The sequence below is a fragment of the Martes martes genome (genome assembly GCF_963455335.1).
Source record: "Martes martes genome assembly, chromosome: 8".
NCBI classification, from domain to species: Eukaryota; Metazoa; Chordata; class Mammalia; order Carnivora; family Mustelidae; genus Martes; species Martes martes.
The window spans coordinates 93,134,471-93,271,837 of record NC_137895.1 but is presented as its reverse complement, the minus strand read 5'-3'; the positions used below and the strand labels follow the sequence as shown (position 1 = coordinate 93,271,837).

The window sequence follows — 137,367 nt, the reverse complement described above, 5'->3', positions numbered from 1 at the left end:
CTGGGTTGGGGCATAAGCCCCGAGCTGTCACTTAGAGGAAAAACCCAGCTCAGTTCAGGAGGTTACCAATGCATCCTCTTGTCCTGACCTCTGCAGCAGTGGGCAGAGCTGGGCGAATTCCAGTCCACCCTCTACCCTCTGCATCCCACAGCCAGGTGGGCCCTCCTCCAGACTCCCTTCCTCCCCACATGGAGGGTCTTTATGCTGAGATCATTTCCAAAACAGTGCCTCCGTGCCCTGTGTCACACCAACAGAAGATCCTTCCCGAAGGGGAAAGCACAAGGTAGGCAAATATTCTCCATTAGTTTTAAATCCCAACGAAGAAAAATTTCAGGTAACTTGGGGATTCAAGAGAAGAGCATTCCATGGGTTCATTCAGTTATGTAGTGAGTGCGTTCTGTGTGCCTGGTGCCCAGGCGGGGAACTAGAGGCACGGAGGAAGCAAGACAGACACTGCCCCTGACCCACGATGAGCGGGAAGCCCTGACTGTCTCCTCCCCCACTCTGCCTCCCAGAGAGACCTTCCTCTCCTCCACCAGCATGTGTATGTCCCCTCCCCAGTCCCCACCCAGCTTGTGCTGTCCCCAAGTCCAGCTGCATATGTCTCAAGAATCAAGAGCTGCTTCTATCAGAAGGCGCTAACTCTCTGGTGATTGGGTGGCGGGTTTAAGAAGTAACCCAAAGGCCTGTCCAGAAAATGAGATCAAAGTTGGCAGCCTCCTGGGTCCCTCCCCAAATTTATAATTTAATTCAGGCCCCACCTCAGTGCCACTTGCTTTCTCTCTCCGTCTCTCTCTCTCTCTCTCTCTCTCTCTGCTCTTTTTCTGCTAGGCTGGCTGACCCCTCTTCTAGGTCTGCTCTTCCCTAAGCTTCCAGAGCCCTCCCTGACCAGCCCAGGTGCCTTCGTCCTAAGGCAGCCTTAGCTGCTTCCACAGGGGGCCTGAGCCTTCCCGCAGCCCTGCCCAGATGCCCAACCCAGGTCTCTCAGCAGTGAGGCTCCCCGTGCAGGGACTCCGACGTTCACCCTTCACCACAGGCCTGTTGACCACGACCTCGACCTTCCGGCCCTCCCAGACCACACCAGCCCCTGCCTTCGCACAGGCTTTTCCTGAGTTTTCCTGTTTCTGGCTTCCCTCAGCCATTCACAAGCCCAGCCTGATAACGTGCAAAGGGAAACCTGGCAATAAGCCTGTGGTGAGCGATCATTTTAGATGAACAAACAGAAATTACGGCTCCAAGCTGAAAACACCCTGCAAACCACACGCTCTGTTACTTTCAAAGAAGCCAGATTAGACCCCTGAGTTTTCTTTAAAACGCACCAAGGAGTGCAATGAGTGAATGGGTAAAATTGGACACTCTTTCAGGAAATGGGGCCTCTGAAGAAAAAAGGCATCCCAGCCCCTGCCAAATTCCATTCTGTTTCAAATTAACCTTCCAGCAAAATGGGGGGGGGGGTTGCTAAACTAGCCGGTCTCTAAGATCCTCCACACGCTGAAGCTCTGAGGCTCTATGGGCCCCCCCACCAACCAAAACAACCTTTTAGAACACTCCACGTTCTCCTGAGTAGAAAACGCATTTGTACTCCAGGCCTAGGTCGGCAGCTGAAGCTCAGAACTGGGCTTTCACTGCTGCTTTTTCAAGCCCGTTTCCTCTTTCTCCTTTCCCTGAAAGGGCCTCTGGTCTTTCCCAAGCTGCCAGAGGAGAAGAGAACACACAGCTCCCCCAGAGCAGAGGGGCCCGCCAGAGGGAAAGCTGGCCCAGCCCCAGCACAGGCTCGCCTCGGATTCTGTAGGGACATTCCTCCCTCCCAATGGGCAGGGAACTTCTGGAACTTCTAAAGAGCGTATCCTCTGGCCAGCCCAAGCCCCACGGCATCCTGCACCCTAGTTTGCAAGCTTTTAGTGGCAACTAACACATTTGGCAAACATTCCTCAAGTGTGAGCCAAGCCAGGCCCTTTTCTCCAGGACCCACTGATGAAGGGTTACTGGGCTGGGACAAAAATGAGGACCAGCCAGACAAGCCGTGAGCCTTGGTTCTCTGGGCCAAGACTGGAGAGGACCGGGGGGAAATGTCCTCGGTCGGCCTCACCGCCACCACGCAGGCTGGTCCCAAGATCTCAGGGCGCATCACTAATTCCAGGCAGGGCTCCACCCCAGCCCACACTCAGCCCTGGACCCGGTTAGGAAAACTCCAAGCGTTCCCAGCAACATGAAGCTTGCTCTCCATGCCAGGCTTCTCTGGGGTCTCTGGGTGGGAGCAGCCAGACCGTCTCCCTGGGCTCCTGCTGTGTCTAGGAGGTCCAGAAATCATCCATCTCCATCGGAGCTGGTCGCAGCCCCAGCTCTCTGCTTTCAGATGATTTTAAAGAGAATGGTGTTTCGAAAGCTCAAGACATGTTCTGGGCTGGGCTTTGGTTCTAACTCCATCTCCATCTTTCAAAACACCACAGCTTTCCCCATGCATACAGAAATCCCAAAGGCAGTGAGCTGAGCTGAGGGCGCCTCAGAGAGCCCCTGCTTCCTAAATTACCCAGCTGTGCCCTGGCTAGATCTTGCCACTAGGTTCCCAGGAAGAGAAGATCCACATCCACGCCTTCCTTCCAGTTGTCTACCTGGAATGCCTGCCACCTAATACTCAAGAAAATGACTTGAGCCCCACTCCACTTACTGTAGGGACTCGATCATTGTGTCCCCCCAACCTCGTGATCCTCCTAGCCTCCTGCCCCCAACACCATCTCTGTCCCCAGAGTTGGCAGAGGGTCTATGCTTCCGCTGGTGACCTCTAGCTCTGATTCCCTGCTTTTCTGTCTGTGTCTCACCTGCTGCAGCCACTGTCCCTCCCTCCCTCCTGGCACTGCCCCCTTGTTCCCGTCCTAATCCCACAGCTGCCCCTGGACCTGCAGAAGGCTGAAGGATGCAGAAGCAGATGTTGACTCAAAGTTTGGGGTAACAGAGGGGGACCACAGCAAGCACATTCAGATCCACGCATAGACATTACTCCCCTAAAACTTCATCAACCATTGCCCTGCCTCGAAATATTTCTCACTTCATCCTAAGTCCAAGCATATCCTATCTTCTCCAGCCTCTTCTCTTCCAGACCCTTCTACCCAAATTCCAAGGTCCTGTGGATTTCTCCTGCAGAACCATTTGTATTGCCTTCTGCATGGTCAGAGGACCACACTGTTCTCACTGGAGTAGCTTCCCCATCAGGGTCCATCATAGCATAAACCTCAAAAAGGAGGCATCTACCTCCCAGGGAGGACGCTACCCCTCCCCTGGGATGATAAAGCACAGCACTCTGTTTTCTATGTAACACTTTCTTCCTATCCACCCGCCACCACCGCCCCCTTACATCTGGTACCCCTGACAGTCAAGAAATCCACCCCAAATCACTCCTGTTCTTTCTCTCCCTGTTTTGTTCTCTTGGTTTTGTTTTTGTTTTTTTACTCCTCTCTGGGCATGGGGTGCTGCTCACCTGCACCACCTCTGTTGTCATTGAAAGTGATGAGCCAATTAAAGATAAGCATAAGGCAGACACAAAAGGGCAAATATTATAAGATTCCACTTACATGATGAACCCAGAGGAGTCAAATTCCCAGAGACAGAAAGTAGATTAGTGGTTGCCGGGGGCTAGGGAGAGGGGAGAATGGGAATGACTGTGTAGTGGGTATGGAATTTCAGTTTAGGAAGATGAAAAAGATTTTGAAGATGGGTAGTAGTGATGGTCGCCCAATGTACTTACTGTCGATGTGAATGTACTCACTCCCTGAGCTACGTGCAGGATGGTAAATTTCAGGTTACATATATTTTACCACAATGCAAAAATGTCAGCGACGTTCACTCTGACCCCAAAAGAGATTTGCCGTTAATTCAACAAATGGGGGCTTTTCCCTCTGCTGCCTGGGATCACTGCTGCTCTGGGAACACCAGTCCCAGAGCTCCAGAGCTAAAGGGAGCACCCTCAGGACGCCTGAGTGGCTCAGTCGGTTAAGCCACTGCCTTTGGCTTGGGTCATGGTCCCAGGGTCCTGGGATCGAGTCCCACATCGGCTCCTTTGCTCGGCAGGGAGACTGCTTCTCTCTCCACCTCTGTCTGCCATTCTGCCTGCTTGTGTGCTCCCTCTCCCTCTCCCTCTCCCTCTCTCTGACAAATAAATAAATAAATGGATAAAATCTTTAAAAAACAATAAATAAATAAAGGGAGCACCCTCACCTGCTCTCAGACTCAGTGGTCAGTGTCTCTGCTGACCCCGACCATCTTGCTGGAGGCATACGCTTCCTTCTCAATTGGGGGGAAAACAGAAGAACCGCAAAGGAGTCACCCTTGGAACAGGAGGCTTTAGACTTTGGTTCTAAACCTAGTTCAATCATTCATTAGCTGTGCTCTCTTGGGCAAGTTATTTCATCTATCTCCATATCCTTAGAAAGTAAGTGGAGAAGACCATAGCCAGCCTTGAGTGAGATGATGGATGGGAACACACCTTGAGAAGTGTGTGCAAGCTGGTCTCATCATCTCTCATTTCACCCCATCAGACTAAAAACACCTCAGACATAAGAAGTTGCTACTTAAAATAAGGAGGTATACAAATAAGCCTGAAATAATACTTTGATTTTCAGTCAACATCCCAAAATCATCATCCTCATCCAACGTACAATGGAGCAAATCCTTCATGGGCTGCTCTCTGCTACAAAAGCCCCCTTTTGCTGAAATACGTATTTTCTCCAAGATTAGCCTTTATTCCGAGCCAGCCTCCAGCTTTGCCCACAGGATGCGTGTAGCATTGCCTGGATGAAGCGTGGAATGGGGTTCCAAGTGGGAGCACAGCTGGGGCAGGGAGTAGGAGAGACGCCAGGGAGGAGAGGTGTAGCCCATGAGCACACATTCGACAATGGCACCTTCTATAATAATGTTCAAAACACTCTCAGTACACTGACATGGCTGTCGAAAGACTGATGGAAAGGGGCCAACACAAGGAGGGCTACCACAGACCACAAACCCCATAAAGAAGGTGTTCCAAAGGTGGCCTCAGTTGGCCGAGTTGGCTGCCCCTCAGTCTGACCACCAGCTGGCTTCCCTGGGGCTAGAGCCCCCCAGCCCCGGCTCGGCTTGCACCCGATGTAAGAGGCAGCTTGCTCACCCTTTCTCCCTTTCGGTCTTTCCTTCCATATTTTATTTTTGTAAGTAATCTCTACACCCAGCATGGGGCTCAAACCCACAATCCCAAGATCAAGAGTTGCACACTCTACTGACTGAGCCAGCCAGGAGCCCCTAGCACTTCTTTCCAATAAATTCTCTCTTTCCCTCAGGCCTGAGGAGGACATTCAGGTCACCCACGGCCCAGGTAAGGCCACACCTGACCTTCTCCCTTCCTTTTGCCACCCTACCTCACACAACCCTTTCTGGTCCTTCTCTCAGCCTCCCCTTCCCTTTGAGGAGAGACTCAACGGCCCCTCCCCACCTCCATAGAACATCCTAAAGGGAGAGGTCCCAGGACTCCCGGTCTCCGGCCCATGCCGGGCCTCAGGACCAGCTCAGGCGCTTCACAGGGACCCAGCTGAGCCCAGATGGAAGTCATCTGCTTAAGGCTTCATACTGATTTCACCAATAATTACGTTATGCTCATCCACACCCATTCCCACATCACCTCCTCCCGAGTCCCCTTCCCACTCACTCAGGCAGTGCCAAGAAGTGAAAATGGAAGCAGGCCTGAAGGAACCCGGGTGGGCAATCTGGGGACACAAACAGAGCCCCGGGCTCAGACCACGTCCAAGTGCAGGCTTCCCACCACACGCCACCGGCCTCCTGTGCAGCCAGGGCAGCCCAGCTGCAGGATCTGTACCGCCAAGGAGCCGATGTTCCTTTAAAGCGCAGGAAGGGGTCTGCGAAGGTTTCCAGGGAAGCCGGCTCGCTCTGGAGTAGCCTGTTTCCCTTCCCTCCTCTGGGCCTTGTGGGCGCTCAGGGAGACTCTCCTTGCTGCTGGCCCGAGCCCTCACCCCACAGCCAGCCAGAGGCATCTGCGGGTCTCCACCCCTCAGATCCAAGGACCCCAAGGGGTAGGGGGTTGTTGTGAGGCACCAGGAATGCCAAAATGATCCTTCCCATTTTGTGGCCTTTTCCCTTTTCTTAGTGCCCAGGCAGAGCAGACTAAGGGGACTTTGATCCCAGGGGCACCTAGTAGAGTAAATAGGGCCTCAGCCCGGACTCCTCTCCACCCTTCCTCTCCGAGGTGGCCTGTGTGAGAGAGAGCTGCACCACAAGACCACACCTTCCTGGGAGCTCAGGAGCAGCCAGGGTGGGTGGGGAGAGGGGACCTGAGTAGTCACTCAGCGAAGAGCTCTCTGGTGGGGGGAGGGAACTCAAGAACACCCCCCCATCCCGCTCTGCGCACCTTCCAGAAAGAGCTAGAGTGGTTCCTCACAAGAAACCGTGAAGTGTCGACAACGTGACACTAGCCCAGCCTGCGATGTCTGAACCACCGGCTGCCTCTCGACTCCTCCCTAGAGGCTGGGGGTGGCAGGTGCGGGCGGAGTACTGCCCACCCCACCAAGATGCAGGCACTAGCGCACCCCAGCCTCCTCTCCTGGGGCTTTGAGGAACCGCAGCTTCAGCTTCCCCAGTCTTTGCCCTCACAAAGGCACCCTCTGTCACAGCCTCCCCGAGAACAGGCCTCCCCCTCCTGCTACCCACTTGCTCCCACTCCCCCCACCACACACATGCACTTCCTCCAGGAGCAGATTCCAAGCTGAGTTAATGTCGGATACTGTCTCCCAACAACATGCTGGAACAAAGGCTGCACATGACTAACCGCGTTGGGGTGCTTGTCAGGGCTCAGGCAAACGTAATTATAGGGAGGGCAGAGCTGCTCTCCGCAGCCACACCTGGCCATACAGTAAACAGCACTTCTCCCTGTCGAGCTGGGGGGAGCTGAGAGACAGGGAGGCGACAAACCACAATTTGAATCATTTGGAGAGAAGCTATAAATATAATAATGAGTCATTTGTAAAATATAATTTCATCCAAAAGCCTGGAAAAAAAAAATGGGAAAGAAGTTCTTATGCTATTTCAGGCTAAATTGTTCAAGGGTGTTCTGCCAGAACCTGGGGAGGGGCCCCAGCTGCCCACCAAGCGCGAGGCTGGGCTTCACATCCGGGCCTTTCCGAGCCCTCCTCCTGGCAGGGTGCTGCCTTAGGCACCCCCTTCCCCAGTTCTCGCCTAATATTCTGGGATCGGAATGCTCGCCATCCAGAGCTCTCTGTCGGAGAGCTGATAAGAATCACGGACAAGCAGCCCAGCGTCCAGGCTGTGCAGCTGAGAACAGTTTAGGGCAGGCTTGCTGTTGTTTTTGGCAAACTCTTCCCCAGCCTTGGGGCCCGAACAGCCCTTCGTGCACAGGGTGGCTTTTCTAGCGTGGTTCCAAGGTCTCTTCCAGAGCACCAGGAAGCCTCCAGCCCTGAGCCCCAGCTGGCCTGCGGGGAAAGGAAGAGGCCACACAAAGCTCAGTCTGGGGAGGGGGCCGACACTGGCCTGGCCCCAGGTCGCTGCCGCTGTTCAGGGGAGTGGCAAAGAGCATGAGCTCTGGAACTAGATTTTCCCTAGGTTCAGTTACAACTGGGCCACTTACTATCTGTGTGACCTCAGGTAATTGACTTCTCCTCTCTAGGCTGTTACCTCATCTCTTTGATGGGTTTAATAACAGTAACTTCCTCAAAGGGTTGTTGAGGAGATGAAATGAATATGTAAAACACCTAGAAGAGGGCCCGGCATAATGAGGTACCATTAAGCTCGTAAGATTCTTGTTGTCTGTCACTGAGCATGCGGTGCAACAATGAGCCACAGAACAGGGGCCCCTTGGTGTATGTGGTCAACCCTGCGTGGTCATGGGTAGGCCAGGGTCAGGTCCCCCGCCTGTCCTTCAGCCATTTCATCACATCAGCTTTCTTGTCGACCTAAGCAAACTCTGTCGTCTCAGCGGCCAGAGCCAGAGCGTCCCCTTTCTCCGTCCTTTCTCAAAGCCTTGCCCTCCACCCAGCCTGCAGGCAGCATGAGGGGAGGAGGGCAGCATGCCCCTCGATGTTGAGAGCCTGAAGTCAAGCAGCACTTTGAAGGCTCTGAATGCACACTGAGCTCTAACCCCAGCCTCTGGGGCTCTCCTCCCTCCTTTCTTTCCTCTTTTCTTTGCTAGGTCTCCCCATCTTGGTCTTCTCCCCCCTCTCCCAGGGCAGACCTGGGAGGTGGGGATGAGGTTAGGGCCCTCAAAGCCTCTGTCCCACCCACACTGCTCAGTCCTTGTCCCTTGTTGCTGAGAATGGCCTTGACAACCCTCAGGACGTCCTCTTAAGGCAGCCTCTACACCCAGGAGGCCAGAAAACATTGACATAAATAGTCTCTGTGTCAATTACTCGGCCTTCTCCTGCCTCCAAAACCAGAGCAGCAGAGCCAGCCTGAGCCTGGAGGTAGGAGAGGACGCGTATGCAGCAGGAAGCTGCCAGACTGCTCCCCTCTCACCAAGAGGGCACAACTTGGCCCTTGCTGTCCCCACCCTCTGGAGTGAACTTCCTCCTCTCCTGGCCTGGCTCCCTTTTTTTTTCCTCCAATAATTCCTTCATATACCTGTCAGGGTTCACATTCTCCCGAATGCCATCCAGTTTTTCCCTTTTCAGTTAGAATTAGGGATCTAAATAAGAACCACATGCTGTGACCGACTGATGTGTTACTTAAGTCCCTTGCTGTCTATAGATCCCCCTCCACATAATTGTCACTCTTTCTCATTCTATCTCCTTGCAAGTTTGTTTGTTTGTTTCCTTGTTTGTTTGTTTGTTTGTTTTTAATTTGATTTATGTATTTGACAGACAGAGATCACAAGTAGGCAGAGAGGCAGACAGAGACAGAGAGGAGGAAGCAGGCTCCCTGCGGAGCAGAGAGCCCGATGTGGGGCTCGATCCCAGGACGCTGGGATCACGACCTGAGCCGAAGGCAGAGGCTTAACCCACTGAGCCACCCAGGCGCCCCATCCTTGTTTGTTTTTGATGGAAAAAAAAAAATCTGGTGGTTTATCCTACAGAATTTCCCAAATCTGGGTTTGTTTGTTTACTAAAACCAAGTGGTGTCACTTAAATGTTTTCCTGCCCCTTATACATCCTGTAAATTGGTAGTTAGATCTAGAATCAGGTTTGATTATTATGACCACTTTTTTTTCTGCTTTTTGGTCAAGGTTTCTTTACACAGGTGGTGAAGTGTGTCTCTATCGATGAATGTGATATCTGGTTGTCTCTCTTTTTGTCATATTGTCAGCCATTGTTCATGCTCGCCTAGATCCACTATTCTTTGGGATTTCAAAATTGTGGTATCCTAATGATACTACTCCTTCTTCATCTGTTAGATGAAACACCTCAATTCTAGTGCTCTTAATTGCCTCGTGTAGATCCAGACTTTGATCCAGTATAATTTTTCTTCTGCTTGAAGGATTTTGTCAGCGTTTCCTATAGTGTAAGTCTGGTGGTGATGAAGTTTTTCACATTTTGCCTGAAATTTCACTTTAATTTCTGAAAGTTATTTTTGTTGGGTATAAAATTCTAGAGTGACCTTTATTTCTTTCAGTACTTTAAAGATGTTGTTCCATTGACTCCTGGCTTTCATTATTTTAAAAGAAGTCTGCTGTCATTTTTATCTTTGTTCCTTTATACATGATGTCTTTTTCCCTGTGGCTGCTTGTAAGATATTCTATTTAGTACTGCTTTTAAGCAGTTTGATTATGATGTGCCTTTATACAGCTCAGTTTCTTGTGCTAGGGGTTCATTGACCTTCTTGGGTTTATAGTTTTCATGACATTTGGAATATATTGGGTCATTTTTTAAAATTTTATTAACTTATTTACTTTAAAGTAATCTCTACACCCAACATGAGGCTCAAACTCACAACCCTGAGATGAGCAGTCTCATGCTCTTCCAACTTAGTCAGCCAGGCTAAGAGCCCTGGCCATTATTTTTTTTATTATATTTTCTGCCCTCCTCCTTTTTCTGAGACTCCAATTACACATATGTTAGCCCCCAGGAGTTTTCTCAGAGATTATTGGTGTTCTGTTTTGTTTTGTTTTGTTTTGTTTTTTTCCTTTCCTCAGTCTTTTTTTTCCCCCCTGTATTTCATTTTGGATAGTCTCTATAATTATGTCTTTACATTTACTAGTGTTTTCTTCCGCAGTGTCTAATTGATGTTAATCCCATCCAGGGTATTTTTGCACTTCATATTGTTTTTCATCTCTAGAAGTTTGATTTGTATCTTTTTTTTTCTTTTTTTTTTAAGATTTGTTTATTTATTTGACAGACAGAGATCACAAGTAGGCAGAGAGGCAGGCGGGGGGGGTGGGGGGGAAGCAGGCTCCCCGCTGAGCAGAGAGCCCGATGCGGGGCTCGATCCCAGGACCCTGGGATTAGGACCTGAGCCGAAGGCAGAGGCTTTAACCCACTGAGCCACCCAGGCACCCCGATTTGGATCTTTTTTATATCTGTCATGCTTTTACTTAACATGTTTAATCTTTCTTTTACTTTCTTGAACATTATATGTCTTTTTTTATTGAACATTATATGTCTTTGTCAACTAATGTCTACTGATGTCCTTATTCTAACATCTATGTCATTTCTGGGTCTGCTTCCATTGATTGATTTCTTTCTTTTGTCATAGGTCATATTTTCTTGACTATTTGCATACCTAGTGATTTTGAACTGAATAGCAAACATTGTGAATTTTACCTTGTTAGATGTTGGACATGTTTATCCTATAAATTCCGATAAATAACTCTTGAGCTTTGTTTTGGGACACAGTTAAGTTACTTGAAAACAGTTTGATACTTTTAAGGCTTGTTTTTAAGTTTTGTTAGTTGGAACCAGCATATTCCTTAGTCAAGAGTTAATTTTGCCCCACGACCGAGTTAATCTCCTTCTGAGTATTCTGTCTGATGTCTTGTGATGTATGAGGTTTGCCATTCTGGCTAGTGAAAACAAATTATTCTTTGCCTTGTGTGAGCTCCAGAGATTATTTCCTGTGCTCCTTTTCTCATGGTTGTTTCCCTCACTCGGGTGGTTTCCATATACACATGCTCTGACCAATACTCGGTGAAAGACTCAAAGGAACCCTCTGCAGATTTCTGGATATCTCTTTTCCTATCTCTTTCTCTATTTCCCTCTCTTCTCTCATCCTTCCCTCCTCCATGCCTCACTCTTCTCTGGTATTCTGCCCTGAAAACTGTAGCTGCCTTGGTCTCTCTAGATTCCCTGGTCCATCTCCTCAACTCTGAGAAACTGTTGAACTCCACCTGTGTCCTCCTCTTTGTGCTACATCCTGGGAACTCTTTCGAGACAGTAGGCTGAAGCAATTGCAGGGCTCACCTGGGTTGTTGTCCCTCTCCTGAGGACCATTGTCCTGTGCTGATGTCCAAAACCATTGTTTCACATATATTGTACAACTTTCTCATTGCCTCAGGTGGTAGGGTAAATTCCCCCCCTGTTATTCCATCTTGGCCAGAAACTGAAGTTGGTCTGGTTAACTTCTACTTCAGTTTATATATTCAGCCCAGGACCCTACTCCCAGAAGATTTCCCCATACCCTACCATCATCTCCACCACTCCAAGTTGTATATTCTTCCTTAGTGAGCTTATAATACCCTGCCTGTGGGTGCGATTATTGTTCATGAGTCTCTGCAGGACCACTATGTTCCTTTCTGGTCTGTGAGTTCATTTGGGGTAGGTTTGTGCCTACACATCTTTGTATCCTCCCTGGTGTCTGGCATACAGTAGGTGCTGAATTTAAAGTTTAGGAGAACGAATAAAGAGAAATCTGTGGTCACTTGGCAATCACCAACTAGAACTAAATAACAACACGGCCATACCCATAACTGCTGCGTGCTGTTAGACCTGCCCTAAACTGTGGGCACTAACCCTGACAGCTGTCCTCTGGGCACGTCTCTCTTCCTGAGCTGAGCTGGCAGTGTCCAGAACACTCCCAAGAATGTGGTTTTAAATATCCTGACCTTGACAATTCCAAGGCCTTTGATGGTGTGTGAAGTTGAGACACGAGTCACCCAACATGCCAGAAATGTATAATTGCTTCACTGAGGCTCTCAGAACACTCCCTGTCCTGAGGTGTGGTGGAAGGAAGAAAATAAACATGAGAAACCTAGTAAACACTCTCTCCAGTATTTGACACATTCCTCACCCCCACGGATGTATCCAGAGCTCTCTGCCTCCATAAGGGGCACTGAGAAAAGATCCCAGATATATTCTCTGCCCGCTCAGTGTCTGGATATGGCTGCCCCAATAGGTACAAAGCAGAATCAAGGAGCAGGAGGCAGGAATTTAGGGAGATCAGTCTCTGGAGTCACAGTCTGCACACTTCCCAAAACCACCTTGGCTTTGGAAACCCAGGCTTTTCAGGTCTAGTAGACAAGGCCCTGCCAAGCTCCTATTCTGTGTGCCCTACACAGTGCAAGATACTGTGAAGACAAAAGAAGTCCTGCTGTCTGTCCATAAGGAATTTAATATTTCCCTAAATACAATGTCTGCCGAAGTGAGGTTCCTTCATCACCTGCTGACATGAATCATCAGGGACATTTATCAATAATGCTTATTCCTGGGGCACCTGGGTGGCTCAGTGGGTTGAGCCTCTGCCTTCGGCTCAGGTCATGGTCTCAGGATCCTGGGATCGAGTCCCGCATCAGGCTCTCTGCTCAGCGGGGAGCCTGCTTCCCACCCCCCACCCCCACCTCTCTGCGTACTTGTGATCTCTCTGTCAAATAAATGAATACAATCTTTAAAAAATAAATAAATAAGTAAATAAATAATGCTTATTCCTGAGACCAATCTCAGAGGAAAGAAGTCATATTTGAGGGGGATGAAGCCCAAAATTGACACCTTAGATAAAATTCATATGTACACAAAAACTGTAAGAATTGCGGCTTTAATGTTTTATTTCTATGAAGGTTGATTCACTGTGTTTGGGGACCTAAGAGTTGAAAAGTCTCTAGACACTGTCATCTGGGCTTAGAGTTTCTTTGGCACTACAACTCTGTTGATAGGTTTCTAGTCTATTTGCTTCTGGCATATTCTATGAGCTAGTATATAAAACCAGAGATCTTGCTGAGACTAGTCTAGGTCTGGAGTCCGGTATGAAACAGGCCTTAGCGTTCCTCCAGACATTCAGCCTTACATTTAATTTTGAACTATACCATAGAACAACTGGGGAGGCACCTTGAGTCTGGTCCTTACCTGTAGCCTGATATCCCACCTACATCTCTGGTGAGATTGATAATTCCCTTTGGAGGTAGTAGAAAACGGGAAGTGCTGAAGAAAGGGCTAGGGAGCAGGATTAATCCATATCCCAGTCTTATCTCATGCAATGTATTCCCCCACCCCTGTTTCTGCTTATTGTAACGTACCTGGAGGCAAAAGTTGGGGGATTTTCCAGGCCTGCCAGTTTCCAGAATCTCAGCTACAGCCACAGCAGGCACATGATCTGCCTCCCAAGATATAATAGGAAACCGTATAACTAGCTATATCAGATTACCAATTTCTCAACCCAAGATATAGGGGTTCTTACTGCTCTTCATCTTACCTCCTTGGTTGAACCAACTCCACTTTGTGTGTGGTGGGGGGGGTCCTCCCCCTTGAAATCTCTCCACACTCATGTTACTGATTTCTGTACTAGTGAGGACTCTTTAGGTGGCAACAAACAAAAATCCATCTCAACCGGCTTAAGCAGTAAAGAGAAGGTATTGGTTCACCTTACTCTGAAGTCCTGAGGAAGAGCTGGCTCTGAGCAGTGCTTGATCCAAGAGTTCACACATGTCACCAAGGACTCTGTTTCCCCCCTGTGCCACACAGCCTTTCATGGTGGTTTCATCACCATGTTTCCTATGGTGGCCTTCCAGCAGTCCCAGGTCCTCCCAGGGGAGTCGTCAAGTGGCTCTCAGCAATTCCAGACTTGCACCTTCATACTCGCAACTGCTTTAAAAGTCCCGAGACTCGTGTTCTCCCATTTCCTTAAAATGGGTCAAGTACTCATCCCTGAACCAGCCACTTTGGTCGATGTATTGATTAGCTGAGGGATAGCTGGGGTCAGGAGTCCACCCTACCTGAATCCCTTCGCTGGGAATAAGTGAATCCTCTAAGGGAAACCGTGTACTGTGGCAGGTGTAAGGAATAGCTACCGAGTAGACAACAAATAAGGAGTTTAGAAGCCACATATAGAGGGAAACAGACACCTAAATGCTATCATCAAAACAAAGTTAGGACTGTAATAGAAATGGGGATAACATGAACCAGTGGAATAAAAGAAGGTGCGCCTAAGTCTGCCTGGGGGAATATAGAAAGCCTTCTCAAAGGAGGATTAGAAGATTTCCAGATGCGTAGGGAGGCAAAGAGTGAAGGAGGGCATTCCAGGCAGAGAAAAAAGCATGCATGAGGGTCTGGAGGCTGAGAAAGTGAGGAGTGTTCAGGGCACTCTGAGTCCTGCTGGAGAATAAAGGGGGAGAAGGTGGCTGGGATAGAGAGGAATGCCAGCAGTTGGAGCCGGACAGGTAGGAAGTGCTAAGCCCCTTGACCACACTATGGGTTTACACAGCTACCGGTAGGGGAGAGGGATTTGGATTCTAAAGAGATTTGAACAGAGAAATGACATGAGACTTTTGTTTTAGGAAAAGGATTCTGGCCACAGAGCGCAGGATATGTTGGAGAGGTGCAGGATCCCAGAACTGGTCCCACCCATTTCCCCATCTCAATGAATAGCGTCGTCACTCTCCATCCATGGCAGTCCCTGGTGTCATTCACCTAACATGTCCAATTCCCCCCCTTGCCAATCCCATGGTAGGATTGCACGTCCCTGCCCCCTTGAAGTGAGGGGCGGCCATGAGACTCGTTTTGGCTAAAGAACACTGAGTATTAAATTTTTTTAAAGATTTTATTTGTTTACTTGACAGTGAGCACAAGCAAGGGAAGCAGCAGGCAGAGGGAGAAGCAGGCTCCCCGCTGAGCAGGAGCCCAGCACAGGACTCAGTCCCAGAACCCTGAGATCATGACTTGAGTCAAAGGCACATGCTTAACCAACTGAGCCACCAGTGTCCCACTGAGTTTTCATTTTAAAGGATTGGCCACATCCCCTTTTGCTGCCTTCAAGCGCCTATGGAAGCATGTACTGAGACACAGCCTCTGTCACACTGGTCCCTGATAACAGGAAACCCTCTTTACAATCTGTGATGGCTACACAGCAAGAATGAGAAGTAAACCTTTGCTATATTAAGGTACTGAGATTGGGGGCATGTTTGTTGCTACCATAGAGCATAACCCATGCTAACTGATGCACCAGCCATTTGCCAAGCCGTAAACCTGGGCGTCATCACAGACTTCTCCATGCTCTCATTTCCCACCTCCATGTCCTTCTGAGCCTACCTCTAAATATCTCTACAATTCATCCATTTCTCTCCATCCCCACTGCCACTGCCCTAGTCTAGGACTCCATCCTCTCCTGCCTGATCAACGGCCACCCTCCCCCAACTGCTCTTTTCCTCTAATCTTGCGTGATCCACTTACTTCTTTCCATACTTAAAGTGTTCTTAACTAAAACTCCAACTCAGTCCCAATACTCTCCCGCTTCAATCCTTCAGGTTTCCCATTTTCTTTAGAATAAAGTCAATATTCTTAATAAGGTTTTCCAGGTTCTGCGTGATTTGGCCACTGTTTACCTCCAATCTCTCTCTCTCTCTCTCTCTCTCTCTCTCTCTCTCTCTCCTTCACACTTGAAATGAACCAACCTCCCTTCAGTGTCTTAAATTTGCTCGGCTCTTCATGAGTTTTCACACTTGCTCTTCCCTTTGTCTGAAACCTGTAAGTTTGACTAATTCTTACCCAGTCCTCAGAGTCCAGCTTCTTCATCACTCCTTCTGGAAGTTTTCCCTGAGCCTCCGGTACTGGGTGAGATGCCCTTCTGTGCACTCCTTTGTGCTTACAGCACCGTGAACTTTTCATAGCACATCATTTAACTGGTATCCCTGGTACTTAATAAAAGGTAAATAGGTCATCATCATGGTCCTCAAGGAATGACTCTCTGTTCTAGGGGGTGACGGTGGTGGCAAGCAAGGACGAGTGTGCTAAGGGAAGCATTTAGAACGACTTCCAGGTTTCAGGACTGGGTAAGAGAGGGAGGCCAGTGTCACAATAAGGAGTTCAGATTCTGTTGTGCAGGTGGCGGGAGCTGCAGGAGACAACTTCAGACCAGCTCCACACTATGTGTCCATGGCCCACCGTGGGCTGGGCTGTGGCTGCAGCAGACAGACCCCCACGCACTGACAGCAGCCCCCCTCGGCGGCCACCGCATCTCTGGCTTTCTGCTGCATGAACCTGGTGCACTCCCTCAGGCAGCATGCAGAGCAGCCCAGAAATACAGGAGGGTAATTTTCCTGGCACAATCCTCCAGAAATGGGGTGAGAGTCCATTGAATAGAAGGCCTAGCCTTCTGTTCTTCTGAGGGACAATTTGAGATACATTCTACCTAGGAACTCCTCAGGTTATGGTCAGCCAGTTTGAACCCCAGTTACCCACAGTGCTGACCAGTAACACACTCTTCATGCTTTTGCTCCTTCCCTGCCTCACTCCCCTTGCTCCCTGGTTACCCTCCAGATAAACTCCCTGAATGCCCCTATCATTCCCCAGATAAACTCCATGAACCTCTAATCACCCCCAGATAAAATTCTCCAAACCCCCTGCTATCGCTCCCCAGATAAACTCCCTGAACCCACATCCAAACCTCAGCCCCGGCTCTCATCCCATACAGTAGCCACTGAAGATCGTCTGACAGAGGAAACAGGAGACGCAGGTTGAAGGGAAGTTGCCCGCACATAACGGCCATGTTCACTGTGTCACTGTGGGGTCCCCAAGGGGCCACAGGATTATGACCCCTGCTAAGCATACACAACCTTTCTGCCTTAATTCCCCACTGATTACTTCTCTCTCTCTCTCTTTCTCTCTCTCTCTCTGACATGCTTCCTGGACACAGCACTTCCCTGGTTTTCCTCCTTCCTTCCTGGCTACTACTTTCAGTTTGCTTTGTAAAATTAAGTTGATGGTGTTGAAGATGGGTGATGGGCATGTAAGCAGTTGTGGTAGTATTTTAAACTTGTGTATGTTCTACACTTTCTAGAACCACTTTTTTAAGAATAACTTTGGGGGCTCCTGCGTGGCTTAGGTGGTTGAACATCTGCCTTCGGCCGGGTCATTATCCCAGGGTCCTGGGATGGAGCTGCACTCGAGCCCTGCGTCCAGCTCCCTGCTCAGTGGGGGGTCTGCTTCTCCCTCTCCCGCTCGCTCTGCTTGTGCTCTCTCTGTCAAATAAATAAGTAAAATCTTTAAAAAAATAAATAAATAAAAGAAGAAGAACTTTGAAATGGAGTTTTTTCCCCACGCCAAGTTCTCTTTCTCCATTGTCCTCAGTTGTTCTCAAATGTGTGCAAAAGCTTAAGTAAGCATCCCCTGGGGATTTGATGAAAAGCTTGCTCACGTTGCTGTACTTGACCTGGCTCCTGCCATTTTTCAGGTCTTCTCGCACATACCAGGCTACCTTGTGCTGACCTTGCTCCCGCCACACTGGCCTTCTCATCCTCAAGTGCACTCGTAACTTTGTAGCCTTCACACTTGCACAGCCACAGATGACAGATACCACGACATGCGGACCTCATTTTATTGCACTTGGCTTTGCTGCACCTGGCTCAGATGGTTGTGGTGTTTTTTACAAATTGAAGGTTTGTGGCAACCCTACATCGAGCAAGCCCATTGGTGTTGTTTATCCACTTCATGTCTCTGTGTCACATTTTGGTTTGTCATGACGATCTGTGCTCGGTGATCTCAGATGTGCTATTGTAATTGTTCAGGGCTCCCATAAACTGCACCTATATAAGATGGCAAACTTGCAGCACCTGGGTGGCTCAGCCGTTAGGCGTCTGCCTTTGGCTTGGGTCATGATCCCATGGTCCTGGGATCAAGCCCTGTGGGCTCCATGCTCAGCAGGTAGCCTGCCTCTCCCTCTCCTACTATCCCTGCTTGTGTTCCCTCTCTCTCTCTCTGTCAAATAAATAAATACAATCTTTAAAAAAAATCTTAAAGAAAAAAAACCTGCCTCTCCCTCTCCTACTATCCCTGCTTGTGTTCCCTCTCTCTCTCTCTCTGTCAAATAAATAAATAAAATCTTTAAAAAAAAAAAAAGACGGCAAACTTAATTAATAAAAGTTGTATGTGTTCTTGACTGCTCCACTGTCTGGCCGTTCTCCGGTCTCTCACCCTCTCCTCCAGCCTCCATATTCCCTGAGACACAACAATATTGAAATCAGACCAATGAATAACCCTGCCATGGCCTCGCGGTGTTCAAGTGCAAGAAAGAGTCACACGTCTCTCATTTTACATCAAAAGCTAGAGAGGACTGAGCTTAGTGAGGAAGCCTGGTCAAACGCCACGATGGGCTACACGCTAGCCTCTTGCTCTGAAGAGTTAGCCGAGTTGTGAAGGCAAAAGAAAAGTCCCTGAGGAAAATTAAAAGTGCTCCTCCCGTGAATATACAAATGGTAGGAAAGTGTAACAGCCTTATTGCTGATATGGAGAAAGCTTGGTGGTTTAGCTAGAAGATCAAACCGGCCACAACATTCCCTTAATCCAAAGCATAATCCGGAGCAAGGGCCTAAATCTCGTCAATTCCATGAAGGCTGAGAGAGGTGAGGAAGCTGTGGGAGAAGAGTTGGAAGCTAGCAGAGGTTGGTTCGTGAGGCCCAAGGAAAGAAGCCGTCTCCATAACATCGAAGCACAAGGTGAAGCAGCGAGTGCGGATGGGGAAGTTGCCGCAAGTTATCTAGAAGATCTGGCTAAGATCATTAATGATGGGGGCTACACTAAAGAACAGATTTTCAATGTAGACGAAACAGCCTTTATAAGAAGATGCTATCTAGACTTCCATAGCTCAAGAGGAAAAGTCAATGCCTGGAGTCAAAGGACAGAATGACTCTCTGATTGGGGCCAATGCAGTTGATGACTTGAAGTTGAAGCCAGTGCTCCCTGACCGTTCTGAAAATTCCAGGGCCCTGAAGAGTTATGCTGAATCCACTGTGCCTGTGCTCTGTAAAAGGAACAGCAAGGGCTACGTGACAGCACGCCTATTTATAACATGGTCTAGGGACTATTTTAAGCCCACTGTTGAGACTTACTTCTCAGAAAAGAAGATTCCTTTCAAAATATTACTGCTCATTGACAATGCACCTGGTCACCCAAGAGCTCTGATGGAGATGCGCAACGAGGTTAATGTTGTTTTCACGCCTGCTAACACAACGTACACTCTGCGGCCCATGGATCAAGGAGTCATTTGGGCTTTTAAGTCTTATTACTTGAGAAATACACTTGGGGTGTTTGTATTTTATTTATTTATTTGACAGAGAGACACATTGAGAGGGGGAACACAAGCAGGGGAAGCAGGGAAAGAGAGAGGCAGGCTTCCCGCTGGGCAGGGAGCCCAATGCAGGGCTCTGTCCCAGAACCCTGGGATTATCACCTGAGCCAAAGGCAGACGCTTAATGACTGAGCCACCCAGGCGCCCCTATGAAAAACATTTTGAAAGGCTATAGTTCACATAGATAGTGACTTCTCTCATGGATCTGGGCCAAGTAAATTGAAAACCTTCTGGAAAGGATTAATCATTCTAGATGCCATTAAGAACCATCATGATGGGGCGCCTGGGTGGCTCAGTGGGCTAAAGCCTCTGCCTTCGGCTCGGGTCATGATCCCACCTGGGATCGAGCCCCGCATCAGGCTCTCTGCTTAGCAGGGAGCCTGCTTCCTCCTCTCTCTCTGCCTGCCTCTCTGCCTAGTTGTGATTTCTCTCTGTCAAATACATAAAATATTTAAAAAAAAAAAAAAAAAGAACAGTCATGATGCATGAGAAGAGGTCAAAATATCAACACGAACAGGAGTTTAGGAGAAGTTGGTTCTGGCTCTCAAGGACGGCTTTGAGAGGTTCAAGACCACTGGAGGAAGTTGCTGCAGATGTGATGGAAATAGCAAGAGAACTAGAATTAGAAGTGGAGCCTGAAGATGGGAGTGAGTTGTTGCAATTTCATGATAAACCTTCCCCGGATGAGGAATTGCTTCTTATGGATGAACAAAGAAAGTGGTTTCTTGAGATGGAATCTACTCCTGGTGAAGATGCTGTGAAGACTGTGGAATAAGATAGTTGAAGAGACTTAGAATATCACACAAACTTGGTTGGTCAAGCAGCAGCAGGCGTGATAGGACAGACTCAAACATTGAAAAAAGTCTGACTTTGGGTAAAACGCTATCAAGCAGCATTACATGCTACAGAGAAATCATTCATAAAAGGAAGAGTCAAATGATGCAACAAACATTATTGTCTCATTTTAAGAAATTACCATAGCCATCTTAACCTTCAGCACTCACCAACCTGATCCATCAGCAGCCATAAACATTAAAGCAAGACCCTCCACCAGCAAAAAGATTATGACTTGCTCAAAGCTCAGATGATGGCTAGCATTTTGTAGCAATGAAGTAATTTTTTTAAAGATTTTGTTTATTTATTTGATAGAGAGAGACACAGCAAGAGAGGGAACACAACTAGGGGGAGTGGGAGAGGGAGAGGCAGGCTTCCGGCTGAATAGGGAACCCGATGCCGGGCTCCATCCCAGGGATCATGACCTGGGATCATGACCTGAGCTGAAGGCAGACAGTTAATGACTTGAGACACCCAGGCACCCCAGCAATAAAATATTTTTAATTAAGGTAAGTACATTGGGGTTTTTTTTAGACATAATCTTATCGCACACTTAATAGACTGCAGTATAGTGTAAACACAACTTTAATATGCATTGGGAAACAGAATAATTCATTTGACTCACTTTATTGTGGTATTCCCTTTTTGCAATATTCTTTTTATTAAGGTGGTCTGGACCTGAACCAGCAATATCTCCAAGGTATGCCTGTACTAGATCTTTGCTCAAATGCTACCCCTGTAAGCAGTCACTGTAAAATAGTGCAAACACATGCACACACAAACTCTGTCACACTGACCTGTTTCACTGTCTGTGTAATGCTGATCACTGTCTAAAATTATCTGGTTTAGTTATCTATTTGAATTTTGCTCACTAGCTCCACGTTGTCTAGCACTCCTAGAAGGTGAGTTCCTATTTACTGCTTTATCCCAACTCCTGGCATATTCAAACTGCACAATAAATATTTCCTGGATAGATAAATAGATGTCAGCCTGCAGAACTAAGGAGAGAAAGCTGCGGGGTGAGGGTGGATTTGGGAGCTGGCATCACAATAGGAACAGTTGAAACCATTTCATGAATCGATTTGCCCAGCAAGAGTGGGCAGAAGTGGGGAAGACCAGAATAGAATCCAGGAGACCATCCACAGAGTGGAAAAAGGAAGAGAAGCCTGGGAAGAAAATCAAAAAGACATGGTCAGAGAGGCTGCAGAGAAGTATTGGAAGGAGACCAGAAGAGAGTTCAGGAGCAGGAAGTAGGGGACAACACAGCAAAGAAGGAATTAGATGAAATGTGCCCAATTTCTGGCCATTGAGAAGTCACCGGTGAACATCCAGTTCCAATATAATTAGGGGCCATTGGCAACCAATGAAAGTCATTAGATAAATGCCCTGGCCTCCTGCCATTTGGAGGGACAATTCTGATGTCCCTCGGTGGGCATCCAGCAGGATCGAGCCCCAGTGGAACAAGTTCAGAAATTCACCCTTTGTTGGCTTGTCTTTCTCTCCTGTTTCATCCTCTCTGCTTTGTCTCCCCTGCTCCTTGGGGTCCCCTCCCACATAAGCTATTAGCATTCGAGTCCTCCCTCAGTCTCTGCTTTCAGGGAGATCCAAATTAGGAGAGACTAGGTGCATTTCTCATCTCTCTCTGTTTTTCAAGGATGGAATGGGACTTCCCCTTACAGCTCATCATCTAGAACTAGACTGTGTGCCCACATGTAAACTAATCATAACCACAAGGGAAGGGAATTATTATGACTGCCTTAGACCAGTATTGATCCATCGCCTGGGGCTGGGCATACCATCCATTGAGAATATCCAAGCCAGATTCCAGCTCTATCTCCAAACCATCACAATTTCATGACTAATAAATGTGGGGGCCCCCTCACAAGAATGGGACATCTTAACCCCTACACATCCCCTGTCTATACCCATCCCAACCACAAACTGCCAGGTACTCAGTTCATGCCTCTGCTCTGCACGGCACCATGCCGAGTGCCGGGGACCGGAATGCAAAGACCATAAAATAGAATTCCTTACCCCAAGGGCTGTATTATCCAGACATGTTACATATACAGGACGATAAGGCAAAACTACAGAGAATAATAGCACAGTCGATTCCAAATCAGAGAGGGAAGCAGTATTAGTCAGGATAGACTAGGTTATGCTGAAGAAACAAATAACCCCTCAGAGTGATTTATTCCACACTACATAGCCCTCAGGGCGGACAGGCATTTCTAGTCCGTGGCATCATGCTCAAGCCAGAACCCAGCCCGAGGAGCAGCTGATATTGCTGAGCCCGAGGGAAGGAGAGCTCCAGAGAGTTTTGAATTAGCAACTGAATTCTTGGCCCAGGAACGAAATGTATGACTTCCACTTATAGCTCATTGGCTGAAACTGGTCACATGGCCCCATCCAACCTCAGAAAGCCAGGAAGTGAGATTCTACCAGAAGATATGCCAGAAGGCAGAGAGGCAGAGATATCTGGTGAAGAGTGTAAAGACTTCCAGAAAGCATGAAAACGAATGACGTTTGAACTGAGCCTCGAAAAATACTTTAGTCTTCAATAAATGAAGCTAGGGTCAAGGGAGAGGACCCACCGAACAAAGAGCCGTGTAAGAGAAATTCCGGAGGCCAGAGAATGCCTGACCAGTGTGAGCACAGCCAGGCTTCATGAGAGGGTGACGACTATACCAGAGTAGGAATTGGGCAGGAATGCTGAGTTTACTCAGTGAAGGGCTCTTAATATCATAAGGATTTTAGACTATAATAGATGATTGGCAATAAGGAGCTTCCAAAAGGTTTTTAAGCAAGGAGGTAACTTGATCTGATTCGTGTTTTAGGAAGGTAACTTGGTGGCAGAATGGGAAGGAGATTGGAAGGAAGAGAGACCCAAGTCTGGGAGGCGATTGGAGGCTGTTGTCACAGACAGTCCAGGCATGGATAAGGCGGCAGGAGCCGAGGGCGGGGCTGGGAGGATGCCGAGGAAGAAACAGATGGGAAAAGACACTTCCCATCTAGAAAGGATCACTGCCTTTTTTTTTTTTTAATGAAAATATTCAAACATATACAAGACGAGAGAAAGTAGTTTAACAAACCCCCATCTACCATCACGCAGCTTTAATTGTTCTATCCACATGGCCAATACCCACCCCCTTCTCACTTCACTCCACTTCACTTTGCTTTAAAATCCCAGTCGCTGTTTCGCTTAATCTGTCATTTCTTCTATCTGTGTCCTAAAAGATAAAGACTTTTTAACTGCAATCACAATACCATTATTACAGCTAAAAAAAATAATGACAACTACTTCACTTACCAAATATCCAGCCATTTGCCCCATTTCCGTACTAGTCTCTTAGTTTTTCCCAGTTGGTTTATTGGAATCAGGATCCACACATCCCATTTGGTTCTCCCTCTTTCTCTCTCATGTCATTTACTCGTTGAAGATTCTGGGTCATCTCTCCTCTGGAATTTCCCCAATTCTGGATTTTGCCATCTCCCCCTGCCTGCTGACATTTGACATGCTTATCTTCCTCCTGCATTTCCGGCAAACTGGTGGCTGGATCTGAACCTTCCTTCTGAACAGAAGTAGAGGGAGGAGAAGGGAAGGGGAAAGGGGTCCATTACTGACATAACACCTACCATTTGCCAGGCACCACCATATGGATTCCGTGTTAAGAGGATCTCATCGAACCCTCACCACAACTCTTTGAGGCAAGAGCGCACGATCACTGTTTTGTCAGATGAGGAAACTGGGATGGAGGAAAAGCAACCTGCCCAAGATCACAAAGCCAAAAGAAGAGGGAGGTGGGGTCGGAACCTAGTTCTGTCTGACCCCAAGGCCCCTTCTCTTTCCATGGCTGTGGTGGGGAGAAGGGACATGGCCCATGAGTGGCCATGCCAGGAAGGAAACCCAGCTCTCCTGACTCCCAAGACAGCTTCAATATATTAATAATAGACGTTGCTACTTCCCACGTGGCACACATCGCAAAGACAGTAAATGATGCATCATTGTCCCCATTTTACAGATGGGAATACCAAAGTCCAGAAAGGGTGAGTGGCTTGCCCCAGACCCTGCAGTTGGTGCACAGAGCCAGGATGCACCCCCAGGTCTGCCTGACACCAGAGCCCATGCCTTGCACCACTGCCCTACGTGGCCTCTCCTTGTGGGTGGCTGTCATCTTCCTGGTGGCCATGGGGGGATGGGGTTGGATGCAGAGATGGGAAGGGGCAGGCTGGATTTTCTGGCTGGAGTTGGGAAAATGAGCTGTCACTGTTGGCCCAGAGTGGATCTGTTTCTTCCTACCACATTCCCCAACCAAGCACAGCATCCACTCAACTCACAGCAGTGAGGCAGCGAGGGAGGGCCAGCCCATGCCCAGCCCCATCAATCTTGGTGGCAGGGACTCCCTCCTCTAGCTTTCTCAAGAGGCCGCACTCCCTGCTGCAACAGGGCAAGAATCCAGGAGGACCGCACTCTGAGGGGAGACAGAGGCAAGTCTCCCCGTGCTCGGAAGCCCTGTAGCAGCTCTTCTTCCTCAGAGCCGCAGGGACAATTGCAGAGAAAAACCAGGACATTCCCCCCCACCAGGATATTTTGTATGCTTTGCACTTGCTGCTGTGTTTCCTTCATCTAAAAGCTCTAAAATTTCAAATAAAAAGGTACAATGAAAGCAGCAGCAGGATAAATAGCCCCAGTGATCTGAGCCGAAACCCTGGAAGCTTTATTCACATCTTTAGAAAAACTCTGAAGGCTCCTAGTAGCAGCTACAGTACAAAGCCTCACACTTTAATTCTAAGGCTGCCAGAAATAGGTCTGTCAGGCCTGAAATATCACTGCATTTCATTACTCTTAAATGTGCATTACCATCTCTGCCTCATTACCAGCTGGGGGGTATTCTCCAGACCAACTCCAGAGAGAACCGGCAAGCTGGGAGCTATGGGGAAGGGGAGAGGCTGAGCTGGGCCAAGAACACGGGGATGGGAGGGGAGACCGCGAAGCCTCACGAGGCCTGAGGACTAGCGGGAGCCCCACAGACATGGGGGATCGGCTATTAACACGTCCCCAGTGGGCAGGCCCTCGGGAGAGTCTGATGTCACCAGCTGGGGCCACGAAGCCAGGAAGAGACAAGGAAGAGAGAGGCAGGACTGCTGGGGTGGTGGGCAGGATAGTCTCTGAGCAAAGAATGGGGCCCGAAGAAGCGGTGGGTAAAGGGCACGGAGGCCTTCATGCCTGGTGGCAGGTAGGAACCAGTCAAAGGCAAATTAGGCCTGCGAGACCTGGGGAGTCTCGAGTCACAGGCACAAAGCAGCCAGGGAAAGATCCTGGAAGGAGCTGGAGCTGGAGGGTTGGAAGTTTGGAGCCCAGAGCAATCTGCATGTTTACAATAAAACTGACACCCAGGGCAGCTCTGAATAATTCAGTAGGCGCTGTGATCTCCTTACAGTGCAAGTCCCTAGGGTACAAAGGGAAAGGGGCGGCTAGCCCAGGCCGGCTGCCTTCGCCTGGCTCTCTGAAAGGGCGTGACAGATGGGCCTGCGCTGGCCACCACCCAGTCACGCTTTGCACGGTGATTGGTTTTCAAAGGAGGACAGGGTTTGTGAATGGAGCCAGCTTGTTGCTTGCTGCCTTCAAATGGACGCTGCTGGGTCGCGTGGCCAGCCTGGGCCCCCTTGTGAATGGGGCATCACCAGTGGGTGGTGAACAAGCCAGCGGTGGGGTGGCTTCCCATCCCCTCCCCCTGTCATGGCTGAGGCTGAGGTGAGGGGAAGAGGGAAAAGTGCCCCTGACCCTTCTCTAAGCTGACAGGTTTAACCCTCTGTTGGTCCTCCTCTGTGCTAGCCGTTTGCATCAGTTAGAATCAAATTCGCCTGCATAAAGTAAAAAAAAAAAAAAAAAAAAAAAAAAAAGCTGAAACAAGACGGCTGTTTACGTTTCCCTCACGTAAAGAAGTCTGAAGATAATTGGCACAGACCTAGTTTGTAAGTTCCAGTACCATCAGAGACCGGGGCCTCCTGCGTCTTGTGGCTCTGCCATCCTCAGTCTTCAGGTGCCACTCCTGGCCCAACACGGCTGCTCACACTCCAATAGCATGTCCACATTCCAGCCATCAGAAAAAAAGAAAATGGGAAGAAGGAACCCAGGGTACATGCGAGCCATCTTTGGCAATTTCCCAGAAGCTGCCACACAATAGCTTGCACTTCGTGGACCACGACTTAGATGGTTACACCTAGCTGCCGGAGAGGTTGGGAAATGTATTGTTCGGTGTCCCTGGCCATGTGTTTGTTGGCAGAAAATTCTCCACGGTTCTAGTCCATTTCTTCACGTCTTACAAGTGAAACACTGACTGTCCTTAGTTCCAGCCCATCCTTTCTGGGATCGTGGACATCCACAGAAGGCATACGATGCCTCCCTCCAGAGCAAAGGGCAGGCATTCTGCCCATTATAAAAGATTTGGTTTCCCCACGTTTGCGTCCCTCGCCTGAAATGCAGCCCACGTGTGGCAGACCTCACCTGGGCCCCTCTGTGAAGCCCTCGGGGAACTGAGGCTGCCGCTGTTCTGCTTCTGCTGAGAACAACAAAACGTCCCTCATCTCTGGCCCAGGAGCCTCAGCTTCTGCCAGCAGCTAGGACGTGGGCCAATTTGTTAGCTTATAAATAGGACAAAATCACAGATATTCACAATTCTTGACAGTGTCCAGCTACAAATCAGGGTTTCTGCCAGGATAGTTCCTAAAAGTTTGCCACAAGTCCCTTCCCAGCTACTTGAACTGTGCCCACAGGTGTTTTCTGGTGCCTCTGCCCCTCCCACAACCAGAGGGAGCACTCTTCAGGCGAACTTCAGCCACTTCCAGAATCCCAGCAGGTCCTGAAATGCCCAAAGGCAGGGGAGCCACCGCACCTGCTCACCTCTTCAGCTCTCAGTGTTTACTCAGGGCCCCATGGACCGCCCGGTCCCCACCTAGTCAGTCCCCACGTTAGAGGAGGGTGCTGAGACCTCCTCTGGCTTCTCCATCTGGAGTGACTCGGTGACCTACTCCTCAGTTCCCTGAACCAAAGTGCACCCCTTCTCTGTCCCCACCCATCTCTTCCAGATCCCCCCCTCCACTCCCCACTTCCCAACCAAGGTTTCCCAGGTCAGATCCCCCTAGTACAACAACCCTCAGTTGGCCCATTCTGCAACTGCCCCCGTGGCCCGAGATGGGCCTCCTCTGGGCAAGGAGGCCGGGGCCTGGCCAGGCCCACCCTCACCCTCACCTCCACTCGAGATGCTCATGTGTGCGTGCACCTCCCCACCACCCCACCCCGTCCCTCTCCTCTTCATCCTGCAAACCAGAACTCCTTCCAAAGTCACCCTAACTCCTCTTACCCCTTAACCCACTGCACTATCCAGTCACTGGCAGAGTCCTGCCTCTAAGTCTCTCTGGTGTCTGTCCCCTCCGCCCCAACTCCAGTGCGCTGTTTCAGACCCCCTCACCTCTCACCCAGAGTCCAGGCTCCAAAGAGGCACCCAAGTGATCATTCTAAGAAGTAAATGAGCTCCTAGCCCTCACCAGCCACCGAACCAATTTTAAACTCCTAACCGCGGAAACCTAAGACCTGATTGTTCTGTTTATCCAGCTTGTCTCTCTCCTGCCACCTCCTACACACCCCCATGCTCCAGGCACACCGGGCTACTCTGCAGATCTGACAAGCTTAGAGGCACCTGCACTCTCACACCTGCTTTCACGTCTGCTGGGAGGGCCCTTCTCTCCTCTCCTGACTCCTTCCTGAGCACCTACCAATTTCTATCCATCTTTCAAGACCCAACTCAAGCACGACCTCAGGAGTTGTCCCAATGTGCCTCCACGATCCAAGCGACCAGGCTCTGTCCCTAAGTGTGTATGCACATTGTCGCTATAAAGATGTGTCCCCTGATTATTAGTTCACATTGCCTGTCTCTTCCTCCACACCATAAGACCTTAGAGAGCAAGGATCAGAACTGTTCAACTTCGTGACTCAACCAGGCTCAATAAATCCTTGTCAACTGAATTAACGGATTGTCCCTCACTTTGCTCATCTCCAATCCCAAGGCTAGCTCATCGGCGCGCTGTGAGCAAGTAACATAGCCCCAAACAGAATCCTCAGCTGCTTCCCTGAGGGTTTCAGGCTAGGAGAGGATTCCGGGATGGGGCAAAAGGAGAGTGAGGCTGGGCAGAAGTGAATAGGGTCTATCCCTCATGAAGACCAGCAATGAGGGGCACAGAGAAGAGTCAGGTCCGAAAGAAAATACAGACCCGGGTTAGATCATCTGGAGCAGCACGTCCTTCTCCTTTCTGGTATAAGCATGGTGGGGGTATGGGGGCAGGACCCAGGGCAGGCCTCCGGGTCTAGATTTGTACCAGATGCTCCCAGAACCAGCAAGCCGACTCAGGAGGAATCCCTTAATATCACTCTCAGGAAATCCAGGGCTCAAGGTGTTTCCTAGGCCCCCAGGACAGGAAGCTCAGTCCTGTGCCAGGGACTCTGCCTCCTGCGTCATTGCCCTCCACGACGAGAGGAGAGAGACCCTACATGATGAGATCTGGATTACACATTAAAAGGCTTCCAGCCCAAAATGCAAGGAGATATCCCAGACTGGGTCTTGGAACAGAAAAAGGATATGAGTGGAAAAACATGAAATCCAAGAAAAGTATGTTGTCTGGTTAATAGTATTGCACCAATGTTAATTCATTTTTGACAAATGTACCACGGTAATGTAAGATACTATCTTTGGGGGAAGCTGGGTGAAGAGTATACGGGAACTCTTTATACTATCTTTGCAACTTTTCTGTAAACCTAAAATTATTCCAAATGAACTAAAATAAAATACACACACACAGAGAAAGAGACTTCAAAATGTAAGCTCAAGTTTTAAGAGGCAGGAAGAGAAAGAAAGCATGAGTTTCAATGGAAGGTAAAGGAGCGAGAAGGAAGAATACATATTTCATTCTTAAGAATCTGAAGGCCTGGACTATAGCCATTCGTCCACTCAACAAATACTGAGCATCTACTATGTACCGAGCATTGTTTTCAGTGCCCCGGATACTGCAGTAAACAAAACAGACAAATCCCCCCTGGAGCTTGTATTTAAGTGGGTTGAGAGCTTAATAGTACCTCCTCCCACTCCCGGCTCCAGCACTCAGCTCCTGAGTGGCGAAAGCGGGGCCAGTTCCTGGTCACCTTACAGGGCAGGAAGGGCTTTGCTTGACCTGAGAGCTCAGCAGACATGAGGTGGCTCCCGAGAGGGGTTCCCCATTGGGCTAACTCCTTCTCGGCTTCTAACTAGTCATGAAACTAGGAGTCTGGGCTTTCGAGTTCCTAAAATAAGGGAAATAATAAGAAACCAACTTTGTCCCTGAAATACGTTGAACTCAGTAGGCATGAGAGTGTATTTCAAGTGTCTGTACTAATATGATTGCTGTAAATATTCACATTCAGGCCAAGAACTGGGTTAGGACCTCTCTTCTGTAGTTACTCCAAACCCTCCTCTCTCCGTCGTCAAAGAATCCTCAGAATTGGAGCAGAAACTCGAAACAAATTTTACGTGTTCTCCGCGTGCAGGGCGCCAGAGCGGGCGGTCAGCGGGGACCAGCAGCTCCACGATCAAAGCCAGGGTCAGGCCCGCGCACCCACCCGGAGCTCAGGCAATCCCGCCACCGCCGGCGGGAACTCGAAGCTGCACCCCGGGCCTGCGCCCCCCTCCTCCCACCCCGCAGCAGCCTCAGCTCCCAGGGGGCAGGGACTGACGGCCCGCGCCTCGGGTGCCGCGGGAGGCACCGAGGCCCGGGCTGTGCCCCTTTGGCCCCCAGCCCAGCCGCCCTCGGAGGGAAAGTTGTTGCTCAACCTTGAGGAATGCGGAGCCCAAGCGGCGGCGAGAGGAAGCGGCGGGAGATTACGGCGACAGCCGCCGGGGACCGCGCCGGGGTGGCGCGCGGCGAACTTCGCCCAAATGTAAACAGCGGACCGGGCCGGGGAAGCGGCGCCACCCGACGCCCGGGCCCGCCCGCAGCCGGGAGGTGACAACCACGCGGGCGGCCGCCGGCGCGCCGCGGGGAGGCGATGGCCCAAGCCGGGCGCCCGCCCCTGGGGCCGCTGGCAAACGCGGGGCAGAGGCAGGCCCCAGGACCCGGCAAGAACCGTCACCGTCCTCTGAAGACTCCAAGGCGGCAAGGAGTTTTGGGTTTTCTGTTCACGATCGGTCTCCCACGCCGAAGGGTGCCTCGTGAATATAGTAGGCGCTCAAGAAACATTTTGGAGAGAGTGAGCCAACCCCCCATCCCCCACCCCAGCCTCAGTTTCCTCCTGTGTACCAGGAAAGGTGGGATCCCCCAGGCCCCTGGCCACTCTGAAATTCTAGGATGCTGAGATTAAATCCCATGTGTACTGCTGTGGTTTTGCTTTTAGTTTTTCAGGGACATTTTTAGTGCTACCCTTTATGATGTGCCAGGAGTGAATTTGACACCAGATGGCTTTTTTTTTTTTTTTTAAATAAGAAAGAAGACAAAGGGAGGGAGAAAAATATTTTCCAACTGGCAGTGCTGACAGCATTTTGGAAGAGAATCCAGGGAGGCAAAGAGGAGCTGTTTCAGCTTGATTTTTTCCTCCTCCCGCACACTCTGCTACCCTGGACTCCACCATAGATGGGGTAGATCATACTGGAGCTTTTTATAGAAGAGGCAAAGGGAACATATCACAGGAAACTCCACCCGGAGTTGGTCCTTGCTTTGTCCTCCCTGGCTCTCCCAGAGGACAGGTCCCTGAGCCACAGGGTTATGGACCGCAGCTACAAGCAGGGCTCTGGTGGAGGCGGACTCTGGTGTTAATTAGAAGACCAGAGAGACACCTGGCAAATCAAAAGTCAGAGCTCCCCGCCTGGGGAGCATTAAGGAAAAAAAGCTGATATGGCAGTGTCTTTTCTGGATTTCCTCTTCTCTCAAATCCCGACTCCCTCTCTTCACACAGGGAGGAGAGGAACTGGTCCTTGAGCAGAATGGCCTCCCGCTCGGTTCTTAATGTTGTGGCAAGAAGGGAAATTCCCAGAATGAGCCGGTTTGGTAGCATGGGCAACGGCGTCAACCGGGGATGCTGCAGTCAGACAGCTTGGGTTTGCACCAGTTACTAGCTGGTTGACTAGCTCACGTGACCTTACTTCTCTGTGCTTTAGTCTCTTCAACTGTTGCGTGGAATAAAGTCCCCACCTACCAGGATTGTTGTGTACATTTAATGAGATAATACAAGGAAAATGCTAGTGGTCTGCCTCTTCAACAGACCAACACTGTAAGCAATCAGCATTTTTCTTACTCGTTCAGCTACAGGACCCCCAAAACTAGGCCCCTGAAAAGCTCACTGGAGCAATGTCATGGGCAAAGGAGCCCTATAATCCAGCTGACTGGTCGCTCCCTCCTCCTCCTTCACATCCCCAGAAGACTAGAGGAAGGCCGCAGAGAATAAGCAGAGATCATGTGTCAGGCTCCAACTGATGAATTACCCCTCAAGGGGCTTGGGGGGTGCTCAGTCCCTTAGCCCTAGGGGAAGAAGGGAGCAGTGGGCCAGGAGAGGAGGGCTATTGGTGCTGGGTTGGGAGGTTGTAACCAAGTGAGGGGCTTGTGATGGCCACCCGTGGTCTCTAACCCTATGGGGTATCCTTGATTTTCTGCTGATAAATTCTTCTCTAATTGTTTCAGAGGCAGTATTCTCTAATCTTTGACTGGCAAGCTCCATGAGGCCAGGTCTTTCTGTTGTGGTATCCATCCCACGCACGCTCCTAGCAGAAGCCACACAAACACTCTGGAGGTGCTTATTGATCAGGTTGAGCTTTTTTTTTTTATGGCCTGAATGTGTCTCCACGAGATTCATATGTTGCAATCCTAAACCCCAGTGTGACAGTATTAGGAGGTTGGGCCTTTGGGAGATGATTAGGTCATAAGCCCTCATGAGTGGGGTTAGCGCTCTTATAAAAGGGACCCCATAGAGCTCTCTCACTCCTTCTGCCATGTGAGGATGCAACCTGAAGACAACTCTCTCTGAACCGGGAAGCAACCCTCGCCAGACTGAAACCGCTGGCACCTTGATCTTGGACCTCCCAGCCTGGAGAACTGTGAGAAATACATTTCTCACCTAGTCTATAGCATTGTGTTACAGAAGCCCAAATTAAGACATGTTAAAACAGGGGCACCTGGGTGGCTCAGTGGGTTAAGCCTCTGCCTTTGGCTCAGGCCATGATCTCAGGGTACTGGGATCGAGCACCAGTATGGGGCTCTCTGCTCAGTGGGGTGCCTGCTTCCCCCTCTCTCTCTGTCAAAGGAATGAATGAAATCTTTAAAAAAATTTAAAAAAATTTTAAAAAGGACATGTTAAAACAGGGGAACAGGTTGGAACTTCAGGCTGGATGGGCAAGGGGAGACAGCAAGTAACTAGGCCCTCAGAGACCAGAGGGTCATCTGCTGACCCCAAGTGTCTTTCCTTCAACCCACAGGCTCTCCCTCCAGATACCCCAACGAACTTTTCCAGCCCCTAGAAAGTCAGTGACACTGAAGTTCCCAGCCTGTCCTGCCGCAGGAGAGGTCTCCAGCTACTCTGTCACTCCCAGCCCGCATGAACCTCCAAGCACAGCCCAACTGCCACCCCTTCCCTTTCTGGAATGGGCACTGAACTCTCAGCCAGGAGAGAGCCAACTGCTCTGTGTCATTATTCATACGTCTGGCTCATTCTCCCTTTGGGTCTCTTCTTCTGAGGGGACTTCCTTGACTACCATCTATCAAAATTAACCACCTCCTGGAATTACTTTACATTATCTTATCCTGTTTATTTTGTTATTTGCCGTTAGTGATCTCCCCATCACACATGGGCTGAAAGTTTCACAACAGCAGGGGATCTTGTCTTCTGCTCATCATTATGCTCATTCTCGCCCCTTTCATGGCACTCGGTATACAGCAAGTGTCTACTTGATGAGTGGTGACCTCCTCCCTGAGTGGTTCCCCTACTTTCTAGCATCTTCCAACCATTCTCAGCTGTTAGGTAATTCTTGGGTGTCCAAAAGATGCATCAGCCTCCTTTATTTTGAAATCTCATTAATGCTGCTCTTTGAACCATCAGTTTCTTCTCCCTCAGTCACCCCACCAAATCCCCAGGGAAGATACCTGGTGTTTATGTGATAGTTAGAACCTTTTGGTTGAAAGCCACAGAAGACCCACTAAAAGTGACTTAAACAATGAGCAAGTATACCATATTTCGGAGGCAGAGAGGGTTAATTCCATCTTCAGTAAAGTCAAGGCTCCCCTCAAACTTCCAGACAGCTTGTGCCTCTGTCAGGACCCCGGCCTAGTGGGCTTCCCCAGAGCCGCCCCACATGCCTGGGCCTAAGCCAGAGGCTGGGAGGAGGCAGAAGCACCCCAACTGGGTACCTACACTTAACCTTCCTTTCCTGTGGCTGACAGGGATCTCCTTCCCTGGGGACAGGGCTTTGTACATTCAGGAACAAAATCAAGGCTTACCAGCACAGAAAAAAAGATAGGGAGTGCTGTTGAATCCATGAACTGCCTGCTAACCTTCCACTCAACTGTCTTCCTGCTTCCGTTAGCCAGCATTGGTTTCTATGGCCTGTGACCACAGGATTCTGACTGATGCAGATCTGGGGCCATGCAGCAACGAGTGACAGGAGCAGCGTTCGTGGCCAGGAGGATCTCAGCACACATCCGTGATATAGAATGGCCACACAGAAGAAGAGATGAAATGGCCCTAAGACCCTGGAAAATGCCTGGTGGGTTCTGAAAGCAAAAGCTCAGAGACAGAGGCCCAGACTCCACGGGCACCCCCATGCTCTCTGACCTGGCCAAGGCGCTCCATGGATGTTCAGCATGTACTAAAGTAGACTAAAGTGACTGCCCTCCCTTTTTAGAATTCTCTCCTTCCTTGGTGTCCAGGGGGCCATGCCTCTAAATGACTGGCCTCTCCCACCCATTGCCTTTCCTTCGGAAGATGTGAGCAAGTGCACTGCTCAGCAGGAAGCCTGCTTCTCCCTCTCCCACTCCCTCTGCTTGTGTTCCCGCTCTTGCTGTGTCTCTGTCAAATAAATAAATAAATAAAATCCTAAAGAAAAAGGAGGAGGAGGAGGAGGAGGAGGAGCAGGGGGAGGAAGAGGAGGAGAAAGCTCAGACTTCTGGTCACAAAGTGGTGGAGTAAAGCTCTTTCCATCTCCTTTTTCTCCTCAAAAATCAACCCCCCAAAATCACATGGAGAATAAGAAATAGAAAAACAAACTCCATATTTAACCAGACTAGGAGACATTTAAAATCCTGAACTACATCATATGAAAACAGAAAGTGGATGCAAAAGTGGCCAACAACTAAGAAAGGCAGGCCCACATTTGCGACCACGTGGATGAAACTAGAGGGTATTATGCTTAGCGAAATAAGTCAATCAGAGAAAGACAATTATCATATGATTTCCCTGATATGAGGAACTTGAGAGGCAACATGGGGGGTTTGTGGGGTAGGAAAGGAATAAATGAAACAAGATGGGATCATCGGGAGGGAAACAAACCATAAGAGACTCTTAATCTCACAAAACAAACTGAGGGTTGCGGGGGTGGGGGGAGTGTAGGGAGAGGGTGGTTGGGTTATGGACATTGGGGAAGGAATGTGCTATGGTAAGTGCTGTGAAGAGTGTAAACCTGGCGATTCACAGACCTGCACCCCTGGGGCTAAAAATACATGATACATTAATTAAAAAATAATTTTTTTCTTTAAAAAAGAGCAAAACTGCAAGTCAAAGTCCAATTTTATGTTTTATTGCTCAGTTTTACCATTATGTTAAAAAAAAAGTTTGTAAGCAGTTCAGATAAATAATATTGGTAAAGGAAAACAGTGAAAATATGGGACAGAAGGATAAAGGTCATCATTATTTTTATTAAATATAAGTAATACTTGTCTTAAAAAAAAAAAAAAAAGGCAGGCCCAAAATGTCCAGAGGCACAAACCCATAAGAAGCAAGCTGCTAGAGTGCCTTCAGGCGTCTGCCTTTGGCTCAGGTCATGATCTGGGATGGAGCCACATGTAGTGTCCTGTGTAGTATCCTGTTGGACTCTCTGGTCAGCGGGAAGTCTGCTTCTCCCTCCCTCTCTGCCCCTCCTCCATCATACTCCCCCCCCCCCAAGTAAATAAGTAAATAATCTTAAAAAAAAAAAAAAAAGGCAAACTGACTCTTCCCTCAGAACCCCAGAGAAGCTTGGGAATTGGAAGTTGCAAGTAAACTAGAAGGCAGGGGTCTAAAAACCTGGGGGCCTATTTAAAGAGCAATTCGATAGTCAGGAAAGTCAGCTGTACCCAACACAATCAAGTGACTTATTGTGTCCCCTTCCCCACTACTGCAGGGAACAGGAAGATGGATTCTGGAGATATTGAACTTTCCTGGGGGAGGCGGTGCAGAAGAATGAGTGGGAACAAAAACTGAGTGAAAGTCAGCATTCTGAATTGTGTTACTCAGCCTGCTTGCCACACATGGCTCCCCACTTTCCATGCTATACCCAGCTCTAGGACTCTGGGCAGGCCGCCTTATACCCTTCAAGCTGGAGATTAGACTAAAGGATCCTATTCTGGAAAAACCAGACTATGCCACTGCTACTGACAACTGGAGCTCCCCAATGAAAGAGTCCAGCCAGCCACCTGGCTGCCCTACCGTGAGCCCACATTGAGACTTTCCAACTGCGCCCAGTGCCTCCTTTTCAACTATGAATGGGTGGCCAAGGAAGACCAGACATCTATGGAAAGTCTACAGTGTGATACATAGCAAAACAACAGAAAATGTTAAATTGGAGGAAACAAACAACATACAGAGAACATTTCAAATTAATATCTTCAAAGAGATGACACTGCATATGCATCCAGACAACCAAGAACATGAAACCATTTGAAAGAAAAAGAAAAAAAACAAGGAACATGAAAGCACTCTTGAAAACAGAAGAAGGAGGAGGAGGAAGAGGAGGAGGAGAGGAAGGAGAAGGAGAGGGAGGGGGAGGGGAAGGAGGGAGGGAGGGAGAAAGGAAGGAAGGAAAAGGTTCATGAGAACATAGTAAGTGGATTGGAATATAAGATTAACAAAATCTCCCAGAAAATAGAAAAAAGAGGTGGCCAATAAGAGAGAAATAATAAGAAAATTAAAGGATCACTCCAAGAGGTCCAGTATCTAAATAAGAGTTATAGATGCTTCAAAGAAATAACAAAGAAATTCCCAGAAGTAAAGACATAAATTGTTAAAACAGAGGTTCTTAAACCTTAGCAGGCACAAAAACACCTAGAGGGCTTATTAAAACAGATTATATAGATATAATATTACTCAGCAATAAAAAAGAAGGAAATCTGGCCATCTGCAACAATGTAGATGCATCTTGAGGGTGTTCTGCTAAGCGAAATAAGTCAGACAGAGAAAGACAAATACTGTCAGATCTCACTTATATGCAGAATCTAAAAAACAAACAAACAAACAAAAAACCAACCTCGTAGACTGATGTCTGCCAGAGGTAGCAGTGAGCCAAGTGGGTAAAGGGAGTCAGGACTTCCCAGGGATGCCATGTACAGCAAGGTGACTACAGTTAATGATACTGCATTGCATATTTCAAAGTTGCTAAGAAAGTAGATCTTAAAAGTTCTCATCCTAAAAAAAAAATGTGTCCCTCTGTATGGTAACAGATGTTAACCAGACTTAGTGCAGTGATCATTTCATAGTGTGTACAAATGTCAAACCATTATCTTGTACACCTGCAACTAATACCATGTTATATGTCAATTACCTCTCAATAAAGCAAACAACAAAACCCAGGCTGCAGGGGTGCCTGGATGGTTCAGTTGGTTAAGCATCTGTCTTCAGCTCAGGTCATGATCCCAGGGTCCTGGAATTGAGCCCCACATCGGGCTCCCTTCTCAATGGGGAGACTGCTTCTCCCTTTCCCTCTGCCTGCTGTTCTGCCTGCTTGTGCTCACTCTCTTTCCCCGTCAAATAAATAAATAAAATCTTTAAAAACAACAACAACAACAACAACAACACAGGTTGCTGGGACCTAAGGAGAGTTTCTATTCATTAGATGTGGGGTGTGGCTCACGATGTGCATAGATACCTATCATGTTCCCACAGGTGATACTGATGTAGCTACCTGGGGACTACACTTTGAAAACCACTGTCAGATTAAAGAGTCCTAGCAAGTGCCATGAAAAATGACCCACGCTGATACATTATCATGGTTTTATATATCATGGATAATAGAGAAAATCCTAAAAGTGGGGGTGGGGGAGGGAGATGAATTCAAAGTCTCAGGAATCAAAATAGCATGAAACTTCTCAACTGCAAAATTTTCAAAGCTGCAAGACAAAGGAGCGATGTCTTCAAAATTCTGACGGAAAATGATTTCAACCTAAAATTCTATACCCAGCCCAAAACTATGAAGCAAAAGCGAGGGTGGGAATGAAACCATTTCAGGTAGGCAAAATGTTATACCTCCCAGGCACTCTCTCAAGAAGCTCTTGGAGGATGTGTTTCATCCAAACCAGGAAGTACAGAGAGAAAGAAAGACGCTGAGTCCTTGAAAGAGGAACGGGGCAAAGGGAATTCTTTTTTTTTTTTTTTTAATTTATTTGTCAGAGAAAGAAAGAGAGAGCACAAGCAAGGGGAGGGCAGAGGGAGAAGCAGGCTCCCAGCTGAGCAAGGAGTCCAATGTGAGACTTGATCCTGAGACCCTGGGATCATGATCAAAGCCAAAGGCGGATGCTTAACCAACTGAGCCACCCAGACATTCCAGGGGAAAGGGAATTCTTAACTACTAGCAATGAGAAGTCCCAGGGTGACAGATATGCCACAGACCTCAACAGGAGAGCAATGCACCCAGAGAAAAGCAGAAGGAGGCAGCTCCCCAGGACAAATGTCTCCTAGGAAAAACAAAACAGAACCGGTAAGATTATATGACACGTTTGGCCATATGCAAAATTGTACTGAGAAGGCGTTTTACAGAACTGTTGAAGGGTGTGGGAAGACAGAGCCAGAGATTCAAAGAAATCCAAGCAAAGAAAAAAATGAGGCAATTAACTCCAGGAAAAACAAGAAAGTTGTACAAGAAAGGAAATGTAAACAGAGCATCCAACAAAAAGTTACATTAGAAGAGGAAATGCAATCCAGAATACTTGCCTCAAAAGTAAACAATATTTTCAAAGTCAATAATGAAATCACTGAACAAGGATTTAACCATAAATTATGATCTAAACATCAAGGGGGTGGAACTGGGGAAGAGGGGAGCAAGAATCAAAATCCCCATCCACCAAAATAAGAAGTCAACAAATGAACTGGATGAATCCAGAATGGCAGTGCATAGATTATTTGGAAATAAGGAAGGAAATGCCAGAAGAAATAGCTAAAACAGTTGAAAGTGGTTGCCCCTAGGGAGTAGGATAAAGATTGGGAAAAAGGCCAGGGGACTTCTGTTTTTGTTACAGCCCTTCAGAACTATTTGATTTTTTAAGCTGTGTGTATGTAGTATCTTGATAAAAATAAATATTGATTTTATAGAGCAACTATAAAAGGAGCTGTCCTCTGCTACAGCTCTCCTGCAGGACCCTAGGTGGGACTCCAAGGGGCACCTTCCCCAGCGGCATCATTTATCAGCTCAGCCCTCTTCCTCTCCCAAATACAATCTTTCCATCTCCTCCTGTTTTGTCAGCCAGCAACTGAGTGGCTCTGTGCCAACCCAACTTCACTGGCAGTTTCCAGAATGTGCCTCTGGGACTTTGCACGCACTGTGCCTTATACCTGGAAGGCTATTCATTCTTTCCTTCCCTACCGTCACTGGGCCCAACAGATTAAGGATGGTTTGTACTTTAGGCCTCTAACACTTTGTCTTTAGCCAGCCTCCTCCCCCACCTAATTTGGGCTAAGTGCTCCTCTTTCCCACAGTCCCCGTACCCTATGGGTGCTCTCAGCACTGTGAATGCCCCTCGAGTGTTTGGCTTTCCCACGAGACTGTGAGCTCTATGAGGGCAACAATCCTGTTTTACTCACGGGAGCCTCAGGACAGGCGGATGATTATGCAAGTCAGTGATTACACAAATGATTGAATACACGACTGGCATTTAGTAAGGGCTCAGTAAATGTTTGAATGAGTGAATTAATGATTCACCAAAAAATGCAGACCTCTTCCTCTATCCAAAATGTGGCTCCCTTCTGCCATCTCCATTCCATCATCTACTCTCCTTCCTATAGGGTCATACCTCTCAAGCAGGGTGGCTGTGGCTGGTACCCCCCCCTTCCAATCTGCTCGATTGCACCTCAGCCCAAAAAGAAGCCAAGGCTCCTTGGTGTGGCCAGGGTCAGCTCTCCAGTACAGGGCTTTCTAAGTATCTGAGTTGGCACCAGAATGGAGGAAGCCGTTTCAGGACCATCTGCCCAGCCCAGAGAGAAAGCAATCCCTTTACTTTGCCTATCTCCAGCCGCAAAGTACAGCTCTAAGAGATCTGGAACCCAGGCTAACTGAGGGAAAATGGTTAGCTCTTGACTTGGCCTAGATAGAGTCCTAAACTAGGAGATCGGCTCTACCCAGTCTTCCAACCTCCTTGTCCACTTTGCAGGCCAAGAGCGGAGATTCTAGCCCTCTGAGCTGCCATGCCTCAGTGACTCCCTGCTAGTGTCTGTCTTCCAGCAGGTAAAGGTATGCGGCCTGGCCTGGGGTGCAGAAGGAGCTGGAGGTAAGAAGCCTGAGTGCTCAGCATGAGCCAGACACACAGTAGGCGCTGGAGGGTAAAAAAGCCCATGCATCACTCCCAGGGCTCCAGAAGCCAAAGAAAATCTGGCCTGTGCTGGGTCTGGCGAGAAGGGACCAAAATGTGCAACCCTGGAAAGCCTCTAGGTTGCCAGCCTGGGTCAGGGGCATCCTGCCCCCACCCCACGGGCCACGTGACCTCAAAGACCCGTCAGGGATTTGGAAAGTGGCAACCCAAGCTGTGCCCCGAGAAGGGCCCGCAGAGCGGTGGTGGAGGGAGGGGCCGCACCGGGCCGGAATGACTGGAGGGCTGGGTTTGGGGCACAGGAAGGGCCCCTTCTTCCCTTTCCCACGGTGCCAGCTGTTGGCGTTGGGGGGGTGGAAGGGGGCGGAAGCGAGGGAAAGAGGAGGTTTGGCTTCCTCTAAGGAACCTATAAATGTGGCCCAGAAACTCGATCCGCTCCTGTCGCTTATTTAGGAGAAGGGCTGGAGCCCGGCGATTAGTGGCTGCTGGGGGCGCAGGTCACATGGCCACCTACGACTAATTGGTGGGGAAAAGGAGGGGAGGCTGTGCACGGTAGGAACCGGGATTGAGGGTGGCGGGAGTATGGGCACCCGCCCAAATAACACCATTTGTCTTTATCTTACACACTGACTATGGATGCGGAGGTCTAGGGTCTGCCCTGCTGCAGGTTCGTGCACCCAAAGAGTCCATTAGGAATGCCAGGGTGAGCCATGTCAGTTGGTTTCACCAAGCCTCTGTTGGCTTCAGCCTAGTTTCCAAAGCCCTGGGCAGAGAGGACTCCCCGGTTCCAGGCTGCCGTGTTCATGTTGTCGGTTAGGCTCCCAGGCTCCACTCTGGGTCCAGGACTCCCACTTCTTGGGTGGTAGAGAAAGTGCCTAGGATGCTGGCATCCTGCCTCCCAGTCTTCCTGGCTCAGTGCCCCAGGAGTAGAGCAAGGAGGAAGATGCCTACTGGGACTGGCTTCCGACAGAGCCTACTATGTGCCAGGCTCAGCGAGGGGCATTAGCAGTCCGGAGGAAAAAAGATAGTAACCGCCCTCAAGGAACTTATATGGTGGGGGGGGAGGGGCATCCAGAACAACCAGAATGAAAATAGGAACACAGAGAAGCATCTCAGAGGGACCTGGGAGGATTTGAGGAAGAAATGGCAATTGAAATGTATTTGATAGGATGAGGAGTCAGCCACAGAGAAGAAGCAAGGCATCCAGGCAGAAAGAATTGGGTTTGCAAAAGTACGGAAGCAAAGGGTGTCAAAGAACCACAGGTGTTTGGTTCCTCTGGACAGAAGCATGGGTGGATGTGTGGAAGGTGTGGGAGACGGGGTAGGTAAGCCAACAGGAGCCAGATCTTGGAGACCATCTGTGCCCAGCTAGACATCTGAGCTTCATCCTGAAAGTTCCACAAAGACAGGATGAGATCTGCATCTTCTAGGAGAGCTAGGATTTGAACTGGGGACCTAGAGAAGGAAAGAAGTTGGTTAGGAGTCTGTTGCCAGCCTCCCCTGAGGTAGCAGCAGGGAAGGTAAAGAAGGACAAGGCCTGACTAATAATACTTGGGAGGGGAAGAGTCCCTGGTCCTCAGGACTGATTGGGGGTGGGCATGTGGAGGAAGAGTCTTGGGTGACCTCAGGTTTCTAGCTTGGGGAACTGGGCACACGCAGAAAGAACAGGTCTGGAGGAAAGGCTGATGATGGTGAGAGGAATGTTTACTAAACACTCCCAGTGTTTCAGGCACTAACTCTTCATATATGATCTCAGTTAATTCTCACAATAACCTATAATGTGGGTACTAGTGTTCTCCCCATTTTACTATGAGGAAGGTAGTCAAAAGGTTAAGAAACTAAGTGGTCGGGTTGGGGTGATCAGCATGCCTGCACCTCACAGAATGCATCTTCCCAAATCTGAGGCCCCAGTGAGGTGTCCCAGGCAGATCTAGAGAAGCTACACCCACTCCCATTAGCTCCTCCCCAGCCCCCAGTATCTGGCATCCCCACCCACGGTTCACTCACTGTAACTCATTCCCCCTTCCTCAGTCGGACCCAGCCTACCCCGCCGCCCCCTCAGCACCTTGCCCCAGGCAGCCAGGACAGGACTGAACAAGTCTTGTGACAAGAGGGCACAGGGCTCTGGAACCACGGCACTGAGACCCCACCTTCCCAGTTATAACACAAAACGGAACTGAGACTCTGCAGGGACAATCAGAGAAACCAAGAAAATGAATGTGTTCCGTTTGTAATAAAAATAAACATTTTTTTAAATGGAACATTTCAGTGACATCAGAAGGTCAAGAAAGGTCTCCCTTGGCCCAACCCTGTGTTTATTTTCTGTGGTGAAAGGGGCAGGATTCGGAAGCAGCATGCGTCTCCCTGAGAGGAAGCCCCTCCAGCCATTACCCTTTCCCAAAGCTTAGCTCAGGTACACCAGGTCCAGCTCGAGCAGCTGCAACAGACAGGGATAGCTGCTCCTTTGATCCCCTACCCTTACCACCCCAATGTTCTGGCACTTGGTGGGAGAGGGAGGGTGCTTCTGTTTCCATACTGTCTCTCACCAACCCTCCAGGTGAGGTAAGGGTGAGGCAGGGGATGAAGCAAATAGGTAAGCTTTCCCTTGGCAGAGCTGTCAGGCCCAGAGAGCCCTGGCTTCAACGGTCACTTAAACCTCATTAAACAGCCCACCTGAAGTCACACAGCCAGCAACTGGCCCGGGGCTTGGAAGCAAGAGGTTACTGAAGAGGCTGTTTTAGGCAGAAATGGGAATGTCCACGTTCCTCCCACCTCCACCACCCCCATAGCCGAGAGCTTTCTCTGGTAGAGACCTATAATCTGGGAGAGGAAGGCAGAGCAGGAAGAGGCCTGTAGCCTGTCTGGGTTTGGGGGTTCCAGGCCCCAGTAAAGCTGGCATTACCTTTTAATTTCTGGAGGCACAAAGATTCCCACCAGGCTTCCCAGGGACCTTCCCTCCTCGTCTGTTGCCCCCAACCCTGGGTTCTATTTGCACCCTGTGCCTCCCTCTAGTCTTGGAAGGGTTCTGTCTATTTTTTATATGTAAGCCTTGCTTTCACCTCAGAATAGGTACTCGAGTGCCATCTTCTCTGCATCTCTTACGGCCAGCTAGACCCTAGACAGAGAAGGCCTCTCCCACAGACAGGAGATCAAAGCAGTGTCCTTCCAACTATAAGTCACTACCTGTGGGTCATGAAATCAATGTAGGCAGTCATGGCCAACACCTTGAAAACATGAAATACAAGAGAAAATATCAGGGGGCACCTGGGTGGCTCAGTCAGTTAAGTCCAACTCTTGGTTTTTCGGCTCACGTCATGATTTCATGGGTTGTGAGTTGGAGCCTGGGAGATGGGCTCTGCACTCAGTGGGGAGTCTGCTTGAAGGGTCTCTCCTCTGCCCCCAATCCCCACCCCCACCCACACACTTTCATGCCCTCCCTCTTTCTTTCTTTCCCTTGAATAAATAAGTCTAGAAAGAGAGAAAGAAAGGAAGAAAGAAAGGAAGAAAAGCTTGTACACTTAAAAAAGAAAATATCGGAGTGCATGATAGCAAGGGTAAACACTGTCCCGCAAAACTTGTTTTAGTTATCCTACAATGTAAAATGTGTTTCTTGCTGTGAATCTCCAAACTCCTGGACAAAAGAGCACTGGTTAAGATGTACAGTCAAGACTGATACCAGCAAACACAGAAGGCTGCCTGCCCTTTGGCAGGCAACACGCTAGGTACAAGAGACACACTAATAAATAATACATAATTCATTAGACTCAATAATCTCAATCCATCTTCTGGTTGGGAAGCCGATAAGCAAACTGCCAGTTGCAGGGCAAAATGTTAAGTGCTTTAAGAGAGTGTGTAGGAGGCTATAAAGCCCTGATGAGAGACTGGATATTGGGAGGGCTTCCCAGAGGAGGTGATGAAATAGACTTCTTAGCAAGAAAAGACCGTGACTAGGTTCTAGTATTTCCTCCATTCTCTACATAGGAAAGGAACTACAGGAAAGGTTCAGGAGTTCTAGTCTTAAAAATCTAAAGACAGGGGCACCTGGGTGGCTCAGTTGGTTAAGCAACTGCCTTCGGCTCAGGTCATGATCCTGGAGTCCTAGGATCGAGCCCCATATCAGGACCCCTGCTTGGCAGGGAACCTGCTTCTCCCTCTGACCCTTCCCCTTCTCATGCTCGCTCTCTGTCACTCTCTCCCTCTCTCTTTCTCAAATAAATAATAAGTAAAATCTTTAAAAAAAAGAAAAAAAAATCTGAAGACAAATTCTAGTCCTGCCTCTTCCTCTTAATAAGCTTGTGAGAGACCTTAAGTAAGTCAATTAACCTTTCCAGACCCTCTTTCCTCATTGACAAAATGGGCATGAAACTGCTCTGTCGGTCTCAAAGAAATGAGAGATAAAATGAGACAAGAGAGTGCATGTGAAAGTACTTTGTAAACTATAAATAGGGGAGGGACTGTCTCCATGGATAAGGAAACAGAAACAGAAACTTAGAGATGGAGTGTCCTGCCCACCACTACAGAGCTGGGGGGAGCAGGTGTCTCTCAATCCTCAATTCTCAGCTCCTGCCTGCACTCTTCCTCCTGCCATCCCAACCCAACTTACCTTGCAAAGGGGCAGGGGGCAGGGCCCAGAAAGGCCCTCCCACACCCAATTGAAGATTTACCTTTAAGAATCCTATTGGTGGGGCGCCTGGGTGGCTGAGTGGGTTAAAGCCTCTGCCTTTGGCTCAGGTCATGATCCCAGGGTCCTGGGATGGAGCCCTGGGATGGAGTCCTGGGATGGAGTCCTGGGATCAAGCCCAGCAATTGAGCCCCACATCGGGCTCTCTGCTCAGCAGGGAGCCTGCTTCCTCCTCTCTCTCTGCCTGCCTCTCTGCCTACTTCTGATCTCTGTCTGCCAAATAAATAAATTTTAAAAATCTTTAAAAAAAAAAAAGAATCCTATTGGTTTAGTGATTCTTTTAATAATGAGGGGAGGGGCGCCTGGGTGGCTCAGTGGGTTAAAGCCTCTGCCTTCGGCTCAGGCGGGATCGCCCTTATCGCCCTTATCGGCTCTCTGCTCAGTGGGGAGCCTGCTTCCCCTTCCCTCTCTCTGCCTGCCTCTCTACCTACTTGTGATCTCTGTCTGTCAAATAAATAAATAAAATCTTTAAAAAAAATAAAATAAAATAATGAGGGGAGATAAGTATGTAAAAATGCCTTCCTGGGGCGTGTGGGTGGCTCTATCCGTGAAGTGTCCCACTGAGTGTTCCAGTCTTGATCTTGGCTCAGGTCATGATCTCAGGTCCTGAGATCAAGCCCCTGCGTCAGGCTCCAAACTCAGCACAAAGTCTGCTTGTCCCTCTCCCTCTGCTCCTCACCCCACTGGTGTGCTCGTGCTCTCTCTCTCTCTCTCTCTCTCTCAAATAATCTTAAAAAAAGAACTCCTCCCTTTCCCCTTCCGTTAATGAATTAAGATCTACCCAAACTCAGTTTTTAAAGTTACATAAGCATCATTCAGATCTTCTGTAACAGCTTTCATTTTGGAAAAACAGCATTTCCATTAATATGGTGTTATATAAAAAGGTTCTGTGTATGTGTGTGTAAGAACAGAAGAACCAGGCACGCATGAGCACTATTACGACACACAGCCTGATACACATCCCAACCTCACCCATCCTCATGAAGGAGGAACTGGGGCGGGGGGCAGGTATTTGATGGTACCTGGAGATTTAAGATGTGACCCACTTGTCCTCTAATCCTCAGTGAGGCCTGGTGTAAGTTGGGCCATGGAAACTGCAGAGGGAAGGCCGTCAGCTGCTCCCACTTGCCAGGGACCAGAGAAGTCCTGACCCCCTAGAAGGCCCTACCTTGGTAGGTGAGTTCCATTAAATCATTGACTTTTTGGGCTAGAAGGAGCTCAGAAATCACCTGGTGCATTCTCATTCTGTATCACTCCTGCCAGCCTTGAACAGTTCCCTTCCTCTGAAGGCAGCCCGTGTCACCTATGGACAGATGTACCTCACTGGAAAGGGCCTGATATTGAGCTGAAACTTGACTTTCTGGAGTTCTCACTTCTTGGAAGCAAATTGTGTGTGTGTATATCCCTCACCCAAAGCCTTGAGTCCAGGAGCCATAGCCAGGGGAGGGTGCCTGAGGCCTAAGAGCAAAGACGGAGGGGAGGGAGCATTGAGTCCACCAAGCAAAAGCTCTTCCCTTGGAGACCTCTATCCATCTTATCTGAGGTTGGGACTATAGGGGAAGAGGGGGAGGAGGTAAACCCTGAATGCGAATGAGTGAGTGGCTTTGAGGAAAGCCCTGCGACTCATGTCTCATTTGAACAGTAGGTCAGACCGTACCGAGGTCAGTTCCAGTTCTGATATTCTGGGGTCCTGAGTCCGCCCCCCACCCACATCCCTTTCGAAGATTCTGTGGTTGTACTTTTACGTGAAACTGTAGGCCCACGATTCCAGGGCCAAGCAGGAAGAAAACTGCGCCGAACCTTCCCATCCTGGCCGGACCCGGGTTAGCACTCGAGGCTTGCCCTGGTTATCCGAAGGGCGGAACCATTTCACCTTACCCGAGAACTGACGCACAGACGTGAACACACCAGCACCGAGTACGGAAACGTGAGCTTTGGAGTGTCCTTTTAAGTAGTTGGGAAGGGGGTGTGGCCGAGGAGACGGGGAGGCCTCAGCCGGACGAGGGAGGAGTGGCCCGGGGGCGTGGCCGTAGCGACTGGAATGTTGTTGGGTCCTCGCACCGCATAGTAAGGAGGGGCCACGCCCCTTTTCTCCGAGAGGGCCAATAGGAGCGCCGGAGCGGTTTCAAGTCTCCCCCGCCAGCCTGCCCGCCCGCCACCCCACCCCCCTCGGGGATTCGCTTTTTCCGTAACAAAATAGGAAAGCTCGGGAGGTTCCGCAGCCCCGGCGGCTCACGGGTGGAGGGTCCTGGGGCCTAGGACGGTGCTCTGGAGAGGGAGGCGCTGGGGGGCCGTGGAGAGGCCGGGTCCGGAGCCGGGAGGCGCGCGGGGGTGGGCGCTGCAGCCGCGGGTTGTTTATCCGGAGTACGGAGGGGAGGGGGGAGCCTGGAAACCGCCCCGTGTCCCATTTCCTCCTCTTGTTTTCGCTCCGGATTCTCCATGTTGGACCCAAACTGAGGAGCCCGGAGCTGCTGCCGGGGGATCGGGGCCGGGGGCACCCGGGGGAGCCGCTGCCCGGGCCGCCTGCCCTCCGTATAGGCCGCCTCCCTTCCCGGCCCAGGGAGGAAACGAGAGCAGGGATGTGAACAGCTGTGGGAGTCCGAGTCTTGGGAGCCGGAGCCGGAGCGGGCCCCCGCCCAGGCCCCCCAGCCCAGCCCAGCCTGCGCGCCCGCCGGTCCTCCCGCCCAGCCAGCCCGGGCCCGCGGGATTGTTAGATGGAACACGGCTCCATCATCACCCAGGCGCGGAGGGAAGACGCCCTGGTGCTCACCAAGCAAGGTAGGGGCAGCAACTTCCCAAAACTTTGCGTCGCCCCCGGCCGGGTGGGGGGCTAGCACAGCCCGGAACCCGAGTCCGGGTCCCTGACCTCCCGGGGATCAGAGCTGGCGATTCCGACCCGACTCCCTGTTCCATCCGCCCCCGCGTCTCTGTCCGCACTCAGACCCCGGTTGGGGCTGCGCTGGGCCCGGGCTCCTGGCGCCCGAGGGGGAGGGGCGTCATCGCGCAGCTGTCACCCTGTCCTGCACCCCCTCCCCCCGAACGAAAAGACTGAGGAGTAGCGCTCGAAGCGCGGGTCACCCGCGTCGGTCTCCCTCCTGAGTTGGGAGGTGGGATCGTCACTTTCCCGCACGACGGCGCGCAGCCGCCCCAGGGCCGTGGGGAGAAGGGTGGGAGGAGGGCGGAGGGGTCCCGAGCTGGAATGGAGCCGGAACTGGAGTCCAGCACTTCCCAGCGCCCCCCTCAAGCCCGAGGTCGCTCTGGCCGCGGGCGGTGACGGCGGTCCTGCGCGACTTGGGACCAAGTTCATCGCCTGGAGGCGGGGGCGGCCGCGGTGGGGGAGGGGCCGAACCTGAGGGACCCAACTGGCCCGCGCGAGGCCCTGCGCTGGGCCCGGGACCTCGGCGGCTCGGCGCTCCGGCCCGGCCGCCTCCTGCCGCGTTCTCTGAGCCTCCGAGCCCGACCCCGAGGCCCGGCCGCAGCCCCTCCCTGCCCCGGTGCGCTTCCCCGGGGCCGCGGCTGCACACACAGAGCCGCGTTTGTTTAGCCCGGGAGCGGTGTCCCTGGTTACATAATTCGCCGAATGGCATCAGACCCGGCGTGTTTCTGAATCGCGCAGCGAAAAAGTGCGAGTTCTCCGTGGGCAGCAGTTCGCGGCCCCCGCCTTCCTGAGGGTCAGGTGGAAACGCAAGGGGGTCGCGGGCCCACCCTGGGGTGGTCTTGGGAACGGGAACGGGAGCGGGGTGAGGCCGAGGCCTTTGCCGAGGGCGGGGAAAGGTCGCGCGGCCCGAGGGTGGAATCTCTCTTAGTTTGGTCACTCGAAGCCCCGAAACTCTTTTTTCCCCCTCCCCCACGTTCCTCCTAGAGGCTTGAGGATTGTGTTTAAAATAGCGGACAGAATTTCCTCGGTGAGTAAGGACTAGGTCGGGTTTTTTGTGCTTTTGTTTGTTTATTTGTTTTGGTTTTTATTTTCTGGATTTTTTTTTCCTGGAGAACTTCCCCGGGCTGGGGCTACCTGGCCCTGCGCCTGGGGAGAGCACGCTCTGCGTACCAAATCCGGAGCATTTCTGCCCTTCCCTCGACCACCCAGAATAGGACATGCAGGGCCACTACTGCACTTGAACATATTGAGGCCTAGACCCCGGTGGGGGGCCAGCTGCGGGTCCTCAGTGTTGCCCACATTCCCCTGTTTGGAAACATTACTCAGCAGGTCACTTATTCCTGGGGTTCGCATTCCCTACTAGCTCCCCCAACTTGCCTAGGGGCAAGCTGAGCTGCTGGTATCAGCCTTTCCCTAATTCCTGGAGTGGAATGGGGTGGAGGGGCAGTGTATGCTTCCTGCATTGAGGGTCCTTCCTTAAATAAGCCTGCCCTGAAGAGGGAGAGAGCTTTGCCTGATAGGATCCCAAGCCCCACCAGAGCCCCTGCTCCCTGTGCCCTGTGCTCCTGGCTGCATCACTAAGAAGGCTGTGTGACCCCAGGGGCCGCTTCCCCTCTCTGCTGGCTGCCCAGCTGTGCTGAGGCCTGAAGAGGGAGGCTTTCTGTGTTGAGAACTTAGTTCCTGCCTGTTTGCAGTCTCATCCCAGGAAAGGACTCCAGGAGGTAGCCAGAAGTGATGAAGAGATTTGGGTGTGGGAGGATTTCATAGGGGTCCCTTGTAATGACCAGTGGGAAGAACCGTCCTGTGCTTCCCTTCTCTGGTCCTGCTCTTGCAGACACTCTGGAGGGTGCCTTCCTGGCGAGGGAAACACACCAGAAGTGACAGGGAGCAGGACTGCTGAAGGGGGGGCTTACATACCAGAGTTGCAAGTTTCAGCCACCAGGGCCAGTGGCAGGGAACAGAAGAGATGACAGCAGGAAGCAGAGCGGCTGGCTTCTTGACAGTGTTCAGTTGCTGAAGTTGGTTGGATTGTCTTGGAGTTATGCTTTTTGTTTTCTTTTTTGTGTGTGGTTTGTCCTTCAGACTTATCCCTGGAGGAATCTGAATTCTCAAGCCAGGAGCCATGGCGCTCTCTCTTTCTCTCCATGTAATTTGACTGCATTCCGGAGAAGACATACTATTTTCCTGGGCTGCTTGGGCACCCAGCAACCAGCAAGCCAACTTTCTGAGACTCTCATTATTTACAAATCCTGCATCCCTTTTTTTTTTCCCCCCCCTCTTTTAAGCGGGGGTGGGGAGTAGATGTTTTAATGATATCCTTTAGGAATTCCTTGCTGCCCCCCCCCACCTCCCCAGCATCCCATCTCTCTGCCCTGCCTCCCTCTGGTAAAAGGGGAAGGGATGTGATACAGGTTATTAATAAGTCAATTTCTAGAAAAAAAAAATAGTTCCCAGTTTGGGTGGCTTTTTAGTGAAATTGTTTGCCATTACGGGGTTGTTGGGGTTTTTTTTTTTTTTTTTAGTTTTGTGCTTTGGGTTTTTTGTGTCTGTTTTTTTGTTGTTTTTCCTCTTTAGCATTCAGTTCTTGGAGTCTTAAGGCTGGCTGGGTGTGTTGATGATTCAAAAGTAATTACAGTAAAGGAAATAGAACAAAGTTACTGAAAGCATTGATGATAAAAGGACCAAAATTGGATCATCTTCCCAGACAGATGGGTGAAATGGCTTCCTGGTGCAGTGGGGACAGGGTTGTGTGTAACATCAGAAGTCGAAAAGAAAAGTTGATATCAGTTTGGCCAGAGAATGGCCATTTATTATAGCCCCGTACGAGGGTGTAGCCCCACTACTGGGAGGTTATGCCCCGGGCTTTGGAGTTAGATGGGGGAAAGCCAAGAAAATGGGATCAAGCCTGTAATCTCCCAGAGTGAGGTGAGAGGGTGGAGGCAGCCTCTTTTGGAGCTTGTTGGGACCCAGGGGTCCTGTGGGGTAGTCGGGACCTTTATCATTTTCCAGGAGACCTAGTGACCCTCTCAGTGAGAGATGGTGGTGTAGTGAGTCGTCTTCTCACATGAGAAACTGCGCAGGTGCCAGTAGCTGACCCTCCATAAGAGTGAGGATGCCAGCAAGGTTTTCCAGCTCTCGGCTTTCTCCCCATAAGGAAGATATTCTGCCTTATTTTCTCCTGGAAAAGCTCAAACACCTTTCCTTGTAATTGTAGGAACAGGTGTTACCGGAGCTTTCCTCGTTGGTTGGCTCTATGTGGGCCCGGGGTGCACGTGTGGCGCCGACTCTTCCTGCCCTCCTCGCTCCTCTCCTCTCCTCTCCCTGCCCCAGCTCAGCCTTGGCCTCTTTGTGGCTCTGAGGCTCCCCCCAAGTCTGCTTTGGAGATGCTTCCTCCATCTTGGAAGTCACCTGTTGTGGTGAGTTAGAGGCTGGTTTGCTCCCTCTGGAAGCCCCAGAGAGTGCTGCTAACTGAGCAACAAAGTTAGTGGGTTTCTGTCCTCCCAAGCTGGGAGCTGGAGCTTCTGCTGCTTCCTGTGGGTTTCCAGTGGAGCAGGACTTTGGAAGGGCCAGAAAAAGCCCCTCAGAGCTGCCACAGGGGCTGGTTTCTGTCTCCTCCCTTCTCAGCCGTCGAGGCCTTATAGAAGCTGGCAGTGGAGAGGCCGTTGCATCCTCCGTGGGGACATCCACATCCGTTACGGTCGTGGACTTTGTCAAAGTGGTGACTACTGTCAAAGTCACACCTCTAGCCAGGGTGCATTGCTGCCTTTCCGTGGAGAATTAAATCACAGCAATGGATGGGGTTGGGGAGGCGGGGAGGAAGGATGGCATGTAAATGTGTACATATGTATGTACAGATGTATATCCCTTCCTCTTCCTCCTGGGCCTTCTTCCGGCCAGCTTTTGGGTAATTTAGGCTAGTGTCTTCTATACCCGTCTTGGAAAGTTTGGTGTTTGATTGGGTGAAGTGGGAAGGGCTGGAGGGCCAGGCCGGGCAGCAGTTAAAGTGTTCCTGTTGTTTCAGAGAACTGTTCCAGGAGCAAAGTCAGTTGCTTCAGACCCGGGTGCACATCCCTACCTTTCCTATTCAGAGTGAGACTTAACAATTCACGTTAGTGTTTGGAGTGACTTCTTTGTAAAATAGAAATACTGGTATTTACACTTCCGCAATTCCTCATGCTGAGGAGGTGATTGAGAGATGTTAATGCCCCTCTTTTTTACAGGGCTAGACTACGCTCCGTTAGTTCCTTCTCCTTTCCCCAAAGGACACGGTACAAGCAGCACGGGGTCATGTTGGCTTTATTGTTAAAGACAGGTGGCTGGGGTCAGAGGGGACACTGATGTGGGGGCTTGGGCCTTCTGGAAGGATCAACCTCCGAGCATCGCAAACACTGTTGCTGCACAGACCCTGTCTTTGTGCCCATGTGACTTGGGATGGGATTTTATCTGTACTAACGGGAGCAGCCTGTGCCTTGGGGCATTTGCCGCTCTGCTTGGGGCCTGGGTATCTGGGGGTGGGAGGAGGCCGGGGGCCATGCACCTCCTGGGAAGAGTCTCTGGAGTCTAAACCTTCTGAGCAATGCTCAGCCTCTCAGAAGTGGTTATTGTGAACGCTTGAGACAACTGTGTGCTGCGTTCTGGCCCTGGCTGCGTTCGCTTTGAGAGTTAATGGACCCAGTGAGATTCACATTTCTTTTAGGGAATTCTGGTAATAAGGAGAGAAATAAAAAGCTGGGGTTTTGAAGAGAAATAGATGTTCTTAAGCTTGTCTTTGCTGCCTTGGTTTTGGAGTACAACACTGAGAAAGCACAAAAGCAGCAAGAAAATTGTTTTTCGCCCTGTCTCAGGCCAGCCTGCTTGCAAAGCACAGAATTAACTCGCTTGTCTTGGGGTCACGGGACTGGGTGTGGCCCTGACATGATCCCCTCCCTCTTCTGAAATGGAGGCATGGTTCTCAACTGGGATATAGATGAACTCGTTAACATGTAACTCTTATGAAGGAGCTAGAAATCAAAGTGGAGAAATTGACTTAGAACTGGAAGGCGCTCTGGACCAGAGGCCAACTAGAACAGGGTTTCTTTGTCCAGCAAAGTGCCCAGCCCTTTCAGGTTTGTGTGCCTGCCCTAGGTCTGTTGTTACGGAATGGGTACTCCAGGGAGCACCCAGCCTCCCTCTAGGCAGGAGCTGTGTATGCCTTGTTTTATGGGTCAGCTCTTCTAGGGGTTATCCTTGAACCTGATCTCTGAATAGACCTCCTGACATTTCCTTTCCCTTTCCAGATGCTCTTGATCCTCCCCCTCTGCCCCCTAAAAATCAGACTTGCTCTTACTCTCATTTTATTCTATACCTTTTTTTTTTTTAATCTCTTGACGTATGAATAGCTTTTGCATCCTGTAGAATTTGCTCTTCCCCACCCACACTGTTCTCAAGGAACAAGTGTGGCCCCATTCCCAGTGAGAGCCAAGCAGATTCATGGGAAGGTCCAAATCGCCTAACACAGGCTTGTGGAAATGCCTTCTCAGTGTGGTAGTTCCCAGCTCTTCTCTTTCTGTAGCAAAATGGGGCTGGGGCCCCTCCTTCACAGGAACAGGGTCCTGTAAGAAGAGACAGCAGGCTTGGGTCTTTTGATTCAGTGATAGAGCAAGTACTCCTAGAAAGGAAAACCAGACCCTCGGGTACAAGTCCTCCAGGACATGCAGAAACACTGAGCCAGTGAGATATGGTGGGGGAAAGTGACCCAGGGGACACTGGCTGAAGCACTCTCCAGTCCTTGAAGGGTTAGTCAAGGACCACTGGCAACCTTTAGGCATTGGCCCTCAGCCAGGGACACACATCAGGATCTCCTGTGACACTTACTAAAAATATAGACCCCACCTGGATCCTGCCGAATCAGAGCATGAGCAGGTGGGCCGGGCATGTGTGTGTTCCAAATGCTCCCTATGATTCTGACAAGTGTCCCTGGAGAAGAGCCAGGTAAACACAGCAGTGGCCCCAACTGCCTACTTAGCCCTGAGCAGAAAGAGTCCCCTGGAGGGATCCAGTTTTGCTGTTTGTTAAAGATCTTGTGTCTCCTAAAGGGGAGTCCTAAAGTTTTCTGAATGTGAACGGATAGAGTACTGATCTCACCCAGTAATGATCACAGACTATAGAGCATTTACCATGGGTCACGGAGTGTTCCTAGCATTTTATATCTAGAATCTTACTTAATTCTCACACTGACCTGTGAGATAGGAGTTAAACTGTACTTCACAAATGAGCAAAACCTCAGCTAAGAGCTGAAGTACCTCGTCCAAGGCTATATGGCTGGTTAGTGTCAGCCAGGACTCCGACTCCAGAGTCCGGTCCTAACTGTGACCTGCATGGCCTCTCATGTGCATTGTGCCTCCCCACTTTTTAAAGTAACCTGGAGCCACCTTGTAAGGGAGCCACCTTGTAAGGGACTCCTTTTCAATGGGAAAAGGTCTACTCCTTTTCCCATTGACCTGTGAGGAAACTGAACCTCAGAGAGGTTGTGCCTCAGGTGAGACCACAGAGCTGTTGGAGACGCTGAAGTGGGGGAAGCGCTGGGTTATTTGACTTCTGCCTCGGTCCTTTCTCAAGCCGACACACCGACACACCAACACACCGGTACTTGTTGGCTGATCCCGGGGGCAGCTGAGGGGTGTGGCCAGAGCAGGCGAGTTTCCATGGAGGTAGGACAGACCCTCTGGCGGACTCCTTCAGTCCTGCAGAGGCCAGCCACTAGAAGGAGAAACTGGTTGGCCAACCTCAGTGAGAGAGAGAGAAAGTGTGTGTGTGTGACAGAGACACACTGTGATTGGTTTGTGGAGTCCCAGAAAAGACCCGTTCCCAGGCTTGGCCCTGCCACTACCTGTGTGACCTCTGGAATGAGAAGAAATCCCTGTGGTCTCCTCTAGTGGAACATTTTGAGATTGAGACTGAGATTAGGTTATGACAGTACCTAGGCCTTAATGACTAGCAGTTGACATTAGAGCCAGGACATACCCTGAGTTCCCTATAAATCTCACAGCTCTGCAGAATAGGTAATGTTAGTCTTCCCATTTTACAGATGAAGAGACTGAGACCCAAGGCCACACCTTACATGTGGCAGAGCCGGATTTAAATCCAAGTCCATGGCACTTTGTGTGACCACTATATTGTTCACTGGTTGGAGGAGAGGTGGTTGAGGGTCCCTTTGTCCTGTGCCTCCACTACCTCATCTGCATCTTACTCATGCGTATGTCCCCAAAAGCAGGCTTACAGAGCTGGAGGGTAAAGAGGCACTGGATTCTTCATGCTTTCCACCGAATCAGGCATTCCAGGAGTCAACCAGACAGCCAAAGCAGGGCCAAAACAGCCACCGAGAAGGTGTTTGTGTCCTGCCTGCAGGTTTCCCTTAGCCTCCCAGCCTCTGGCAGGGGCCTGCTCAGCACTTCCTCCTGGGGAGGTGGGCAGGTGTGGTTTCCAGTCCCCAACAAGGATAGTTCTGCCCTCGCTGGAATGCGTGGGGCAAGGCCTCCGGCAGACACAGGAACAGGATCCAGCCCTTCGGGATCTCCCAGATGGTGTCTCTGGTCTGTCTCAGCTGCCACTGTGGGCCATCGATCACTTCCTGACATCCACTGAGAGCCCTCTGGCGTGGGGCCGGGGGCCGAGCCTGCTGCTAACACTTGTGTGAGGAAACGGCCCCTCCATCCCTAGTCCAGGACCTGTTGCTCCTTCTGGGAGCCCTGCCCCCACCCCAGCATGTTTTTGAAGTATTACTTTGGGTTTTTTTTTTTTTTTTAAGATTTATTTATTTATTAGAAAGAGAGAGCACAAGCAGGAGGGGCAGAGGGAGAGAATTCCAGGCTGACTCCATGCTGATCATGGGGCCGATGAGGGGGCTTGATCTCAGAACCATGAGATCACGACCTGAGCTGAAACCAAGAGTCTGTCACTTACCTGACTGTGCCACCAGGTGTCCTGAAGTAGGATTTTAAAGTATGTTAGAGTGACCTAGGAGGGTGTTTTGGCAATAACTTGTATAAAGGCTAATGGATAAAGTATCTCAATCATGATTTAGAAGTTGCCAGGAATCCCTTGCTCCCAAACCAGTCCTTCTCAAGGGAACATCCCTGAAATTGAAGCCGTGTGTTGAGATCAGTGACCAGATTGCTGAGGGACAGGGAAGGGGGCAGGAGACAGGTAGCTAGTGACCTGTAACACACACCTCCCCCGCCTCCACCCGCTACAGGCTGCATTTAGGACCCAGGACTGAGAAAAGACCTTCTGTCTTAGAAGAAAGGGAGATGCAAGGAGCCCTCCGGCCCAGAGGAGGACTGTCAGGAGACACCCCACGAGTAAAACAGCCTGGATGCCAGCCGCAGGGAGGGCCCCAGTATAGAATGTGCTGGTGTGAGCTAAACAGCATGGCTAGAACTACTTTTAAAAGTCTGTGTAGTCAGATTCACAGCTGCATTTGGGGAATTTGGGGAGCTGGTGCTGAGCTGATTGAGGCCCTGTCTGCCTTGTCACCTGAAGAAAACAGTGTCAGCAGTTGGGCATTGTGGGAACTGGTATACCCTTCCCATTGTTTCCAGTCTCTTCTGTGGGGAGGATGTCTAGGCATCTCTCAGCCTCTTGTACTCCTGCTGACTCACCTGCTGGTCCAAGGAGCCCTTCCGTCCACCTGGCGTTTCAGGGCTATCCTTAGCCAAGTCCCAGATGCCCCTTGCTGTGGACCTGGGAGGACTCCTCTCTGTGGGGAGCCCCAATCAGACGTGTCTTGGCTGCAGGGCCCAGGCAGCTGGCCAAGAAGGGCCGGAAATGCTCCGAATACTCTCCTTCCTCCAATAGCTAAGGGGAGGGAGGCCCCTGAGAGAGGCCATTTTACAATGATAGCCAGACTAAATCCTTTGCTATGGGGGGATGGGAAATGGTGGGGAAGGAAGTACTTCTGAGGGAACCAAGAAAGCATCCTTCTACGTGAATGGGCTTGTTAAAATCCAGTTGCCTGAGAGCTTGCCTTCTGCCGTCTCCCAGGCGGATGTGTTAGGAGTTCCTTCACTGGGACTCGAAGCTGTGTTGTTGGCAACAGTGATATCTGAACCTGACCTTCAGAAGAAGGTTAAAAATAGTGTCCTGGCAAAGCCAGTCTCCGTGTGTGTGTGTGTGTGTGTGTGTGTGTGTATGTGTATGTGTGTTGGGGGGTGGGGGTTGCGCGTGTGTGGCAGACCTGTACACGCACAAACTTCTGAGTGGTGGAAGCAAATATCGTCCTCATCTGGTGCTTCTTGGGGGCAGCGGTGGTCAACAGAAGGGGAGAGGGCACTGTTCATCTCAGGTGGAACAGCCTCACCTGCTTTCCTGTTCTTGCAGAATATCAGCCAGGGTGTTTGCAAGTTGGAGAGCAACTTTCCTAGTGGGTTTAGAAGTAGGTATAGGGGTTGTTTTGACTTTTTGAAACCTGCTCATGATCAGAGTTCCTTTGACACCTTCCTCACATCTCCCGGGGGCGGGAGGGCCCCCGATGTCCTGTTGCGGGGCTCCTGCAGTGAGGTCCGGTGTTGCTCAGTGGTGGTCATCGCCCCTTAGATAATTCAAACAAGCACAGCACTGAGCCTTAGAGTCCGCACAGCACGTTACTATGTAAACAGCAAGTTTTGTTTCTCTCCATTCAGGAGAGGTCTTGGTGTTGTCCCAAGTCGTGGATGCAGAGACCAAGGCTCAAAGAGGCTGTGTATCACAGTCAGTCACTGGCAGAGTCTGGCCCGCAGCCCAGGTGACCCTCAGAGCAGAGGGTACATCCCACGTCCCACCTCGTCTTCACCCCCTGGCTTGGTTGGAAGGCTTGCAGTAGTGCACTGGAGGTGAGGCCCGGCTTCCTTGTCCTCCGCCACCTGCTCACTTTCTTCTTAAGCCAGAGCTCCTGTCGTTAGGTCTGTGCGCTGCTCTCTGACACTGAGCCCCGTACCAGATGTTTGGAGCAGAGAGAGCAGGTGTGCCTCAGCAGCTGGCCAGGGGAGGAGGAGGGCTTCCACAGAGCATGGGGAGCAGGAAGGGTGAAGGAGAGAGAGCAGCTGGTTATGGGGCTGCATGGCACCCATTGGAATCCTGCCCTCCCTGGACGGGAAACCGTGTGCAGCGAAATCCCCAAGGGCCTGTAAATCCTCTTGTGCCTGGTGTTCCTGTCTGTGAGGGGGGCCAGTGCTCCTCGCTGTCCCATGCGGAGGGGTTAGGGATGGCCTGCCCCTGGCTGTCAGAGACACAATACTGAGTGCTGGCTGAAAGGGGCCCTTTGAAAGGCTCTCTGACACAGGTTTCAGATCCCACTCTGATGAGTGTCCCCCCTCGCCCTTAAACCCACTGAACAAAGCAGGTTTGGGGCCAAAGCTCCTGTCTCCAGCCCCTCCCCCTCTCCCTCCCCCATTGTCCTCTTGATTTCCCAGAGGTATCTGTCAGTCAGAGCAGGTGCAGGGCTGGGATGGGGGTGAAGCAAGCCCTGCAGTGGAATACCAGAGCCTTGTACTGTTCACCCCTTGCACCTTTCACGGTCTGCCCAAGGGAGCAGCTAAGAAGGGGTCTGGGCCCCAGACTAATCCTTTACCATCCTAGCCTAGAGAGGAGTAGAACAAACTTTCTAAGAGACTAAGAGGGCCCCATCACCTCGCTGGTGTTGTAGGGATAAATACACGTGATACCCCTGAGCCCGGCAGGGTGTGGAGTGGGTAAGAACTCTGGCCCTGGGTTAATAAGGCAGATCTAGCTTCAAATCCTGCCTCTGCTGTCCTTCTCCCTGTGTGATCTCTAGCGATATGACCTTTCTGCTTCAGTTTCCCTTCTGTAAAATGGGGAATTCGTGCCTACAGTTGGGTCTGTACTAAGGATTAAATGAGGTAATGGTGTCAAGTGTTCTAACCCAGAGCTGGCACAGCATCCCAGTAAACACTCCCAGTAAACATGACTGAGGCCCAGAAAGACTAAGTGGCTTCCCGCAGGGGCTCAGCTCCTTCAGTGCCCACCTTCCTGTCATTCCTTAAAGGACATTTTTTTTTGTTTCTGCCTCTTCTGGGCTGTTGCACACCAGTGAAGGCTTCCACAGGTCCTGGCTCTGTACAGGTGACAGGGCCCTGGAGTTCTCAGAGTCATTCACTCCGCCAGTGACAGTCACTGAGCACCTGCTGTACACAGGGCCAGAGGCTGGGGAATGTACTGCCAAGGCCATTGCAGGCCCCATCAAGAAGCAGCCATGTTGAGGGGAGGCTGAAGAGGCTGTGATGGATTCTCAGAGACAGTGTTCATAAGGGTAAGGAGGACAGACAGCCTGGAGAAGGATTGAGGGCAGTGGAGCCCCAACAGAGGGACATGTGGGGTATTGACCTTGCTGCCGTGGGCTTGGGGCACCCTCCACAGGCGCCACAGCTCTGTGCTCTGCTCAGAGCACCTGCCCCCAAGGTCAAGGCATTTGCAGTCTCTGAGGCCCAGGGGCTGCCTGGTTGCATTGTGTTTTTGAGAAGACCTTCATCCCCTGCTGAGTCCAAACCAAGCTGAGGAGCCCCTACCCCCACCCCGCCAAGCTCTGTGTCTGAAGCTGAAGTGCGTCTGCCTGTTGGGCCTCCCGCAGTGGGCACCAGCGAGGCCTCTCTGTGGCCCCAGCCAGCTGCCCCTTTCACCCCACCTGCCTCTCAGGATTACTTAGCCTTCACAGCGTCTGTCACTAAGATGCTGAGTGCGTTCTTGATGGCCTCTCTTCAGGAAAGGCCTGGGCTGTGTGGCCTTTTAAAAAAGCCTCCAGGCCCGGGTTAAGCCTCTGATTGTGGTTCTGCGCAAAGAAACCATAAACCAAAGGAAGAGTGATGGTTCAGCTTTGGTCTTGAAGCTTTGTGTCAGCGTCTGCCTGCGTGCCCGGGCTCAGAATTGAAGGTGGGCCATGAAGGCAGGTGGAGAAGCCGTCCTTTGCCTCTGGTTGCTGCCTAGATTATTAAGACTCAGGAAAAGTCCAAGGAGCCTCTCTCATCGTGCTCTTTAGGTGCTCGGCTCTGCTCTGAGATGTGTTTCTTTGATAAAGGGGCCTTGCCAGGGGGTGAGGGGGCCCCGGTGCATCCTCTTCATCTATGACAAAAGCCCCAGTCCCTGGAAATCTTGATTCTTCCACCAGGGCCAAGAGCTCAAGAATGATACTGGGTTTGTCAGCTAACTGCTGGGGAGGCCTGGTCACTTACAGAAAGGCTCCTGATGGTCATCCCAGTGTCAGGGGTGTCTGGTGTCACCCAGGGAGGCAGAGAGCTCTGAAGCTCAGGGATGCTGGCCTGCACCTGCAGGAAGCCCTCTGCAGCTGTTGAGTCAAGAGCTGAGGGGGCTGGCCTGGGTGGCGCTCGCTGCCTGCCACTTGGCACCCATTTCCTCACCCTTGGTCGTGGCCAGTAGAGTTTGGTTTTCTCTCCTCCACTCCAGGAGCACAGGCAGCCCACACCTGGCTATTAAATGACCCTTTTCCCACCTCTTTGCAAGGGCCTCTGGGCTCTGAGGACTGAGCCCTGCCTTGGTTCTGGGTGGGTCCCACCACATTGTCTCCCCCTTCCCTTCCTAAAGGGAACAACTCAAGGAAAGTCGTCCTTAGTGCTACATTCTGTTTGCCTTTTTAACCCTCACAGTGACAGGTGTTTCCAGGTTTATTTTCTATTTCCTGCACTGTTAGCCTGCGTTGTAAGGTGAAGTGGGCGGGTTGAAACCTCAGGCCCCTCCCACCCAGGCTGAGACCATGGCTGGAGACCATTCGGGCCGCAGTTGCGTGGCGCCACCTCCTGGCCACAGTCCCCATCGTTTCTCCCTACACTTGCTCCACAGTGGCCAGAACAGTTCCTATAAAAGCAAAAGGCACTTAAAGATACTCTGAAGTCCATTTCTGGTTGATCCCATAATGGCCATAGCTGTCTGTATCAGTTTGGCTTTTCTGGGGTACCTCACCAAGCCTCCTTTTCAAATGGTTTAGTATTTCCGAATCCTGAATTACCAAGGTAGGAATGAGCCCCTACAGTCTAGAAGCCGGGCCATCGGCCTAGAACCCAACACCAGGTGTGTTTCCCAAGGGGTTGGTGTTCCTGTGGTGTACAGGTTAGGCTTCCTGCCTGTGAGGGGAGAGAGGAGGAAGGACAGCACGCTGGGGGAGTGGAGAGAGGGTGTAGCTTCTTCCTTGGGGCTGCAGCTGTCTGTTTTCTCATCTGTTGGCTGCAGCCTGGGCTGTTCTGCTGCTGCTGCTGCTGCTGCTGCTGACGACCCAGCCTCTGGGGACACTGACCCGGAACAGACCCGCAGCCCCACTAACTTGAAGGGTCTTAGTGTCTCCCTTGTCTGGAGCAGCTAGTTCTTCTGCAAAGAAGAGAACCAACTAGGGCTGGTTGGGAACTGGGAGGGGTGGCCTTGGTAACTTTTACTGTTGAGGGGACCTTCAGCATGCTACCAGAGTGATGGGACCCCTGGATTCTGTACCTGGCCCCATCTTTGAGTGCCTCTGCCCGAGTGCCTGTCCCCTGCCATGGAAGGAAGACCACCTTCTCTGCATATCATTTCCCAAACCAGAGAGTGGTGATTCCTGCTGTTTCTGCTCTAAGGAGATGCTGGACTAAAGCTGCACCCTCCACTGTGGACTGTACTTGGTGACTGGTGAGGCCCATGCTGTGGGCCCTGCTGGGATTTACAGCTTGGAGGGAAGTGGGCACAGGGTGCTTGTGGCCACAGTGGCCCTGTAGCTAATGCCTCATCATTCCCTCTGCTCTAGGCCTGGTCTCCAAGTCCTCTCCTAAGAAACCTCGTGGACGGAACATCTTCAAGGCCTTTTTCTGCTGTTTTCGCGCCCAGCATGTTGGCCAGTCAAGCTCATCCACTGAGCTCTCTGCGTACAAGGAGGAAGCCAGCACCATTGCTAAGGTAGCTAGAGGAGGGTGGCGTGGTGCCAGCAAGGAGGGGGCTACTGGTGGGGGCCCCTGCAACTGTGGCATGTGGGCAAGGTAATCTGCCTTGAAGTCTCAGAGATCTCTGGCTCAGAGGCCCCTCTCTGTCCCTCCCAGACAGGCCATCTCCTTTCTCTTGGCTCTCGTTGTCATACAGGCCTTGTGGCTCTCCCTGTAGTTTCTGAGGGCCCCTACACTCCAGACCCTTTCAGGTGCCAGGAACGTGCAAGGCATTTGGTGTATATTGTCTCATGTGATCCGGACGTTCATCAGTATTCCCACTTACGCACCTGGAAACTGAGATCCAGAGGGTGTGTGTAGCCCCCAAAGAGTTACTGGCTAATAAATAGAGTTGGAGCTCCAGGCTCTGTGGCCATGTACCATACAAAGCTTTTGTCTTCCAAGTTACTTGACTCCCTGGGAAGCAAGGAATTGAAGTTCTGCCACACTCTCGATCTTTTCTAGCCCTCTCACCTGTCCTGGGGGGGGATATTGGGAAATGTGTGGGTGTCTTTGAACCTCACAAGGAGCAGAAGGTGTGTCTGGCATTTCAAGGGTAGGGACAGCCCAGACCAAAACCCCATCTGCCCCCAGTGCCGTTGGTCACTTCTTTTGGGAACACCATGGTCTAGCTGTTTCTCTCTCTCAAAACCAGGCTGAAGATATGTGCATCAGTGCATTAGCCAACGGGGGAATCGGTAAATAAAGTGCAATGTGACCAGTATTACTTAGCAATTGATTTTTACAAAGTTCACAATAACACGGAAAAGTATTGAGTTGCAACATTAAGTTGAAAAGCAGAATGTGAAATTACATATTATGGGGGGGGGGGGAACTGCTAAAACAGACTTGAAAGAAATACACTAAAATGCCAACGTTAAGATTTTCATTTTTCTTCAGGGTTTCTATTAAGAACACATATCACTTTTTACAACCCTAACATTTTTATTACTGGCAGAAGGCTGGGGAAGCTTTCTGAACTCTCTATACCCCACTTCCTCTCATGTTTTAGGACTCATAGTGTAGGTTCACATCGGCATACCTGATGTTTTATAGGGGCTCTACTGCCCTGATGTTTTATAGGGGCTCTACTGCCCTCCCCACACGGTGTACCCCAGCCACCCACCCACAACAGAGTGTCTAGAAAACACCACAGTGAGGAGTTCCGATTTGGGTCCTGCCTCTGATTCCGTGTCCTGGCATCAGCAGCTGGAGTTCCTGCTACTCAATTTGTCTAACGGAGAGGCAGTGGCAACTGAGAACAGAGATACTACCTTCTCCGTCCTTCATCAAATCTGATGTCGAAAGGCAGCTCTGGCCTTTCCCCTTTCCTGTCCAGCTCTTAGGAAAAGTCACTTTTGGGGCTCCTGGCTGGCTCAGTCAGTAGAGCATGAGACCCTTAATCTCAGGGTCATGAGTTCAAGCCCCACATTGGGTTTTGAGCTTACTTTTAAAAAAGTCACTGTTTTATGTCAGAACCTTCCCGGGGGCTGGGGTTTTGCTACAAAAATGACCCTCTGGGCCTGAGGCAGAAGCAGTGGGCTTGAGCTGGGATGGCGTTGGCTGGTGGGCACTGACTGCCTCCTTTTCCCCCACAGTCGGATCTGCTCCACTGTCTCCAGTACCAGTTTTATCAGGTAGGTGAATCGGATAGGGTACATGTTCAGAGGCCCCAGACCTGTGATCACATCGGGTGACACCCTGGTTCCTCAGTGCCTGGCTGGTGCTGCTGCCTGTGGAAGCCATTTGTCCCAGAGATTTGCTGAGGGCCCACTCAGTACAAGGTGTTAGGTTATGGGCGGATAGCTGACCTCCATCCCACACCAGCCCTGGCCTGCATCTCAATGTCCAGATCATTTCATAGTCCAGTGGGAGGCTGGAGCTGAGGAGCCAACTCTCTTTCTCTATCTCTTGGCCTTCAAAGGGCACCTCTTCTGGGTTGAAGTTGAGGGTCTTCTGTGTCTTGCGATGACCCCAGTACTTCTCAGAATTCTGCTGAGGAGAACACTTGGGCTTTCTTGGTGGCAGACCTCAGCAGTCTGGCTCTGGTTTCAGATCCCGGGGACCTGTCTGCTCCCAGAGGTGACAGAGGAAGATCAAGGAAGGATCTGCGTGGTCATTGACTTGGATGAAACACTTGTGCATAGCTCCTTTAAGGTAGTTCCCCATCTGGAGTTCTTCCTACACGCCACTCCAGCTGTCTTGTGTGCCTGACTGCAGGTGCTAGGGGGCAGCCTAAAGCTGAGGGCAGCCTGGGGGCCTCTGGCATTTTGGCCATACTGGCATCACAGGTACTCGGAGGCCACACTGAAAAATGTGGAATAGGAATCCCTGCTCCCGCCGGTCACTGCCCACAGTCTTCATCTGCCCCTAGTCACATAGCCCAGAATCCCACCAGGGCTCTGGACAGGACAGGCCTGTGAGAGGATTGGAATCAGCCCAGGACCTGGCCTCCCTCCATTCTGTCAGGTCGTCTGTTAACTCAGGCACTGAAGCTGTCTTAGCTCAGGTAGAATTGGGGGTGGCGGTAAGTAGAGAAGACTAGGAGAGGCTATTGTGCCCCTTAATGGGGTGGTGGGAGCAGCTTCCTGGAGTGTCTGTGCTCTGTCCCTTCCCAGCTCTCCCATGGGATAGTGCAGTGGCTATGGCAGAGGTTTCTTGTCTCCTTCCCATCGTGCTGACCTCATTAACTTTTCTGCCTTCCAGCCAATCAACAATGCTGACTTCATAGTGCCTGTAGAGATTGAGGGGACCACTCACCAGGTGAGCTGCCTACCAGGCCGCAGCCAGCCCAGAGGCCTCGGGCTCCTCCGCCCCTCTGATGCGCACCATCACGGGGGCCCTCTCCTGCAACTTTAGCCCCTCCTTTCTTGGTACCTCTCGCACTCCGGGCTTTCTGATCTTCAAAATGGTTCAGCCTCTCATCACCCTCTAGCTGTCATCTTTTTTTGCTTTGCAGCCAAGCTGTTTAAAATTAAATATTTCTCAGTATGAGTAATAGGTGCCATTTACTGAACACCATCTCCCAGCCAAGGTGTAGCCAGTGCTGTTAAGTGATGGCATCTTCTCTAATCCTGAAGAGCTGGTTGTCTGCCCGTTACAGGCAAGGAAGCCAGTGCGCTCTCTTTTATCTCCTCCCCGTGCCCACTGACTCCCGTCTAGCAAGTAGATTTCTTCCTCCCCTGCCCCGGCATCTCGTCCTCAGTGAAGCGTCTCCACCTCCCCTTCCCTGAGGTTCCCACCCTGGATTCCACCCCAGTAAATGCTGTCAGAGAGCACTTAAATCCAAGTAAGCCCAGCCTCTGGCCCTGCATAACCTGCTTAGTCCAGGCTCGTGCAGTGTTGGTAGTGAAAAAGCAGTTACTCTGAATGCTTGCCCAGAAGGCCTGCCAGCCGGCCTGAGAGGCAGAACCATCAGGAACAAGGCTTTGTTAGCCCTGAAACTGTCCATATGGCCTGGTGGGATAGAAGACTTACCTGAGGCTTCCCTGCGGAGTCACCACTATCCTGTGTCCCTTCGAAGCTTTCGTTCCCAACACCACCGGCCCTTCCATCTGAGGTGACATCAGGCCCAGCACAGCCCCTGCTCGGAACCAGGGTTGGCCCTGGACTGTCCAGCGTCTGCCCAGCTGAGCTTTACATCCATCTGAGGTCATGGAGATGCAGAGAACCTGCAGAGAGAAGAAGGAGGCATATTTTCAGACAAGCAGATCTGCACAATGAACTCCTGATTGACAGGGAGAACCCTGCCTCATGAGAAAGGGCTGAGATTAAAATTGGGCGGCTACCTACAGAAGGCGGGTTTTCAGCAGAGAGGAGGGAGGGGATGCCAAGCTGGATGAACAGCCAGGAAGAGGGAGGGACCTGTTCGAGGTTGAAGAAGTGGCACCTGCAAGGGAGCCAGGCTGTGGCTCCTCAGAGCAGAGGGGTCCTGCTGCAGAGCCACCAGGGGTCTGGTAAGTTGGTGGCCAGCTCAGGCCACCACCAAGGAGGGAGAGGTGTGGCAGGCCGGTGCTGGTTGAGCAGGGAGTGACATGGATAACAAGCTTCGAAAGAATGCTTCTTGTAACATCGAGGCTGGCTGAGAGGGGGAGATCCTGGAGGCGGGGAGGCAGTTAGATGCGGAGTGGTGAGGGACATGTAGTTGACCAACCTTTGAGGCCAAAATGTGCAAGACTGTGAGAGGTGGACATGAGAGTGAGGGGTGGCCGGCTGGACCAGGCGTAAACGGTGGGGCACGAGAGCAGGACGTGCAGGGTATCTGACACACAGTCCCTGAGGAGAAAGAGTCACTTCTCCCCGGCACATTCCCAAGAAGCTGTGTCACGGCGAGAGGTTTCACGAGTGTCTGCAACCTTGTCTGATGGTGACCTGGACACTCCCACCAGAGCCAAGGACAGGAAGCTCCCACAGAGGCTGTGGCTGGATTCAAGTAATCCAGGATAGGCTGTTTCCGTCTGTGAGGCCTATTCTTGATTACTTGTTTCTGGAGGCAGCTGATGGTTCGCCGCCTGAAACCGAGATGGCTTCTGGGACATAGGCTTGTGCGTTTCTGCCTTAGCAGGGTCATGAGTGGGCCGCCAAGCCCACAGAAGCCTTATGAGGAGGGGGTATCAGTGTCCCAGTCTGTGGGGCAGAAGGTTTCCAGGGTGTAGGGGCCCAACAGAGAGGTGTGACCCTGTTGGACACTCTTTGTGGAAGTGGGGACAGTGACCCATGCTTCATGCTTCCCGCCCTCAACGGGGATGCCTCCAACAGGCCTCTCTGCTTTTCCTCAGGTGTATGTGCTCAAGAGGCCTTACGTGGATGAGTTCCTGAGACGAATGGGGGAACTCTTTGAATGTGTGCTCTTCACTGCCAGCCTAGCCAAGGTACTTTGGGGGGTGGGAGGAGGAAGCAGGAGCACCCGTGGCAGCTGTGGGGAGGGGGTCGTCCAGCAGCTTCTTGCTGGTCTGCGGGCAGCCCCAAGGGGAGCCAGGACTGCATCTGGACAAAAGCATCTTCTCTGCTGCTAGTATGCCGACCCCGTGACAGATCTGCTGGACCGGTGTGGCGTGTTCCGGGCCCGCCTATTCCGGGAGTCCTGTGTGTTCCACCAGGGCTGCTATGTCAAGGACCTCAGCCGCCTAGGAAGGGACCTGAGGAAAACCCTCATTCTAGACAACTCGCCCGCCTCTTACATCTTCCACCCGGAGAATGCGGTGAGTGGTCCGGACACACCCACACTGCAGGGACAGGGGAGCCTCTACCCCAGTGTGGGGGTGGGGCAGGGCAGTGGAAACCTGGGCTTTTCCAGAGGAACATACCACCCAGCTGCTCCCAGCCAGCCTCCTGGGGCTGGGGTCAGGGAGGGAAGAACTGGCAGTCAGGAGACTAACGCTGCCTTTTCCCCATCCCAGGTGCCCGTGCAATCTTGGTTTGATGACATGGCAGACACTGAGCTGCTGAACCTGATCCCAATCTTTGAGGAGTTGAGCGGAGCAGAGGATGTCTACACCAGCCTTGGGCAGCTGCGGGCCCCTTAGCCTTCCCTGCTTCCAAACAGTGGCCATCCCAGTAGGGGACTTTCCTACACTGTGCCTTTATGATCAGCCTGACGGAACAGAAGCTGAAGCATCTCACCAAGTGGGGCCTGGAGGAGAAGTGACTGGAAAGGGCTTTAGGACAGGATAGGTGCCAAGTGGGCACGTAACAGACCGACGACTCCCAGAGCTGCCTGCTCCCTGAGTTGGGTTCCCAAATGTGAGTGTGTGTGTCTATGTGTCTTTGTGTCTCACCCTGAACTGTGGCCCCACGATATGTGTTCAGGTTGAGGGAAAAACTGAAAGATCAAGACTCCCCAAGTTAGTCTGCCTCCTCTCCAGTCACTCTGAGAGCCCCCGCGCTCGGTAGGGATGAAGACTGTTGAAGGCTCTGTTGCCAAACTCATGGCCTTTCCTTGGCATTAGAAGGCTCATGTCAAGGAGAAAGGGCGAATCAGAGGCTGCCTTCAGGTATCCCAGGCACACGCCTTTCTGATACTTTTCTCTAGCCAGCTACTGCAGACAGAAAGACAACATTTCTGGAAAGAAAAGCTTGTTTCCAGAACCAGTAGCCCCAGCATCCATCAAGTCCTGTGGTCTGAGGGCTGTGCATGCCTCCAGCCAAGTGCCTGGCATGGACCCTTTCTGTGTCTTCCCAAGGCTTGGGTGCCGGGCCTGCCTTCCTCATCACCTAGCCATAGTCTTGAACCTTTGGGGAAGGAGGTCTTCTCCCTGGCCTGGAAGAGGACAAATAACGTTTCCGTTCTTTTGACTCTCTTTTAAAATTCTCTTTCTAAACACGGAGCGTTGGGCCTGTTTTGTTTCTGACAAAGCTGCAGTCCTGGGCCCGAGATGAATGTGGGAGGCCCTGGGGGTGCAGGGAGGAGGAAAACCCCCAAACCATGAATGTGTGTGTCCCCTTGGCTTGTAGATCAGCTGAGCATGGGACCATGTCCCTAAGTCTGCTCTTCAGGGATTCTCTGCTGGTGCTGGTGTGAGGACTTCTGTTCCAAAGTCCGGGAGGGGCACTTAGAGCCCACGCCCGCCCTGCTTCTCGGGCAGGGCTGTTTCCTGTTGTCTTCCCCTAGGGCCTGACCTATGCCTCTCACTCTCTGCTTCTGTCTTGTCCCTCCTGCGCTGTTGCTTTTTTGCTCCAGGGCCTCAGAGGCACTCCTGCTTTCCCTGGCTGAGGGGAGGGGCATTCTCTTCATTTCCTTTGCCACCCTAATGCACATGCCTCCTGCCTCCCGTGACAGGTGTGAGCGAGCCCTTCACACACCTGGGCTTTGCGTGTCTCTCGCTTTCCGAGTTTCTTAGTAGCGAATGCTTTTTAAAATTGCCACAAAATGGAAGTTTCCTGAGGATGGAGAAGGGGAAGTGCTGCTGTAATTGGGAGCACAAGGGCATCCCAAAAGGGAGCCCCACCCCAGCATCACTGCCTTAATTATGGCCTCCCCTGGGGCTGGCTGGGGTTGTCTCCTCTTCTCCCTTCCTCCTCCCCTCCCTCCTCCTGGGGCAGGAGCAGTTCCTCTCCCCATCTCTGCTTTCCCTGGAGGCAGGGGGTCACAAAGCATTTGAGGACACCCCCCACTCAGGACTCTACCCTGGTATCCTTTTCAATGTCCACACACTGGGTTCAGCCTGAGGAATTGGCCAGTTTTGAGCCAACTAGGTGGTGGAGCAGCAGCTTGGTGTTCTGAGAGGTAGTGGGCTGACTGGCATCATTCTCTAGCATTGTGGTATCAGCTCCCCTCCTTGTCCCAAGGTTGTATGACCATGTCTTTCCCACCGGTGTCACAGAAGTGGAACAGAGTCCCTGGTGATGTGTGGTCATTTCCCCCAGTACCATTCCCCAGTGCCCTTGGGGTCCTACAGGTAAAGGAACAGGGGTCCGGTGCTAGCCAGGAACGAGACCTCCTGAGGGGAAATGGGACTTTCTGATTCTAAGGCCTTCTCTGGGCCTTTATCCTAATACTGTGGAAGGGGCCTCTCTCCCAGGCCCCCCTGAGGGTTAGCCTCTGGGCCAAATCTGCCACCGGGGTCCAGCCAAACTTTTCTGACTAAATAAGCAATAAGCAGCTCTAAGCTGATCCAGTTTTAGGACCCTTTCTGCCCTCCTTTGGGTCTCCCATGTTTTTCCCAGTGAGGGAAGAGCCTGTGCCCCTCCCCCCACCCCTTTCCTGTCAGGCTCATCCAAATGCTCCAAGTGTGACTCATGACTAAAGCCCAGGATATCTTGGTGAGGGGTGTCCCTGCCGCTTCTGCATGAAACCCCTGCTCTCTGGGCCTTGTTCCCATCAGAACGCTGTCCTGCCCACCTGCAGGTCCTCAGCAGGAATATCCTATTCCCTCTTTCCCCCTTCTCCTGCTACTGGCAGAGAAGGAACTTGGCCAAATAAACCTAAACAGGGTCCATCCATGTGGACCAGAGCCAGCCTGAAGTCATTATTTACTGTCTGGTTTCCAGTTTCACAGTGTGTTAGGGGCGAGTGATGATTGCCAAACACTCCTCAGAGGGATTGGCCAGACTCTGTGTGGGAGAAGGGCAAGATTGGGAGGGAAGCAGTTTAGCCCAGAATCTGTTCTGGGGCTTCCCGTCAGCCCTTCCCGTTGGAGGCTGTCCTCAAGAGGCAGTAGGCCACTGTGCCTGGTCAGCCCCAACTCGAGCCATACCCGGAATCTGCCCACCTGCCAGCTTCAGTTCTTCAAGGTGCCTCTTCAGGGACACAGTGTGTGTGTGTCTCTCTGATTGGGCTTCTAAATCAAAAGCCTGATGTTCGTGTCCCTCTCATAGGGGGAGCTTTGGACACAGGACCAGTCTGGAAACAGTCAAGGGAAGAGCTTCCACTCTGCACATTGTAGAGGGGATGCTCTGTAGGCCCGTGGGTCCTTTACTCTAGAGAGGTTGAGTAAATTTGCCTTCAGTTAACCCGGGACCTTCTGTTTAGTTCCCTCCTGCTTCCCAAAGATTTACCATTTTGTTAAGTGTTTCAGCTCACCTCTGTGAACAGTGGCCAAGGAGCATCTTTGTGCTAAAAGCGTGGGAAGTCTATAAAGGCAGTTATTCCCTGGAGACAGATCCCGTTCAGATCTGCTGCCCTGTTCTTGAGGCCTCCTTCAGGAGGGCAGCCCCCCATGTAGGGCTGTCCTAAATCCCACGTGCCAGCCAGGCCAAGTGTCTGTGGAAGGTAAGCCCCTTTTCCCCTTTAGGTCTTCTGTTGGTTACCATTGCTATTCCTCAATCACTTTTTGTAAAATGGGGTTAGTTTTGTCTTTTTTTTTTTTTTTTTTTTGCCAATAAATACTTGCATTCAAGCAGAGAGGAGGGAAGGCAGGGGTGTGACCTGCTGTCCTAAGCCCTGCTCTAGGTCCTGCCCCTGGAGCAGACCCTTCTCTTTGGGCCCCATGAGCTTCGCTTATAGTTATCCCAAGTTTAACACATTCCACGTCCTGCTGCTTTCCCCCTCAAGATGCCATGTGGAGGGCAGAGGATCTGCTTCCCACTGTGACTGGGCTATGGGACTCTGACTACCTTGCTTACATATTCATGGTTTGATAAACTTGTTGTATTCAAAACTTGAAATGTAGAACGCCATTAAGTGTCTGTTTATATTTTTGGAATATTTGTATTACTTACAATTAATTAATAAAAGCGGGTTTTAAAAACCCATCCAGAAATGGGAGCTGCTTCTTGTCCCTGCTGTTGTTCATTTGGGCAGTCACCAGCACATGCTTCTTCCTTGCCACCCCTGGCATCAGACAGAGTTGGCGCCCCCAGGCTGGGTGAGCCGTTGCCTCCGGCTGGGGGCTAGGCACACGCTCAGGATCGCAGTGCTGCTCTGCTCAAGGTTACAGAAGTTGGTGTCTTCTGGCCCTCGTTTGGAACCAATTCCATTGCCATCCAGGTGCTTAATAAGCATTACACTTGGTGTCCTATTGACTTCTGGGGGACGAACCAGAAGCCCTGAGAGACTTCAGTCTCCCAAACCAGGATCCCCAGAACTGAGAGCGCATCAGTGTTCTTGGCACATAGTAGGCACTCAGATTTTGACTGGACTGCTGTATGGACCCCAAGGAAACCCTCAGGAGCAAAACAGGATGACCTAATAGAACACACCCCTGGCCCCTCTCCTAGACTTCCTTCCCTCTAAAAAATGCCCAGACACTTCTCAAAGAGGCACTTGCTGGCCTAGACATCCCAGGCACTCCGGCAGCTCCGGCCCCTGCCTGTCATCAGTATAATGCATCCATATCTATAATATGGCAAATTTCATATCCTCCCACCCTCTTTCTTGCATTATTGATGGGCTATGCACTTTAAAAAAAAAAAATCAATTAGATCAGGGCGTGGAGCTGGAGTCAAAAGAGAAAAGAAGCCTTTAAAGGTCCACTCTTGTTTCTGCTGTTTTGAATAGGAGCAGATAAAGCTTCCCCTCTGGTTTGAATAAGTCAAGCCCAGGGCTAGGTTGGCTGTGATTGGCCAGGACTGGGAAAATGAGGTTAAGATGCAAACACAAGCAAATATAACCCGGTGTCTGTGCAGCCATTACTAAGCTAAGGCAGCAGGACCTGGCGCCTCCCGCCTTGGGGTGGGTCTCTGGTAGCTGCTGCTGCTCGCCGGAAAACTCAACGAAGGCCCTGCGGGAGCGAAGGCAAGGTACGGTTGGGTTAGTGGATGGGTGTGCATCAGTAGAGCAATCCTACTGAAGGAGGAAGAAAGGAAGAGGAGATTGAAATTTCTGTGCCTTTGTCTTCTCGGATGATACTTTTAAAGGATTAAACCTGGAGTTTGTAACTAGTTTTGCAAACTTCCTGCTGAGCATTTAAGGCCCTTTTTAGAAACCACTGAGCAGATAGGGCACTTTTTCAAAAGCTGGGAAATAAGGAGACTGCCCCTTTCGCCTAGCTCAGAAAGGTGGTGTGGGGTAAGATAGAACCAGCTTCCTCTGTTTGGGGTCCATTCACAGAGCTGTCTATAAGAATTGAGGGCCACTGGCTTTTAGCCCGGGATTTCAGAACCCCACCCCACACCACCCCAAGGGTTTCTGAAGTGCTGGGGGATTAAATAAGGACTTGGGGAAGAGGGAGAGAGAAACAGCTTTGGGGGACTTTGATGTCACAAATGCGGTCACATTTTCCAGTGTTCCACTGAGGCAAGAAGTGCCGCCTTTCGTGTCCTCTCCTTGGGCTGGGGGGCGGGTAGGGGGTGCTTTGGCCCAGTAGACTCCTTTCCTATCGATCGATCACTTAAGTCCCTGCAGGGAAATGGGACTGCTTTTGGCCTCGGAGAGTCACAGCCCTCATTAATGCCAGAATTCATTGGCCCTTGTCCCCTTCCCCTAGTTGGGTCACAGCATTTGCCTTTAATGAATGAAATCTAGGGTCTGAGGAAAACCTGAACAAATATTTCCTGGCAGTTGGGAGTCACATGGGGGAGGGTGGGGCAGCACAAGTTATCAAATTAAATCCTCAAACATTGGCTGCTCAGAGTCAATGCCCTGCTTTAGCCTTGTTATGGCGGAACACAAAGGGAGTCTGGTTTTTTGTGTTTTGCCAAAGCCCATGCTAGATGATGGCACAAACTCTCCAGACCTGACTTCATCCACCAGGGCTCAAGGATCAGTGGCCAAACAAGCTCCTCTTAAAAGCGCATTATGCCTCTGGATAGCAGAACTCCGTGCAACCCTTTCTGGGCGGTTCGTGTTTTGGGTTTTGTGTTTGCTTATTTACTTTATGTAAATCCACTAAGCACATCTTTTTTCCTATGCCTCTTGAGAGCCTTCATCAGTTATAGGTATTACCGGAATGCAAGCTCCTTGAGAGCAAGAACCTGGCAGGCATTTTGATGATACAAAGCCGCTCCATGAGCATGAATGTGTAGAAGTCCTTGCTAATCCTAGACACGCCTTGAACACAGATGGTGCCCCATCCTCCCGCACTTCTCTCCACTTCCTCCCTCTCCCCACCCTGCCTTGTCGGCGGCCATGCCCACCACCAGCTCCTGCAGGTCTGTGTGAGAAGGGACCCAGGGGGCGCCTCAAACTCGGTGCCACACCCCGCTCAGCCATGTTACTTTCCCTCTTCTGGGAGGTACAGGGAATATGTTTGTCAGAGGACAAAAGCAAGATGGGCTGTTTGACTTTTAGGACAGTTTCCTTAAAAGAGAAAGTCTGGAAAGTAAAAGCCTAAAGAGGAAATCAAAGAGTTGACAGCAGACCTGGTAAGTGAGGACCCTGGGCAGAGCCGGACTGGACGAATGAGAGAAGGCAGCCCCGCTTGGAGATACCCTGATACAAGCTTTTCTTCCCGCGTGCTACTGCAGGCAGACAAGTTTAGGAAGGGTTACACAACTTAAAAGTGACTAAAAGCTCAGGTTTTAGGGCCAGATACAGATCTCACTCTAGTGTGTGACATCAGGCAAATTATTTAACCTCTCCGAACCTCAACTAGCCTATGACGTAAGCTGAAAATCTACTCAGTTTATAAGAATTAAATGACATAACATAAAGTGAACTCGCACAGTAGATAACCATGGCTTTTACCAGAGCTCTTGACAAGGGAAGTGGCAAGGGGGAAGCTGACCTTCTTTCTGGGAGGGGCGCCCCCCAGTCCAGCCAGGCTCGGGAACTTGGACAAGTCATTTCCCCCACTGCCGTGAAACGGTGCAGGGTGTCCCACAAGGATGTGGCAGGATGACTGACAGACTAGGAAATGACTTAGGGGAAAAGCTGGAGGGATGCCTGCTGCGAGAGGCATCATCCCCCCCTCACTCTGTGATGTTGCAGTCCTGGAAAGACACGAGCCATGTCTCTGAGCAGCGCCTTCAGGGCTGTGGGCAACGAGCCTGGGATCATCACCTGGAGAATAGAGGTGAGCTGGGCTGCAGGCACACTTTCCTGCTCACGCAGGATCTGGGTGGGGGTGGTCTCTGGTCACCCCAGTCTGCTAAACGACAGCCCTGGTACTCCCTCGGTCTCCTGCCTTTGGAAAAAGCAACGGGGCAACTTCAGAGTCAACTTTTCCTATCCTTGACCCCTCCTGGGTGCTTGAAGCAGGTGGTGACAGGTGGAGGAAATGCTTTTAGCCCTGGAAAGCAGGGCTCCAAGCAAAATGAAGCTTGCCCTTTATCCTGCCATCTGCTCAGTGAGTCTGCACTTCCAGTAAATGCCCTAGAGAAATGGGTGGGGCCTGGGCTAGCCTGGCTGTTTCTGTCAAAAAAAGGGAACCTGTCTTTCACAGGGTACCCTGGCTCCTGCCAGGTGTTAGTGGGGTGGGGGGAGGGGAGGACACGGAGGTTACTTCGTAGATCAGGGTGCTGCTCATCACTTCTCCCACCTGGGCTTGAGCTCCTCCGGCTGACCTTGAGTTCCAGCAATCTAGCTGGGAACAGCCCTAGCCTGGGCAACTCCACCTGTCTGATGTAAGAAACCCTCCTCCCCGCACCCCTCCTCCCTGCTCTGAGGCCAGGGAGGGGTGGCTGCCTAAAACCCAGAGCCCTTAAGGCTCCCTGTTTATTTCAAAATAGGAACTAAAAGTTACTTATGGTATATTTAACATTGTTACATTTAACACACATGTAGAATATACATACACAAGTATGACTACAGGTGTCTGTCACTTGAAGAGAGTGATGAAAATCCCTGAGGCCATGCAAATGGCTCTCCTGAGACAAGCCATATGTGCAGGGGACACATCAAGTCCTCACCCCCAGACTCCAAAGCGGAATGCTGGGCATGGAACCCCACACACCACGGGCACTCACCTCTCCTAGCCCCCCAGGACCCCCACGATCCGTTCACAGTCGTAACCCTTGCCCGGCTCTGGGAGGTCAGGGTTGGAAAACTGTGTTGGAGACACTGGTGCAGCTGCTCAGAGTGGGATTTGACACAGCTCTTCTCCCTGCAAAGGGCTGGAGGAGCTCACGAGGCTCCTCCCAGTATAGTGAGAGCAAGCAGGTGGTGGGGGGCGGGGGGTGAAGACAGGGACCCAGGTTCAGCCTGGGGGCCATGCAGGCAGAGCTCAGCAGAAGCTAGAGGGGTGGGCCCGCTAATCCTGTGGCTGGCCACCATGCCCCATAGGATCAGCAGGGACATCTTCCCTACCTCTCCCCAGCCACCTGTGCCAAATGATGGAGAACAGGGAGGCTGGGGGGTGGCAGTGGACTATACACAGCCCTTGTCCTTCCAGAAACTGGAGCTGGCACTAGTACCCCTGAGCGCCCACGGCAACTTCTATGAGGGGGACTGCTACGTCATCCTCTCGGTGAGCTCCCCCACCCCTGGTTCCCATGAGCTTCTCCCCTGAGAGCCATTCCTGGGTTCCACCGAAGCCTGCTGCTGGTGCTAATCCGTTTCCTGGTATCACTCTTGACTCTCCCTCGGTGTTGTACAGAACAAGCCTCCAGTCTGACTATCAAAGGCCATTCTTAGGGCACGGGGCCCTTGGTCTAAACCTCAGGGAGGACTCGGCAAGCAGCACCTCTCCCTCCCGGGGCCCAGCCCCCACGGTAACGTGGTATGGAGGCAGGCCAGGTAAATCCAAGGCCACGCCCTCCAAGTGCTCATTCTAGTAGAGGGAACGGTATCACCCAGGAACGGTGCCGACAGAGCCAGGCAGAGGGACAGCTCGGCTCCGTGTCAGCACGGCAGTGCAGGGCATGAAGGGCCAGCAAGGCCTGTCTGTGGCTCAGCTTGGAAAAGATCCCCACGGGTCTCCATGTAGTCAGAGAACAGTAAGCTGTCAACTCTCGCCAAATGCGGGAGGATATCTGGGCCCTGCCGGAGCTTGAGCCACATACCAGGTCTGGACAGGGGTGCTGCAGAGAGGGAAAGAGACCCAGAGCCTGCCTGGGGTGGGCCACAAGCCACCATGGCTGTGTTCTTCCAAGCCCGGGGGCCAGCAGCAGAGCAGGGGCTGGGTGAGCTGGCCCCTGACCTCATCTCTCTGGACACCCCAGACACGGAGAGTGGGCAGCCTCCTGTCCCAGGACATCCACTTCTGGATCGGGAAGGACTCCTCCCAGGACGAGCAGGCCTGCGCAGCCATCTACACCACGCAGCTGGATGACTACCTGGGGGGCAGCCCCGTGCAGCACCGAGAGGTCCAGTACCATGAGTCTGACACCTTCCACGGCTACTTCAAGCAGGGCATCATGTGAGTATTTATGCCATCATGTGAGTATTTATGCCATTTATGTCTGAGCTCTGGCTCCACCAGAGCTCAGACATAAATGGCAGTTTACTAAAGAGGAAACCAAAAAGGCTAATCAGAATACGAAGAATCAGAGAAACACAGATCACACAGTTCGAAACAAAGCTATCGCTTCCACCTAGATCAGAGCAAGGGCAGACTAGAGGGCAGGGCAGAGGCAAGCAGCAGCAAGGCTGTGGGGAAAGAGGAGCCTGAGTGCCCCTCAGGCGGGGTTGGGGGGGGTGGAGGGAAGGACGAGCATGGCACGAGCAGGACACTGTGCTGTCACTGAGGCCAGTCCCCCTCCAGGGTGTATAACTCAGGGGACCTCTCATGCACCCAGCTCCGCAAGGGCTCATGAGCCAGAATGTTCACAGCGGTGTCAGGACTGGTCGTGTGAAGCCATAGGCACCGTAAGGGCCCCCACGGGGAGACAGGACAGGGGAAAGTACTGCATGGGTCTGGGCGGCAATGGGAGGCCGTGGAGCAGATGCCCCGCTGAGTAGTGGACAGCCCTTAAAAACATGGTACTTAGTGACCAAAGTAAGAAATGGGCCTGAAATATGTAACAGTGCCAACTTTGTTTAAAAAAAAATACACACCCACAAAACAACAGGACACATTTACCCGAATGAAAATAAAAAGGCAGTTGTTCTATGGTTGGAGGGGGGTGCCTGTGGTGGGGAGAGGAATGTCAGAGCATATGCAGAGAAGAGGGAATACATAAATACTGAAAACAGGAGAGGGGTTTTGGAAAGGAAAGTGATAATGTTCCACAAACCGAGGGGTTTAACTCCAAACTTTGCACGTGAGATTGAAAACAAAAAGGAATTCCAAGGAGCTCAAGAGATCTGAGGCTGGTCCAAGGCGCTTCTTGCCGGGTTGGCAGTCTTACTGACTGAGGACCTGCTGGGCACAGCATGCCCCATGAGTCACCAGAGAGCCCACAGACCAATGTCCCACTGGATTTCTGCTCGTCCTGCAGGTGCGGGACACTTGAATGGAGGCGGGGTCGGGGGAAACTTGGGGGCCAGGAGATCGGACTCCCCGGGCGGGTTTGTCTTAAGGCCATAGTGTCACGACTGCTTCCCTGTGCCCCTCTCCTTGTCCCATGCTGAGATTCAGATAGTTGCTAGAACCAACGAAGCTTATGCTACGGGGTCCCCACCCCGTAGTGCTGGAACACTAGTTCTCCTAATACTTCAGCTTGACTGACCAGACCGCTCTGTCAAAAAGGCTGTCATGGAGTCTCCTTCTGGGGTGGCAGTTACCACCTGCTCTGTTTCCCTTGCTTATTTACTGCTGCCCCAAGGGCAGAGGCTGCGTCTATCTAACCAGTCTCCCCAGTCCCTAGCACCTAAGTAACTGGGGGTTATCTGGATATCCCTTCAGCTACAAGAAGGGGGGTGTGTCCTCCGGGATGAAGCATGTGGAGACCAACACCTACGACGTGAAGCGGCTCTTACATGTGAAGGGGAAAAGAAACATCAGGGCCACGGAGGTAAGCCCTGCCCACCCTCGGTCCTAGGCCCGGAGCCTCCCCACCAGGTACTTCAGAATTCCTCCTGAACGACGTCTCCTTGTCCACAGGTGGAAATGAGCTGGGACAGTTTTAACCAAGGCGATGTCTTCTTGCTGGACCTTGGGAAGGTCATCATCCAGTGGAATGGCCCAGAGAGCAACAGCGGAGAGCGACTCAAGGTACGGTTCTTCCCAGTCTCGGCACCTTCTCTCCCTCAGGCCCACTCATGGGGCGCGCACTCTCTCAGTTGCCTTTTCTGTCTTCCTTCCTTGCTGACTCCCATGAGATGACAGACCCCTGCCTTGGAGCAGAATCTGTTTCAGAGACAGGCCAAGTGCCTAAGTCTGTGACTCACCCCAGGGTCTTAAGCCACAGAATAACTCCTGTGTCTGGGACCCAGGTCACTCCCCCCCGAAGCCAGCAAGTGCCGGGGGGTGCCCAGCGGGACTGAGTGCTTCCTTGGGCTTCTTTGACAGGCTATGCTTCTGGCAAAGGATATCCGGGACAGGGAACGAGGGGGCCGTGCTGAGATAGGTGTGATCGAGGGAGACAAGGAGGCAGCCAGCCCGGAGCTGATGAAGGTCCTTCAGGACACCCTCGGCCGGCGCTCTGTTATCAAGCCTGCCGTGCCCGATGAGATCATAGATCAGCAGCAGAAATCAAACATCATGTTGTATCAGTGAGTAACTGAACCTGGCTGCTGGCTGGGAGCTGGGGTAGCGGGTGCTTTGGCTCCTCACTTTGGGTACAGGCATCTGGCTTTATCTTGGGATTTTATGTATTTATCTGAGAGAGAGAGTGCACATGCACATGCACACACACAGAGGGAGGTGGCTCGATCCCAGAACCCTGAGATCCTGACCCAAGCAGAGCCGAAAGCAGACTGAACTACCCAGGTATCCCCAGGCATCTGGTTTTCCTTTAATCCTTTTCAAAAGCAGCTTTCAGAAGGAGCTCAGTGTTCCCCACTCCAGGAGGCAGCTATCTCCTGTTCTTGTCAGCAACACTTCCTGGTCTCTTGAGGACACTCTTCCTTTATATGGGTCTATCCATGCCCAGGGATGTGGAGGAGATCATGTTCTGGAGAGAGATGCACCTAAGTGTCCTCCCAAGAACAGAATCCATCACACTCCTGTCTGCATTCAAGCCACGCCTGTCATAAGAGGTCAAACTTCACCCAGAGACTACTGAAACGAAGCCAACAAAATACCAAATTGACTGCAAGATGCTTTGCAGAAGAGAAGGCACAGGCTAATTTCTCCCCTTTTCCAGTGTCTCGGACTCCGCTGGGCAGCTGGCGGTCACAGAGGTAGCGACAAGGCCACTGGTCCAGGACTTACTGAACCATGACGTGAGTAAAGTGTGGGTGGGTGCGGCTTCTGCAGCCAGACCTGGCTTCAGAGATCTTCCTTATGGTCCTGATTGGCAGTAACCACCTCTATCCCTGCCCGCTTCAGGACTGCTACATCTTAGACCAAAGTGGAACCAAGATCTATGTGTGGAAGGGAAGAGGAGCCACGAAGACCGAGAAACAGACAGCCATGTCTAAAGCCCTGGTAGGAGCTACAGCTGTGCGGTATTGTCCACAGAATTCTGTCAGGACCATGTCAGATGTGTCCAGAGAGCCAGACGAGGCACTTGGGCTTACAACCTCACCATTACATACACGGACTTCAGTCAAACCCACAATCTGGGGATAAATCCAGGTTTGAGAGACAACTCCTGGGTTGTTCTGAGAGGTCAGTAACGTTTGTAAGGAGCTTAGAACGGTACCTGGTGCCTGCACCTGCTCAGTAGACATGGCTGAAGGGGTATCACCTCAGGGGCAACAGCCCTGTCCTCAACGGTGCTGTCCGGAGCTATGCAGGTGAACCCAGCAGGATGCACTTACACAGCAGTAAATGAACAAATGAATGTGGCACAGAATCAGTGGAGTGCATGAGTGCGGCAGGTACACAGTATAGAGGATCTTGCAAAAATAATAATAATAATAATAAGCCAGAGATAGGCAAGTATTCCCCTCAGTCCTTTCCCTGAGGCAGGTAACTTGGTGCCTAGACATGAGTGAGTTAGCATCTGACTCCGGCTCCCACAAGGGGGCAATCCCACCAGCTGGCTTCCAAGGGGCGAGTCACCAGACAAGCAAAGAACCCAGTGCCTTCCCTGACTGACCTGCCTTTCGGGGTGGGGGGGTGTCTTCAGCACTTCATCCAGATGAAGGGCTACCCCGGCAGCACCAACGTGGAGACCATCAACGACGGTGCTGAGTCGGCCATGTTCAAGCAGCTGTTCCAGAAGTGGTCAGGGAAGGACAAGACCGTGGGTCTGGGGAAAACTTTTGGTGTCGGTAAAATCGGTGAGACAAGAGACTGCTCCCCCGGTGGCCTTCCCACGGCAGGGACTCTCTAGAAAGGCAGGCACAGACGTTCTTCACTCACCTGGCTTCTCCCAACCCCTCCTCTGCAGCGAAAGTTTTCCAGGATAAATTTGATGTGACTTTGCTGCACACCAAGACCGAGGTCGCAGCCCAGGAAAGAATGGTGGACGAGGGCAACGGGAAAGTTGAGGTAAGTCAGGGATGCGCATCTCAGGGCGGGCAGCTGCGGCCCTCCTAGCTGTGTTGCTGGAGAGGCTGGAGGAGCCGGTGACTCTGCTCCGCTTTGCTTTCGGTTTCACCTCTGGGAACTCAGGAGTCCTCTCTCAGGGGTGGCCGCAGTCTGCCACACTTTCCCACCACCCCTCAGGGAAGTGAGAGGCTGCTACCCCCCACCACCCCCACCGCAGGCTATCAATGACTTCACTGGCAGAAACAGTCAAATTACCTCAGAGCCATGGCGGGGATGCACCTGAGCTGGAATGACCCAGCTCTCCTCGGGATTCAAATCATGCAAACTGCAAGCGGGAAAAGCCCTCACAACTGGGAAAGAAGAACCAGAGGGGGAAGCTGTGCTGTGGGTGGATGTTAGGGCCTCACCCGCCTGGGTTCTCGTTCCCTTCAGGCGGCCATGTCTTCAAATAGGGACCCCATCTCTGGGAAATTGCGTCTTCTTCTGTGTCCAGGTCTGGAGGATTGAAAACCTGGAGCTGGTCCCCGTGGAGCATCAGTGGTACGGCTTTTTTTATGGGGGAGACTGCTATCTGGTTCTCTACACGTACGAGGTTCATGGGAAGCCACACTACATCCTGTATATCTGGCAGGTAGGCCTGATGCAGGCTCTGAACTTGGGATCCCCATGCTTCCTCCGGGCACCAGGCAGGGGCAAGGGGTAGCCGGGGCCCACTACTCCCCTCTCACCCCTGCAGGGCCGCCACGCCTCAAAGGACGAGCTGACGGCCTCAGCATACCAGGCAGTGGAAGTGGATCAGCAGTTCGACGGGGCGCCTGTGCAGGTCCGAGTTGCCATGGGGAAGGAGCCCCGCCACTTCATGGCCATCTTCAAAGGGAAGCTGGTTATCTTTGAGGTGAGACCCCTCAGATAAAGTGAAGCCAGGAGCAGGAATACTCAGACGAGTAAGTCAGTCTCCGTATAGGAGAGAAGGGACGGAGACCAGAGCTGGGGATAGACACAGACGAGAAGGTTAACCTCTCTGAGACATTCCCGGGAATCCCAGCTGCCCAGGGCTTCAAGTCCAAACTCTGCCTAGCTAACGTTCAAGTCTTTCACAATCTGACCCGTATTACCCATGTAGGTGTGTTACTCTCAGAGCCCTAACCCACACTCCCCACCCTAGTGAAAGGGGTCTCCCCATTAGACCTCACGTGTGCCACAGCCCTGTCCAGCCCCACCCTTGGATGTGCCCCTTCAAATTCAAGTCCCACTTCTTCCATGGAGCCCCTCGTGGAAGCAATACCAGGAATGTGTAATGTCATATGCTTGATATTACACAGCCTGTGGGTAAGTCCTAGTCTTGTCATTTATTCACCAGGTTGCAAAGCCTCAGTTTTCCCATCTGTACCATAGGATAAAAAACACCTACTTCAGGGGTGCCTGGGTGGCTCAGTCAGTTAAGGGGTCTGACTCTCGATTTCAGCTCAGGTCATTATCTTGGTCCTGGGAGATAGAGCCCCACATCAGGCTCCACACTCAGCAGGGAATCTGCTTGGGATTCTCCCTCTCTCTCTTTCCCTCTGCCCCTCCTCGTGGTCAGGAGCACATGCACTATCTCTCGTGCTCTCTCTCAAATAAATAAATAAATCTTTAAAAATAAATACCTATTTCACAGTTATTATGAGGTTCCACAAAATGATACGGGTAAGGCACCAGCCACAGAGTCTAGTATATAATAAAAGTCTCAGAATGAGAGCTAATATTATTGGTACCATAATTCCAGCTCACCTGACCTCTCCCTGTTGGCATGGGAGCTCCCCAAGGTCAAAGGCAGGGTTAAATTCATCCGTAATCTTTACAATGGCTAGCCCAGTGCTCTGTACACACAGTGCCCCTTAGAACCAGATTTGGCTTTTCTCCTTCTCTCTAGGGTGGGACTTCCAGAAAAGGAAATGCTGAGCCTGATCCACCAGTAAGGCTCTTCCAGATCCAAGGAAATGACAAATCTAACACCAAAGCGGTAGAGGTTCCAGCCTTTGCCTCCTCCCTAAACTCCAATGATGTCTTTCTGCTGCGGACCCAGGCAGAGCACTACCTGTGGTACGGCAAGGTAAGACGGCCAGGCCTAGGGGACACATCAGCCCACTAGAGACCAGACCTATGCCCACCTCCCTGTCAGCAAGGGTAAAGGAATTAAGAGGTAGGCTGGAGCAGTCCTCAAGAAGATCAGTCTTTTCCTAAAGGATCTGCCAGCATTCCCCAGGATTAGAAACTCACTGACAGCATTGCTCATGCCCAGGAGATGATCAATAAACTTCTACACAGAGAGAGGCTGGATAAGTCAATCTTCCATGCCAGTTCACTGGATTGTAATAGGACAGGCATTAACATTGAACACAAACACTAAAAATGTGATTTTGTCCATTCAGAGTGCATCTACACTAAACGCCAGATTTGTTTTACAAATTGTTTTACCAAAATTGTCTTACAAAAGAGAACTGGACAAGGAAAATGCTCTGCACCATAGTCATCAGGCAATGCTTGTGGAAACCACAGAGATGCTGTCATATGCCTAGCAGAATGTCTAAAAAAAAAAAATTGACAATATCAAGTGCAGGTGAGGAGGCCGGGACTCTCGGGCATTGCTGGCAGGAATGCAGATCCAGCCTTTGGGAAATGATTTGATGGTTTCTTATAAAACACACACCTATGATCCAGCAATCCCATGCCTAGGCATTTATTACCCATGAGAAAGAAAAATCTACCTTCACACAAATATACATGGCACCTTTATTCATCATGACCCAAAATTGGAAGCAATCCAAATGAAGAATGAAAAAACAGTGGTATATTCCTATGGTAGGCTGCTACTCAACAACACGAAGAAAAGAGCTGTTGATCCTCACAACAAGGGTGAATCTCAAATGTCCTCTGCTAAGTGAAGGAAGCCAAACTCAGAGGCTATCTAGTGTCTGATTCCAATTATAGCATTCCAGAAAATGCAGACTGCAGTGACGGAGGACAGATTGGTGGTTGCCAGAGGTTAAGGATTTGGGGAGGGTCTGAAGACAAAGGGGGAGTAGCCTGAGGGAATTTTGGCAGGGCTGAGGCAGTGTTCTCTAGCTGCATTTTGAGGGCCGTACCATGATTCTCTGTGTTGGTCAAGACTCGTAGAGTGGTACACCAACAAGAGTGAATTTTCTTGAATGTAATTTAAAGAATAAATTTAAATTTTTTCTCTTAAAAAAAAAAATCAAAAGGAGGTGCTGAGATTCCAACTGAAGGTGAAACAAAGGGGCCTCTGACCAACATCCACTGTGGGTTTCAGAGTCCAGTCCTGTTCTTCGCCACCACGCTGTTTTCCTCTCCCTATTGCTCCTTTCCCAGCACTAGACCAAACCTAGCTCCCTTTCCTGAGCCACTGTGGCCTGGTAGCGGATCCAAGTACACTCAGGGCCCCCCCTCCCCAACATCAACGTGTCTGTGTGCGACTAACACATGTGCTCTCCTCATCCCACTCTCAGGGGTCTAGTGGAGATGAGCGGGCGATGGCCAAGGAGCTGGCCAGCCTTCTCTGCGAGGGCACCGAGGACGCTGTGGCCGAGGGCCAGGAGCCGCCTGAGTTCTGGGACCTGCTGGGAGGGAAAACTGCCTATGCTGACGACAAAAGGTATGGGAACGCGATGTCACCTCCTATGGGCTCCCCCTGCCGCCCGGGTTTGTGAGCTGCACAAACTCTAGGTTGCCTTAGAGTTTGAAAACCCTGATTTCTGGATGAACCACTGAACGCTACCCCTGAAACCAATACTGAAGTGTATGTCAACTAACTAGAATTTAAATTTTAAAGAAACACATGATTTCTCAGTAGCTCAGTTCCTCTAAACAGACTGTATTGCAGACTACAGCAGGAAATTCTGGACGTGCAGCCCCGTCTCTTTGAATGTTCCAATAAGACTGGGTGGTTCGTTGTCACGGAGATCACAAACTTCACCCAGGATGACCTGAACCCAGGTGATGTGATGCTCCTAGATACCTGGGACCAGGTAAGACACAGCCAGAGAGCTTGGAACAAGTGACAAACCAAACATCTGTCCGTGGTAACCGAAGGAAGAGCCCTTTTTTTGCCAGGGATGGGGAGAACAGAGTCTTGTTTAAAACTGACCTCCCTGGGGAAATCAGTCCATCTTATCATCATGCACTTTTTTTTTCTTAGAAGAGACAGCGACAGGCTCCACACTCAGCAATGGGCCTCTTAGGGAATATAGGGCCCTAAAGGGGAAATCTCCAAGGCAACCGCTCCCTAACACCCTATTTTCCTCAGCTCAGCTCAGCAAACATACTCAGCACTTCCTTCGTGCTTCAGTGACCGTGGTGGGGGTAGGGTCACCAAGGTGAAGGGGCCCTGCTCTCAGAGTCGACAGGCTGATGGAGGAGCTGGACAGAAAAATCTCATTTTGCTATGATGGAGGTATGGTGCCATGGGAGCACAAATTAGGGGCACTCAACATACTTGAGGGGTTCAGAGAAGACTTCCTGGAGCAGATGGCTTCCAGGCTGAACCTCAAAGGACGAGTGGGCATTAATCAGGTAGAGAGAGCATCCTGGGCAAAGGAAATCGCACAAGTAAAAAGCAAGGCATGGAATAGTCTAGTATACAGGGAACTACCGACAATATCATCAGACCATAAGATAGAGGAAAAGAGTTCGAGATGAAGCTAGGAAGTAGGTATGAGCCTTACCTACCATGTCAAGTTTGAATTTTATTGTGGAAAGCTATGGAAAGCAGGTGAATGACACGGTCCCTGTGCTTTTGACAGATCACCCTGCAAAGTGTGGGAGAGGAGGGACCGGGGGAAACGACCGAAGAATGTGTACTGGGAGGCCAGTCAGGAGAGCACCATAACAGTCAAATAAGAGGAATAAGGGCCACCTCGGGCTGCACAGGGGCAGTGGGGTCACGATGGAGGGAATGGTGACACATATGACAAATGTATAGGAGGGAAACAGCTGGCCTTGGTGACTCGCTGAGTACAGGGGCATCGAGGATGGCTCCCATGTTACTGCCCTTGGTGACTGGGTGGATGGCATTGACCAAGAATGGAGACACAGACACAAGTCTAGAAAAGAAGAGCTACATTTGGGGGTTCTGTTTGAGCTTCCTAGAGACAGCCAGTAGTGGGGGGAGGTGGTATCTTGCAAGAAGCTGAGTTCAGGAACCTGAAGTTCAGCGAGAGCTCAGGACTGGACATGTAGATTTAGGAGATACGTGTTTAATTAACATCATGAACACCAAGCTGATTCTGGGAAAAACCTTTCTCTCTGCTGAACAAATGAGGCTGGGAAAGTTCTCTGAGGCTGTGGTTCGCTGAGCAGGGAAAGGAAGGGCACTTAGTACTTAGTCCTTGCTAAAAGCCCATTAAGACGCCCCCTCTACCACAACAGGTGTTCCTGTGGATTGGGGCTGAGGCCAATGCCACAGAGAAGGAGAAAGCCCTTGCCACAGCCCAGGAGTACCTGCATACTCACCCCAGTGGCCGGGATGCCGACACACCGATCCTGATCATCAAACAGGGTTTTGAGCCTCCCATCTTCACAGGCTGGTTCTTGGCCTGGGACCCTCATATTTGGAGCGTAAGAACGGAGAGAATGGGGGAGACCTCCCTACTGCCTGGGAGCTCAGCACGAATAGCTCAGTGGGCAGGTGGGGTACTGCCTCAAAGGCTGAATAAATCCAGGACCACATTTCCCCCACCCTCCTCCACTCCCTTGATTTATACTTTCCTTCTCTTTTCTGCCCACCATGGCACTAAGTCCAGTTAGAGAATTCACAGCTTGTCTCAGGACTAAGCTGTGTGTGGAAGTAACCAAAGGTTGAGAGAGTTTATCCACACACATCTCCTTTCTGAGCTTTACAACCGCCCTGACAGCTGGGGCAAACATTGCTTCCCATGTTAAAAAGGTGGAAGCTTAGAGGAAAGGGATTTGTCCAAAGTCACAATTAGGAAAAAGCCAGGTTTTCTGACTCCTAGTCAACTGCTCTGTCTTCTTCGGTCTTGTATGGAGGATTAGGGAACACAGCAGAGAATGCAGATCAGGTTGAAGGACCTTCCGACCTGGCGTGGACCCAGAAAGGGGTATTTTCTTTTCTGCTTAGCCCTGCAATGTCTTCTGATTTCCCAGCTACTTTGCTTTCCTCAAGGGTAGACGAGGCCTGAGATGTCCCTCCCCCTGAAAGCAGCACCTCATCCTGTCTTGTCTCTTGTTTCAGGCAGGAAAATCCTATGAACAGTTAAAAAAAGAGCTGGGAGATGCCGCTGCTATCACGAGAATCACTGCTGTGAGTTGCATTTGCTCTTGGACAGAAGCAAGTCACACGGGCAGCCGGAGCCAGGGAGAAACCGTAAACGCTACAGACACAGCACAGGCGAAACCCTATCATGTCCTCCTTAGTATCACTCTAGTGGGCTATTCGGATTTGAGGATTTGAGCAGGACTCAAAATCAAAATCCATTTGGAAGGCCTCGTTTTATTGCCTTCCAGAATTTAGAATAGACTTGCTGCTTAAAAATAAGTATCTAATATATATCATATACATTTATATTTAAACATAAATATAAATAATTATAACCTAGGAATCACCTAGTTTTATGGACTGAATGATTTTGTCTTCCAAAATTTGTATGTTGAGCCCCTAGCCCCTAATGTGATGGTATGAGGAGGTGGGGTCTTTAGGGCGGAATTAGTGCCCTTAAAGGGAGCGCTATGAGCACTTGCTGTCTTGCTCTCTGCCATTTGAGGACACATTGGGAAAATGCTACCCACAAGCCAGGAAGCGGACACCTTAATCTTGGGCTTCTAAGCCTCCAGAACTATGAGAAATAAATGTTTGTTTAAGCTAAAAAACAAACATACAAAAACTAATTTTATTATTCAGTTCCATCATTCAGGACAGACTAAACTGACTAGTAGTATTTTTCAATAAATAAGAAGCTTCTAGGGGTGACAGGGTGGCTTGGTGGGTTAAAGCCTCTGCCTTTGGCTCAGGTCATGATCTCAGGGTCCTGGGATCAGGCCCTGCATCGGGCTCTCTGCTCAGCGGGGAGCCTGCTTCCTCCCCACCCCTCTCTGCCTACCTCTCTGCCTACCTGTGATCTCTCTCTCTGTCAAATAAATAAATAAAATTTAAAAAAAAAAGGAGAAGCTTCTAAGCCAAACAATGTGCTTACCAGTTTCTGACTGTGAAGTCCACAAAAACACAGGCATTGCCTCTACTCCAATGGTGAAAAGAAGTGCAGCCTCTGGCCAGGAAGCCAACAGCTCTTTAGCCTTAGGATGAACGCATTGTAGTGGGCACCAAGCCATCTGGGCTCCATCCTTTGTGCTCTACAAACTCCGGATTCCAAAGCTAATGGCCAGGTAGTATCTTTAAAATGCGTTTAACAATAGGATGACTTCTATTTGAAGTCATTTAAAGGCTGGAAATGGAGAGCCTAAACACCGGCCCAAAAGAAGGTCTGTGATCACAGTACTGAAATGAGATTTAAGCACAGCATTAAGCCCAACTGCTTATACAGGATTTACCCTAGACTCACTGAATCAGCTTTCCCAAGATCTGACCCCAAAATCTGAATATTTTAGAGTCCCAGATGATTCTGACAGGCAGCCAGCTTTAGGGAATCATTGCTCTAAAAGATGATCACAAAGGGGACAGTGGTATCAGCCAAAATATTAAATATTATGCACACAGAACTTGAACTGCACAGACCCTGAACAGTCTTTCATCCTGCCTACGTTCTTATCTTACCTAGGACATGAGGAATGCAACCCTCTCCCTGAATTCTGAGCCAAAATATTACCCTCTAGAAGTCCTGTTGAAAAATCAAAATCAGGAGCTGCCTGAGGATGTGAACCCTGCCAAAAAGGAGGTGAGTGGCTAAAGGAACTGTATCTACTGGGAGTGGAGCTCTCCACGAGGGAAGCACCCATCTCGGCACGTGGCCTAGGACAGCTCTGGCACATTGCTGGCCCCGCAACAGACATCTGAGCTACCCAGTAGCTCAAGACAAAAACCCAGGACTCCTTTTTTCCTCACCTCCCACATCAGTCCATCAGCTAGCCTCTGTCCATTCCTCCCTGTCTCTCTCCTGTCCAGCCATCACAGACTACTGCAGAAGTCCCCCAACCAGCTTCCACCCCTGTCCCAACCATCAGTTCTCCCCCCGCATAACAGCCAATAAGCTTTTAAAGCAGACAAAACTGTTCTGTTCAAAACACCTCCAAAGGCTTCCCACTGCAAACAGAAAAGAATCTAGAATCCTTTCTGTGGCCTCCGTGGCTCTACACAATCTGGCCCGTACCCGCCTCTCTGATGTCATCTCATAGACCTCTACTCGCCACCCTCTAGCCAGGGGCTCCCTTTCTGTCTTAAACACACTCCATCCCAGCCTTTGAGCCTTTACACCTCCTGAGACCCTCCTCACGGATCATCACAGAGGTCAGGTCCTGGCTCCGAAGCTGCCTCCCCCCAGACAGTCCTCCCTGACCACCCTAACACTGCTTAAGAGCAAGGACCTTCTCTGTCTTGTTTACCTCCATGTTCTCCGCTTTTCAGCACCTAAAACAGTGACTGTCATATAGTATGCACTCTTGAAGTTTTGGTTAAATGAATTAGCACTTTGATATTGAATGAATGCACTAATTTTCCCCTTGAAGGAATTGATTTGGGAAGGATCTCTGGGTTTTGTACAGTGTCTTAGCTAACCAACTCTTAAGGATCTGGACTACAACTTTCTTGAAAACAGAAGCCATATCTTAATAATTTTACTCAGACAGCAACTTATTCAGTAAGCGTCAATAAATAAATGTTAGGAGAATTTTATGTTCTGAACAAGATCCACGTGATCATGCATTCAAAAATGTCTGAATAAAAAATGGTAGATAAGGGCACGAGGCAAGGAAAACCAACTCTCAATTTAGTTCTCCATTCAGCCAAAACCTGATGTCTAGGATTCATCATATATAACCCAATTCTTGTTCTTCTGGCAAAAAACTGGTACCAGGTGGGATACGAGAGCAGCAAATCTGGTCAGCTTCTACTCAGGCCAAAATGGGACTCCACAACCCAAGAACCCTCCAGTGAATAATTTAAGTGCATTACACCCTTTCTGAAAAATTCCTTCTCCTTCCCCCTTCAGAGATGCTCTCTTGGCTCCACCTTCCCCCACCCTGTTGTCATTGATGGGTGCCATGTCTTCCTAACTAGAGTCTGTTTTCTCTCTTAGAATTACCTCTCTGAACAGGATTTTATTTCTGTGTTTGGCATCACAAGAGGGCAATTTGCTGCTCTGCCTGGCTGGAAGCAACTCCAAATGAAGAAAGAGAAGGGGCTTTTCTAAGGCAAGAAGCTATATGTCTATTGAAAGACCACAGAAGAGAGCAGAAAGAGCCAGTAACAGGAAAGAATTCATCTACCAATTTCTGCCTAATAGCCAACTACTTAACTTAGATACAGTAAGGTCTGCAAATCACAGCATGTTCTCCATCTTTCTCACCCCTGCTTCCGTAGTTGTTATAGACCTAAACTGTTAACTACCCACTTTCTGATTTTTGTGGCCTTCCAGCTAAAGTCTCAGCAGAAAGCACCACAACTGCAAGAATCCAGAGAAGTCAGAGAAGTCAGAAAAGGGGAAAAAAAAAAAAACAGCTAAGTTTAAAGCGTTTAATAATGGGGCAAGGACATAAGGTTGTTTTAAATTGTTAAGATCGGTGTTTGCAAAATCTATTTAACCCACCAATCACTAAAGGTATTTCCATTATCTAACCCAAGGGCAAAATCCAAATGCCCAGATCTGTATGTACCAGAGATTTTTAACTTTTCAAATAAAAGTATCTGTATGAGCAAATGTAGTTCAGTATTTGGGGTTTGCCTATTATGGTAATTATTTTGTGATGCAGGGAGAAACGTCTCCGTACTGGGGTAGGCAAGAGGCACTGCTGAGTGAGTTCTCTGGGTAACTGGACCACTGTACGTCCTGTTTCTGGCACAAGAATGCCAAAATCTGCCTTACAGCTGTCCAGGAAACCTCAGTCCCCACCCATCTCTACCCCATTATCCAAAAGAGAAATAGGGCCATGTGTTGTTAATTTCAGTAACGAGGCCAGAACCAGTGAGCACACCACAGCGGAGAGCCTTCAAAGCACGCCATAGACAGCAACACATGAACCACATTTTCCAGACAGCTCAAAATTTGAGTCAACAGCTCCCAAGGAATCCATGTGGCAGAAGTAACGTATTGGGGAACATCCCAGGAGAGAAGCGCTGTCCAAGGCATCACAAAGTGTGCAGGGTCACAGAAGCATTAAGATCAACGGGGTTCAACATTTTAGGGTTACCATGATAGGTCTTGGCTGAAGGAAGCAGCAGCCCAACGGCTTACGTCTGTCCTCCCAGATACTGGTGGCCCCTTCAGTAAGGCCCCCCTGCTGTTTTCCCCAACCTGGCACAAGTCAGGCACAAAAAAAGCTAAACCCAGCACTACACAAACAAGGAAAAGACTCTACTCTTCTTTATTATATAGCAATTTTATTTAAAGCTTTACTCATTGAGTCTATCATTTCTTTATAAACACCAATGAAAAACAACTTCTGGGTTTGAAGAGGCTTAGGAAATAACTTCTTTTCGTAATGATGTCCAAAGCTGAGGAGAAACCTTTCCTCCAGCCAAGTCTCTGGAACCTATTCAGCTTCTGCTGCCTCTTCACCTTCTCCACATTCAAACCGCACGAAGTCCACGACAGACACCCCTTGAGGCTGCACATACTGTCCCAGCGTGATGGAGGGATCCAGCAAGTATGGCTGGGACAGCATCTTGGTTTCTGCCTCCCCCCCAGGCTCGTCATCCAAAGAGCCAACAGAGAGAGGGGCCATGCCCACCACATGCTGCCCCAGGCGGCGGCCCAGGTCCTCCAGGCCTGCTCTGCGCTCAGATGTCTCGCAGATGACCAAGGCCCCATACTTCCCCAGCACCAGGTTGTGGAGCGATGGGCTGTGCATTGCTCCATGGACATAAGAGCCAACGTAGAACCCAGCTGGCACCTTCACCCATGCGGCTCGTTTAAGAGTCATGTTTTCTCCCAGCTTCCCTATAAAAAAGAGAAAACAAGTAACACGCTTCTAGAACGTGACACCCGTGGCAGTTACCAAAATATGCATAGAAGTGGCCGAGTCTGGGAGACAGTCCTCTCTCCCCACATTTACACTATGAATATGGAGAGATACTATTTGCCATTTAAAGAGGAAAAGGTATGTGGGAGGAGAGGGTAGGGGTGGGAGAAATAAACCATTTATTATGGAACACCAACAACGTGCCACACTGGTACTTAAAAACATAGGCTATGGTGTCCCACAGACCCTGGACTCGGGTCTCAGTTCCGCCCCTTACCAGCTATATAACCTTATGCAAGTGACATAACCTCATTTATGAATTTATCAAGCCTTTGTTTCCTCCTCCACAACATGGAGATGACATCACTTAAAATAACCTGAAAGCAGAGTTCTTAGGAGACATAAATAAAGTAACAAACTTCATTACATGATCTAGCACAGAGCGGCACGCAAATGCTGGCTATCATTTTTTGATACCATTACTATGTTTGATGTAGGCTTAGAAAGCTCAAGCTACCGCCCAAGCTCACACAGCTACTACATGCCAAAGCTGGAAGCAAAGCCCGCATCTCACTCCAAAGCAATTAGGTGTTTTCTTTCCCTGAAATTACCATCCCTCCCGAAAATCACCCTAACTGACACAACTCTTCGTCATCCGTGATAGCAGGAAAAAGTCCACAACTAAAAGCCCCAGAAAACCCAAACCCCATACCATCAGATAGTTTCAACTTCCTCTCAGCAAAAATAAAATTTTCAGTTTTTGTTTTTTTTTAAGATTTTATTTATTTGAGAGGGAGAGGGAGCAAGAGCAGGGAAGGGGCAGAGAGAGAAGGAGGCTCCCCACTGAGCAGGGAGCCCGATGCAGGGCTCGATCCCAGCACCCTGGAATCGTGACCTGAGTGGAAGGAACTTAACCTACTGAGCCACCCAGTTGCCCCCAGCGTTGTTTTTAAGAATCAAATATAATTCCAGGTTTCCCTGTCTCCTCAGGATGCTATCCTCTCTAACATAAGTCCAAATAAGCTAAAGGGTAGGAAAGAGGTTAGGAGACCCCAAAAGGTCTAGGTAAATATCCCTGCATTAGCCATAGTTATATCTAAAAGTCTTGGGACGCCTGGGTGGCTCAGTTGGTTAAGTGGCTGCCTTCGGCTGGGGTCATGATCCCAGAGTCCTGGGATCGAGTCCCACATCAGGCTCCTTGCTCAGCGGGGAGCCGGCTTCTCCCTCGGCCTCTGCCTGCCTCTCTGTCTGCCTGTGCTCACTCTCTCTGACAAATTAAAAAAAAAAAAAAAAAAATCTTTAAAAGTCTTAATAAGGGAAGAAATCAAAAGAAATCTTAAAACAATTCAAAGCATTTGAACAGTAGTTAATTCTCAGAAATTGACAAGGCTGAAACACCCAGTTCTTCCAGAATTTCTTAATAAGTCCCATTCGCAGCTGTCTGCCTGGCTTCTCAGCCATGACTCACTAAAACATCATACATATTTCAAGATAACCTGATAAAAACAGAATTGATGCCTTGACTGGAAACAATGGATGAGCAGTAAATTCCCAGCAAGCTCCAACCCAGCCCTACTTCCCTCCTTCCATCAAGGACACGTAGGAAGAAAGCAAAATTCCCACTAGTTGTGGCACAATGATCCAGCTACGGTTCCTGTGCCCAGTGGTTCTGGAAGGAATAAACTTTCACAAATTCAGGATCAGATTTTTCCAAAGAAGAGCTCAAATTCCTACACATAATGCCCCCAAATATTCCTGGATCCCTTTATAAAGAAGGTGAGATGACTTCTGATGTAGTGTGTCTCCCACAGCGTATAGAAAGGTAGTCAACTGGAAGAAGTCAAAAGCCATCCCTGCCTAAAGACATGCTTCAGTCAGCCTGCAGAGTGAGAAAATGATATTAATTAGCTGCAAACATCTAAAAACTGAAATTTTTACACAGAAAGCTAAATTCTTTTGAAGGAATTTAAAAATTCTGACCACGCTGGGACCCCAAGGTAACAACTGGCTAGAGCCTGGTGGCAGTTTCCTTCACCAGTGTGAAAGTCTCAGGGAACCTACTGCTCACTAACGTCTAACGCACAACACAACCCACTTCTCACATTCATATTTCCTGACCCTTGTGGGCACATGAGCTTGCAATTCCCGATCAGGTGTGGAGGAATATCGAAGATACCAGGAGGTCCAGTTCATGATTTCCAGTTCCCACAATCCTTACAAATACTCACCAATTGCTAAGGCTAGCTGATCCTTGAGACAGCCTTCTCTCTCAGGCCCAGCCGGAAGTTCAGAAAGTTCAGAGGAATTCAAGAAGCCCTAAGTGCACACATACACAAAAAGAACAAATCTGTTCTGTACCACTTAAATTACAAAGAGACTAGGCAAAAATAGTGTGTTTCTCAAAAAATGATTTAAGACAACTAAGTATAAATGAATGTTTTGGGTCTTTTTTTTTTTAAAGATTTATTTATTTGAGAGAGAAAGAGCATTAGCGAGCAAGCCTGCACAAGGGAGGGGCAAAGGGAGAGGAAGAGACTCTCAAGCAGACTTCCTGCTGAGTGCAGAGCCCAACGCAGGGCTTGACCTCAGGAACCTGACATCATGACCTGAGCTGAAACCAAGAGTCAGACACTTAACCCACGGAGCCACCCAGGCGCCCCCTAAATGAATGTTTTCATTAAGCCAAAAATGTTACAAATTTATAAGAGTTCTATTTTTATCTTTTATTTTATTCTATCACTGTACCACCCCCAATTCTCTCTCAATCCCATCCTCTGGCCTAACTTCTTCAACTGTAGTTTCCAAGAAATCAAGAACAGTATTTTCAAACAATCATAAAATGTTAAAGCTAAAAGACTGGTTGGATAAACCACGGCACAGCCACATAATGGAAAAACTATGCAGCTGGGAAAAAGAAAAGATCTGCATGAGCTGCTACAAAGTATTTCCAGTATATTAATAATACAAAGTATTATTAAGTGAAAAAAAGCAAATTAAAAGAGTACATATCTAGGGGCAACTGCATCGGGCTCCACACTCAGTGAGGAGTCTGCTGGAGATTCTATTTCTCCCTTTGCCACTTGCCCCGTGCGTGCACACTCTCTCTCTCAAATAATAAATCCTTAAAAAAAAAAAAAAAAGAGTATGTGTGTGTGTGTGTGTGTATATATATATATATATATATTTTTTAAGATTTTATTTATTTATTTGACAGACAGAGATCACAAGTAGGCAGAGAGGCAGGCGGAGAGAGAGGAAGACAAACAGGCTCCCTGCTGAGCAGAGAGCCCAACATGGGGCTTGATCCCAGGACCCTGGGAACATGACCTGAGCTGAAGGCAGAGGCTTTAACCCACTGAGCCACCAGGTGCCCCAAGAGTATGTATATATTATACCATCATTTGTGTAAGAAAGATTTCTATAAATATGCTATTTTTGCAAAAAAGACTTAAAGGATACCCAAAACCAATGAAACTAGTTATCTACAGGAGTGGACAAGAATAAGGTAGAAAGGAGAGAAGGAGGAGTGAGACTTCTTTGTGTGTATGCGTGTGTGCATGTGTATTACAGCTTTAACTTTCAGAATCTTGTTAATGTTTTACATTTTTTTTTTAACTTATCTGACAGACAGAGATCACAAGTAGGCAGAGAGGCAGGCAGAGAGAGAGAGGGGGAAGCAGGCTCCCTGATGAGCAGAGAGCCCGATACGGGGCTCGATCCCAGGACCCTGGAATCATGACCTGAGCCGAAGGCAGAGGCTTTAACCCACTGAGCCACCCAGGCACCCCAATGTTTTACATATTTAAAAACAAAATTAGATTAACAAGAATCTGGGGGTAAAACCAAAACTAACTACACAGAAACATAAGACTCTAACTATATTTCAAATGAATACCGTAACTTCACAGAAGGGGGGAAAAAACTAATCCAAGTAACTTTGAATACAGTCCTTTGACCATGTAACTCCAATGTAAAGACAAAAACAACATCCAAGGAATCTTGAACTCCTTAATAGGTTTGTTATTTCCAGCAGTCAGGTATAGTCACTAAAACGATTTAGTGTGTATTGGAATGATGAGAAAATAAGTAAACACTGAAGTTGCTAAGAGCCAGTGTACTAACAGTGCAAGAAGGAAGATACAAAAATAGAATAGGGGAAGGAAAGGAAAAACCTGGGATGTAGGATTAGAACTGGAACACACACACACTTCCTGCATCTGTCTGCTGAAGGAACAGAGAAGTAGAATGCCAACTAATAAAACGAACACATGTAAAAGGAATTTTAAGAGATAGAAAAGTAACCATTATGTAACTATCAGCCATAACTGATAATTAACAGTCATAACTGAACCTGACAATAGTCACAGATGGATGCTAATACTTTCAGGTAAAAGTTTTTTGATGAACTGGACACTTACACAGTCTCAAAGAATCTCCCATACAGATTACTGGTTAATTACAAAGAGAAATAGAGTAACTTCACAGTGGAGAAACCTGGAAGATACTACCCTGACCAAGAAGAGACCAAAATTAACATCATCAGGGACAAGGGGGCGACTCAGTTGGTTGAGCATCCAACTTTTTTTTTTTTTTAAAGATTTATTTATTTATTTATTTATTTATTTGACAGAGAGAGGGAACACAAGCAGGGGGTTTGGGAGAGGGAGAAGCAGGCTTCCCGCTGAGCTGGGAGCCCGATGCGGGCCTTGATCCCAGGACCCTGGGATCATGACCCAAGCCAAAGGCAGACGTTTATCGCCTGAGTCACCCAGACGCCCCTAGTATCCAACTCTTAATTTCAGCTCAGGTAATGATCACAGGGCTGTGGGATCGAGTCCCAGGTCGGGCTACTCGCTCAGTGGAGTCTGCTTGCTTGAGATTCCTTCTCTCCTTCTCCCTCTGCCCCTCCCCTGCTCGCTCCGGCACAAGCTCACTCTCACTCTCCCTCTAAAATAAATAAATAATAAAATCTTAAAAACTTAGTACCATCGGTGTTGCCTGGGTAGCTCAAGGGGTCAAGTGTCTGCCTATGGCTCAGGTTGTGATCACGTCGTCCTGGAATCAAGCCCCGCATTGGGCTCCCTGCTCAGTGGGGAGCCTGCTTCTCCCTCTTCCTCTGTCCCTCCCCCTCCTTGTGTGCTCTCACTCTCCCTCTCAAATAAATAAAATCTTAAAAAATAATAAAAAAATTAAAATTAACATCATTAGTAATGAGACCAATGGTCATCACATACCTCCTGATGCACCATCCTGGGAAATATACAGGATAATTTATTTAATATTCATGCTAAAAACCCAAACTCTAACTATGATAAAATATAGACAAACCCAAATTAAAGGACTTTCTACAATACTGTTCTCTACTCTTCAAAAATGTCAGTGTGGGGGGTGCCTGAGTGGCTCAGTGGGTTAAAGCCTCTGCCTTCAGCTCAGGTCATGTTCCCAGGGTCCTGGGATCGAGCCCTGCATTGGGCTCTCTGCTCAGCAGGGAGCCTGCTTCCCTTCCTCTCTCTCTGCCTGCTTCCCTGCCTACTTGTGATCTCTGTCTGTCAAATAAATAAATAAAATCTTTAAAAAAAAAGGAGCTTATTGGGAAAAAAAAATGTCAGTGTGGGGCACCTGACTGACACAGTCAGGAGAGCATGTAACTCTTCATCTTGGGGCTGTATGTTCAAGTCCCACCTTGGGTATGGAGATTACTTAAAAATAAAATCTTAAAAAAAAAGGCCATTGTAATGAAAGACAAAGAAAGGCTGTGAAACAAAGAAAGGACACTAAACAAACACGACAACTAATTACAACACATGATACCAGACTGGATCCTGGATCAGAAGAAAAAGTGCTAGCTGGCAAAATATGAATATATGCCCCATATTATATAAATAAAAAAATTGTATCAGTGTTAAAATTCTTTATTGTGACTATTGTACTGTGGTTACATAGGAGAATGTCATTTTTAGGAAATAACCTATTCAAGGGAAAAACAGTCCTGATGTCTGCAACATACTTGCAAAAAATTTCTTTAAACAGTGATGGGACACCTGGCTAGCTCAGTTGGTTGAGCATGCAACTCTTTTCTTTTTTTTTTTTTTAATTTATTTATTTGATAGAGACACAGTGAGAGATGGAACACAAGCATGGGGAGTGGGAGAGGGAGAAGCAGGCTTCCCACTGAGCAAGGAGCCTGACACAGGGCTCGATCCCAGGACCCTAGGATCATGACCTGAGCTGAAGGCAGACACTTAACGACTGAGCCACCCAGGCATCCCTTGAGCATGCAACTCTTGATCTTGGTGTTCTGAATTCCAGCCTCACATTGGGGTGCAGAGGTTACTTAAAATTAAAATAAAATGAAAGAGTGATGATAACAATAAGTATATAAAAAGTAATACAACAAATATGCCAAAATGTTAACAAATGGTGAATCTAGATAAAAGTACAATGTAGCTAATATTCCAGAACACTGGCAACTTTTCCGTAAGTTTGAATTTTTTTCAAAATAAAAGTTAAAAAAAAATTAAAGGCCAAAAGGGAAAAAAATAAATGAAGCTAAAATGAACCAATATTTCTTGTTACAGATAATGAAACAGGGACAAAATAAGTGAATAGCTCAGGGTTACAGACTTACAGGCAGTCAAGATTGAACTTCTAGGTGTCTCTATGTTGACTAATTGAACATAATAAAAAAAATTAAATTTAAATTTAAAATTTAAAAAAAAAAAAGAAGAACTGGGTGTGCCTGGCAGGCTCAGTTGGTAGAACATGCAACTCTTTAATCTTGGGGTCATGAGTTCAAGCCCGCCTTGGGAGCAAAGTTTACTTAAAAAAGAAAGAAAAAAAAAGATTAGAACTTCTAGTTTAAGTAGCTCATCTTTGAACATTTACCACAAGCTCTCAAGAGAAGGATACATAGGAGAAAAAAGGTAGTATAAACACACATAAAAAAATGAGTAGTTGGTTCGTTTTTGCCTTGACCTTAAGGATGAACCAAAGGCAGACAAATATAATTCCATCCTGCTTCTCCTATGGACAAGAATATGCTTGTTTTCCTAAACTGTGCCTTCTCCAATATCTGTATTTACAAATCCCTTCCTTAAAAAAGAAAGAGAAAAAGAGAGAAAGAGAAAGAAAGAGAGAAAGAAAGAAAGAAGAAATCCTTTCCTCAGGCTGTTCTAAATTTCTGAATACAAAGAAACGTTCACCTGATTAGGGTGCCTGGGTGGCTCAGTCGGTTAAGTTTCTGGCTCTTGATTTCAGCTCAAGTCTTACTGTGGGATGGAACCCTGCACCCAGCCGTACGTACCCCCATCCCCCACCCCGGGGGAGCCTGGAGCCCTCCATAGGGCTCCACCCTCGGCAGGGAGTCTGCTTGGGATTTTCTTCTGCTCCTCGTCCCACCCCCTCCAATTCGGGCTCCCACTCTCACTCTCTCTCACCCTCTCTCTCTCTCTTAAAGAATAGGTAGGTCTTTTTAAAAAGAAAGAAAGAAAAAGAAAAGAAAGAAAGAAAAGAAAGAAAGGAAAGAAAGAAAGAAGAAAAGAAAAGAACAGAAAAGAGAAAAGTGGGGCACCTGGGTGGCTCAGATGGTTAAGCATCTGCCTTTGGCTCAGGTCATGATCCCAGGGTCCGGGGATCGAGCCCCACATCGGGCTCCTTGATCAGCAAGGAGTCTGCTTCTCTGTCTCCCTCTGCCTCTCTCCCTGCTCGTGCTCTCTCTGTATCGCTCTGTATCAAATGATTTAAAAAAAAAAATCTTTAAAGAAAAAAAGCTTCACCTGATTTGAAGGACTCTACCTCACTGGCATTCATTCATTCATTCAACATTTAATGAGCCCCAACCAAATGCTGGGCCCACTCCTCTTTCACCAAAGACACAGTAGTGAAAAGACAAATTCTCTGCCTCATGAAACTCACATTCTATTGGGGAAGGCAATCAATATATAAATAAATAAAAATATAATAAATACATAGTATTACAACAAAACTTTTTCAATGAAGCAAAATAAGGGGCTAGAACAACAGGAAGGATGTTTCTCTCCAAAGAGATAACATTTAAGCAAGGACATGAAGTAAGGGAGTGAGCCATGAGGATGTCTGAAAAACAGGGAACAGCAAAGACCCTAAGAAAGGAGTGCGTCCGAGTGCCTGGGTGGCTCGGTCGGTTAAGCCTCTGACTTCGGCTCAGGTCATGATCCCAGAGTCCTGGGATCAGGCCCCTTATCAGGTTCTCTGCTCCAAGGAACACCTGCTTCTCCCTCTTCCTCTGACTGCTGCTTCCCCTGCTTGTGTGCTCGCGCTGTCAAATAAATAAAATCTTTAAAAATAAAAATTAAAAAAAAAGAAAGGGGTGTGTGTGTAAATCCAGCATATTGACAGATAATCCCAAAACTCACTTTACTGTACGTGGAAAGTTGATCCTTTAGGTTCTGACAATGCAACAGGGTTCCCAGGGCAACTTGCTGGACCAACTGTTGAAATTTCAAATTTCTGGAAACAAAATCTGTCTCACAGTTTACCTGGTGGAAACAAATTGATGTTGTTTATAGGCTGTTTATGGACAGTTTGCAAAAGTGCCATAAAGTTGGAGAGTAAACCAAGGTACTGCAGAACAAGCTGCAGATTCAACAAAACAGAAATAAAAGACCCTAGAATTTTAAGGCTGCAGTTCCTCTCCTAGCTTGAGGCCAGAAACTGAATAAAGTGATTCTTGCTCCACCAATGAGTTGGCAGTGACCTGCACTTTCAAAAGATGGTTCCATAATGTCCCCGAAAGGACTCACTACAAGTTCACCACTTGCCTATGGCTGCAGGCCATGAACACCTAATTCTCCAGGCTCCTCCAACACCAAGCCACTTTTGCTATCAGCATGCTTATCTCCTTTTCTCACTCTAAACTAACCCACACCTGATTCTTCACCAGTTGAGGCCCCTAAACCTCCTCTAAAACAGCTACATGCTATCCATCAACTAATATAATTCCTAGCTTTAAAATCTCTTCCAGGAAACAATCAGTGGCAAGTTATAAGGCCATATGAGACTCACATGTAGAAGCATAGGTTTGTTCCACCATCTCAAAGTAGAGTATTCCTATGAAACCTTTTGTTGGCCGAAATGGCATAAAGCGAAAAATCAATTACCATTCATTTAGATGGATGTGGGTGCACAAAATAAATCGACCTAAAATACAGATGCTCACAAAGTTCAAAGATATGGCAGCTTGATGTTGAGTGTAGTTTGGGCAGGGAGTAGTTTGGGGGCACAACTCTTGCTGCTAGGGTGCCCCTGCCTCTAAAGCAACTCAGGGCAAAACCAACAGGGAATGCTATTTTCACTTTTTGCCTTTTGTTTCATAAAAGTGAAAGTACTCTTTGAATTTCTTTTGGTTAACCAAAAACAAAACAGGTACAAATGTCGGTCTTTTGTAAATATAAAGTGTGTAACTCAAACTTTCGAAAAGTGCGGGATATCTGTAATCTTTTTGACTTCAAGGCCTTTATTCGTCAACATACCTGTGCATTTCTATACTTAAGTGAATTCATAACTGTGGTCTCACCAGTTTAATTTCAACAACCTTTTGTGGTTCTCAAACACCTCTTCTTTCCACCCAAGGGGCAGCTGTTCCTGGTTATCTGGAATTCTGACAACTCACCTCTACTAACACAGTTGTGTTTCCTTCCTGAAGTAGCCCAATCAGACCTTCTTTGGTCTTCCTGCCATGGAGTTTGGCAGCTCTGCTCCAGCCTTCCTTCTGGGCCTGTTTGTGGAGCCAGCTCTCTGCCTACAAATTAAAAATACAGCAGATGACAAAGTCAAAGAATTTAGAACTGAACGGAGCTCTAAAATATGTTCAGGTTCCCTGATTCTTTCTGCTTCTCTTCAGTCCTATAATGGAAACTCAAGCAATCTATCGTTTGCTGGCAGCCTACCACTGAATGCCAAATACCAGGCATTGTGCCTGGTGCTTTGGATAAATTTCATCTTCACAACAACCCCATGAAGCAGAGAGTAGTATTTCTATTATACAGACAAGAACAATTCAACTCTGAAAGAGTAAGGTGTCCTAGATCACAGGGTTAGTGTAAGGGCACCACAGTTTGAGTCCTGATGAGTCTCATTCCCAAAGCCCACACGAGCCCTTTGGGCTCCAAGCAGCAGGAAAACAGCATAGCAGTGTGCTTGGAATAGAGTTTGCTAACCATGGGATGCTGAATTAACGGCTTCCGGAGTCAAAACACGGTCAAAGGGCGAGGTTGTCATTTAAGTCAGAATCCTATCCAGACTTCTGCAGTTATGGGTCCCTGGGCAGCAGGTCTGATTCACTGCTCCCCAGCAGCAACTCCCTGAGAGACTGAGTTCGAGCCCTAGTATCCCGCCCCACTCCCCTCGCCCTCCTCTCCCACACCTGTTTGAGATCCCCGCGACAAGTCTCCAGAGCTTTCTTGCAGTTTACAAAGGAGTAGCCTGTTTTTCGCCGCAGCTTCATGAGAAGCTCCTTGCTGGAGGCCGCAGAAGAGAGCCAGGGCCCAGTGTGAAATTTGTGCCACGGCTGAAGCGACTGAAGCCGAAGGGGTCCCGCCTGCAGAGGTAAGAAGAAAGGGATGAGAAGCAGGAAGCAGCCAGGAACTCCGGGGGGTGGAGAGCACGTCGGTGGGAATGCCACCTTAGGAGGCCACCTTAGGAGACACCTCCTCCGGGAGTGGGGGAAGGCAGCCAACTGGGGACTGGACCCCACAGAAAAAATGAGGTCGGGGGCGTGGGGGGGGGGAGGATGGAGTCGAACGGGGAACGGAAGGAAACACTGCGTTCCGAGCGCTCGGGAGATCTGCAAGGAAGGCGGGACGGCGGGAGGGCCCAGACCCCTCACCGGGCAGCTCCCGGCCCGCGCGACCAGGTAGAGGCTCAACGACCGCAGTAGCGACATCTCTCTGGCCCCAGAGTACCCTGCCGTCGTCCGGCGCACCGGTGAGGCCACTAGCCTACGGCGCGGCGGCAGGGCCAAATCTCTTCAGCGCCAAGCGCCGAGCGAGGACTGCGCCACCTGCTGGCCGGGGTGGGCACACTCGCCGCTTCTACCTTGCTTTTGGAGACTATTTCACAAGGGATTTATCCCCCCTCACCTCCCCACTCCCACCATAGATAAAATAACAGAAACCATGGGACAAAGTTGTCGCAAAATAACAATTCAAGACATGTGGCAACATTTTATGTTTCTTTATTTCCGTTCATCTTTCTTAGTCATCCATTTAGGACTCACGACAAACTTGTGAGGTAGGTGGGTGGGTTCAGAAATTTGGCCAAGGGCACCTGGGGAGGTAAGAGTGGAGTCCTTTCAACAAACCCTGTAAATATTTGTTGAATGAGCAAAGTCTTTATTGGACATCTACTGTATGCTGGGAGCTGTGCTAGACTTCAGGGAATTAGAGAAGAGTAAAACCACAGCCCTACCCTCCAAGATAATCTAATGGTGAGAAAATAGGGAACAGGCAAGTGACCACGTAAGATCACGTAAGTCCCATAAGATGAACAAACAGTGAAAGGGTCTCCAGGGAGAAAGAAATCACACCCAAACAGGAGGCTCTGTAAAAGTTTTTTTCAGGAAAGAGGTGAAGAGTAATAAAGATTTTGACAAGTAGACATAGCCCTTCCAGGCAGAGAATCACCAAAAAGAATGAAGAAAACAAGGAATTTAGGTGTGGAAATAGGGAACAAAGAGTAGACATTTGGAATTTGTCCAGGGGTTGCAATACACATAGGAAACCAGTTGAAAATGAAAAAGAAGAGTAATTTGGGATCACACAGGATGGACTGAGTACCAAGCCAAGGAGCGTACTCTTGCTGTAGGCATCCGAAGCTAATCAGAGCTGATGTGGGAAGATCAAGAGAGTTTGATAAGTGGCTTGAATGGGAGGGAATGGAGGCCAGGAATCCAGAGGAGGTGATATGTGGCCCAAGGAGTAAAAGAGAGCCCCAAGCAGAGGTAGCTCAGTGGGAAGAGAAAAGAGGGGAAGACAAAACACATTAGCAAGGAAGGACCAACAGGGCTTGGAAACCTGAAGAAAACTCAAAGATGAGAAGAACCTAGTACTTAGTGATCCCGGTTCCAGCTCCAAAAAGGATGAAGAAGCCATAGTCCACATGACAGCTTGCTGCCTATGTGCCCAGCTTCAGGGCAGGAAGGATTTGACCCAGTTAGGGCCATGGTCCCACCAGACTCTATCTCCAGAAGCAAGAAGTGGGTGGTCTGAGGTTCATTCCTTCCTAGCCCCCCAGCAAAAGCCTGAATTCTTTGGATGCAGAGATGATCTTCTTTCCCTTTAAAAAAAAAAAATTCCATTCAAATCTGGCAGGGAAAAGAGTCCATTCTGTATTAAAAAAAAAAAAAAATACAACACAGCAGGACTGGAAGGGTTCAGGAACAATCTCTCTGCAACCACTGTTCTCACCACCCATTTGTCTCCCCTATCCCTAAAAATCTTCGTTTCATCCTCTGGGAACAGGAACTGGGAACTTCCTTTGTGCTCTAACCCAGCGCTATCAGGGCTCTAAGATTCCTAGCAAGCAGGCACCTCCCTGCACCAGCCCAAGAGTATCTGGGGGAACAAAGAGGGAAGGAGGAAAGAGAGAGGCAAAGGAAACCCATACTTCTCTTCCTCGTGTTTATGGCTTTGGAGATTCGGCAGTTCTTTTCTTAGGACAAGGGGTTCAGAGGAGCAGAAGGGTGTTGTCAAGCAGGTCTTGGTTCCCTGTGCCTGGCTCTATAGATGTTGACATTCTCATCCTCATCCCGCTGGGCCAGCTCCAGTTGGAAGTGCTGGGGCAGGAGGTGCTGAAAGAAGCTCTCTGTCCCGTGCTCCTCTCTCATCTTGGAGGCCAGATAGATGGTGCCATGGGGCCCGCATAGGTGTTGGAGGGTGCCCAGCAGCAGTGGGAAGGTGGGCTCCAGGTACACGATATCAGCCCCCAGCACCAGGTCATAGTCTCCAGGGAAAACATGCTGGTCAATCCCCCAGGACAAGGCGCGGACCTGGGCCTGACCTCCAGCCGGCACATTGGCCTGGACGTTGGCCTGGATCTGCTCTAGGGCCAGGGGCAGGTCAGTGATGGTAACATTCCCCCCTGAGAGAGAGTAAGGAGGAGAAATGCAAGTCAGACAGACCAACCGAGGGGTCTCGGCTCCTACCCAAAAGGTCCAGAGACCACAGGGCCTAGAGAACAGTGTCTTGCCAGCCCAGAGTGCACACTTGGGCTTTTAGTTACCCTAACCTCCATCTCACCTGCTGCTGTCCTCATTGCTTTATGTTCTACAACATCAACGTTGTCTTTGAGCTGATCTTCAACCGCTCTGTCCAACACACAACCGCTGGGTATCACCAGAAGCCTGGGCAGGACCGAGCTGGAGAAGGGCTATGTATGCATCCAGCCCCTACTGACCCACACCAAACTTCATGGGTCTGGAAAGCTTCCCAGAAGACATGGCCTCAGCAAGCCCCAAAGGACAAGCAGGAGTTAGTTAGGTGGAGCTTTCCAGGCAGAGAACAGAGAGTACAAAGGCCTGGGGGCGAGAGCATGGCAGGTTCAAGGAAGGCTGAACCTTAGGGGATATGGAAGGAAAGAGAGAAGTATCAAGACTGGAGAATAATGATGACATGCTAAGAGACTCAGGTTTGATTCTGAGGGGGGTAGGTTTTATAGGTAGAAGCAGAGGGTGAGGATAATCAGATTAGCACCTCAGAAAGCTTCATTCATGCAAGAAATACATGTACTGAGCCCCTACTAAGTTCTGGCAGCACGGTGGTGAGCAAGACAAAACCTCAGCCTTCCTTCAGTGTTGTTAGAGAGGTAGAGACACACGAGGTACTGCAAAACAGACCCTGATCATGACGACTGTTACAAACACAGGAAAAATTCATCCATTCATTCATATTTATTTTGTGCCTCTATGCCAGGTGTTGAGAATACAGCAGTGAACCAATCAGACAAGAATCCCTCCCCTCAGAGGGATTATCTAGCGGCAAAAAATGGACAACAAACAAAACAAATCAAAGAAAATACACTGCACACCAGATGCTATGGTGAAGCATTAAGCAGAGAAGGGGGATAAGAATTGCTTCAGGGATGGGGCGGGGCATGTAATTTTAAATTGAGTGGCTAGGAAATGGCTCGCTCAACAGATGATGTTTGGGCAAAGACCTGAAGGAAATGATGGAGCAAACCACGTGGACCTCTCAGGCTAAATGTACCAAATAAGGGACTAACACGTGCCGAGACCTTGGGGCAGGAGTGTGTCAGTAAGTCTGAGAAAGAGCAGGAAGGCCAGTGGCTGGAGCAGAGTCTGCTAGAGATGCTCTCTCTCCCTCTCCCTCTGCCCCTCCCCATGCTCTCTTAAATACATAACTAAATAAATAAATATCTTTAAAATAAACACATGAATAAAGGATCACTCTGACTGCTGTGATGAGAAAGGATGGCCGGGGGACAAATTCAGAAGTGAAGAGACCAGTTAGGAGGCAGCTAACCCAGCTGAGAGGTGATGCTCGTTTGAACCAGGGTGGTAGCCACATCTGAGAAATGGTCAGATCCTGAATGATTCTGAAGGTACAGTCAGCAGGATGTGCTGAGAGGCTGGACATGAAATACTAGAGAGAGGGGATGTTTGAGCTGACTGACTAGAAGACCGAACTGCTATTTACTAAAAGGAAGAAGGCTATAGGAGGAGCAGGACTGGAGAGGAAGATCATGAGTTCCCGTCTATGTGTGAGGTGCCCACCAGACAACCACACGAAGATGTCGGGTGGGTAGGATGTTCCACAAACAAATCTGGAGATGGAAATGGGAGTTACAGAGTCATGAGCATAGAAATGGGATTTAAAGCCATGAGGTGATGGGATTGCTTGGGAGTGGGGTGTATAGACAGAAAAGCGAAGGGGTTGGGGCACCGGGGTGGCTCAGTCCGTTAAGCGTCTGCCTTTGGCTCGGGTTGTGATCTCAGGGTCCTGGGATGAGCCCTGCATCGGGGTCCCTGCTTGACGGGAAGCTTACTTCTTCCTCTCCCACTCCCCCTGCTTGTGTTCCCTCTCTCACTGTGTCTCTCTCTGTCAAATAATAAATAAGATCTTTAAAAATTAAAAAAAAAAAAAAAAGAAAAAGGAAAAAAAAAGAAAAGGGAAGGGGTCAAAGGACAACTCCAGGGTAAGTGGGGTGGGCAGAAAGCAGAAGTGCGGTACCCTGGAAATGAAAGGAAGCATTTCAAGGAGGAGGGAGAGTCAAATGCTGCAAAGTCAAGTCAAGTGGGCTCATAACCAACTCCTGTACTTACCAACATGGAGTTGGAAATGAAGCTCACCACCTTTGACTGCTGCAAATAAGGGCAGAAACATGGAATGGATTGAGGGAAAAGTAAGACAGGTACTACAGATGAAGAAGATTAACTCTTTTGAGGAGTTTTGTTATAAAGTAGAACAGAAAAATGGGGTGGTAACTAAAAGAATATGTAGGACCAACAGTTTTTTTTCTAAGAGAAAATATGGCATATTTATAGATGTAATAGGGGTGTGTGGGGGTGTATAGAATGTTCCAGAGAAAAGGAAAAACTGGTAATGGAGGGGGGACTGGGGATGGGGAGGAGGTTTGCTGGAACAATGTCTTTGAGTAGATAGAAAGTTCGGGGTCCTGTTGACAAATGGAGAGCTTGGGAGCACAGTGTGTTTATCGACGGTAACAGGAGAGAGAGCAGCACTTAAAACAGACACAGTTAGGTGAGTAGACATTGTGACAGGAACGTGGAAAATTTTCTATAACAAAATAGAAGCAATCAGAAGAGATGGGCAACAAAGCCATCAGCTAAGGGTGAAGATCGGGAGGAGGCAAGTAGAGGTTTGAAGGGAAAGAAGGTAAAACGAATGTTTGGGAGAACAGAAGAACACGTGCACTGCTAGTAACAGACTAGCTGGGCAGCACTTAAGTTTAGTAATGACAAATTCAAAACAAAACCAGTCAGCACAGTTGTGTATATACTAGGAGGCCTAAGCTAGCCTGGAGATGGGGATACCAAAGAGGCTTTCCCTTGGAAGTGATGTTTGAGCTGAGCACTGAAGGATGCATCTGAATAAACCAGGTGGTTCAAGGATTCCAGGCGTACAGTACAGTCTGTATGAAGGCTCCACGGATGAGAACATCAAGATAGACATGAGGCACTGAGAGAAGGGTAACTGACAGCATGAGGAGCACAAGAAGGGAGGGAGAAGCACAGAAAGAGGCCAGAGAGGGAGGTGGGACCTTGGAAGCCATGCCAAAGGTATTGGTTTGATCTTGAAAGAACAAGAACTCATTGAAAGACGGGAGTGAGAGGTGATTACAGGTGCATCTTGAAAAGATCACTCTGCTGGGTAGAGTGGGCAGAGGTCTGGGTGGAGGCAAGGAGTCAAAGCAGGAAGACGAGTTGGCCTAAATGCAGCAGGGCAGTCAAGTGCCCATGGTGGCATGGACTGGGGAGCCATCAATGTCTATGGGAAAACGTGAGATTTGAGAGATTTTTAGAAGATAAAATCAGTAGGACTTGAGTAATGGCTATGGGGGTGAGAAAAAGGGACATGTCAAAGGTGATACCTAGGTTTCCCATTGGGTAGATGATGCTTTGGTTCACTGAGATGGGGACACCTGAAGGAGAAACAGCCTGGGTACAGGAAGAACACAATCTACTTGCGGCATGCTTACCTTCCCATGGGAAAGCTTGAAGACACTTGCAAAAACCCAGGGAAGAAACAACAGTGGCCTGAACTGGAGATGGTAGGAAGAGGAGCAGACAAGTGAGGAACTATTAAGGACCTATGACCCACAGGTTTGACTGACTGCCGAGATGTGAGCAGGAGAGAGCAAGGGACAAGATGACCCCTAGATTTCTTACTTGGCAGCTGGTCGGGGGCAAAGGAGGAGAACCCAGGCTTGGAGCAAGTGGAAGCAGGTGTTCCCATCCATATTACACGCTCTTCTCCCATTTTAGCATAACTGTATACCTCTCCTCTGCTCTTCCTTCATGGAAAATTGCTTTTAACACTCCCTTGGTTTTGTGAGCCTGCTGTGTTCGCACTGTTCACCTGCTCACTTCACAGTGCTTCTCTTTGAATTCCCAGGGATCAAGGGACACATAGCCAGAGCACGTCCACTGGCTCTGTGCATACATCACCATAATTCCAGTACCATAACATCTGCCCCCACCTTCCCCCACTAGACCATAAGCTCCTCAGGAACAGGAGAGCTGTCTCACTCACTGTTATATCCCAGTACCTGGCATGATAGAAGGCTCCAAACTGATATTGACTGAATGAACACAAGAATGAATGCCTGTCTCTGGGAAGACTTCCCTGAATGTGACCTAGTTGTGTTCCCAAGAACAAAGACATTTGCATTACTAGAGAGATGACATCATAAGTGTTTTAAATGAGTGTTTTGGGTGTGAGGTTTTGCCTGCCCATTAGATTATAAACTGAGGAGCTGTTTCCTTTGTAGTTTTGGATCCTTGGGAAAAAAAAAGTGAAGCAAAATTTTCCTTACCTTTTCCTTCCCGAAGTCTGCGGTGCCTAATTCCTACCCCCCACTTCCCCCACAAAAAACACCCTAACCCTCAAGAATTCACGCTTATTTCTCCCAAGCAGTCAAAACTCTAAAAAACCTAATATCTATTCATACTAGAATTATAAAGCCCTCCTCGGGTTTAATACAAGCAGATTGCTCCCCCTACAGAATGCCCCCAAAGATGCATTTTGACAAAATACCATGTCAAAGCAAAGGCGGTTTTAAGTGACGGTATTATTCATGAAATCACAAAGAACAAAAAGGTAGAAAAAACTCCTACTCCTTCTAAGGCCTGCCCGGTTTTTATTACCTGCCCCCAAATCAACCACCCTGGGTGTTTTCTCTGGCACACAGAAAGAGATGCGCGCGCGCGCGCGCGCGCACACACACACACACACACACACCGTTTGTTAAAAAGAGACCGGTCGGGTCGCAAATCACTCCCCTCCGAAGAATCCAGGGAGTGACAAATTTCTCCACCACCCAGTCCCCACCCCCACTCACTCCTATCACAAAGCTCACGCACCCTGCAGCGCGGCCAAGATTCCCACGATGCCCGTCCCTGCGCCTAGTTCGATCACTTTCTTGCCTCGGAAATCCACATTTTGACTTTCAAAATAGTTGCACAGGCTCAGAGCCTACGGGGGGAAAGGGGGAGAGAGAAAGAAAAAGACTGTCGCGTGGATGGTTCCATATGGCAGAGGGAGAGTCTAGGGTCCGGACCTCCCGGGGGCCCTTGCCCAGAGCCGCCCACTCCTCACCGCGTCCCACACGCGCGCCGCCACCCCGAGGCGGGACCCGAAGTTCTGTGTGATGCTCAGCACGTGCCCACAGAAATAGAACCGGCTCTTCTCCGAGTACGAGTCCGCGAAAAGCCCGACTTCCCGCGGGAACACGTATTCGGACTCTGATTCACGATCTGGGCAGGGGTCGGCCATCCGGATGAGAGCGCACACGGAACCCCCGGCCAGCGCTGGTATCCCGGATCTGGGACCGGAGGAGGGTGAGGGGCCGCGGGTCGCCTGGGCTTCTCCGTGGCACCGAGCCCCGCCTCCCCGAGTTTGCCCTCCTCCCTCCAGTTTGACTTCCTGGAGATGGGATGAGAAGCTGCCCCTCCCGCTCGGGTCCCCAGCGCACACCCGACGGGGCTCACATCGGACCTCGCGGGGCAGACCGGAAAGACACGTCTGAGACGCGGGGAGAGGGGAGAGGAGTGAGGATTTTACTGTAGGAAGGGGGAGTCCTGGGACTCCTCTCACCTGCGGGATGCACAGGTGGCTGCAACTAGGAAAGTAACCCAGACCAAGCAGAAGCGGGCTAACGAAAGGGGTAGGGTGCCAGGACTGGCTTTGCCATTCCAGCTGGAGACCCACGCCGCGAACGCCCCCCCAGCTCCGGCCGCTGCCCACCCTCGCCGCGCAGGTCCGCGGAGTATTCTGTTGGGTCTTTAAGAGGCGGGGTTGACTCGCAACGTGCCTGATTGCGTCATTATCCTGCGCCTCGAGCCTTGGTCTCCACGTGTGGTCAGTGGAGAAACCCCGGACTGGGGATCATGGCGGGAGCTGAGAGTGGGGATGCGGCTGGAGCGGAGGCCCCGCAGCCCCAGAAGCGCTACTATCGGCAACGTGCTCACTCCAACCCCATGGCTGACCACACGCTGCGTTAGTGAGTGAGCAGGGCAGGGGGGCGGGAGCAGGGGGAGGCAAAGGAGGGCGGAATGTTTGCAGCATCCCGCAGCAATTCGGAAGGGCTGTTCCGGGACGGTCGGCAGGGTCACAGAGTGACCGGGAGGCTCGGCTGGGTGACGTCAGCTTTAGAGGTGGGTCGGGGAGATTTAGGAGAGGGCGGAGTTGGAGGGCTGGGAGGGGGCGTGGCGTTCTGCCCCAAGTCTCAGTTGTGTAAGTCTGGAAAGAGAGTAAGTTAGACTGGAGTGTTGCAGGCGGAACGTCGTTTCCACCTTTCGGTTTCGATTATCGGATTTAATAAAAAGACAAACATAAACACACATCCCACCCACACCTTAATCCATGCTCTTCCCACAGAGCACACAAACAGAGTAAGTAAGGTCCCAGTTCTTTAGGCAGCCAATCTCTGGGGGAAGGGAACTTGTGACCCAGGAAGGAGAGCTGCCTGACCAGAGTCACATCAACTCCTAGAAGTGGAGATGGGCAGGTCAGCAATCATTAGCCTCATGATGGGCCTATGATTCACACTGGGGTTTAAGGGTGGTTTCCATTGTGTCTGCTAGAGACCACAGAGCCCACTGTTACAGAATTTTTGAGAATAGCTCTTCCCATTTACCTCCCACCCTTATCCATCTGCCCACACATATGTAGTACCACTTCCACAATGGCTTGACCAACCTTCTCATGTCCCTCTTGTCTTCTCTCCAATAGCCCTGTGAAGCCTGAAGAGATGGACTGGTCCGAGCTATACCCAGAGTTCTTCACTCCACTGACTCAAAATAAGAGCCACGATGACCCAAAGGATAAGAAAGAAAAGAGAGCTCAGGCCCAAGTGGAGTTTGCAGACATAGGCTGTGGCTATGGTGGCCTGTTAGGTAACACTCTGGCCTTTTCTCTAGGGCACGGAGAGGCAATGTCTAGGTTCTGCTACCTCAGCAGGTTTGTTGGGGGCCACAGTTGGCCTTTCCCCTTCGGACCAGACACCAGTGCTGTGACATCAGTGTGGAGAAACTCTGCTTTCCCCGTACTCTGGGTCTGTGGCCTTTGTCCTGGAGAAGGGAGGGTGTTGACTCAAATGCCTCTTAGAACTTGGGTTGTCCTGTCTGGCCCCACCCCTGGCCTCAGTCCCTCCTTGAGCCATTTCACCTGCAAGGTGCCGGGTCAGTGAGCTGGTCAGCACAAGCGTCAGAGATTAGTCACTGTAGCCAGTGATCCTGAACTGTCTTTCTGAGGGATTCCACCACTCTCTCTCTCCTCCCCCCTCCTTCACCAAAACTCATTGTTTCTGCTCTACTCTCGTGTTTTCAAGTTCCTCCTGTATTGTCTGTATTGTCCCAGCCCTGCATGCCAGGCCACTTCTCTATTTTTAGATCTTCCCATAGAGGTAACAGTATGACAGAGAGAGGAAAAACATGGTACTTGGGGGCAGAAGAACTCGGTTCAAGTTCAAGTTCTGCCTCTTCTTAGTTCTGTGACCTTGGGCATTTCTGACCTCAGTATCCTCATCTTCTCAATTTACCACAGAGTGTTAGGAGGATTAACTGAGACAATATGTGAAAACACTGAAAACTCGGAAGTACTTGCAAATATACATGTGTTCCCAGGCCCTCCCACTTCCAGTCTGCGTAATAGTCTTTGGATCTAAGCCTAACCCTAACCTTAACCCTCTTCTCCAGCATAGAACCAGCCATGTACGTATCTCTCCAACCACACTTGCCATTCGTGATTTTGGCAGTTGCAGATTGGCAGTTCCTTTCTTTTCTTGACCCCTTTGTACTTCCTGTAAGTATGAGGTTGACGATTCCATTCCTATTTCTGTGTCCAGTGGAACTGTCACCGTTGTTCCCGGACACACTGATTCTGGGTCTGGAGATCCGGGTGAAAGTCTCAGACTATGTACAAGACCGGATTCGGGCCCTTCGAGCAGCTCCTGGAGGTGGCTTCCAGAACATCGCCTGTCTCCGTAGCAATGCCATGAAACACCTTCCTAACTTCTTCCGCAAGGGCCAGGTGGGGAGGGGCTCTGGTGGGTAAGGCTGGTAGGCAGGTATGGCACTGAAGCCAGGCTCTCAACCCTGTCAATGCCTGTCTGTCTCACAGCTGACAAAGATGTTCTTCCTCTTCCCTGACCCACATTTCAAGCGAACGAAGCACAAGTGGCGAATCATCAGTCCCACGCTGCTGGCAGAATATGCCTACGTGCTTAGAGTCGGGGTGAGTTGGGAGTGGGAGGGAAGGAGGGGTCAGTGGCCTATTCAGAGACCTTCCACTAAGAAATCCACTTAATTAATAAATTAAGCATTTAGGACTCATGCCACCACTCCCATCATCACCCTGCTCAGCTGCATGCAGTCCCCCCATCTCAGGTGATTTTTGCCTCTGCAGGGGCTCGTATACACCATAACTGATGTGCTGGAGCTACATGACTGGATGTGCGCCCACTTTGAAAGGCACCCCCTTTTTGAACGTGTGCCCCTGGAGGAACTGGTAGGTTGGGGTCCTGAGGGGAGTTGTGATGATGCAGGCCTTTTCCAGAGTGGTTCTGTATTCTTTGAGCCCAGCTCAGTGCCAGGAGGATGGGATGAGAGTCTCAGGGCCAGGGACCGTCTGAAAGGTGGGCAAGGACTTATGGAATCCTTCTTTTTCCCAGAGTGAAGACCCCATTGTGGGACATCTGGGCACCTCAACTGAGGAGGGAAAGAAAGTCTTACGCAACGGAGGCAAGAATTTCCCAGCCATCTTCCGAAGAATACAGGATCCCACCCTCCAGCCAGTGACCCCCAGTCCCACCCCTCTTGGCCACTGACAGCCTACCTTGCGTTAGCTTGACCACAGGACCTTCCTAGCTGAGACTGCCAGGACCAAGAGGGGACAGTTTTTCAAAGAAGTTGGGAGAACTTCCCAAGCCAGAAGCCTGAGATTCACAACTGACCTCTCATCTTCTTGCCTGTCTACCACCAACAGAAAGCAAAAGAAGCTAACTGGGAAGGTCAAAAGACCTTGGACCAGAAGGGATGTTTGGAAGGGTGTGGGGTCTTGTTCTTCCTTAGCACTCCCTTCTTCTGGGATCTCTCCTTCTCAGCGAAAGTGAGGAATGGTGTTCTCCACTATCCATCTAAACAGCTTGCTAGACTCAAATTGCCTGTCCACTTGTGTTTACTTTGCAGTCCCGGGGATAACGTGTGTGCGTGTGCCCCTGCCCATGCTGCTATTTCTCAGGAAAGGCTAGAGCATGTATCACGTGCCTTCTCCCTTCCCCACCCCCCAATCCTCTCCCTGCCTGAAACTTGACCTGAGGAATCTGCTGTCTTCATTGTTGCTGTCTCTGGAGAGTCCTGGGTCTGGGTGGTGGAGACCCTCTCCTTTTTCATGTTGACCTTCGAGTCCAGAACTTCAGAGCTAACTGACTGGCACAGAGCCCAGTGGCAGCAGGGTGGAGGAATGAGGAGCAGAGAACTAAACTGTGCAGGATTCTGAGGCTAAAAGCAAAAATGGACTGCTGACTAGAAATCCCCCCTCCCCTCAAAGAGGACTGAGTCAGCTGGAGATTCAGAGCACTCATGTAGCCCTTATTCCATCCAGGAGCCCAGAGAAATCTCTCAACTTTTCTAATTTGTAAAAGGTTCCTTTGTTTCTGCTCCTGAAGCCCTAGGTTCCCATGGCTGAAAAGACAGGGTTTGTTGACCTAAAAGACCAACCCCTTCCCAAGGAGCAAAGATGAAGGCTCCTGGAGCCATTTTAACCCATTAACCTACCCATCTGCTCAGTGTCAGGTAAAGGAGGTGGGAAAGCTGTGGGAGTGCCAGAAAGTTCTGCTTAGCTACGGAGAAGGCACAGCCCCACATGCCAAGAATATGGAGACGTATACAGCTGTGCCTCTTCCCTTCCCGAAGGCTGAAGGATGGGGAATTCCTGACAATGGTTCCAAGAGGGCCTGGCTCCCTGGGGAAGTGAGAATACTAGAGACTGACTCTGTACCTCAGTATCCTAAACCTCACCAAAGAGCCTTTACCAGGAAGGTATCTTTAGGCAACTGGACCAGGGCACCAGCCCAGAAAGGGGGAACCAAGGCAGACCTCCCTTCCCAAGAGGGTCGTAGCAACAAGAGACCAAGAGAGCTGCAAGGTAACCCCAGCCCCGCCTACTGTGCCTGGGTGCTAATCTTCAGCTCAGCCACTTAGGAGGGGATTGGCTGAGGAGCTTGAAGAGGGGGCGTTGCCACTATCTCACCCAAAGGTTAAATAGGGGCTCAGAAAAGCAATCAAGATGCCTGGGAGAAGCCCTCTCCTTCGTGGGTTCCCTGAACCAGACCATGACCCAGACCCTCAAGCTGGCCTCCAGAGTGTTCCAGCGCGTCCACTGTGCTCCCAAGCTGGGCAGCTCACTGGGTTCCAGAGGCTCCGACTCAGCGCCCCGGAGCTTGGCGGACATTCCAGGCCCCTCCATGCCAGTCTTCCTTGCTGAACTCTTCTGCAAGGGGGGTCTGTCTCGCCTACACGAGCTGCAGGTAGAGGTAGACGTTCATGGGAATGGAATGCTGGGGAAACGGGCTTTGACAACACCAGAAAAGACAGACTAGTGCACAAAGTAGGAGGAGGGCCAGTGACAACAGATGCCCATGAATTAGAAAAGTTGGGACCGCGGGCGGTGGTTGGACCTGCGCGGAGTCCATCCCCACACCCAGCAGAGGAGTGCGCTCAAAAAGCGCCTTCTCTCAGTACTGAAGTGGGGGCCAGGTAGGTCTAGAACAAGTGCGGGGGAGGTGGAAATGCACAGTACCTTACCCGGGCGTCGGACTTAAAGCTACAGGCGCTCCTCTTCGGATACTGGGGGTTTGTTCTGAGATAGTCCACGTGAGGAGCCTTCAAGGATTTCTTCGCCTCGGCTCAGCCCGGGTGACCTAAGAGAGGTCCTGAATATCTGCTTTGTGCAGAGTCCCTCCGTTTTGCCCATCACACTCAAACTTCCTAGGGATGGGAAGTGGGGGAAAGAAAAGGAGTAAGGGTTTGCAGCATCCCGGCTATATATTAGCTGGGAGCCGGTGAAGAAACAAGCTCCCTCTTGCAAAACCCAGCCAACACCCTTGACGTTGACATGGACCAAGCTGGAGGGCCCCGGCTGGGGTCTCCAGTGTCCTCCATGCCCGTTCTCCCAGGTGCAGGGCGTTTCGCGCTTCGGGCCGGTGTGGTTGGCCAGCTTCGGGACGGTGCGCACTGTGTACGTGGCGGCCCCTGCACTCATCGAGCAGCTCTTGCGACAGGAGGGGCCCCGGCCAGAGCGCTGCAGCTTCTCACCCTGGGCAGAGCACCGTCGCCGCCAGCAGCGGGGTTGCGGGCTGCTCACTGCGTGAGTCTTCCCTGGCCCCAAAGCCCCATCGCTGGGCTGCTGTGTCCCTCTCCTGTAGCTGGTCTGGAAACAGTCTGTCTCGGGGTGTGGAAGGAGGCTGGCCTTTCTCCCCCAACCGTCTGGCACATTGTGCTTCCCACCCCAGCCTATTTCGCTCAGGCTCAGGTAGAACCCCGCCTTGGTCCCCCACCCATCTCCTTGTCTTTGGAGTCCTGAATCCTGGAAATCTGTTGAAGGGGCGAAGGTACCAGGACCTAGATGGAATGCAAGATTCCGTGACTCAAGTTACCCAGGAACGCAGCCCTCCCTGCCCCCTGGCCAGGAAATGAGTAACGAGGAAAGGGGACAGAAAGCAGGCGCAGGCAGGAGCAGGGTTTTGTACCCCAAGGGAGCAGCTGCAATCCTTTTCCTGGCCACCCCAGCCGAATACGCTCCATCTTCACTGCAGCCAGCCCGGTCGGCCGCCTCCACACACCCCCATCCGCCCTGATGCGCCCCCTCTCTGCACACCCGCAGGGAAGGCGAAGAATGGCAGAAGCTCCGTAGCCTCTTGGCCCCGCTGCTCCTCCGGCCTCAGGCGGCTTCCCGATATGCCGGGACCCTGGACGACGTGGTCCATGACCTTGTGCGGCGACTGCGGCACCAACGGGGACGCGGTGCTGGGCCACCCACCCTGGTTCGGGACGTGGCTGGAGAGTTTTACAAGTTTGGACTAGAAGGTGAGTCCCAAGATAGGGGCAAGCGTGGGAGGCTCCCGCCTGGTCTCCGGGTGCCCTGACAGCGCCCCCTCCCGCCCAGGCATAGCGGCGGTGCTCCTGGGTTCCCGCCTGGGCTGCCTGGAGGCCGAAGTGCCTCCGGACACAGAGACCTTCATCCGCGCGGTGGGATCGGTGTTTGTGTCCACGCTACTGACCATGGCGATGCCCAGCTGGCTTCACCGCCTCGTCCCCGGACCCTGGGACCGCCTCTGCCGAGACTGGGACCAGATGTTTGCATTTGGTAAGGCCCGGAAATGAAATGGGGATAGGGGAACATAAAGCTGTTTATGGATGGTGAGGCATCCCTGTACCTTCTCCCCCACACAGCCCAGCAGCACGTGGCGAGGCGGGAGGCTGAGGTAGCCTTGAGGAGCAAGGGAAAGCCTGAGGAGGACTTGGGATCTGGGACACACCTGACCTACTTCCTGTTCCGGGAAGAGTTGCCTGCTCCGTCCATCCTGGGCAATGTGACGGAGCTGTTACTGGCTGGAGTGGACACAGTGAGGTTCTTCTCCATGTTGGGAGCCCCACTTCCAGAGCTTAGCCTCTCCAGTTTCAGGGGCCACTTTGCTGCTGCAGGGGATCCACTGTGACCCTTTCGGCCAGCTTGGCTTAACACTTGCTGAACTCCAGACTGCTTCATATTCTGCCCCCTTTACTGGGTGTCCACTCTCAACACCTCTGAGACTCTCAACTTTCCTCCCAGGTATCCAACACACTCTCCTGGGCTCTGTATGAACTCTCCCGGCACCCCGAAGTCCAGACAGCTCTCCATTCTGAGATCACAGCGGCCCTGGGCCCTGGCTCCAATTCCCACCCCTCAGCTACTGCTCTATCCCAGCTGCCCCTGCTGAAGGCAGTAGTCAAGGAAGTGCTAAGGTGAGGGGTCAGGAGAGGAGAAGCTAAAGAAAATGTTGGGAAGGGCTGGGGAAGGAGATGATGAATGGGAGTGGGGAGGAAGTACAGAGGAAAATGCATACTCCTGACCAAGAATGGCTTTGGACATAGAGGGCTTGGGGTCAAGAGGAAGGCTACAGCCCCCAGCCTCACCTTGCTATCTGGTTCTGCAATCCAGACTGTACCCTGTGGTACCTGGAAATTCCCGTGTCCCAGACAAAGACATTCGTGTGGGTGACTATATTATCCCCAGAAACGTGAGTAGAGCCTGTGGGCCCCTTTTGTTAAGCCATCCCTCACAATCTTGGGCCCCATCTTGTTTTCAAACACTCCATATAAGCCCTTCACCTTCCCTTTGGCCTGAATGCCTCTCTCTGAAATGTAATGGGGCAGTGGAGCAATCATTCCAAAAGTAGCCCCAGAAAACTTACCCCATCACCAACCAGCGCCTGCCTTTTCTCCAATCCATATATCCTCTTTTCCATGTCCCTCCCTGCTTCCGTGGGCCCAAACTGATAAGTTTATGTTCCTTCCCCATCAGACGCTGGTCACATTGTGTCATTATGCCACTTCAAGGGACCCTACCCAGTTTCCAGAACCAAATTCTTTTCGTCCAGCTCGATGGCTGGGGGAAGGTCCAGCCCCCCACCCATTTGCATCTCTTCCCTTTGGCTTCGGCAAGCGCAGCTGCATGGGGAGACGCCTGGCAGAGCTGGAGCTGCAGATGGCTTTGTCTCAGGTGAGTGATCTGGACATACCTTCCCCAGACATGAGAGACCCTGACCCTCTAAAGCTATGAGGTCTTCTGACAAGCATAGCAAAATGTATGACTTGGTAAACCTAATCCTCTGAAATTTAGCAATCCTGTTTTAAGTCTAGAGTGAGCAAGGATATTTGGACTATTTTTTGCCCTGCCATAATCCCTTAAGAAATTCCCTACTGACCACAGGTGTCATTTTAGAATTGACCAACCTAACACTAATAATACCCTTTACCAATCAAACCCACCATTATACACCCCTCCCAAAGTGAGAGCCTTCTTCTTCCCTTTCCAGATCTTGACCCACTTTGAGGTGAAGCCTGAGCCAGGTGCTGCCCCAATCCGACCCATGACCCGGACTGTCCTGGTACCTGAAAGGAGCATCAACCTACAGTTTGTAGACAGATAGTCCTGTGGAAGGAGCACTGGGCCTTCTGAGGGCATCATCACCCTTTCTCTCATTGTAGGGATTTTTTAGCCACAAGACCAAGAGATATGGATTCCCCCTGAGACCTGTCTATTTGACTAGACTGGTTGGAAGGACCCTATCAAACTGCTTGAGGCAGCCCTGACCAAGGTGTGAAATATGCCTTGGCCTGACCCTTTGGGTCCTGAGAAAACCAGGGTCCCTCTGCTTACTCAGCTTTCCTCCTGGCCTCAATCATATGCATCCTTCAAGGGCCAGTTCATATCTGAACTCATAGTGTTGGGTGGCCGGAGGAGGGATTCAACCACTGCCTTTTTGGGCTTCCACGGTGTTCAGGAGCTGCTGGGTAAGCACTTACCACCACATGGGCTCAGTTATGCATCTGTTCTGCACCTGGTTGGTCTTTTCTTCTTGCATGTGAGCTCTTGAAGAATGAGACCTTATTCAGCCTTTATATCCCCTGATTGGGTGGTGCCATACAGGCTCTCAGACTGAATCTGGACCATGTGGCAGAAGGGATAAGCCGCTTACCAGGAACTGTCTACTCTCCTTTTTCCTCATCTTGTCTCTAGCAAGGTGAGTCAGCCCTCACCTGATTTATGATGTTTTAAAACTCTCCTTGACTCTCTGGTCACCATTAGAGGTTGGCTTGTCCCATCACTTAGTTCCTGGGCAGAGACGTCTTTGGGCCTATACCTGCCTAAGCCTTCCTTTTATATATTGGTATTTTTTAATATTCATAGTTTTGAAATAAAAGAATCAAATGTTCCATCCTTGGTTTTTACTTACTTCTCTTCCATTTCTACTTCCTACAAGTCCAGGAAGCAAGAACCTCACCCAAATCCCCTGCTTTGATTTCTCTCCTCCTGGGAGTGACCTCCATAACAATGGGAGGTCTAGACACCTGGGGGAGTGGTTTGCCTCACAAACCCAACACGTTTCTGTCTGTACTGGGAAGAGCCAGAGTCTGGCTCCCTGTAAGAGATTAAGGGGGTGGTGGTGAAAAGTAATGCCAAGGGTTAGCCTGTAGAAATGGGTTGGGGAGCTAGGGATTTGCAGAGACGGCCAGAGGCAACTGACTCTGGTGGAAGTACTTCTGGAACCTGGACTGCTAGGACCAAAGGGTATCTGCCCTCTCTGGAAAAGTTGCTCTGAGGTAATTTCCTTCAGAGAAAGACAGGGATACATGCACAGAAGTGAAGTTAGACAGACAGGATGAAAGCTGAGTGTGGAGGCATCCAGAAGCCCTGGGGCACTGAGGCAGAAGCAGGTAGGGCAGAAGGATCCTCTGTTTCCCTGAGTCAGCATTCTCTGCCCCCTCCCCCCCAGAGGCTGGACACAGTTCTCCCCTTGTAATGTATACAGATTAACTCATCTTCCATACAAATAAATCTCTCAGCACACTCCCTGCCGCCCCTCTCTAGCCTAGATTACCCTCCCCATGTCAGGACTTGCCCCCCTGCCTCCTGCTCCTCTCCATTCCAATTAGCTGGATGGAGATGGAGACACTTCCTCCTCGTCCTTCTCTACCAGCCCGGCCCCCTGCCCTAGACAGGGCTCCCTGACTACAGACACTGTTTGCCACTGGGCCTTCTGAGGGCATCTATCTTTGTTAGATCTACAGAGGGGCACAGTTTACCTGAGGCCTTATGCAGAGACCAAGGTTTTTGTGCCTTCACTGCCTGACCTCTCGACTCTTCTACTGTATTCTCTGTCCACCCCCTCTCCCCTATGACTAAGCTTAACTTGAACCTGAGTGCCCTGACTTTTAGTAGATCTGAACTTTGAGGGAGAATAAGCCCAATTTCCTCTCACACTCTTTCCCCCTGGAATCAGTGACGAGAATTCTGTACACCCACATTCCTCATTGGGCAAGTATGACTGATTTACTTGAGGAGGATAGCAGTTCCCATCACCCCTTCATGACAAGAATCTCTTTAGGTTGGAAAAAGGGAAGGAGAAGGGACCATACTGATTGCTGGTCCCAACCCCCATACCAAGCAAGACCTCCAATGGTACTGGAAGGGAGGGAAACATCCTATCTCACTTGGCCCAGTTTTAGGACACAGAGTGGAATTGGAGAGGGTGTATTTGTGTTTGTGTGTTCTTCAGTACATCTAAGCTTCCATGGAGGGCCATCATGAGGGACAGTCGGGGCCTGGCACAAGAAACCCCACCTGGGGCATACCTACCTGTCATATTTGCCAGGATAGGTACTAGTAGTCACTCTGATTTGCCCTCTCCTTTCTGACCTCCACCAGCTATTTTGTGACCAGCAAATCAGGAAAGTCTGGCACTTCTGTTTTCCCAGGTGGAGAATATGGAGGATTGTCTCTCTACAGAAATTAATATCCCACTGGAAAAAAAATGGGGCACTTGGCCTCTGTCCCCTCTTTCTGATCTCCTCAGAGGTTAGAAGTAATACACCTCAATACTTCCAGGTGACTCAAACCTGAGTCTAGTTTCAATGAGAACATTCCCAGGTAAGTCTGGGTGCCAGCACCATGGACAGCAGCCAAGACCCTTTTAGAGAAGGATGGGGAAGACCATTTCCAAGGCAAGGATGTGTGACCTTTAGTAGAGAAGCATTTCCCCCAAAACATCCCCAGGGAGGAGGCAGAACAGAACCTTCCTGAGAAAAGGACCAATAATAGGAAAGGCGTCTGGATCTGACTTAACAATGTATGAAGTAATTATTTTAATTGCTGATGAATAGTTCACTTAAAAGACACCATAATTCATATAATACACAGCCCCAAGGCCTCAGGAGAAAGGAAGCAGGCCTCAGGCTGACCCACATTTTAACCAGTCCTTCCCAAACCCTTTCTCTATAACAACAGCCCTCTACACTGCTGCCTCCAGGCACAACACCTTCCAGCAAATACCAATAGCTGGGGCACATGGTTAGACCTGTGACCCTGAACTGCCATAGAAGAAGCTTAAGCCAAGGTTGGAGATTCATAACATTGGGACATTCTGTCTCACTCCAAATAAGTCCAGATTCATTTCACACCACTTCCCTGGGTGGAACACATTATCTTGGAGGGACTGATAGAACCCACAAGATCCCCAGAGCAGGAAGGATATCTCCATCCTTCCTCAGCTCCCAGTGTTTAGGGTGTTGCGGGAGCTCTTATTTTTTTTTTTTTGCAAATAACCGCCATCCTTCATATTTGCAGTTTCTATTTCCCCCCATATTTCCATTTGTATTATGACACTCAACACAAATTTCCAAGGCTCTGTGAAACTCCAGATGAAAAATACATTCTGGAATTTGTTAACCAGGTACGATTTGAAACAAATAGACCACCAACTAGTCTAGACATTTTTTTACGCCATCACTAATTTTCTTTGCAATGGCTTTCAACCTGTCCCTCATTTATCCTCATTCCAACCCTATGAGGTAGACAGGAAAACCACGGCGGAGAGATTTTTTTTTTTCCCTAAATCATACAACTTGCAGGTGGCAGGTCCACCCCTTAGACACCTCTGAGCACTGCCACCTAGCAGCCACTGTGAATTATTCGCCAGCAAGTGGGAGTTACACCTCCAACTCAGAACCCACTGCTGCCTTAGGATTTGCAACCTCTGCAGAGAAACCTCCCCACACCTCCCAACCCTCCAGAAAAGCCCCAGATGAGAAAGGAGTCTCCACGTGCATATAAATGATTCTTTATGCCCTCCCCCCATGCAATGGGGGGGTGGAGCAGGGCGAGGTTCCCCCCCCCCCGCCCTCATGCAGGGAACGGGAGGTCAATGTATACTAGTCTTATTGCCAGCTGCCCTGTGGCCATAGGGTGGGGAATAGGGGGTCTACAACCCCTTTCTTCTGGCATTGGTCCCCCTTCACCAAGTCACCATGGTGGAGCTGGGGGGCTGGAGGCCCTAGGAGCTGAGGTAAGGACGGTTCTCTAGGGAAGAAAAGATGCTCTCCCCACCTGCCCACTGGCTGCCCCAGGATGAGTGTGAGGAGCTGTCGGTGGGGGCTGGAATGTCATCCAGGTGTCTCTACCCAGTGGGTAGCAGAGGCCAGACAATGTCTCCAGCTTGAGGTTGCCCCCAGAGATCCTCAGTGGTGGGGGCAGTGTGCCCCAAACACCTTGTCCAGGAGGTACCTCCAGCAGCCATGACAGCTCATCTCTGGCCAATGCATCGACTCAAGATCCCTGCTCCTGGAGTTCAGTTTCAGACCGTGGTGACTCTCATGACAACCTCTCGGCCAGAATGGGAACTGGAACGGGCATCTGGTGGCCGTAGCTGTCCAAGGAGGTGCAGGATTGTGTAACCACAGCGCTGAGGCAAGAGCGTCCGCATGCGCTGGGCAGCCGGGGGGCGGCTGGTGGCCCCAGAGGGGGGGCCCGTCCGTGAGGTCCTGGGGCCCGGCTTCCCTGCCGTCCCTCCCCCTGCATCTCCTCCTATGTCCTTGGTCTTGTCGTAATTCAGGACCTTCCACTGCTGGTTCACTGCCTGCCAGCGCTTGAAGATGCGGTAGACAGAGGAGCCTTCGTGGACGATGAGGCCTGAGCAAAAGGGATAAGAAATCCAGGGTCACCTGCTGCCCACACCTAGGCCAGAGGTACTGAAGGAAGTATTTCTCCAGAGTGAGGAGATGGGGTGTGTAAAAGGCCTGAAAAAGCAGGGAAGGGAGGGGCACCAAGATAGCCTTCAAGGCTCCCAATGGTAGAAAATGTGGCTGTGGAGCTGAAGGAATGGGCAGGGAAAGTCAAGTATGTGAGTTGAAGGAAAACACTGAGCAGGTAAGGGGGAGAGAGGTGCCCTCACCTATGCAGACGACATCCATGAAGCCATACATGCCGTAGCAGATCTGAAAGAGCAGATCCTGCCGTTGCCACTTGGCTGAAGGGCTGAGTGAGGACCAGATGAGCCAGGAGATGCTGGCAACGAGGAAGAGAGAGCCCAGAACTATGGCTGCAATCTGGACCTTCTCGATGACCGTCAGGGAGATGGCCTGCCACTGTGTGGGAGAAAGGGCTCCAAAAAGTCACAGAAAGAGAAGGAGGGCCAGGTGATGAGTGGCCCTAAAGAGGAAGATGCTGCAGAGTCTTCCTGACACCCCTTCAGGCAGGATTAGCAATCTGTCTCCTCTGACCTGATCAGACCTAGTACGGAGCACTTTTCCCTTTGTTTGAGACCATTTCCCATCTTATTTTATAAAGGCAGGATCAGGCAAGTGCTCTGAACCCAGACCATCTAGGTCTGAATTCCAAATCCTAACTCTATCACTTACTGGCTGAGTAACTTTGGGCAAGCTTTTAAATCTCTTTGAGCATCGATGTCCTCATCTTTAAAATGGAGATATAATGGCACATAACTAACAGGATTATTATGAAGATAATACTATACACCAAGAGTGTAACACATAGAAAACATTACAGGTTTGCTATCATCATCACCATCTTCTGCTGCTGCTTTTTTTTTTTTTTCTGTCTCAGTGCCTAGAACAGTGCCTGGAATACAGGTGGCGCCCAATAAATGTGAATAAATGAAGGAAGGGAGGATTTTCAGGCAGACAGGAGATTGTGGTAAGGGTGGGTAGGGGTAACTGAGGAATGAAACTGATAAACAGGCTCCCTGGAGGGTCCCTGATTCTGACTACTGAAAGGCCCTTGCCCCCATCTGAAAGTTCTCTCCCTGCACCTCACCTGCAGCGGGTTCTTGGTGCTGATCGCCAGGACCTGGTACTTGAAGTAGCAGAGCTCACAGCTCCAGGAGCCCCTCTCACTGATCCAGCGGATGAGGCAGGGCTGGTGTGTGCAGCGCACTGAGCCGTCGCAGCGGCAGGGGCTCAGGAGCTCCCCCTGGAGGAAGAGTGAGGAGGGTCCTCGTCAGCTGTCAACACCCCACTCCCGTCCACTCCAAGAGAGGGAAACCTCTCCAGGTCAATCATTCTCCAACGTTTAAAAAAAACTCAAGCCTTTCACCCAAAACAGGGCAAGAGGCTAAGACCACAGCAAAAAAGAAACAACTCAGAGTTCAAGGTAAACTTCCCTGACCAAACAGACGAAGGATAAAAAGAAATGGGTGGGGGAGTGACTGGGTCTCCTCCTCTCCTCAAATTTGGGGAGGGTGCTCTTTAAGGCTTCCCAAATGGAAAGCTACTCCTTAGGATCTGAATGGACGGGAGGGTCAGAGCTTCTGAGCCATGCCTTCCTCCTTCCCATCGCTGTAAAGTATTTCACACATGTGGTGCAGTCTGGGATGGGTTATTGTCCTCAGTTTCCAAGTATCAAAAAGGGGGGAGGGGGGTTCCGGGTGTGGGAACGGAGGGTTTCCCCCTTTAATCAAGGAATATTTCTCATGAGGTAGGTACACTCCCAGCACTATCCCGGGACAACTTTGTCCATAACATTTAAACAAAGAGTACTCTTTGGAATGAGATGGAAAGTTACGGAATGGGAAGTGAAGAAAAGTGCCCCATGGAGAGAAATACTGAGTAAGGCAAGGGCGTCAGCACGGCCCCTCCCTTCAAAGGGGGAACAGAAGCACTCTGCCCACCTCAGAGTGAATAGGCCCCTCAGCCTACAGGGACCCCGGGGTGAGAGAAGTTGGGCAAAAAGGCTCTCCCCGTTGGTGGGTGAGAGGGATTTTGAGCTCTCCAGGAGAAAGCCCCACCCTTTCCCTGGGAACCCGACCCCCTCTACCCCAAACGTGCGCTCCTCGACTCTCCAGCCAACACCCCCCAACCCCAGAAGCACCCGGTACCCACTCTGGGTCCTGGGTCCCGCCCAGCCTCCTCAGGCCCCGCCCCCTGCTCCTGGTCGGCCTAGGCGCCCCAGGTGCGCGCCCCCACCCCTCCCCGCCCGGCCGGGTACCCAGGCCTGACCTGCTCCGGGCCCTGGAAGCAGATTCGGCACTGGGGGGTTCGGAGCCCGCTGTCCAGGCTGCTGCTGAGCGACAGGGCGTCCAGCGCTCCCGGGGGCGGTGGCGGCGGCGCGGGCGGCGGCGGGGGTCCGGCCCGCGGCTCCTTGTCGCCGGCCAGGCCCCGGGCCCGCGGCTCCGACCCGTAGTACTCCTCTTCGTCGCCGTCGCCGTCCCGGGTCGAGCAGCCGGCGAAGGGCGCCCAGCCGCAGCCGCCTCCCCCGCCCCCCCGGGGCTGCGGCTCGGCCCGGGGCCGCCCCCCGCCCGTCAGCACCAGCAGCTTCAGCTCGTTCAGGAACATGCGGAGCCGAGACTTGAGCATCGTCCGGGCGCCGGGGGGCGGGAGGCGGCGTGCAAGGGGGGCTCTCGGACGGCGGGGGGAAGGGAGAGGACAAGGCCGGGAAGGGGGCGCGCGCTGGAGAGCCGAGCCCGGCTGGGGTCTTCGGGGCCTTAGAGCGCCGTTCACGGCTGCCACAGCCGGGGTTCCGGGGCTTGCGGGGCCGAGAGGGCTGGTGGCCCGGGGGCGGCGGGGCGGGCAGCCATGGTCGGGGCAGGGGGCGGGGAGGGGGGCTCAAGGTGCCGCGCCCCACGGGTCCGGGTCTGGAGCGGGCCGGGCCCCCGGGGTTACGCGCCCCAGTCCTCCTGCGGCGGGGCCGCCCCCCATCGCGGTCCTGCTGGCTCCAGTCCCGCTCCGGTTCCCGGCTCCGACTCGGCTCGGCCCGTGCGCTCGGCGGTGGCAAATGGCGGCTCCTTCCGGCGGCGGCGGCGGCGGAGACCCCCCCGGAGCGGCGGGCGGGCGGGCGGGGCGGGAGCCGGGGAGCCGGTGAGGGATGGAGGGAGGGGCGGGGCGGGGAGCGGGAGAGGAGAAGTGGCCGCGGCTGCGCATCCCCGCCCTGCCCCGCACGAGCAGGTGTCCCTAGAGGCGGGGGCGAGTGTGCGAGCCCGGGGGAGGGTGGAGGGAGGGGAGTGGCCAAGGAGGGGGGTTGTGCACACGGGTAAAGAATAGGTGTGTTAATGGAGGTCGGGGGAGGGGTGGGGAGCGGCTGAGGATGGAAGGTGAGTGGTCAAAGACAGGTGCATCAGGGAGGGAGAAGCTTGTGCAAGATGGGAGTGTGCAAAGAAAGAGCTATGCAAGTGTCTGAGGTGTGAGGAAGGTGAGCAAGAGATGGACTCAAGCAATAAACACTTTTACACAGAAGACCGACGGCGGGAAATAGATGAATGTGTAAGGGATGAAATTGGATTGTATGAAAACAGAAGAGTGTAATTATGTGTGAGGGAGGTGAGTGAGCAAGGGAAACAAGAGTGCTTAAGGGATGAGAGTGTCTTTCCTGGTACTCTCCTGCCCCACCACCCTACACTGAAGTGAATACCACACACACACCTACAAGCAAGCAGCTCTTTGGTTTTGCTTTTATGGAGGTCTTGACGCTGAGAACCAGTTCTTCCCCCTCATCATATTATTTCTGCCTTACACTAATATCCTTTCTCTCCAGGGCTGAGGGAAAAGGGATTCCAGAGGAGCCCTTTGGGTCAAACGCACTGGAAAAAAATTAATTAGTAAAAGAGTAATTAACAGGAGAAGGGAGGGTATGGAACCAGGGACAGACTGCCAAACTAAGTCTCCTCAATAAAAGTGATTAAGGAGAGTAATGCTTTAATGAAGTATCCAAATGTTTTGGGTGGATGGATGAATGAATCACAAAAGGGGCTAGAACCCAAGGCAACATAGAGGATGACTTTTATTCTAAAGACAGTAAGGTGTGAAAGGTACAGCTGAAGTGGACCTTGCTGGTGTAGGAAAGAAGTTTGAGAAACTCACTTTGCCTGCCACAAGGTTTATAAACCAACCAGTCCCAGTAAAAGAGCCAATAAAACATTTACCTCAGGTCAGAAGCCCCTTAGCCAGTTTAGACCTTGAGGTTTTTCTTTCCAGTGTCCCAGCTGCGCTTGCCTGCAAAGGCCCAGAGCTACAACTATCAGAATGCAAAGAAGGGGAATCTGTACTGACCTGTATTCCATTTTGCCCTGGAGTGTGGTTTATAGTCATCTCAAGCCTGAGCTGTTATATCCTCCACTAGATGGTTAGGGAGAAGTTAAGGTGGAAGAAGTGGCCAGCGGAATCTGGGTAGCACAGTCAGTTAAATGTCTGCCTTTGGTTGGGGTCATGATCCCAGAGTCCTGGGTTAGAGTCCTGTGCCAGGCTCCCTGCTCCCAGGGACTATGCTTCTCTCTCTGCCCCTCTCCCATTGATATCTCTCTCTCTCTCTCAAATAAATAAAATATTTTTTAAAAAGGTGGAAAGAGTGGCAAATAGAGCTATAAAATTGTTTCAGATTTTAGACAACTTCTTGCAAATGAGATACTGATCCCTTTCTTCCTTATTCTCATTCCCATAAAGGGTTAGGAAATCAGAAAAGAAGTTGGAACCAGTAACCAGTAAGACAAAGAAAGTCAGAGAAACCTCTCTGTTGTCTACCTAAGTGTCTGTGAACAGAGGCTATTTAGAAAAGTCTGTGTTCTGGGCAAGAGCAAGGGCTAAGAAAGCTTGCAAGGGGGAAAAGAGAGAAGCAGAATGACCCCAGACAGGGTTTGTAGAAGAGCACAAATGATTCTCATGCAATGCCAGGGTCTGAGCTGGTGGTGGAAGTAACTTTCTTGCACAACCTGACTCCCATATCTATCCATCTATATATAATGTGTAAAATACACATATATACACATGTACAGATACACATATATCATAGCATCTTAGTGTTGGAAAGAACCTGAAAGGCTAAATATTCCTGTCTCTTGCTCACTGATACCTTCTCTGCCAGAAAGCGTTATTTTAACACTACCAGGAAGGGGTGGAAGTTAGAAGAGGGGAGGGCATTACCTTGACACTCTTCCTGTTGGATTACTGCATTAATCTACCCTCCATCAATCCTTTAATCCTAGTTTTGCCCTCAAATGGGTATTATCTACTCTCTTATACGACCACACACACTGTTGGCTACATCTTACAGACAAGCTCATCATTACTTTAAAGGGCTAGTGACTGAGACACCAAAAAAAAAAAAAAAACCCGCATGCACACAGGAAGCAAGCATTCGTAAAAATTTGTTGAATGAGTGAATGAATGAAACAAAGACACAAATGAGAATGTTTTCCCACGGCAGTGAAGCACAGAGGCGACAGCACCACCTCTGGCTCCCCGTCCCATTCTTCCGATCCCTGACCAGCATATAGAGAATGAAAGACGTGTAGCGTGTAATGAGACTGGAGAAGCGCTCAGGCTCGGCCTGCAGCCCTGAGTTGGGAATCTGGGTGGCCCAGGTTGCCATGGCACCGCATTGGACTCCACCCTCTCTCGTCTCCTCCGCCGCCCGCCCCCCCCAACCCCGCCAGGGTCTGGCAGTCAGTCACGTGCGCCGCCGCGTAACCACACCTCTGCTCTTCAGAGCTAAGTCAAGGGGTCACGTGTGGTAGCAACAGATCACGTGGTTGCCATCTCCACCCTCCGCCCCCTTCCCCTCCCCGCCCCCTTCCCGGTCAAAGCCTCTCCTGGGTACCCCTCTGCGCATGAGTGGCTTGTCACGTGCCCCGAACGTCCGGCTTTCGCCCCGCCCCGCCAGTTTCCGCGCGCCTCTCTGGCAGCTGGTCACATGGTGAGGGTGGGGGTAAGGGGGCCGCTCTAGCTTGCGGCCTGTGTCTATGGTCGGGCCCGTAGCGTTTTGCTCCCCCGTCCAGAGCTCGAGTGTATGGCGCTGCAGGCTCTGGCTCCGCGGCCCCGATAACGGGCCGCCCCCGCAGCTCCCGGCACGGAGTGAGGTAAGCATATCCCCTTCCCAGGAATGGAGACCGTTTTCGCTCTCCACGGCTGCCTACGCGGACAAGTTATGGAAGGGTCGCTCGAGGGCGGGAAGTGGAGCAGGGTGTAATTTGTTCCTTTGTAGTCATATGGAGGTGTCATTTTGGGGCCTGGATGTCGGGTCTTCGATGCGGGGGGTGTGTCGTGTGAGATGGAACCCTGTGCGGGGCGCGATGGTCCGTCCCAAAGGAAAAGGAATTTTTTATTTTAGGGTTTTACGTGGCTGGAGGGGTTGGGGTTAGAGTCATTGTGTTCTCTGAGGGGCTAGCCTCATGGAAGATTGGAGAAGGGACGAGATGGTGGTGGGGTGTCTTTGTGATGTCTTTTGTGGGAGTCACTTTATTGCTGTAGGTTCATACCATCTGAACTCTGGAAGGGATTTTCGGTGGCAGGGGTCTTTGTGATTGTAGGGTCTTCTCTGTTCTGAGAATGGCTACTCCTCGATATGAGCCAGTGGCTGAGATTGGTGTTGGTGCCTATGGAACGGTATACAAGGCCCGTGATCCCCACAGTGGCCACTTCGTGGCCCTCAAGAGCGTGAGAGTCCCTAATGGAGGAGGTGCTGGAGGGGGCCTTCCCATCAGCACAGTTCGTGAAGTGGCCTTACTGAGGCGGCTGGAGGCTTTTGAGCATCCCAACGTTGTCCGGTGAGATGGTGGAGGGTTAGGAGTGGGTAGTAAAGGGGAAGAGACAACTTTTGGTGGGGAGTGGTGGTCAGGAGAGAAGTGGGAATCCTGAGAAAATAGGGGGTCCAAAAGGATTGATCAAGTAAGTAAGTGACCATTTGTTCTGGCCAGGCTGATGGATGTCTGTGCCACCGCCCGAACTGACCGGGAGACCAAAGTGACCCTGGTATTTGAGCATGTGGACCAAGACCTGAGGACGTATCTGGACAAGGCACCCCCCCCAGGCTTGCCAGTGGAGACCATCAAGGTGAGTAGGGTGGGTAGACACGGAAGGTACATTGAGACCTTTGTAGTAGAACCTATCGTGATTTCAGGTATGGTGCCTAGATTCCAGTTCCTCTGTTCCTTCCCCTTCCAAACCAGGATCTCATGCGCCAGTTTCTAAGAGGCCTAGATTTCCTTCATGCCAACTGCATTGTTCACCGAGACCTGAAGCCAGAGAACATTCTGGTGACCAGTGGTGGGACAGTGAAGCTGGCTGACTTTGGCCTGGCCAGAATCTACAGCTACCAGATGGCACTTACACCTGTGGTCAGTAGAAAGATGGGGGTAGGAGAGTGGTTGACGATAGCAGTTGAGAAGTCATGGGCTTTGTGATTTTAGTCAAGCCCTTGCGGTTCATCATAACCCAAAGGGTCCTCATGTACTTTTTTTTTTTTTTTTTAATTTCTTTTCAGCATAACAGAATTCATTGTTTTTGGCTCATGTACTTTTCCTATTCCTGTAAGGTTGTTACACTCTGGTACCGTGCTCCAGAAGTTCTTCTGCAGTCTACATATGCAACACCCGTGGACATGTGGAGCGTTGGCTGTATCTTCGCAGAGATGTTTCGTCGCAAGTATGGGACCCAAGTATCCTGAACTCTCTTGAGTTTCCTAAATCTCATAATCATAAACTACATCCATTCCCTGCCTATTCTTTGATTTAAGTATCACTGACCATTTTGTTCCTAACCAGAAACTCTGAAATGTCCTGGATTAGGAACTTCACATCCCTCTCCTGTCTGTACCCTCGGTTTTGAGCCACTAGCCATAATGACTCCACTACCGTATCTTTGAAAATGACTGCTACCTGTGTTTTTGTTACTTTAGGCCTCTCTTCTGTGGAAACTCTGAAGCTGACCAGTTAGGCAAAATCTTTGAGTAAGTGACCAGCATGGGGAAAACTTTCCATTCTGAATCTTTTTTTCTGCTGAGCCCTGGGTGGCAGTTGGCTCTGCCTCTGGAGTTGTGGGCTGGAGAAGGACCCTCTTGACCAGAGCTCTCCTGTTACCTATAGCCTGATAGGGCTGCCTCCAGAGGATGACTGGCCCCGAGATGTGTCTCTACCCCGAGGAGCCTTTTCCCCCAGAGGGCCCCGTCCGGTGCAGTCAGTGGTACCTGAGATGGAGGAGTCTGGAGCACAGCTGCTGCTGGTACTGGGCCTAGGCCTGGGCACAGGGTGAGGTTGGGGTGGGAATGAAGCAGTATAAAAGGGACCCAGATCATCACGGTAACTAAGACTTGGTTGGTGCATGGGCTAATTTTTACTGTTGCTGTGAATAGGCCATCCACAAAGAGGGATATAAAAAACAACCTATCCTGGGTGTTGTTGGGAGTGAGCAAGTCTGTCTGTCTGTCTTTTTTTTTTTTTTTTTTGTCTTCATGGTCTTTGATCTTTGCCTCCCCTTCTCAGGAGATGCTGACTTTTAACCCACACAAGCGAATCTCTGCCTTCCGAGCCCTGCAGCACTCTTACCTACAAAAGCCAGAAGGTAACCCAGAGTGAGCAGTGGAGTGGCTGCGACAAGACTGAGAGAAGAGAAGCTGTTCAAGCTGACACTTGAGTGGAGAGCTCCCCAGTTGAGTAAGGCCATCTTGGCCTTCATCTCTGAGGCTATGGAAACAACTTCTCCCACTTTTTACTGAGAATATTTTGCTGCCTTAATGACATTCCCCTCCTTCCCTGCCTTTTGAGGCTTATCCTTCTCCTCTCCCCTTATTTTCATACACCAAGGGGTATGTCCCTTGTTCTCCCCTTTCCTATCTTGATATTGGGATCTTTTTTATACAGGAAAAAACAAAACAAAACAAAGAAATACGGTCTTTTTTTTTTTTTTTTTTTTTTAAATATTTCTTTCTCTGATGGGTTTTGCCATTTGGGGATTTGGAAAAACCATTTGAAAGATGGAACTTCCCTATAGAATCTTAAGAGATTGTCCCTAGGTCACAGGGCCTATAATAGGCAAGCGGAGAGCCCCTCAACTGGCAAGAGAAGAAAAGGCACTTAAGTTGTTTCTTTGAATATGGAGTTTAAATGGCTTTTATTTTTATATTCACTGAACTTCCCTGAACCAGGTCCTGCGTATTGTAAGAAAGAATTCTTGGTAGTTTTTTCCCTGGTTCCATCCCTGATTTACTCTTGAAGCCAGGCCAAGATGTGTTGAGGTGGTCTGGCATGTGGAAGGGAAAAGAGGGGAAACAGAGCCAGGAATGACTCCAACCCCCATCCCATTTCATGCATTCCAGGAGCTTCCCATATTCTCTTAGGGAAAGAGGGAGGAAGTTCTTTATTCTTTACGATCTTGTTCCCACTAAACATGTCAAGGCATACAGCCTGGCTGTTTGGTCATCTTTGGGGGATGTGGAAAAGGGTCTTTCCTTTTTCTCAAAAAGGGCTACAGACCCTAGGTTTTCCCTAAGGGAGGAAGAAAAGCTTAGGGAGAATAGAGAGCAGGAGAGATGTCAGAAGGATCTAGAGTCTTATAGAAAGGCACTGGGGTTAGCTCGAGGATCCTTCTGATTCCGAAATCTCATTGCTAGCCAAACACCAAGAATCTGTAAAAAGCAAAGGGAAAGAGATTATCAGCAATTCTGAATCTCTGGAACGAAGCCAGACAGAGAAAGGATATATATGAGAGACTTGAAGAATGTTACCTCTGTAAAGCTAAAGAAGAGTCCAACACCTCCCAGGATTTTCAGGGCTTCATCTGAATGCTTAAGAAACTTTTCTCCACACATCTGGCACGTGGAGCTCCGGCTCTTACAGATCTGAGGATAAAACACGTATGTGTGTTTAGAGGATGCAGAGTTGCTTAGGCTGCCCTGGATCACCAAGGATGGTCATGTACTGATCATGTACCCAACACCTGTGGTGAAGGGTCCTAGAAATTGTTTACTAGTTTGTGATCAGTATCCTATAGACTGAAATCCCACTTGACAAATTCTCTAACCTTTGTATCCATACCTCCCTCCCCCTACCAGCACATGGCCTCAGGGCAAGAGAGCTGCTAAAGAGACAATCACATTCAAACTCTTAAATCTGCCCATTTGGGCATTGTCCTTAACCAGCTTTCCTGCACACACACACACACCCCCATCTCTGCACCAACTCACTGCAGTGCAGAAAGCGTAATCCTGTTGATACAGGGTTGTAAGGTTGAACAAGCCACAACAATCAAAACTTCTTTCCAGTTCATCCCGGGTCTTGTTGCTCATGACCCACCAAGAAGCATTGATAACATCTGTCTGGAGAATATAGGCAGAGGGAAGTCATTGGATGCTGCTGACCTTAAGAATGCTCTTACGGTCTACGGCCATACCACCCTGAAGCCATACCACCCTGAACGTGCCCAATCTCGTCTGATCTCGGAAGCTAAGCAGGGTCGGTCCTGGTTAGTACTTGGATGGAAGAATGCTCTTACGTCTTGCTCTTAGTTCAAGTGCCTCAATCTCTCTATTCCAGCAAAGTCAGTCAACATCCCTCAGAAACAAAAGTGTATTATACAGAAAATAAGAATCTACCTTGGGTTCTTTGGAAAATACTCATGGGAAATTGCCTAGACTTCCCAGAGGAAGAAAACAACTGAAGAGTCTGGAAGCAGTGGGCCTACTAAGAGGTCCAGACTGGATGGGGGGACAGGGAAGGGGGGGACAATTAAGAGGATAGAGGGGAAAACGTACTTGAGAGGGCATGCACTTACCTGTTTGCTTCGGTTAATAGCCAGACACGAGCAAGAGATTCCAAACTGGAAGATGAAGACCAAACCAAGGATGATCATGTACTGAGAGGAAGTTATGGGAAAAAAAAAAAAAAAAAGTCCTAGATTCCTTTATGTTGCACCTATAATAACCGTCTGATGTCATCTGTTCATAGAACTTACAAAGCCATGTTAGTTGAAAACAAAACCATCAGCTCTAGTTTCATGAAGTATGGTAAAGGGCAGGGCCAGGAGACATGTCCCCCAAATCCTCCAAGTCTACCTCTCAAACATTCCTAGCCAGTTCAGCCCTCCCAAGAACCCCACTTAAGGTCAGGATACAAAGAATAGCAGTACTTGGTGGTGGTTGACAGCACCCACCAGTCCAGCCACAGCGATGAGAAGAAGGAAGACTCCCACGGCAATGACTCCTCCGATGATGTGGATGCTGGATACGAGACCCAGACCCTTACCCCAAGCAGCCACTCCAATGAGCAACAAGCCTACCAGCTACAAGAAACAGTAGGTTACTTCTCCAAAGAACTCTAGCACAGCCAAAAGCCATACAGGGAGTCTTGGACAAAAAAGAACTGAGTGTGTGAAGCAGAGGAGGTGTATGCGCCCACCAGAGGTCAGAATGTCTGGGATGGGAGTGGGGCAACAGGGATAGTAACAGTCTGTGAGCATAAAAAAGGAACCTTTAGCTTCATGCATCACTTCTATACTGGAGAAATAAATTCAGAGGAGGGCGGAATGGGCCTTTATTCCCTCAGCCCTCAGTTCATTCCCCCCACCCCCAGACAAATCCTGTGGTCACCGGAAGTCTCCCCTCTTCCCACGGAAGTCCCCTGGAATTCCCTCTTCGCCGGAAGTTCTCGGGAATCTTCCCGGAACCCCCAGTACACCCCTCTTCCCACCGGAAGTCCCCTAGAGATTCTCCCCATTCCTCTTTCCGCCCCGAACCTTCCCCCACCTCCAAAACCTCACCATGTAGACCACGTTGAGAGCGCACAGCGCATTCTTGGAGCAGGCAAAGCCACCGCAAACCATCTCCCCAGCTTTGGGGACCCAAGTGATCCCAAGGACTTGGGGAGAGGGTCTTGGGGACTGTCTTCTTGGACCCCGACAGCTTCTGTCTCTTTAAATTGAGTCCAGCCAAACCCAATCCTTTGCGCCTGCACCGTCCCACCCCTGCCTCTGGATTGGCGAAACTCGGGGCTAATCCAGGACGTCGGTGGCCTGAATGCCAATCAGTCTGCATTGCGTCACTGACCCGCCTGCTGGCCCCTCCTTTAGAGTCTTTATTGGCTGAAACTTAAAACTGGGGGTAGGGCTTCCATAGATTCTCATAGAGACCTGAGCGTAAACTTCAAAACCCCGGATTGAAAGCGGAGCTTTCGGTGGTCGACCCTGGGAGGGAGCTGATCCGAGGGAGGAGGCTCAGGAGATCCCTAGTGGAAAAGGGAGAAGGTGCCTCTTCGAGGGCAGGGTGAAAGGGCTGCTACCCTCGAGGGAGCGCCCTTCCCCGCCCCTTTCCCCTTGTCCTGCAGTGATCTCATGATGACGCCATTGTTTGTTGTTATTGCATCACACTCGGGAACACCAGAGGAGCAGAACATCGAGCTTCTTAGCCCGGCCCCGGAGGCCCCGGGTTGGGCACAGTAACTCCAACAAATCGTCACCCATTTGCAGGTGTGTCCACTAGTACACACATCGTTTTTCATAACCCCTCCTAACTGGTATGAATATGCTAGAAGTTGAGTGTGAAAAACAGCTGCCTTGACCCAGGGCATTCCTGTATGAGACAAAGCCACAAGCGCAGACCTGAGTGTGCTCGGTATCTTCAGAGCCCGTTCCTGATCCGGGGCTTGCAAAAAAAAAAAAAAGTCAAAGGGAGGGTTCTGGAATATGAATAGGGGAAGGAAGAGTCTCCGCATTTTCACTCTGGGGGTGGGCATAGAGGTTGATCAGTATGCTTATTATTGAATAAATGCTTTTCATGGAGATGGGAAAAGGCATACTTCCTCTTTCCCCCAAGAGAAACAGTCGCAATGGGAACACACAAAACCTCCCTTCAACCCCACAGGATGATTTCAGTTTGATTTTAGTTTCTATGACTGCGGAGGCAGGAGAGTCTGCCAGTCAGACTGCATGGGTTCCAACTCTGCCACTTTACCTGCCGCGTAACCTTTGGCTCCTGGTGGCTGTTTCCTCATCTGTAAACAGGGATAAATAACAATACACCTGCCTCTTGGGTTGTTGTGAGAATTGAATGAGTTGATATATGCAGAATGCTTAGGACAGGACCTGGCACACAGTCAACACTCAGTTATTTTCATCAGGCTATAAGTTCCAGTGGGTAATCCTAGCCTCCAATTCCCCTATCTCCAACTATACAAAGAGTCACATAGGTATAATCCCCTATCCTTCATAAATTAGTATCAAGAACATATACAGAAGAGACATTTGGCAGGGCCAGAAAGGTTTGAGTCCTGAAACAAAATGATTAGATCAAATTAGCCACCCCACCCCCATATACACCCCGCATCTTCATTCTGTCCTTTAATTCCTCATTCACCCTCTTCTCTTTCAGGTCCTAAATCAAGGGCAAGACAATGGTATTAGGAATAAGGGGAACTGGTTGGCAGGCATCTTGGTTGGGTGGTATAGTGAAAAAGAGTATCAGAGTTGAAATCAGAAGACCTAGACTCAACAAGTGTGCCTGGAAGCTGGCTCAGTGAAGGGAGTGTGCAATGCTTGATCTCAGGGTGATGAGTTGGAGCCCCACGTTGAGTGTAGAAATTACTTAAAAATAAAATCTTCAAAACAAAACAAAACAAAAAAAGGCCTTGACCCATAGATTTGTTTCACCTCTTATTGGCCTCTCTGAGCTTTGGTTTCCTTTCCTGTACCCCTTGGGCCTATCATAAAGACCATATATCTGAAAGTGTGTCATAAACTATTGTTATAGACAATTACTATGAAAGTAATTGAGAGAGCATGGTGGTTTTGTCTGGTTATAGTTGCTGTTCTCCTCC

General features: G+C 50.2%; 8 protein-coding genes across 20 annotated transcripts; 5 read left to right on the top strand and 3 right to left on the bottom strand.

Moving 5' to 3' along the window:
* Positions 1 to 47,164: 47,164 nt before the first annotated feature.
* CTDSP2 (CTD small phosphatase 2) lies at positions 47,165 to 70,768 on the top strand. The gene is made up of 8 exons (XM_080810051.1): positions 47,165 to 47,536; positions 61,393 to 61,541; positions 63,163 to 63,201; positions 63,620 to 63,721; positions 64,271 to 64,327; positions 66,343 to 66,435; positions 66,580 to 66,765; positions 66,964 to 70,768. Exons 1-8 carry the CDS (start codon positions 47,473 to 47,475, stop codon positions 67,087 to 67,089), a joined length of 816 nt encoding a protein of 271 aa, XP_080666177.1. The 5' UTR covers positions 47,165 to 47,472; the 3' UTR covers positions 67,090 to 70,768.
* Positions 70,769 to 77,680: 6,912 nt separating this feature from the next.
* On the top strand, positions 77,681 to 90,251 carry AVIL (advillin). The gene is made up of 16 exons (XM_080810922.1): positions 77,681 to 77,776; positions 77,866 to 77,976; positions 78,274 to 78,476; positions 79,070 to 79,148; positions 79,255 to 79,353; positions 80,000 to 80,153; positions 80,264 to 80,364; positions 80,858 to 80,995; positions 81,101 to 81,259; positions 82,277 to 82,456; positions 83,871 to 84,016; positions 84,245 to 84,389; positions 85,789 to 85,977; positions 86,615 to 86,683; positions 88,155 to 88,271; positions 89,628 to 90,251. Exons 1-16 carry the CDS (start codon positions 77,696 to 77,698, stop codon positions 89,739 to 89,741), a joined length of 2,085 nt encoding a protein of 694 aa, XP_080667048.1. The 5' UTR covers positions 77,681 to 77,695; the 3' UTR covers positions 89,742 to 90,251.
* Positions 90,252 to 90,893: 642 nt separating this feature from the next.
* Positions 90,894 to 110,175, bottom strand: EEF1AKMT3 (EEF1A lysine methyltransferase 3). 3 transcript variants are annotated; one of them, XM_080811533.1, is made up of 6 exons: positions 102,374 to 102,486; positions 101,912 to 102,085; positions 101,159 to 101,287; positions 99,903 to 100,025; positions 93,738 to 93,825; positions 90,894 to 91,487 (listed from the first exon to the last, which is right to left on the bottom strand). In XM_080811533.1, the coding sequence occupies exons 1-6, from the start codon at positions 102,428 to 102,430 to the stop codon at positions 91,081 to 91,083; spliced, it is 978 nt and encodes a 325-aa protein (XP_080667659.1). In that variant the 5' UTR covers positions 102,431 to 102,486; the 3' UTR covers positions 90,894 to 91,080. The 3 variants fall into 3 exon arrangements, with proteins under 3 accessions (XP_080667659.1, XP_080667661.1, XP_080667660.1); XM_080811535.1 differs by lacking the exon at positions 102,374 to 102,486 and adding an exon at positions 109,842 to 110,175 and having other exon boundaries at positions 90,900 to 91,487; XM_080811534.1 differs by lacking the exons at positions 90,894 to 91,487; positions 93,738 to 93,825; positions 99,903 to 100,025; ... (1 more) ...; positions 101,912 to 102,085; positions 102,374 to 102,486 and adding exons at positions 102,701 to 104,625; positions 109,607 to 109,718; positions 109,842 to 110,175.
* A 364-nt stretch (positions 110,176 to 110,539) lies between these two features.
* On the top strand, positions 110,540 to 114,063 carry METTL1 (methyltransferase 1, tRNA methylguanosine). 5 transcript variants are annotated; one of them, XM_080811537.1, is made up of 6 exons: positions 110,540 to 110,749; positions 111,477 to 111,640; positions 112,591 to 112,775; positions 112,866 to 112,979; positions 113,151 to 113,252; positions 113,416 to 114,063. In XM_080811537.1, the coding sequence occupies exons 1-6, from the start codon at positions 110,655 to 110,657 to the stop codon at positions 113,569 to 113,571; spliced, it is 816 nt and encodes a 271-aa protein (XP_080667663.1). In that variant the 5' UTR covers positions 110,540 to 110,654; the 3' UTR covers positions 113,572 to 114,063. The 5 variants fall into 5 exon arrangements, with proteins under 5 accessions (XP_080667663.1, XP_080667662.1, XP_080667665.1 ...); XM_080811536.1 differs by having other exon boundaries at positions 110,611 to 110,745; XM_080811539.1 differs by having other exon boundaries at positions 110,654 to 110,741.
* A 1,014-nt stretch (positions 114,064 to 115,077) lies between these two features.
* On the top strand, positions 115,078 to 119,723 carry CYP27B1 (cytochrome P450 family 27 subfamily B member 1; the record flags this gene model as incomplete). Its single annotated transcript, XM_080812477.1, has 9 exons — positions 115,078 to 115,272; positions 115,921 to 116,111; positions 116,628 to 116,830; positions 116,910 to 117,110; positions 117,197 to 117,369; positions 117,576 to 117,748; positions 117,945 to 118,023; positions 118,308 to 118,505; positions 118,822 to 119,723. 9 exons carry the CDS (start codon positions 115,078 to 115,080, stop codon positions 118,933 to 118,935), a joined length of 1,527 nt encoding a protein of 508 aa, XP_080668603.1. The 3' UTR covers positions 118,936 to 119,723.
* Positions 119,724 to 121,624: 1,901 nt separating this feature from the next.
* Positions 121,625 to 126,178, bottom strand: MARCHF9 (membrane associated ring-CH-type finger 9). Its single transcript, XM_080812444.1, has 4 exons — positions 125,798 to 126,178; positions 124,617 to 124,772; positions 123,736 to 123,928; positions 121,625 to 123,473 (listed from the first exon to the last, which is right to left on the bottom strand). Exons 1-4 carry the CDS (start codon positions 126,152 to 126,154, stop codon positions 123,139 to 123,141), a joined length of 1,041 nt encoding a protein of 346 aa, XP_080668570.1. The 5' UTR covers positions 126,155 to 126,178; the 3' UTR covers positions 121,625 to 123,138.
* Positions 126,179 to 129,427: 3,249 nt separating this feature from the next.
* Positions 129,428 to 132,505, top strand: CDK4 (cyclin dependent kinase 4). 3 transcript variants are annotated; one of them, XM_080811127.1, is made up of 9 exons: positions 129,491 to 129,645; positions 130,096 to 130,196; positions 130,284 to 130,332; positions 130,483 to 130,618; positions 130,735 to 130,902; positions 131,100 to 131,209; positions 131,463 to 131,513; positions 131,650 to 131,785; positions 132,046 to 132,424. In XM_080811127.1, the coding sequence occupies exons 2-9, from the start codon at positions 130,115 to 130,117 to the stop codon at positions 132,136 to 132,138; spliced, it is 825 nt and encodes a 274-aa protein (XP_080667253.1). In that variant the 5' UTR covers positions 129,491 to 129,645; positions 130,096 to 130,114; the 3' UTR covers positions 132,139 to 132,424. The 3 variants fall into 3 exon arrangements, with proteins under 3 accessions (XP_080667252.1, XP_080667251.1, XP_080667253.1); XM_080811126.1 differs by having other exon boundaries at positions 129,428 to 129,645; positions 130,078 to 130,332; positions 132,046 to 132,459; XM_080811125.1 differs by having other exon boundaries at positions 129,457 to 129,645; positions 130,096 to 130,332; positions 132,046 to 132,505.
* A 136-nt stretch (positions 132,506 to 132,641) lies between these two features.
* Positions 132,642 to 135,815, bottom strand: TSPAN31 (tetraspanin 31). Of its 5 annotated transcripts, none has more exons than XM_080811129.1 (6): positions 135,317 to 135,815; positions 134,672 to 134,839; positions 134,333 to 134,413; positions 133,746 to 133,877; positions 133,287 to 133,400; positions 132,642 to 133,187 (listed from the first exon to the last, which is right to left on the bottom strand). In XM_080811129.1, exons 1-6 carry the CDS (start codon positions 135,377 to 135,379, stop codon positions 133,113 to 133,115), a joined length of 633 nt encoding a protein of 210 aa, XP_080667255.1. In that variant the 5' UTR covers positions 135,380 to 135,815; the 3' UTR covers positions 132,642 to 133,112. The 5 variants fall into 5 exon arrangements, with proteins under 5 accessions (XP_080667255.1, XP_080667257.1, XP_080667256.1 ...); XM_080811131.1 differs by having other exon boundaries at positions 134,333 to 134,377; positions 134,687 to 134,839; positions 135,317 to 135,512; XM_080811130.1 differs by having other exon boundaries at positions 134,711 to 134,839; positions 135,317 to 135,512.
* Positions 135,816 to 137,367: the final 1,552 nt, after the last annotated feature.

Coding starts and splice junctions, on each gene's coding strand:
- CTDSP2 (XM_080810051.1), top strand. CDS start 47,473: ATGGAACACGGCTCCATCATCACCCAGGCGCGGAGGGAAGACGCCCTG. Junction 61,542..63,162: donor AAGCCAGCACCATTGCTAAG/GTAGCTAGAGGA, acceptor TTTCCCCCACAG/TCGGATCTGCTCCACTGTCT. Junction 66,436..66,579: donor TCACTGCCAGCCTAGCCAAG/GTACTTTGGGGG, acceptor CTCTGCTGCTAG/TATGCCGACCCCGTGACAGA.
- TSPAN31 (XM_080811129.1), bottom strand. CDS start 135,379: ATGGTTTGCGGTGGCTTTGCCTGCTCCAAGAATGCGCTGTGCGCTCTC. Junction 134,840..135,316: donor CTCTCAACGTGGTCTACATG/GTGAGGTTTTGG, acceptor TGTTTCTTGTAG/CTGGTAGGCTTGTTGCTCAT. Junction 134,414..134,671: donor ACCAAGTACTGCTATTCTTT/GTATCCTGACCT, acceptor ACTTCCTCTCAG/TACATGATCATCCTTGGTTT.
- METTL1 (XM_080811536.1), top strand. CDS start 110,633: ATGGCGGGAGCTGAGAGTGGGGATGCGGCTGGAGCGGAGGCCCCGCAG. Junction 112,776..112,865: donor ACTTCTTCCGCAAGGGCCAG/GTGGGGAGGGGC, acceptor TCTGTCTCACAG/CTGACAAAGATGTTCTTCCT. Junction 113,253..113,415: donor GTGTGCCCCTGGAGGAACTG/GTAGGTTGGGGT, acceptor TCTTTTTCCCAG/AGTGAAGACCCCATTGTGGG.
- MARCHF9 (XM_080812444.1), bottom strand. CDS start 126,154: ATGCTCAAGTCTCGGCTCCGCATGTTCCTGAACGAGCTGAAGCTGCTG. Junction 124,773..125,797: donor GCTTCCAGGGCCCGGAGCAG/GTCAGGCCTGGG, acceptor CTCTTCCTCCAG/GGGGAGCTCCTGAGCCCCTG. Junction 123,474..123,735: donor CATGGATGTCGTCTGCATAG/GTGAGGGCACCT, acceptor CCTTTTGCTCAG/GCCTCATCGTCCACGAAGGC.
- AVIL (XM_080810922.1), top strand. CDS start 77,696: ATGAAGCATGTGGAGACCAACACCTACGACGTGAAGCGGCTCTTACAT. Junction 78,477..79,069: donor TCAAACATCATGTTGTATCA/GTGAGTAACTGA, acceptor CCCCTTTTCCAG/TGTCTCGGACTCCGCTGGGC. Junction 86,684..88,154: donor CTATCACGAGAATCACTGCT/GTGAGTTGCATT, acceptor TATCTTACCTAG/GACATGAGGAATGCAACCCT.
- EEF1AKMT3 (XM_080811535.1), bottom strand. CDS start 110,018: ATGGCCGACCCCTGCCCAGATCGTGAATCAGAGTCCGAATACGTGTTC. Junction 100,026..101,158: donor ACACAACTGTGTTAGTAGAG/GTGAGTTGTCAG, acceptor TGTTTCCACCAG/GTAAACTGTGAGACAGATTT. Junction 91,488..93,737: donor TCAGCTAGCCTTAGCAATTG/GTGAGTATTTGT, acceptor TCTTTTTTATAG/GGAAGCTGGGAGAAAACATG.
- CDK4 (XM_080811125.1), top strand. CDS start 130,115: ATGGCTACTCCTCGATATGAGCCAGTGGCTGAGATTGGTGTTGGTGCC. Junction 130,903..131,099: donor AGATGGCACTTACACCTGTG/GTCAGTAGAAAG, acceptor TATTCCTGTAAG/GTTGTTACACTCTGGTACCG. Junction 131,210..131,462: donor GCAGAGATGTTTCGTCGCAA/GTATGGGACCCA, acceptor TTGTTACTTTAG/GCCTCTCTTCTGTGGAAACT.